The sequence below is a fragment of the Vulpes lagopus genome, chromosome 5 (assembly GCF_018345385.1).
Source record: "Vulpes lagopus strain Blue_001 chromosome 5, ASM1834538v1, whole genome shotgun sequence".
Taxonomy (NCBI): domain Eukaryota; kingdom Metazoa; phylum Chordata; class Mammalia; order Carnivora; family Canidae; genus Vulpes; species Vulpes lagopus.
Genome location: NC_054828.1, coordinates 32,656,698 through 32,800,876, shown reverse-complemented (window position 1 = coordinate 32,800,876; position 144,179 = coordinate 32,656,698). Strand labels below are relative to the sequence as shown.

Below are 144,179 nucleotides of genomic sequence, written 5' to 3'. Positions count from 1 at the left end.
CAGTTATAGAGCTTAATGGATTGTGATAAGACAAGCACCCTTGTAACCATCACCCAGATCAAGAAATAGACTGTTAACCATGTCAGAAGCCCTCCAGGGGGTCTGTGATCACAGCTACCTCCCACTCTGAAACTATCATGGCTACCTTAGAAATCACTTTGTTCTATTTCTTTAATGGCTTTACCACCCAAGTGGCATCCATAAACATGATAGTTTAGTTTTGCCTATTTAAAAAAAATCCTAATATGTCTTTGATACCTCTTTAAACTTTCAGTTTTCCCCTCCAAACTTTTCTGTATAATTTCTTTATTGAAGAACTCAGGGCATTTGACCAGTGGAGTTTCCTACAGTCTGAGTGTTGCCAACTATGCACTCTTGATGTAGTTCAGCATGTTCCTCTCCTCCAGTTTCCTGCAAACTGATGGCTGGATTTGAAAGCTTGCTGAGACTCAGGTTTGATTCCTTTGGCAAGATGATAAGTGGTGCATCAAGAGCTACATAAAGGCTAGTTGTCTTTCTTTGTGACTTTAGCAATTAGTGATGTTCAATGCCTAGATCCATTCATTTATTGTGGGCTGCAGAATATTCTAACTATGTTATTTCTTTTTCACTTATTATTTGGAGTATTTATGTAACTGTATTTATGTAAGACATTTCCCTTCTTCTATTGTTTGTTTAAACCTAATGATACAATTCAGGTAGGAAAAGCAAAGTGAATGCTTAAATCTTTCACTTTACTTACCAGTTTCCAAGATAATGAATATTTTCTACCATTATAAAGGTGACTTTTTAATTTTAGTTTTCATGAACTCATGTATTCATACACATATTCAGCACATTTTATGGGTTTCAAGTCATTGCAGTCATTATCTTTACTACAGCTCAATTTGTTCCAACTTTGTTTGGCCATGAGAGGCTCTTCCATTGGTACTTGAATCCTTCTGATATGGTCCTAGTGATCTTTGATAGCATCGTTGCTGTCCGATATGACAAGATATTCTAGCCTCATTCTGTATGTCTACTGTCCCAAACTTGGGGCATTTCTCCAACAAGCACTGGCTTTTGTTTTTGTTTTTTAAAGCAGGAAATGGTATTTCAAAAACACAGTCTAGGCACAAATTGTGTTCATTACTGTGTTGGTTCAAGTTTCTAAGATTTTTTCGTGGACAGAGCTAGGAAATGGCTGTATGTTGTTATTGTTGTTTTTAAGATTTATTTATTTCAAAGTGAGGGAGGGGCAGAAGGAAAGAGACTGTCAAGCAGACTCCCCACTGAGTTCAGAGACCACAGCCCAGAGATCATGACCTGAGCCAAAATAGTCAGACCCTGTATGTATTTAAAGATAAAATACTTCATGAGCCCATTTGGATACTTCCAATTTGAATTTAGGACCATAGGTTTTTACAAAAATAAGAGGCTCAGAATGATAGTCATGGTACTACCTCCACCAATATGATCACTAGAAGTTACATTTTAAAACAATATGGCGGGGGGGGGGGAATAAAACAATATGGCAGTCTTTATTTTTACTTATTTATTTTAAGTAAGCTCTACTCTCAATGTGGGGCTTGAATTCAGGACCCTGAGATCAAGAGCTGCATGCTCCACTGACTGATCCAGCCAGGTATCCCTAAAGTTACATTATGTCATTCACTCTTTCCTTTTGCCTCTATTTGTATATCTACATTGTCAGGGTAGATAGCCATTGCATACAATACTCACTCCTATTTACCCCTAACTTAATCTTGATTCTTCAAGTAGCTATGTATTTAGCACTCACCACTACTGTTGGTATTGATGTGTCTCTATCAGTCTGGGGCTTGTTTTCTAGTGGATACATGGGAAGTGTTCACAGGTAAAATATCTCCTGAGTTCTTACATGTGCACAACACTTTGTGTCCTCTGCACCCGAAAGTCAGTTTTTCTAGATATAAAATCATCAGCTCACATTTAATTGTGAATCTTAAATGCATTACTCCATTTTCTTTGGACATAAGTATTGTTGAAATATCTGATGTTAACCTAATTTTATTTTGCTTATAAGTCACTGTCTTTGAAAAACTATATGCCCCAAGAACTTTTTCTCTTTAAAATTGAGTAACTTGGCCATTAGAAACGACAAATACCCACCATTTGCTTCAACGTGGATGGAACTGGAAGGTATTATGCTGAGTGAAGTGAGTCAAACGGAGAAGGACAAACATTGTATGTTCTCATTCATTTGGGGAATATAAATAATAGTGAAAGGGAATATAAGGGAAGGGAGAAGAAATGTTGGGAAATATCAGAAAGGGAGACAGAACATAAAAGACTCCTAACTCTGGGAAACGAACTAGGGGTGGTGGAAGGGGAGGAGGGCGGGGGGTGGGGGTGAATGGGTGACGGGCACTGAAGGGGGCACTTGACGGGATGAGCACTGGGTGTTATTCTGTAGGTTGGTAAATTGAACACCAATAAAAATAAATTTATTATAAAAAAATAAAAAATAAATAAAATTGAGTAACTTGGGATGTCTGCGTGGCTCAGTGGATGAGCGTCTGCCTTTGGCTCAGGGTATAATCCTGGTCTGGGAATCGAGTCCCACATCAGGCTCCCTGTGAGGAGCTTGCTTCTCCCTCTATGTCTCTGCTTCTCTCTGTGTCTCTCAGGAATAAATAAATGAAATCTAAAAAAAAAAAAAAATTGAGTAACTTTATCAGAATAGGTCTTGGTTCCTCATTCTGAGTCAATATGCACAGGTTCACAGTATACCTTTTCTATATGTAGTTCTATGTATATATTTTTTTGTTTTTTAATTTCAGGAAAGTATCTTGAAGATTTTAAAATAAATATGTTCTTGTTCCTTGCTTTGGGTCTCTTCTTCAGGGACTCCCATTATTGTGTATCGGGCCTTCTTTGCCTACTGTCAATATTGGTTACTTTCTCTTGAATCTTTTTATTTCTTTCTTCATTTTATACAGATTTTAAAGATTTTCCACATATTTTTACCTTATACTTACTTTAAGGTATTGTTTATTAAATTTGTTTGCTCTTGTGTTCCCTATAATTTCATTTTTACTTAGTTTTTTTTAAATTTCAAGTTTTTATTTAAATTCTAGTTAGGACACCTGGGTGGCCCAGTTGGTTAAGCATCTGCCTTCAGCTCAGGTCATGATCTTAGGCTCTCTACTCAGTGGGGAGTCAGTTTCTCCCTCTCCCTCTCTCTCCCCTCAAATAAATAAAATCTTAAATAAATAAATTCTAGTTAGTTAACATATAGTGTAATATCAGTTTCAGGCATAGAATTTAGTGATTCATCACTTACAGATAATACCCAGTGCTCATCACAGGTGTCTTCGTTAATGCCCATCACCCATCTAGCCCATCCCATGCCCACCCTCCAGCAACCCTCAGTTTGTTTTCTATAGTTAAGAGTCTTTGGGAATCCCTGGGTGGCTCAGGAGTTTAGCGCTTGCCTTTCACCCAGGGCGTGGTCTTGGAGTCCTGGGATTGAGTCCCACATTGGGCTCCCTGCATGGAGCCTGCTTCTCCCTCTGCCTGTGTCTCTGCCTCTCTCATGAATAAATAAAAAAATATTTTTTAAAAAAAGAGTCTCTAATGGTTTGCTTCCCTCTTTTTTTCCCTTTCCGCTATGTTCATCTATTTTGTTTCTTAAATTCCCACATATAAGTGAAATCATATGGTATTTGTCTTTTTCTGACTTATTTCACTAAGCATTATATATTCTAGCTCCATCCATATCTTTGCAAATGGCAAGATTTCATTCCTTTTGATGGTTGAGTAATATTCATATATATGTGTATATGTATATATATATACACACACACATGCCACTTCTTTATCCATTCATCAGTCGATGGACACTTGGGTTCTTTCCATAATTTGGCTATTGTTGATAATGCTGCTAGAAACATCAGGGTACATGTGCTCCTTTGAATCAGTACTTTTGTATCCTTTGGATAAATACCTAGTAGTGCAATTGCTGGGTCATGAGGTAGTTCTATTTTTAACTTTTTGAGGAAGCTCCATACTGTTTTCCAGAGTGACTGCACCAGTTTGCATTCCCACCAAAGTGTAAGAGGGTTCCCCTTTCTCTGTATCCTTGCCAACATCTCTTATATCTTGTGCTGTTAATTTTAGTCATTCCAACAGGTGTGAGGTAGTATCTCATTGTACTTTTGATTTATGATGATGAATAATGTTGAACATCTTTTCATTTATCTGTTAGCCATCTATATGTCTTCTTTGGAAAAGTGTCTATTCATGTCTTCTGCCCATTTCTTAGCTGGATTATTTGTTTTTGGGTACTGAGTTTGAGAAATTCTTTATAGATTTTGGATACTAACCCTTTATCAGATCTATCCTTTGCAAATATCTTCAATTCCATAGCCTTTTGGTTTTGTTGATTGTTCCCTTTGCTGTGCAGAACCTTTTTATCTTGATGAAGTCCCAATAGTTCATTTTTGCTTTTGTTTCCCTTGCCTCTGGAGACATGTCTAGTAGGAACTTACTATGGCCGGTGTTTTCCCAGCACCCCTTGTCTTTTCCCCATTGGATATTCTTTCCTGCTTTGTCAAAGATTAGTTGACCATATAGCTGTGGGTCCATTTCTGGGTTTTCTCTTCAGTTCCATTGATCTATGTGTCTGTATTTGTGGCAGTACCATCATGTCTTGATGACTACAGCTTTGTAATACAACTTGAAGCCCAGAATTGTGAGGCCTCCAGCTTTGCTTTGCTTTTTCAAGATTGCTTTGGCTATTTGGGGTCTTTTGTGGTTCTGCACAAATTTTAGGTTTGTTCTAATTCTGTGAAAAATACTGTTGGTATTTTGACAGGGATTGTATTAAATGCGTAGATAGCTTTGGGTAGTATAGACATTTTAATAATATTTGTTCTTCCAATCCATGAGCATGGAATGTTTTTCCATTTCTTTGTGTCCTCTTTAATTTCTTTCATAAGTGTTCTATAGTTTTCAGAATACAGATTTTTAACCTCGTTGGTTACGATTATTCCTAGGTATCTTATTATTTTTGGTGCAATTGTAAATGAGATCAAGGAATCGATCTCATTCTTCTGAAATAAGTTTTTCTTTCATTTCTTATTCTCTTCTGAGTTCTGTCTCCTAATTTCTGATTTTTTTCCCTAGTTTTGATGTATATTATCCCTTCATTTTTGACTTGCCTAATGTCTTTCATTTCATTTTGAAATGGTAGATTAGTGTTCTGATCCTGTTTAAGGACTTGCCTTTCTGAAGTGATTTCATTGTCTGTAGGAATATCATTCTGTCCCTTAGTTTCTTTTTTCTAAAAATGTTTGTATGAAACTTGAACTTGATCCTTTTCTGTTATTCATTTCCACATAAAATTAGATTTCCTGAACTTTTATAAAGAGGCATGGTTTAGTTAAAGGCATGACTGAGAAATTAGGAAAGCTAACTTCATGGAGGTCCCTCTTGTTTTTGTGAAACACTCAAAAACAAAGTGGCTGGCTTTCTGGGATTTCCTGACTGTGTTCTTCTCCTCATTTTTATCTGAAATTTCTTTTCCTTTGTCTCCCTTGTTCTAGGCCAGCTCAATTTTGGTTCTGCTCCCAAAAGTTCCTCCTCAATGTGGGCCCCTCTTAGAAGGATGCCCTGGCTGGTCAGTCAAAAAGAGTTCAAAGGGTTTACATAACTTCAACCCCTTCAGTCCTTCTTACTACGGGCCCCATGCAGTCACCCACTATGAAGCACAAAATTCTTCTAGATTTAGCTGTCATCACATTGCCCTCACCCCCCACCCCCCATGCTTTCCAGTGAATACCTATTAGCTATTCTTGAGCTTCCTTGCTCTCAGATCTTCTGGATACACAGTACCTTCCTTTTGCTTCTTCTTATGTTGGTGCTGATAACTTGCAGGTCTTGTGGCTCTCCACTTCTGCTTGTGTTTTTGAAGTTCATGGGCATACTTTGTCACCTAGCTTTACTGTAAATATTTTCAAGGGGTTTTGGTTTTGCTGTCTAGTTACTCTGTTTTTGTGAAGGGACCTGAGGAGATTCAAAGCTCTACCACTGCCTGTTTCGTCTTCCCCAAATTCCCTCTTTAAATTTAAATATCTCTGAAAATACCCACTTTAAAATTTGGTGGGTATTACCAAATTACTAGAGGGATGACGTATTTTCTGTGGACATTTACTTTAAACTAATAAGCTTCCTATTTCTTTCTTTTTTTTAAAGCTTCCTATTTCTAAACAGCAAAAGGAAAACAGTGAGCATTCTGGGAGCTATACATCCTAAGCTTTTTGATTCTGAACCCTAAGTCTGCAAATAGGTATCAGAGAGCTTTGTAAATAGAAACTGGTTGGATCTCAAATTCTGTAGAATATTTACAGAACCTGTTTGGGCTGCTCTGAGATGATCAATGTCCCTGGAGGACATGCTGCCTTTCAGAGGCCCAGTCAGGGGGAAGGTCCATATGTCATAGCATCCTTGGAGCAGAAAATGAAGATCTTTGTAGGGTCAAGCTTGAATATAAATATGTTGGAAGAATTCATTTGGGCATCTCTCAAGCCACAGGTCACATGTCTGTGTTTTTTCATGTCTCTTCAAAAATTAAGTCAGCTGGGAAGGACAGTTGGTTTTTATTATATTCTTCTATTCCAACATTCTCCTCATTAACAACAGGCAGCTTCTGACAGGGACTTTTAGTTATATTCTAAAAAAACTAGCTTTTTTGGACCTCATATTTAGTTTATGTCTATACTGTAAAAACAAGTCCAAGACCTCTAAAATTAGCAACTGGCATGGTACTGTCTAGTCAGCTAGTACAGATATTTAAGGTAGAAAAAAAGAAAACATTCTGTATTTGACTTATCTTTCCAGACTGATGTGTGGATGAGTTCCTAGCCATTGACTAAGTCCATATTTTAGAATATTAGACTTGGCAATCTTCTTCCTTGTGCTTGAGTCAACATTTGTCCCTGTAAATTTTGTGTTCACTCCAAATTCAGTGAAATATGAGACCACCTGCTTAGTGGCCTGATCATGAAAGGGCAAGGATCCCACCTACATCTCCACACAGCCCAACTGGCACTGAAGCTGCCACTAGAAAACTCAAGATTAAAACCCAGTAGAGGCTTTCTCTGGGAAGTTTCAAGGCCAGTGATGGTTCTCTAAACTAGACAAAAAGTATTTAGAGTTGACAACAGTTCAGTAAATGATTGAAGAAACTCTGGAACACCTGCACTACTGATTTTCATCTACTTTTTTATTAAAGCTTTTCCTCAGTGCATGGGTACATTGCTGCCCTTTTTTGAAGATACACTAAAGAAACACTTAAAAGCACCAGTTTCTAGAACTAATTCATTTTTTAAATGGATGTTGCTGTCATATTCATATTAATTCTACAAAATACTAGACCACAGGCTATCTAGAGGGTCCCAAAGGGAATATTACCTCCAGAAAACTTGAAACCCATACACTCTATCCATTTCTCATCAGTCTACCACATGATTTCTGTTCATCCATCAAAAACATTCACAGAGTTAACTAAACTTCCACCAGACATCTGCATTAAGAAGTATAACCTGCAAGCTAGTGCAATCTTTCTCATGTAGTTATTAAAGCCTCATCAATTATTTATCATACATTTCCTACACGTAGGGCACTATGCTAAATCATATCCAATGTTTTGGAGTCTAGTTTTAAAGCAGTTAACTACCTAAATGCAACTTTCACAATTGACGTTTGTGAAGTATGAAATGTCAAAAGCTGTATTTTTAAGTTTCCTGCACAGAAGACACTGTTAATTGCTAAAATTTATTTGGCTTACGAGACCTATTTTCTCCTCACTGCACTGGCTACACGTTAGCCAGAGAATGAGAGGTCTTTCCTTTTTGTTGTATTTTTAACACATGTGCTGTGAAAAAAAGATGAGAAAGAACCACTACAGCTCAGAAGAGAAAATGGAGTTTAGTGAGGCAGTAGGAATATGTTAAAGAGAATACAGAGATGCATGGGCAACAAGGGCAGGGTTTGTTGTTTGGTATTTTGTAGGAGGACAGGAAGAGTATGTTGGTTTTTGCTTTGTCTTGCTTGTTTGTTTGCTTTGAGTACATAGATGGGTCCTTAAATGTAGATAGGAAACCAAAATCAGAGAAGAGAATTCAGCAGCAGACAAGGAGTTTTAAAGGAATGTTCTAGACAGGTGTTTGCTGCAGTAGGGCTGTTTTGTTTATTTGTTTTTGCAGTAAGGAAGTTCAGACAGAGGCAATATATGGATAGGAAACATGGATTGATGACAAATGGTTGTGTGAGATACTGGCTTGTTTATTATTAAAGAATTATGTAGGCATCAACCTGGATATATATATAATCACAGTAGCCTACACCTCACCCGCTTATTGCCTATTTTTGGAAGCCATACACATCAATACAAACATGAAGAATTAGAAAAGTTCCAGAAGGGCCTCAGAAATTACTTGAGGACTAGTGACCTACTGCATGGGGTAAAGAGCTTTGGAAAGAAGACTGAATGGGAAAGTGATTAAATTTTATGAAAATATGAAGTTCATATACTGTGTAATCAGGAATGACTCACCAGATTATCCAATGCTAAAACTGAAGGGGGAGAAGGAGCCCTTGAACTTTGAAAGATGTAATTTTAGAACATGTAAGAGGAAATTGTACTTTACTCTTTGAGTTATGAATTGGTCATACCAATAAGTGATACAGACATGAGCAAAATAAGTGCAATAACTTAGGTAACTACATGGGGAAATAACTCATCATGAGTTCTTTAAAAGGAGCTAGAGCTATATAGTATAGGTCTAAAGATGATGTTCTGAAGATTAGTTGTATATTTCCACAAAAGCATCTCTTGGCTTGTCTCTCAGAGTAGTCTTCTGAACAAACGATACTTGCCCATACCAACCGAGACATCCAATACGTAGCACAGTGCCTGGTAGGAAGTAGGCTGTTGGTCTTTGCTTGATTTGTTGAATCTCATTTGTACCTCAAAGATGTATGGCCTTCAGAAAACTGATGTTGTTAACCTAATATCCTAATATTTAATTTGGATGTGGAAGTCATTTGAGCAATACAGATAATTGTTATTAATAAACAAACAAATGGTATGAATTGATATTAGGAATGGGATGTTAAAGCATAGGATGAAAGACTGGATTCCATTTTGGTTTCTGCTACCACCCGAGGAGTGGTCCATTCTCTCGGATAAGTAAAATAACACAGATAAACAAGACTAGATTGAGACAGGGAGCTAGCTGCCTTAATGGGCCAACTTGGTATTGCTTCAAACCCATATTCTTTAACTATGTACTTCATATTTACTTAAAGACAGCTTGACAACCACAGGCGAAAGAGGATAGGATCAGTCTATTTTCTATTGGTTTGAATAATTTAGTTCTGACCCAAACTTGTACCCTGTGCTCAGCAAAAGAAGAGCTCTTTAGGTGAGTGAACTTCTCCTGTTCTTTGAACAATCTCCTTGGTAGCCTCAGCAGTGCCTGGGAAATCTCCCACCCCAACCAGCTTCCTGAGATGTTCTGAGTACGCAGAATTGTCTCTATTTTATTACATTTTGGTAATACAGATTGAGTTTACATGTATTTACAGAATGATTTTCAGAGCTCCACCTTTAATTCAACTCTTCGGATAAAGCAAAAGGAAGAGTGAGAAACATTGTTTAGTAAATTTAAGATTTTTACTTAGATTATTTACAGTAGCCATAGATGGTTGATAGATTGGCATCTCAGGAAGATAGAGATTTTGTGTTAGTTCTGTACCCACGTCATCCAGTGCAGCATGGGCAGACAGTGTGCTAAGTCAACACCGATGGAGATAGTGCATGGATGACTGACACATGACAATGCTGGATCCCCTTCTCCTCCTCTGCTTCGTGTGGTCCACCGAGGCACCTTAATGACCACCATGCTTTATTCTCACATTGACTCAAGGTGCGAATCAGTTCAAGTTTATGAAAGGAGGAGGCATCTTTAGGAGAGGGCCACTCATTTCATGCTAGAAATATCGCAGGAAGTTCAGTTTTTCAACCCCAGCTACTTAAACTCTTTTTTCTCAGCAGTTCGGTATGCTTTGTGTTAGATTGAGTTGTATGAGTAGCCTGTTTTCAACCATTTTTGACCTGCAGAAAAGCTCCTTATAGTGGAAACCACGGTAAAAAGAACATGAGGACCAGAATCTAGAGTTCTGAATTCAAGTCCCGATACTGTGAAACCTTGGAGAAGCCACTTAACCTTACCATGTCTCACTTACTCATTCAGTAAATACTGAGCTGCTTTTATATGCAAGACACTGTGGGGATCACAGTTTCTGCCTCTTCTGGGCCCACAGTTTACATGGAGAGATAAAATTCACTTGCAAAAAATGATAATCCAAAGCAGTATATGATAGCCTCAAAGTTGCCTTTTTTAAATTAATGGCATCCCCAGCAAAAGAAATTATTTCCTGCTGCAACAATCAGGAGGACAAAATAGAATAGAGGACAGTTGAGCTTGGGCTTGAGAGGATGATTAAGTTTCTTTCGCTAAACACAGAATTGGGAGAGGGCCGTTCAAGCAAGTGACATGGCAGAGCAAAGGTGCCAAAGCAGAAAACACGATGCTGCTTTGGTGTGGCTGGACAGATGGTTTGTGTGGGCGAGCTGTGGGAGAGAAGACTAGAAACCTGTTTCTTCCATGGCATGTGGTAGGAACTTTTTCATTTTAGTTGTTACACTGAATTAATAAAGGAAGGTTGGTAGAAAGAACCCCAGAATGAAAAGCAGGAGAGCAAACATCAGCTTCGTCACCTATTCTCTGGAGTTCTTCAAATGAGTCATGATGGGGCTAATGTTGTCCTCAGCTGTCGAATGGAGGTAATTGGACTAATCCCTACAAGGTTCCAAAGGTTACCAGGGTGAAATGAAAAACCAGAAAGAAAACTCTTGGAAAAGTAAAACTACTCTTCCTCCTAGCATGAATTGTTACGGATTAAAGTAAATTCAGATACTCCTGGTAACAACAGATGTGTGTACTTTCTTCCTAGAGTACTTTTCAGGGTAATCTCACTTCTTTGCAAGTGAAAGAAACTGTGTGAGTGGAGGAGGGGGAAGCTCAGACTGTGATCTGCTGGGTCAGCTAACAATACAACAGAGTCTCCTGGATGGGAGCATGGACCCAGGAGGTAAGGAAACAGCTGCTAGGTATCAAACAAGAGGCCTATGGTGGCACCTGGAGACAAGCCAGAGGAGCAAGCCTCCTGGAAGTAGGAGACCGGATGGAAGAATTCATTGAGCCCAGGAACACCATCAGATTGCAAAAGCCTCCTGGTGTCCTTCCAATTCTACGCCACGACCTTGCTCCAGCAGCTCATGACCCATGCACAGGTTGCTGATGCAGAACAGGAAGAGGTGCTCTTTGCCAGTGACTCACCTGGAGCCAATCTACTTTGGCGGCCAGCCACCGGGTCAGGATGGGTGTGCCTCCATCACAGCTTCTTGGATGAGGCTTGCTGTTTTCAGTCAGCTTGCCTCAGCTCTCATGTTAGAGGATGGACTCTCTACCAGGTCAGAGTCTCAGAACAGCCACCCATTTCTCAAATGAGATTTGGTTTGGCAGATTCTTTACTAACTCAAATCAGGTCAGACGTCCATAGAGACATCCCCTGCAGATCTCAGGGAGTGTGGTTTCTTCTGATGTTTACACTCTGTGGATATGAGAAGGCTACTGGTGAACAGACCCATCCATGTGGCACTGCCACCAAGCCACAAAGGAGTGGCAGTCTTCTGGGGAATTTTCCTTGGCGCTCTTGACCAGAGTCATTGCCATCTGTCAGGTCAGTGACCAGATTAGCTCATTTTTCCCAGTGCAGTGAGTTATCCTAGAAAATCCAGACCAAACCCCTATGAAGCAGAGCCTCAAGGGCTCCAGTTTTCATCATGGAGTATTTCCGCAGGAATCTTCTTCCTAAGCAAACACTGGAGCTGCCATCTCAAGCAGGGCTCATAGGCAGTTCCAGGAAAGGAAGTGAGGACTGGATGGCCATGAGTTTGGGGCTGGGCTGAAATGCACTGCACCTATATATTCTGTTCCCTAGGCAAGCTGATTTGGAGCCAGTATCAGATGTCTCTGATTGGGAGAGTCCTGGGCTCCCTCATTCAACTTGGGCCAGGCCACAGGGAAGCAGAAGTCACAGAGGAGATGTGCAAACATAGTGAGAAAGAACCTCGCTATGAAGAAGAGCCATGTCGCCAATCCCTAGGTATCGACAAGATGAGAAAAGCTAACCACTCCATGTAAAGAATTAGAACAACACTTGTCTGGATCCTTTGAGAAAGTTTCTCTCCAAATTCAAGTGAGCACCATGTAAGTCTCCTGGTCTGGGAAGTGATAACACACCACCTCCACTTAAGTCTGGAGGTAAAAACGCCTGTCATTTCTTTGTGTGCCTGCCACTTATATCAGTATTATTTCAGAAGGATGGGCTGGTGCACGTGACATGTCTCCACCACCGCGAGGTGGATGAATGTCAGAAAAGTATTGTTTATGGCATTTGAGAGTGTCTGTCAGTGTCCTTGTACTGTAGATAAAGATAAAGGTTACACCTGAGGTACAACTCCAAGAAGACAAGCAAAGAGCCCAATGGTAAGCTATTAACAGGACTGGCATTTCACAGCAGAGCTGCCACGGCGAGATCAGTCCTAACTAATTACACCTTGGCATACAGTGGGGACTTGCTTGGCAGCCCTGAAAAGCCCTGTCAAGACAGGCAAGGGTCTGAGCCGCAAGGTTTTCGATTGGCATGCTGAGCTATCCAGGAGGACCAGGGTCAAATGAGGTCTCTGAATCATGGCGGTAACTATACTCTCGCCTGAGTCCTGAGGACCTGGCAAGAGTGAACCATTAGGAACTTGGGGATATGCCGTGGAGGGGTGTGTTGCTACCAGTCTGCAGCATATGGATTTATGTTTTCTATGATTCATGGCTTATTTTTGTATAATGACATATTTACAGTAGACATTTATGTACTGAATGCCATTATTTTCTCCCAACTTGGACTATGCTAAAAATTTTAGGAAATCCATTTTTATCATCATAGGTAGTTCACAGAGTTAGACGTATCTGTATAAGATGTTTCTACTCCTCAAACAAGGCGGCTTTGGGAGAGTCATTGGATGTGTAAGATTTTCATTCTCTGACACCTACCTTCTGGAAGTGTGTCCAAAGTAGTTACACTAAAGCACAGTTCCAAAAGCAGTGGAATGGACATTGGAATGGTCGGGGATCTGTAATTGGGCTTCCTCTGTGTGTTGACTATTGCACTGGAAAGGGTTTGCTTTCTTTTCTCTTTAATTTTTTTATTTAGTACAGTTGAAGGGTATTTTCTTTGAGCAACTCTTCTCCTTCTGATAACTCCAACCTGTTCTGCTCACTTCTTCACTGTGTCCCCTCAATATGAAATCCTTTCCCTTGGAATTGTTTACTGCATGCTGCTCTGTGATCATTCTTGTCTAGTTAGTCAGAAGCTCCCCAGTGCTGGGACCTGCTATCGCATTAGCTGAGATCTCCCCAGAGCAGGACCTTCTCTCCCATCCTGCCTTGTACACTCATGGGGCAGAAGCACAGGTCTTACCTCCTGTCTTCTCCCCAGGGCCTTTGTATTGGCCCCTGAGCTCAGGCTGCTCTCCAACCATGTGGTTGCAACAGGACCACATGCAAATAGGCCTCCTCTTCACAGTAAAACACGCAGTCATGGCCATAGCGGATTCACAGACCATGGAGTCTGGGAATTTCTGGGAATTTTCAGGTGGCTGGCAGAGTCTGCTCCTCTCCGTTCCCATGTGCTCTCCCTTTTCCTTTCCCTTCCTTCTCTTTGTCCCATGCTTATTTTCTGTACCCTAGTCTGAAAGCCTTGTACATGCAAGAAAATCTTCTGCATCTGCCTGTATATTTTATACAAGCTGAAATAAAAAACAAACCCAAAAAAGTAATATAGACTGCAAAGCCCTGGCATTGCCCTTGAGTCTTTGCAGTTGGTGTCATCATTACTCGTAGCTGGTGAAGTTGGGAAGTGGAGTGGGGGTAGTGGTTAGATGCCTATTAGAGAGTTTTGGAACCCTTTCTCTGAGCGTCACCGTATCATATAGCCCCAAATTATTTGGATCCATTTGGGGACAACTGCTTGGCCTAGAATTATTCTCCAAGTTCGTTTGCTTTCTTTCTTTCTTTCTTTCTTTCTTTCTTTCTTTCTTTCTTTCTTTCTTTCTTCTTTTTCATGAATTGGCTGCATTTAGCAGAGTAGAGTTAGTGTTTTTAATGGCCTGAAAAATGATATCCAGATGCTCCACACAAAGGAGGGGCCCTTCCCTCTAATTGTGAGCCTGCCACAGTGATCCTGAGCCTGGTCCCTCCCAGCTGGACAGTTGCCCTGAGCTCCCAGGGGGTCTACCTTGGGAGACCGCCCGGGAGCTCCAACTGGCCCGAAACCCAAGGAAGGAAGGCGGACCATCTGGAATGCATCGTCCAGATCGGCTCCACACTGCCCAGGCACCCTGACAGCTTTTTGGGACTGCTTGAGGCTTGGATTTAATCCATTAGGCTCTCCAGTCAGAGGCCTCCAGACCTCTCTGTCTCCTTCCAGAATTTGGATCCCACAGAGGCACAATTAGGCCTGCTAGCCACTTCCAAGTTTGGCTTACTCAGGAAAAGGACCAAGGTGTGCTCTGAGAGACACTTTCCAGCAGCTCTTGGACTCGGAACAAATAAAGGAAAGGGAATGGTTTAGGCAAGAGCCTTTCCCTTTCCTCCCCTTCTATTCCCACTGCCATATCCTGACTATCCATTCCAGCCCTGATGATTGACACGATTTGGATAGGAGAAAGAAAATTTGTCCATTCCAGGATGCTTTGGGGAGCCGTTAAAAAGGACAACCTGGCTTCCCATAGCATCTCTTCACCATGCAAAGTCTGCTTGAGAGAAATAAAGAGATAAATTATGGGGGAAGGAGTGGTTAGCAAGAGGTTTGGAATTATCCTCAAACCAAATTGTAGAAAAAGGATTGAGGGTTTAAAAATTTTTTTGAATCATAAACCCCTACAAGTTATCAATGCATTTATTGCTAATTATTTTTTCCTAGAAGCAATGAACATTTGTTAGAATGTGAGAATAAATTGCTCCTTTACAGAGGTGAAACATCCTTCCTACCATTTTTTCTCTACTTCTGATTTGTTTCTTCATAGATAAGAAAAAAGATCATTTCCCCCAAATCCCTGACCATGGGAGCACAGATTCTAAGTCAATTGGATCCAAATTTAACAGAATCTAGTATGTCTCATATCAGGCTAGTTCTCTCAGATGGTTAGAGTGTAGTAGCAGTGAATCCCAGAATAACCCAGCACCCCCACCTAAGTGTTGCTTTTAAATCCTCCAGTATGTTTCGTGACGGGGTATGTTTCATGTTCCTGCTCAAGTTGTCCACCTGGCAGTTGTTTCTGTGTCTAAGACTCGTCCTTGCTTTTTCCAGCCCCACTTTTAGTCCCTGCTCACCCTTCTGGTGTTGGCCACCTGGAACCAGCAGATTATAACCTAGAATCAAGATGGAATGCTGCCAGCTACACATGAGTCTCAGCAGAAACGAGTAGAGCAGGACACACTTCTGGATATTGTCCCACTCTCTCCCCAGGTCACCCCCGCAAAGGCTGCATAGGTGTATCAAAATTTGGAGCAAGGAGAAGGTCTTACTGTCTGTCCCACAGCAGACAAATTAGAGTTGAATAGCAGAAGTCGTCTGGCCATTTCACATAGGGAGCCTCTCTAATTGGCTATTTTCCCCTAGGTTCCAGCTTTCTGCTGTGTCAGTCAATCTACCTCAGCCTTCTCCAGCATCTTCTCTTGTATTCGTTCCCTCTCCTCCAGTATCTACTGATTCTTTATGCAGAATAATTTAGCCAACTCTTGTCTCCTTGCAGACAATGCCTTTGGATCATCACTTCCAAATGAGAAGAGGCCTCAAAATACCATTGTGGATGGGTCACTGTATCCCTTCCCCGTACTGGGAGAAAACCACTTGAAGCACTTGCCCTCCTTAGGACATCTTTGTGTTGGGTCTCACAGGGGCAAATGAAGTAATATGGCTTGGGTGAGATGGGGCTGGGGAACTAATCCTGTGTAGATGAGCATCCCAAGGCCATGAAAAATCTCATCTTTGATTTCATACCAAGTCAAGCCTGGTATTTCTGGCAGACAGAATACACAGCCTCAGGGAATTGGAGAGGCAGCCAGTGCTCAGAAGACCTCTGGAGGGGCAGATGTAGACTTGCTTGTGGGCTACAGAACCCAGTAACCAGGTTTGAGTATAGGCCAACACCCCAGCTCAGGAATGGGATCCATGGAAGCATAGTCCCTCACCATTGGATGGTCAGTCAGAGTAGAGCTCCAGCCTCAGAGGGGACCTTGTGTGCTAGGTAGGATAAAGAGGGCTAGATATTAGACACCACAGTCAAAGTTCTGGTGAACATGGAGGATAGGAAGAGCTAAAATTCAGAGACAATATGCATGACCAGTGGTTGCCACAGAGGCCTTAGATCTGTGACATATTGACCAGAAAAGACACAATGGGAGTAAAAGAGGCAATAGGACTGTTCCTGACTGTGGGAACAGGACTTAATTCTAAGTCCCACTGGATGGTAGGGTGAGTGGGCTGGCCTGGGCTATTTATGTACTGAGCCAGCAGGGCCAGTGATGCTGGTCTGGGGAAGGCAGAGGAAGAGGGAAGAGTGAAGCAATGAGGAGACTGGTCATCTTCAGCCATAAAGGAGAACATGTCTATTATTAGAACAGCACCTCCCTGACACTTTGGCCATGTATCAGCCTGAAGAGGTGGGGAAAGCCCCAGATTAGGAGTTAGGAGTCTGTTCCAGTCTGGTTCTGGTCAATAACCAGTTGTGTGCCCCATTTATTTTCATTAACCTTTGGGCTTAGATTTCCTCATCTCTGGCATCAGGAGATGGGGTTAAATCAGTGATTCTCAGAGTCTAATCCTCTGACTAGCAGCATCAGCATGACCTGTTAGTTTATAAGAAATGCAAATTCTCAGGCCTCACCACAGAACTATTGAGTCAGAAACTCTGCCAGTGGAACCTAGCAATCAGCTTTAGCAAGCCTCTAGGTGATTCTGATGTACAGCAAAGTTTGAGATGCACTAAGCAAAGAATTTCTAAGTCCCTGCATGCTCATATGCCTTTGGATCTGTTAGGATAGATGAAGTCAATCTCTCTCTCTCTCCCCCTACCCTCCTTCTCTACCCCCGTCACTACAAGCCACATATAACTTGGCCAGTAAAATACCGGTCTTCTGATCTTGTAGTTAAAAGCTCTGTGAGCAGGCCTGCACTCCATGTTCCAGAAATCCAGCCCACATGCTCTTTCTTGTTAGCCTGTCGCTAAAATCAGAGCCTGCCTCTACAATGGATACATTACAGTTCTAGTCAGCAGGTGGCAAATTGTACAATAAATTCTTGGTCTCTTCTACCTCCTGCCCAATTAGCCGGAGATAAGATAGGAAGATTTACTCTTTTCTACAAGCAAGGTCACAACCTGAAGTCGAAATAGAAGCCAGTTTCCATCCTGGCTCTCCTGAGGCTGCTGCAGCGGATTGGCTAGGAGGCAGGTGGATCTGCCTGGTAGCAGGGATTTAATAGGCAAAGTGGTGCAGGGAGGAGAACCAAAAGGGAAGAATAGCTGTGCTAAGCCTGTTGCCTTCTAGTTAAAAAAAAAATTTATAGATCTATTTATAACCTGTCTTGCTCCACAAAGGATTTGAGGCGCTGCCTTCTTGTTGGAAAGCCCTTGATGCCAATACTTGGCATCTGAAACCATGGACTTTCTGAGCTGAAGCAAGGGGCCAAGTCTTGTTCACACAGCCCCTGTGAAGGGTATAATGGCTACTCTAGGCAGTGCATTCTAGAATACCCTCTTCCTGCTCATCCCCTTCCTCCCATCTGCTTCCAGAAAGAAAATATGGTCACCGGGATCCGGTTCCTTTTTTTTTTTTTTAAAGATTTTATTTATTTATTCATGAGACACACACACACCACACACACACACACACACACACACAGAGAGAGAGAGAGAGAGAGAGAGAGAGAGAGAGAGGCAGAGACACAGGCAGAGAGAGAGAAGCAGGTTCCATGCAAGGAGCCTGATGTGGGACTTAATCCCGGGACTCCAAGATCATGCCCTGGGCCAAAGGCAGGCACCAAACTGCTGAGCCACCCAGGGATCCCCTCCTTTTTGTTTATAAACTGCGTAACCTGTCTCCTGGCTTTACACTTTCCCAGTTATGTCCAATAAACAAGATCCATTAGGAAATATTCAAAAGATCTGTTTGAGGAGTGGTTGTCAAAGTTCTATACACACAGGGAACTCTTCATCTTCCCTCAGGGGTCTGTTCCTTGTGGGAAGGTGCCAACTGATCAGCCATCGATGAGCTACTTACTGAGTTGATTTGGGTCAGGGGAGGGGGCAGGACTTAAATCAGCTAATACCTGGTAAATGCCTAGAGGAGAGCCAGACCCATAGTAAATACTCAGGAAGTGTTACTTAAAAAACCAACCAACTCACCCAGCAATGGACACAGATTTGTACTAGAACCATTTACATCCTCTCTGGGAGAAAACAGGCCAGGGCCATGGTTTCAGCTAGGTTTATTTCTTTGTGGCACTAATTAACCCCTGTGATTCTGAGTCTCCAATTCTGGATTCTTTTTTCACTTTCCCTTATCTCCTTAGTCTGGAAAAGTCCTCAACATCTGAGTCACTCCTAATTTTTCTTTTCCATAATAAATAATTCCAGTTCCTTTATAAACTCCCCCAAAGGAGATTTATGAGAGAGGTTTAGTGCCTATATGATATCCCTGGGCCACTAGACTGATAGAAACAGGTAGGGACAGCTTCACATCATTTTTTGACATTACCAAGTGTCCCCATGCCAGGTGGTCTTGGTCAAAGCCCTGGTAGTCTTGACCCCTGGACTTCAGATACAGTCTGGTCCCTGGCACCACCTTGCATGGTTTGGATCTTGTTCTACCCCAAATGGCCCTCACTGCTCTACATGTAAATGTTCCTCCCTACTCCTTCTGTTTACCCATGACACTGCCTACTAGGGTTCTTTCGGGAACTTGACAAACCATTTAAAAATTTTTATAGGGAAGAGACAAGAGGAAAGAATAGATAAGGCATTTCTAAAAAAGAAAAGATACCCTACCAGATATCAGGACTTCTGATTAAGTGATAAATATTAGAACTGTGTGATTGGTGCAAGGATATAAAAATAGGTCAGCAGAATAGAAGAATCTAGAAACAAACATATACATGCATATACAAATATGATAGAGCAGAATAGAAGAATCTAGAAATAGACATATACATGCATATACCTACAACAGATAGGCTAGGGTAATGGTGGGCCATTCCATAAATGGTACCAAAAATTAGTGTCCATTAATACAGAAAAAAAAGAAAATGGACCCTTACTACAAACAAACACAAATTTCTTTTTTTCTTTAAGATTATTTATTTATTTATTTATTTATTTATTTATTTATTTATTTAAGAGAGAGAGAGAGAACGTGTGCACAAGCAGGGAGGTGGGGGAGCAGAGGGAGAGGGAGAAGCAGACTCTCCACTAAGTGGTGAGCTTCATGTGTGGCTTGATCCCAGGACCTTGAGACCAGAACTGGAGCAGATGGCAGATGCTTAACTGACTGAGCCACCCAGGTGCTGCAAAAATGAATTTCTGATAGAATAGAAATTTAAATGTAAAAAGCATAATTTAAAAAATCTTTTAGAAGAAACTACAGAGTAAGTTTATGAATTCAAGATAAGAAAGATTATATCAAATACGCCACAAAAGGCAGAAACCATAAAGGAAATTATTAATGTGTATTTCTACCTTAAAATCTTAAACTTCTGTTCATCTGGATTCATTCTAACAAGAGTGAAAAGGCAAGCCACAGTCTGGGAAAAAATAGTTGCAACATACGTTAACAGAGGATTAGTGGCTAGAATATATGAAGGACACAAATGGATTAAGAAGAAAGAGAAACACTCTCAATAGTAAAAGGGACAGAAGACATAAACGGACATTCACAAATGGGCAATGAACAAGTGAAAAGATGCTCAACCTTTGATTTACAAAATGCAGACCAAATCTACCAAATTCATATCCACTGGATAGGCAGAAGTTAAAAAGTCCAATAATAACAAATGCTGGAAAGAATGTGGAACAACCAGAACTCCTATCTTATCAGCATGAGTATAAAATGGTCCTAGTTTAGGAAAACAATTTGGCACTTCCTGGTAAGGGGCAAAGTAAGCACACCTGAAAACCCAGCAATTCTACACACTCAAGTATATGCCCAAGAGTCAGTCTCTCTCTCTCTCTCTCTCTCTCTCCCTTTCTTTCACCCTCTCTCTCTCTCCCCATATCTATATCATATCCACATTTATGTCTCTATACCTGAAGACATTATACAAGGATGTTTCATGCCACACACCAACCCAAATATCCACCAACACTAAATGAACGTGTAAGTTTTGTTATGTTCATTCAGCAAAAATGAACAACAGCTACACACGTGAGTATGGATGGATCCCACAGGCATCAGTGTGCCTGGCTGAAGCCCTGCCCCTCTAGGACATCCTCCCTTTGGCCCTAGTACAGTGTCTCTGTTGTCCCTTACACACTGTAAACATTAACAAAAACATTAGGAATTAAGATATTATCACAGAAGCTTTCATCAAATTCAGTTGGGACTATTATGGATGGATTACTTGAAAAAATTGATTAGAGCAGATAAGACAATGAAATATCCCAGTCTTCAACATCTTATTTTAACTTAAAACATACAAATAATAGGTTCATTTGCCGGTCGTTGGATGAGAAGGCTAGGCTTTTTGTTTGGGCATGAGTTCCTTGTCATCTTTCTTGCATTGTTCCAGTTTCTCCAAGGTAGAGCAAGAACACAGTCACTTGAGAAGCCCAAGGTCACAGGGCTTGCAACAGACCTGGTACCAGAATGACTTTGTGTTTCTCAGCACAGTGCTGAGTGGAGGAGTGTCCTATAAATTTAGTTGAACTGCACAGAGCTACTTGGAAGCGTGCCCGAGGAGGGTTGGGATGGGAACAAAGAGGATAAGCTGTAAGATGCACGCAGGTGCCAAAGAAAACTTGACTTAAATTATAACACTGCCTCTTGTGGTCATCCCCAGATCAGGTACTGGGCACAGCCACACACACACACACACACACACACACACACACACACACACACGCACACAGAGCTTCAGACAGTGTCTCTTTTACCTGATTGCCCACTCTGAGACTTAATGCTCTTGGTGTGTATGTTAGGGGTGGGTTTGGGAGGCTGGGGAGGAGGGGACGGTAGGGAGGGTAAGGAGCAGGCTTTGGCTTCCCTCCTAAGCTCAGCTTCCCCGGCATCCCTGGGCCCTTCTCTGCCCAGCCTGTGCTCTGAGGTCAGAATCTAGTTTACAGCTATTTAAAAGTCTGCACTTGACCCTGGAATACTGGCAAGCTCCGGAGGAATTAGAGTTTCTAAGTACAGCTTCCTAGGGCTGTTGATGCTTCGAGTGAGCGCTTAGCCAAGTGCCAAGGAGACAGTCAATATACGTACATGTGTGAGCCCTTGCACATGACCTTCCCCCCACCCAGGCCCTGAGTACAGATTGCACAGGGGGTCAGGAAGTGCTCCTCCAATTCATGGTTCCTAGAATTTCAAGGTGCACATGCTGCATTTCGAATTTATTGTTTCTCATAAATATTATCTTGTTTCCCCCACATGGGCAGTGCTCTCTCAGGCTGCAGGGGAGGTCATGCAAATCCGGCCTGTTTGTTTTGGCTGGGCCTGCTGGGGGATAAAGCAGGGCCGGTCCTGGCCCTTCCCGGGGTGCTGGCAGCCAGCTGTGGGGGAACACGCAGCTGCTCTGGGTGGCAGGGCGGCGTCCAGGCACAGGGCTCCAGAGGCTGGGGCAGGCGGTGGCGGGGAGCTGTGAGGTAGAAACCCTTTAGCACTGTGCTTTCTCATCCTCCTACCCACTCAGAGATCCTGATTTAGGAGAGTTGGAGCAGGGCGTATGACTGCTGCCTGGCAGGAAAAAGGATGGAAACTCTTGAAGTATTCCTGATTAGGATGCCATGCGTGTTAATCATTTATTTCCTGTTAGAATGATTTAGGTTCTTGAGAGATTTGAGCTGGGCAGGGGGAAGTCCTTCTTTGAGAACAAGGATAATTAAAGCCTGGGTCAGAAGCTCAGATCCCTCCAGAACAGCCTCCTGATTTTATAGGTGTTTAAACTATAGCCCAGAGAGGTTTGCTGACTTGCCCCAGGTCACACTTCATTTGATGGTACGGATCATGGAGACTTTTTTTTTTTATAAGTTTTTATTTTAATTAGGGTTAGTTAAAATAATTATTTTATTTATTTTATTTTTATGTTTTAATTTGTTATTTTAATTATTTTATGAAAATAAAATAGTTTTTATTTTAATTCCAGTTAGGGAATTAAATTAAAACTTAAGAGTGTTATATTAGTTTCAGGCATACAATATAGTAATTCAACACTTCCATACGTCACCCTGTGCTCATTACAAGTGCACTCCTTAATTGCTATCGCCTATTTAGCCCCTCCCTCCACCCACTTCCCCTCTGATAACTATCAGTTTGTTTTCTATAATTAAGAGTCTGTTTCTTGCTTTCTCTCTCTCTTATTTTTTCCCCTTTGTTTGCTTTGCTTCTTAAATTCCACATATGAGGGGCGCCTGGGTGGCTCAGCTGGTTAAGCATCCAACTCTTGTTTCTGCTAAGGTCATGATCTCAGGGTCACAAAATCGAGTCCCACGTCGGGCTCTGTGCTCAGTGCGGAGTCTGTTTTTTTTTTTTTTTAATTTTTATTTATTTATGATAGTCCCACACACAGAGAGAGAGGCAGAGACATAGACAGAGGGAGAAGCAGGCTCCATGCACCGGGAGCCCGATGTGGGATTTGATCCCGGGTCTCCAGGATCGCGCCCTGGGTCAAAGGCAGGCGCTAAACCGCTGCGCCACCCAGGGATCCCTCAGTGCGGAGTCTGATTGAGATTCTCTCTCTCCATCTCCATCTCCCTCTCCCTCACACACACACACACACACACACACACACACACACTCTCTTTCTCTCTCTCTCTCAAATAAAATCTTTAAAAGAAAATTCCATATACGAGTGAAATCATATGGTATTTGTCTTTCTCTGACTGACTTGTTTCACTAAGTATTATACTCTCTAGCTCCATCCATGTTGTTTCAAATGGCAAAATTCCATTCTTTTTTATGGCCGAATAACATTCCACTATCTATATCTATATCTATAGATACAGATATCACATCTTCCTTTATCCATTCTCCAATCAATAGGCACTTGGGCTGCCTTTGTATCTTGGCTATTGTAAATAATGCTGCGTGTATCCCTTTGAATTAGTGTTTCTGTATTCTTTGGGTAAAACCCCAGTAGTGTGATTCCTGGATCATAAGGTAGTTCTATTTTTAATTTTTTGAGGAACTTCCATAATGTTTTCCAGAGTGGCTACACCAGTCTGCATTCCCACCAACAGTGTAAGAGGGTTCCTTCTCCACATTCTTGCCAACCCCTGTTGTTTCTTGTGTTGTTGATGTTAGCCATTCTGACAGGTGTGATATCTCATTGTGGTTTTGATTTGCATTTCCCTGATAATGAGTGACGTTGAGCATCTTTTCATCTTTTTCTGTTGACCATCTGGATGTCTTCTTTGGAGAAATGTCTGTTCATATCTTCTACCTGTTTTTAATTGAATTATTTGTTTTTTGGGTGTTGAGTCTTATAAGTTCTTTATATATTTTGGATACTAACCTTTTATTGGATATATCATTTTCAAATAGCTTCTCCCATTCTGTAGGTTGCCTTTTCATTTTGTTGATGGTTTCCTTTGCTGTGCAGGAGTTTTTATTTTGATGCAGTCCCAACAGTTTATTTTGCTTTTGTTTCCCTTGCCTCAGAAGACACATCTAGAAAGATGTTGCTACAACTGATGTCAAAGAAATTACTACAATTGATGCCAAAGAAGTTACTGCCTGTGCTCACTTCTAGGATTTTTATGTTTTCTGGTTTCACAATTAGGTCATTAATCCATTTTGAATTTATTTTTGTGTATAGGGTAAGAAAGAGGTCCAGTTATATTCTTCTGCATGTAGCTAGCTGTCCAGTTTTCCCAACACTGTTTGTTGAAGAGACTGTTTCCCATTGGATATTCTTTCCTGACTTGAAGATTAATTGACCATATAGTTGTGGTTTATTTCTGGATTTTCTACTCCATTCTGTTGATCCATATGTCTGTTTTGGTGCCAATACCATACTGTTTTGATCACTACAACTTTGTAGTATAACTTGAAGCCCAGAATTTTGATGCCTCCAGTTTTGCTTTTCTTTTTCAAGATTGCTTTGGCTACTTGCGGTCTTTTGTGGTTCCATACAAGTTTTAGGATTGTTCGTTCTAGCTCTGTGAAAAATGCTGTTGGTATTTTGATATGGATTGCATTAAATCTGTGAATTGTTTTGTGTAGCTATAGACATTTTAACAATATTTGTTCTTCTGATCCATGAGCATGGAATGTCTTTCCATTTCTTTATGTCATCATCAATTTCTTTCATCAATGTTCTATAGTTTTCAGAGTATAGGCTTTCAACCCTTGGTTAGGTTTTTTCCCTGGGTATCTTACTATTTTTGGTGCAGTTGTAAATGGGATTGTTTACTTAATTTCTCTTTCTGCTGCTTCATTATTGGTGTGTAGAAATGCAACAGATTTCTGTACATTGATTTTGTATACTTTGACTTAAAAAAAAGATTTATTTATTTGAGAGAGAGAGAGAGTGTGGGGAGGGGTAGAGGGAGAAAATCTTCAAGCAGACTCCCAGTTGAGCATGGAGATAGACTCTGGGCTTGATCTCAAGAGCATGAGATCATGACCTGAGCCAAAACCAATACTCTGCCACTTAACCAACTGACCCACCGGGTGCCCCTGTATGTGACTTTACTGAATTCATTGATCAGTTTTAGCAGCTTTTTGGTGGAGTCTTACAGGTGTTCTACATAGAATAGCATTTTGTCTGCAAATAGTGAAAGTTTTACTTCTTTATTGATACAGATTCCTTTTATTTCTTTTTATTGTCTGAATGCTATGACTAGGACTTCCAGCACTGTGTTGAATAAGAGTGATGAGAGCAGACATCCTTGTCTTGTTCCTGATCTTAGAGGAAAAACTCTCAGTTTTTCCCCTTTAAGGATGATGTTAGCTATGGGTTTTTCATAAGTGGGCTTTATTATGTTGAGATATGCTCCCTATAAACCTACTTTGTTGAAAGTTTTTATCATGAATTGATGTTGTACTTTGTCAAATGCTTTTTCTGTATCTATTGAAATGATCATATGGTTCTCATCCTTTCTCTTACTGATGTGATGTATCGCATTGACTGATTTGCGAATATTGAACCCTTGCAAACCAGGAATAAATTCCACTTAATCATGGAATGATATTTTTAATATTTGTTGAATTTGGGGCACCTGGGTGACTTAGTTAGGTATCTGCCTTTGGCTCAGGTCATGATCGCAGGGTCCAGGGATTGATCCAGCTTCCTGCTCTGCAGGTAGTCTGCTTCCCTCTTTTTCTCCAGCTGCCCATCCCCACTGTTCATTTTTTTTCTCTCTCTCTCAAATAAATAAATAAAGGCTTTAAAAATATATATTGTTGAATTCAGTTTGCTGGTATTTTGTTGAGAATTTTTGCATCTGTGTTCATCAGGGATATTTGCTTATAGTTTCCTATTTTAGTGGAGTCTTTATCTGGTTTTGGTATCAGAGTAATGCTGGCCTCATAGAATGAATTTGGAAGTTTTCCTTCCTCTTCTCTGTTTTGGAGTAGTTTAAGAAGGATAAGTATTAATTCTTTAAATATTTGGTAGAATTTTCCTGTAAAGCCATCTGGTCCTGGACTTTTGTTTGGTGGGAGTTTTTTTTTTTTTTTTTCCTGACTCAAATTCCTTGCTGTTTATTTGTCTGTAAAAAATTTTCTATTTCTCCCTGTTTTAGTTTTGGGTAGTTTATATGTTTCTAGGAATTTATGTATTTCTTCCAGGTTGTCCAATTTGTTGGCATATCGTTTTTCATAATATTCTCTTATGATTGTTTGTAGAAGTCTTTTTTTTTTTTTTTAAGGGCTGAACCATTCAGAAAGATCAGAAGAGCCTCTCTTCCCAGTTAAAAGAAGAAATGTGCTAAAGTAGGAGAGGCGTCAGGGAGATGACAGTGACCACAAGAGAAGAGTAAGGTGCTCTCTTCTCTGGCGAGGATTAGAACTGGAATGCCATCTGTAGGCACTGGATTAAGTAAGGAGGCCAGTGACAACTGAGCAGCCCACAGATCCTTGGAGGGCAGCAAGCAGGACACTGGTTAGTTCCCCAGGACAGGAATGGGAGTGTTAAAAAGGTGGGGGTTGCTTCGGGATGAAGTCCAAGGAGAGCCACCTCTTCCCCTCCTCTGCAGCATCGTGAGCTGAGCAAGGACATGCCCAACAGACAGTCTTTGGCAGCACTGGCAGAGAGGGGCTTGCCAGCTTCCTTTACCAGCCACCAAATTAGGGATTCTAAAAACTGTTTTATGTTCATTACACTTCTTCTTACAGCTCCTGTGCCAGAGATGCTTGGCAATGGGAAGCAGACTACTTGATTTGCGTAATAGATATTTTCACATACAGCATACATAAAAAACAAAAACAAAAGTGTCATAAAATTTTAATCTGGTCTTTTTGTAGCAGCAGTGGGAAGCACAGAGGTTTTATCATTATGCTATCTCCTGTAGGATCTGTAGAACAAAACAGAACATTCGTGGAAAAAGAATGTGTTACTGTTAAGCAAAATTGGACCAGGGGACCACTGAATGCAGACTCAAATGCACAATGTGGGTGGCCCACCCCTCAAACCCAATTGGAGCCCAATTCCAGTCTTGGAAGCTTTCCTAGCAGGAAGCTAGGTGGTGACTTTAGCTACATCTCCCCAGGCACATCAGTTTGTGAGAGAGGATGCCATCGCCTTTGACCAGCAGGGTCCCCAGATGCCCATTTCCTCCCACAGATCACCTTGGGTAGTCTCCCTATTGTTGTGCACCTCTCTGCCACAGGGTGGCTCTACTCTGCAGCTTCTTACCCACAACCTAAGGCCCCAGAAGCCAGAGTTGAAATGCCAGGCACCAAGGTTGCGCAGCCATCACCCAAATCCCGCACACACACACACCCCTCCCCCCGCACTCCCCTGCTGAGGGGCCGGAGATACTGGCCTAGGGCAGGGATTAGCATCCACCCAATGGTGAGAGACAGAATTTGCCAATCTTTTGCCAGTGATTTGAGGAGGGCAGCAACCAGGGGACAGATGGAAATGCAAACCAGGTACCATCCAATCCAGCTGTCTATGTGAAAAAGCTCAAGAGAGACAGAAGATCCATCTGGGGGCAAAGCAGCACAGCTGAGAATTCCCTGAGCCCAAGAGCACAGCTCCAATCACTTTTTAGGAGGTGGGAGAAGGAGAGATGAATGTGACTTGGCTGGACAGCCCGTGTCCATTCGATGTTTACTGTCTTTGGCACTCACCCTAGACAAGAGTTCTTGTTCTCTCACTGATGCTACATAAAACTCTTACTAGGTCTCCAAAGTGAAGTTTAACACTCCCTCTAATGAAGAACCTGGGTGAGTTCCTGGGACTTTGCCAGGAGTCCAGAGCTATTTGTGTACAATATCACCACATCTCTCATCAGAGATATTCCTCCTGCCTCACCAGTCCCTGGCCAGTCCTTTTTGCCCTCAGGGTCCCCCTACTTGGGGTTGATGGGCTTGTGTCTTCCCTGGAATCAGGAGAACGAATCAAATACAGAGCAGGTGAAGGAAGAGGGCTGGGTCCTGTGAGTCAAAAATGAGGGTTGAAGAGGATGAAGCCAGGGAGGTAATTCCAGGACAACAGTGGTTTCAGGCTGGCAAGCAGGGGTATGGTCATGAGAGAAATCTGGAACGTGGGCTGGAGCCATGACCCTGCCCAGGCTTTCCACGGCATTTGGCAAGAAAAGTTGGAATTATTTATAAGGCCTCCCTGGCCATCCAAACCCCAGGCCCAGGTGTGGGCCTCTCCAGATACCTCAGGTTTCCTATCTGGGGCTTCTAGGACTTCTTCCCAGAGACAAGGACTTGCTTACTGTCCCTCTTAGTTCAGGAAAGTAAAGCCTGGAGTTTAGGAACCAATCGTGAATCCAAAATGTCCTTTTCACCACCTCTCCCTATAAGGTCTGTCATGCAAATAGGATCTTTTAGGCTTCCCTCCTGTTCCTAAGTTCAGGATATTGTATGTACCTTGCTCTACCCCAGACTTTTACTACTTTACCATTTGGCCATTTTCTTCAACTGCCAGTTATATTTTTGATAATTATGGCATATAATATAGGTATTGTCACTCCTAATTAAGTAGTAAGGCACTTTGTGTTTAAGTATTGAATGCTAACTATGTTCTAGATGCTTTGTTAAGTGCTTTATATAGCTGATCGAGCTGAATCTGCATAACAACCCTATGAAGTAGGTACCATAGTTTATTATCCCTGGTTTTCTGGGGGAGTGAGGTGAACAGAGATGCCAAGAAAACTAGTCCAAGGTTCTGGCTTCTTGTGTGAGTTGAGCAAACCATAACCTCTCTGTGCCTCAGTCTGTTCATCTGTAAAATGGGATTAATATCAGTTTCTACCTGATAAGACTGCTATGAGAATTAAGTGCCCTGTTATCTATAAAGTGCCCAGAATAGTGCCTGGCCCATACGTGTTTGTTGAGTAACACAGGATAGTGGCTGGCCCATTCGTGTTTTTTGAGTATATCCAGCTCTGCCCATCTAAATGGCAGAGCTGGATATAACCCAGGTAATTTTATTGCATAGTACAAATTCCTAACCACTATCCATATTCTTTTTGGTTGTGTCCTGTTCTGTTTCTTCTGAAAGGTTTGGCAGTGCTTTTGGTTTCCACTTTACCAAGACAGGGAAACTGAGCTATGGAAATTCAGGGCTGCATGTGAGCTTGTCTTCTGGAGAATTCAGTGGAGACAGGTCATGTATTCTCAAAGGCCAGGCACTGCTCTGAGCACTTTACAGTTCCTATACAGTCTTAGGAGGTAGGTACTGTTTTCCATCCCATTTTTACATTGAGGAAACTGAGGCACAGACCAGCCTGACTCTGCTGTCATATCTGTTCTCTACCATAGGCCAACCAGTTCTGCTCCCAACCAGTCCTGGAGCAGGAGTTCTGGGCCAGTAACCCAGGGACTCAGCACAGGAGTATCCTGCTGAGAGTCCTACACCACCCTTTGCCCTTTGTCCCACCTTTTCTGCCTTGGGCTATGACCAAGGCTTCCACTGGACCCTAAGTTTCAATAACTGCCTTGGCCTACCTTCCATGGCTATATCAGACCCATTTTTCTGGTGATCAATGGTCATAGTTTTCCCAGGGATGCCTCAGCTTTAAAGCTGAAAGTCCTAGGGGAAACCTTTCAGTCCTGGGCAAACCAGGATGGTTGGTTACCCTGCACACTGCACAAGCCTGCAGCCACTCTCTGACCCAGTGAAGCTTTGCTCTTGCTGCTGGGTAATCCATAGATATCCAGAAATCCAGAGAATAACCTCTCTTCTCCAAATGATCCCTCAAAGCATCTTAATTTAGCAGCAGCTGCATCACATTTTAAATCCAAAGAGCATAAGGAACATTATTAGGAAATCTTGTTTTCTGGATGGAGGAGATCTCTCAGGTTTACTTTTCTAAAGCACACTGATGGAACATAAGCTAGCAGTTTCCTCTCTGCCCTTCACACATGACCCATCAAGCTATTATTTCATTTTCCCTCTGCGTTTTCATTCTCCCCAAACACTTCCTCTTAATGATTTCCTTTCAGCCCAAAGCAAGCAGCAGAATAAAGAGACTGGGCTTGGCATCAGGGAGACCGCATGAGTAGAAGAAAGGATGTGGGCTTTGGAGGCAGAAAGACTGGGTGTGGATCCTGTCTTTGACATGTCATTTTATATCTTTGTGCAAGTTACTTAACCCCCCTGAATATTGTCTGTAAAAGGATCACATGAGAAGATCCGTGGTGACCATGTGTGCAGAGTGATTCGCAGGGAGTGGGATGGTGGACGTTCAGTGGCTGATGGAAGATACCACAGCTCGAGACTGGAGCTTCCCCCAACCCCCCTCCCCGCCCCCCCCCCAGGATTGGCAGGATTCTGGTCCTAAATCTGAGTCGAGGCACCCAGAGAAATGTCCCTGATGTGGTCTCTTCGCCAGCTTCTTCTTTTTGCCTTCCATGGCAATTCCCTGGGGAAGCCGTATTACAAAGTCACAGGGTCCTATACTCCTTCATTCTACTTTTTACAATCTGAATTCAAAATTTAATTTCTATCTTCCCCATCTGGTCACGAACTCCCTGAAGGCAGGGACCGCGTCTATCTTGTTCACTGTTGTAGATTTGGCAGCCAAATCGGTGCCTGGCACACACTGGGCGTTCAATAAATGGAATGAAATGAATGAATGAATCAAATGACCACCAAAGGTACTGGGGTGTTAAGGGGTGGTGGTCAGGGGGGAGAAGCCCGAATCCTGGAAGGGGGGTTAGGCAGCAATATGCCACTAGATGGCGCTGCCACCCTGCTGGTAAACTCTCCAGCGGGCTTTCTCGCATCCAGGGTGGGTGACAAACTCAATTTCCATTTTAAATTGGAAGCAATGATGCTGGATTAACATCTGTCTTTCATTAAGCATCATGGCAGGCAATTTTACAAATTTTACAAATTTTCTACAGTTCTGACAACAACCACAGGAGAGAGTATCTCATTTTACCGATGAAGTAATAAATTCCCAGTAATTTTAAGTAACTTTTCTAAAGATGCACAGCTTGTGGGTGACAGAAGAAGGCTCTGCGCCAGGGTGTGTTTGGCCTCCAAGCCTGTGTTCTTTTCAGCGTACCCCAGTGCTGCTCCTCCAGCAGCCTAATGGCACCGGTGAACAGCCTTCCCACTGTGATAGGTATCCATCCTTACCTCCCTTTTTGTCCTCACAGCTGGTTGTTTTATATGTCCAGTCAGAACTATCCCACACAACCTTTGGTTTCTTAGAGGTCAGCTTACAGGGAGGGGAGATGACAGACAGAACAGACTCAATGCTTCTTAGACCAGAGGTTTGATTTAAGTCTTAAGCTCATAGGTAGGTTAGGTGTAGCGTCCTGAGGAAGGAGGAAATAATCTTCAGTTTATCAACCAGCCATCAATAGTTCTCCATTCAGCATCTGTGTTGCACACACAGGGTTATGATCTGGTTGGACATATAAGACGCGCCCACATGGGACATAATACACTGCGGTACGCGAGTGCCTCATGGAGACATATACTGTAAGGGCACTAGGCATTCAGAGGCCAAAAGGATTCCTGTGACTGGGGTGGTCACAGATCTCAAAGTCAGGGTTGACCTTCACAGGAAATGCATTTTGGGAGATAGGCAGCTAGTCAACTGGTCCGTTTCTATAAAAGGTGTGGACCAAGGACCAGCAGGCTTGACACCAGCTGGGAGCTTGCTAGACATGCAGAATCTCTGGTCTGGCTTCAGACCTCATGAACCAGAATCTGCCTTTTAACAAGCTTTCCAGATGATTCTCACACATTAAAGATTTTGGGGGGACTAAGTATTTGTATTTATATGTCCCTTTAAGATGAAGTAATACTCTAAAACACTCTTTAATTTCATGGTTTAGTTTTAATTTTGGACTTTGATTTGCTTAAAAGAATGGTACTGAATATTCTTAAACTTCTGCTGTTCTTCTCTATAAGAACCTAAGGAGATTCCTAGTAGCTAAATTTTCTGTGGCCTGGTGAATTACTAACTAGAAAGAAAGTTCTTATCCAAAGCACCTTTGCAAGTATTTGTGCAATGAGAATTGCTCAAAAGGCCTTGAAAAATCCTAAAGGGTATTTTTTGAATCAAATTAGTAAAGGAAGTTTACCTTATTATGTTCGATGTAATGCATACCTGTGTATGCTATATGATGGAACCATAACACTCGATCATCAGGTCACTCCATACCTACCCACCCCCACCCCATTGCCCTTCTACCTATCATTCTGGGTAAATCAAAGTTGCCAGAATGTGGACTTTCTGATTAACTGATGGAGAAAGATGCTTACTTAGACACTGGCATATTGATAATACTTTGTCATCTCAATAAGAAGTGATGATGTCCCATGTCTAATTGTGGCTGTATTTCTCTTATCCACTTGGGTGGATAAGTTGGGTGGAAGTTGGGGGAGTCCACTCAGAAAGGCAGCCTGGTATATAGAAAAGGGCACTAGACAACTCGGTGAGACCACATGGGCTGTGGTCTAACATATGTTAGCTGTGTAGTGTCACCTCTCTGGGTCTCACTGCCCCATCTATAAACTTGGGAAGTGGAACCAGGTAATTGCTAAGATTCCTTCCTAGTTTAGCATTTTATGAGCTTAGATGACTAGGAGTTAGAGCATGGGTAGTTATTCATTAAACTCAGATTATATACTCCCAAATAGAAATGGCCCACACCATCTTTACTTACAGATCTAAAAGTTGAGAAGGCTGGTTACCATAGCAATGCACCTTCATGGAGTCATTTTATAAATTTGATTCTGTAAAGTGACAATATTCTGTACTGGCACCTGCAAAACTCCCTAACGTTTCCTTTGCTTCCATTCTTGCTCCGGGCTACAGTGCCAAGAGTTGTCCTAATCTGGAGAAGCAATCAGAGTTCTCAAGCTGCCTTTCGGTCTGCTAGAACAGAAGGTGCTGACAGGGTGGGAGGAAAGGCAGGCCTCCTTTCAGTTTACTAATTCTGCAGCCGCCCTTCACAAACGCCAGCAAATATTTTGCGATGTTGCAAGGTGTTACGAGAAGTGAAAAGCAAGCTGTGATTCAGCTGGTATGAAGACTTTGCAAATAAAAAAGAGTGATCTGTTTTGCAGCAAACTATTATTTCTGCCAGAGCCCACAGACTGGAATACTAAAAGAGGTATTTCTGCAAGACACTGCCATCATACATATTGGGTTTTCCAAATAAGACCAATTTCAAATTCACTGGCTCAGCAGGTCCCAACCTGTGGACCTCAGGCCCCTGGGAGCTGTGGAATCACCTCAAGGGCTGTGCACACCCATGTGCATGTGCTCTGTCTGCAGACTGAATGAAAAATGTGCTCATCCACATGGGTTGCATCTCAAATATGCATAAATGTTGTAATGAATAAAAGAAATGAACTTACAATGTTACTAAATATATCTTAGCCTTTTGTTACATAGTTTCTTAATCAGCTGACACTAAAATTAGAGTTAGATTCATGTTTAACTTTAAGAAAAAAAAAATTCTTGGTGTTGAAATGCAGCCTTCACACTTGTCAGATCATTTGAATTGAATCTGCTTCAGAGAATATGGACACCTTATCATTAGGAGAGACCCTTTCTTTTGAAGGCATATGTGGATAATATATTCACAATTTGGTTGCTAAAACCTTAAAACCCATTAGGAAGACATTTAAGTGGTTAGTTGAGCTCTGCTCCTCTTTGAGAAATGTTTTTTTTGGGGGGGAATATAAACTATAAGCAGTGGCTACATTAATTAGGCCACAAATTTATAAGAAATATAAGCTAATTTTTATTTCTAGCTGCCATCTCTTGGCATTATCAGAAATTTAATCTGAATGCGCTTATAGATTTCATCTCTTCTTTCCCTGGGATTGTATCTAGTTTCTGGCAGGGCCTTATGAGGTGCCAAGGTACACAATGATGTGGGGTGGGGCAAGCAGTAAAGGGAGTAAGGAACCTGACTCCCATGTCCTCCTTCCCCACTGGTATCTACTGAACCATACTGTTTCATGACCTCTTCTGGTTCGCCAGCACCCTCCACTTCTGTGGTATCCTCTCAGGCACAAGGAGAAGTGCTTCCATTTCTCATTGTGGCCTTGAAGACTTTGCAAGCCTTGGACCCCCACGTACCCATTTCTTTTCTGAAGTCTTGCAACCTTCCTGAGGCTCTGCTGAGGGTATGAGGATCATGTCCTTTCTATTCCCAGGCCCCATAAAAACATCTGGGATTGTTCCACCTTCCCTAGGTGAACCTGTGGAGTAACATAAAGGACACAGCATTGACACGTTTGCTCTTGGGATTTGCCCAGAAATTTACTTCATCCACTCAGGCACAGGGAACCTTTTTTCTATTCCTGTTAGATTTTCTTCCAAATATTTTATCTAGGCTGCTAGGATTTTTTTTTTTTCTTCTTTCTCCTAAGGGCTGCTTCTAGAACCAAAAGCCAGGAAGACACTCTTATTTCTCTGCCTCTTATTTTCACATCCTTCCTCTGAGATAAGAGCCTTGAGCTAGGCCAGCAGCCTGAAGGAGGGGAAAGGGATCTGCTGATATTATGCGACCACATAAATAAATTAATATAGCTTTCATGGGTCCAGTACCTGAAGAGAGGAAGTCAGCCTGAAATGAAATCAGATACTGAGCAAAAAGTGAACTTTGATAGAAATAATTAAAATAAGATCTCCAGCACCAGGGCACTTTTTCTATAGGTGCTTCACATTTTCTGCAGTGTGGATCCAGACCTAAGTGACTCTTAGACATGATACTGAAATACAAGGGGATCTTCTTTAAGGATGGCGTGAATGATGCGCTCCACAGTGGCACATGGAGGTCTCTCGGCCAGTCAGACTGGGGTATCGGGGGAGCCAGGAAGAAAGCGGCAGCAGCTGCACACCTTGAGGCTCTCTCACTCACACCCTTTCTAGAACTTTCCTGCCTCTGGGGCCATTGGCTTCTTCTAACTCTGATGTTCCTGCTCCAGGCAGATCTGAAGTCCCTTCACTCACATTCACTCAAAGGCACTGACTTTCTATGCTGAGCTGTGTGCTGGGGAACAAGTAAGTAATCCTACTTTGGTCTTGGTGAATTTACCTAAGTCTCTTTTTGAACAGAAAAAGACATGGCCTCTCGACTGAAGGACCTGATAGTTTAGTTGGGGGAGGGAGTTGCCCATGGACCGACAAGTGAGGGATGCCTGGATGGCTCAGTGGTTGAGCATCTGCCTTCAGCTCAGGTCCTAATCCTGGGATCTGGGATCGAGTACCGCATCAGGCTCCCTGCGGGGAGCCTGCTTCTCCTTCTGCCTGCCTCTGCCTCTCTCTGTGTGTCTCATAAATAAATAAATAAATAACATCTTTTTTTTTTTTTTAAAGGTGGTCTCTTGCTGAGGTGTCAAAGGAGGCTTCTGAGTGGGGTGGGAAGTAGAACCTGAGAGGGGCCCCAGGACGCTGTGGGCAGGGTGAGCTTGACAGGTTGGACTGGGCTTTAGGCTAGATGCTGCTTACAGGGGAGGAGGCTAGGGGAGCAGCTCATCTGGCTCAGAAACAGCCCCAAATTTCCAGAAGCAGTGATGGCTATACATTTCAAATTTGGTAATTATGAACACACATTTTTCTCATTCAAAAGAACTAACTGCTGCATGACTAGGCAGGAAGATTCTATTTTCCTGTTTCTCAACTTGTGCTGTTTGAATCAGGAGCCTAGGGGAGGAACACGGGGGTGGAGGTTCCTTCACAAGGCAAAAGCAATAAACTCTCTCCCCCTCTCCTCTTGGAGAGAGACTGGCAGCTGACTTTAAAGATCCTATATTTCAGGCAAAGAAGAGTTTGTTGGCAAATCACGTAGGAGGCACCAGAGTGATAAATCAGAGCTTTTGCAGCAATGTATTTTTATCACTGACTGCTTGGCTAAAGCTCATGTGTTCCAAGTGGGCTGCCTTAGCTAAGTATGCTCATCTGAGTATGGAATGGCCCCTTAAAAATACAGGTTTATTGCAGATGATCCCTAAAGATACCAGGTTAACATTTATTTTCTAAAAGGAGGATAGTGTGAGAAGGTAGGAGGCTCTCTGGTCCACTAACTCATGAAATAGGATTATGTTTCTCCAGCTGTGAGAGTGAAAATTAATACCCTATTTGAGGAAACTCAACCACATCATCTAAAGGTTAACTCCATGTTATGGAAACAAATGAGAAGACTGCATTTGGAGAAAGGCCCAACATTCCAGATCACGCAGGAAATAATCACATAGTATTATTTTTGAGTGAATGTAGCAAGAAAATATAATCCTTGGGTAAATAACCAGAACGGGCTAAAGACGTGTGTGTGTGTGTGTGTGTGTGTGTGTGTGTGTGTGTGTAAAACTATAAACAGTGATCTAGATCAAATTACTTGTTTAATTCATCAATGTACAAAAATATGTGCTTTTGCTTATGCCAATAAGATAATCTTTTGAGACTCTGAGTAACTTCTGGCCCAAAATTGAGTCCACAAAGTGATTATGGAATTAGGAAACAATAGAAATGGCACAGGAAGGAAGGGTCCCACTCCTGAGTAGCTACTAATCTTTTACATCAACCTGAGGTCATCGAAAAAATGATCATTTCTAGAGCTATCTAGAATAGGGGTCGGCAGACTTTTTCTTAAAGGGATAGACAGTAAAAATTTTAGGCTTGCCACTCTGCCATTGAACACAAAATCGACCACAAACAATCTGTTAACGAATGGCTAAAACTTTCTATACAAAAATAGGTGACTGGCCAGTTGGCCACAGTTTGCTGATCTTTCATCTTGAACAACTACAGAGATGTCAAAAAATTGTTGAGTTCTTTTGGGAAAACTTGTAGTTCCATGGAACTCTGCAGCAGACGGATTTCTGTGGGGATATGTAATGAGGCCAGCAAACTGTGCCCTTTACTGATAAACACCACATAAGGAGGCCTGGAGGAGGCTGTCTGGTGCTGTCAGAAAGGCCAGATGACTCGTAGGAAGAGTCGCTAGTCTGAGGTGCAAACTACTTACACAGATGGAACAAGCACACAACGCCAATCCCACAGTTTTCACGCTTTTGCCTCCTGTGATGGCTTTGTGAGGTAGCAAGGGGATTCTGGATCTGACTCCACCTTCAAGAGGTAAGGTTGGACACCAAAAGGTTCCAGTCTGCTCCAATTCAGATTCATTAAGATCATTGTTTCATTAGAGCAGGTCGGTTCTCCTGCTGTATTCATCGCTGCTGCTGCTGAGTGGACATCACTGTGTAACCACTCTTTTCCCGACCCAGCCTCTGTCACAGCCGGTGGCTCGGATATGTGCAACTTGTGCCCTGACTTGAAAGGTGGAGCTGTCTCCTAATTCTCTGAGGTGCATTTGAACTGAGACAAGAGGGAAGATGCAGTTGTTGGCAGAGATGTAGCCAGAAAGGTTATATGGGGCTCAGGGGCTGGAAGGGCCCCCACGTGGGCCTTGTAAAAGCCCCTGATGTATTCACTGAAAAAGCAGAAGTGAAATAGAGAAAGGGTTTCAGTTTCTTTCCAGTTCTGTGATCCGCAAGAGTTGTCTGTTCATCAGGAATCCTTATATTCCAGTCAGGCCACTCTGTGGATTTACAATAGCCTCCATTTCCCTTGAGTTGTGTTCATTGGATCTTTTCTCAATAACTAAATCACATGGTACTCTAGGGGACACATTTCCTGCCACAACTAAAGTAGTATTTAACACATTTTAGGGCTGCCATCCATGAATGTAAAATTCTATGGGTTTGACTGTGATCTATTTAACTTCTATACCAGTTGCTCATAACAAATACAATCAAATTCTCCTTGTCAATGACTTTTCAATCTGTCCTTTCCATTCCCAGCCCTCCACTGTGGCCTCCTACCTTATCACTCCTATCTGGATGTCTGCCCCAGTCTCCTAGAAAGCTCCTTTGCCTCTATTCATTCCCTATTCTTGTCCATCTGTTGTCAGAGCTGTTAATTTTTACAAACCTACTTTCAGCAATCACTTCTCAGACAGAAAGTCTAAAATGCTTCCTTACTGCCTTCTGGATCCAGTCTGATCTCTTCAAACCAATATTTTAGGCTTCATAATCTGGTCCCACTTTATCTATTTATTATATTTGTATTTCTCATACCCTTCAACCTGAACTTCAATTTTTAGCTAGGTTAATCTCCCACATCCTCTATCAATCTCACCATTTCTCCTATTAATTAGAATACCTCCTCCCTGTATCAAAATCTATATTATCTCTAAAAAATAGAAATCTAATATTGTCGGTAAGAAAGAGAAGGAGTAGGAAGGAAATGAAGGCCACATCTGTCCCCTTACTCCTGACAGCCACATTCCAAAGTAATAGTTAATGTCTGGTGCCCATTACAAACATAACAAAACTATCAAAAGTATATGAAATTGAAGCCTCCAGTTGAGGAGGACAGAATGAAACACATACCTAATTTTTACCGTTTTCAACCTACCCACATAAACTACACTAATGATATTTTGGGGGGTGGCATAAATCCCAAGGACAGAGAATGAAAGAGGATACCAGAGAACTAAATTTTAGAGGGTAGAAAGCAGACAAATGATAATGGGCTTGGCAGACTTGAAAGACCAAACTGTCAACTGACATTAAGTAAAGATAAAAACAAATTCAATATGCACTCCAGAATCCTCAAAAGACTCAAGGATCAGTGGCACCTGTGAAAGGGGAGGGAATTGGGATGTTGTATTAAGGAAGACTGGTTGAATGAAGGCTGAGGATCAGGACAATTTTGGATCTCCCCTCCCCCCACTCCATATCACTGGCTGATAGTCCCTCCCACGCTCTGGCCAAAGTCTAGAGATTTAGGTTCCAGAGATGGGAAAACAGATGGTTTCCAAATGAAGGAACACCAGGCACAGCTGAAGGTGGGTGTGAAGTATTTCAATCAGGAGAGTAAGTGAATGCATGTATACTGAAGGCTCCCTGCTCTCTTCCCCCACTTTCTCCTTTAGGTAAGAGAAATTGAAGGACAATTCTGTGGATAATATGATCACCTCAAGAGGAAATATCTAAAGATACTGACTTTAAGAGCCCCCTCACAGCCTAGATAGGTCATCTTTAGGGATTCTCAACCAGAGAAATATGGCAATGTCTGCAAATACTTTTGACTGTCACAAACCTTGTGGCAGGGGGCTGCTATCGGCATCTCATGCGTAGAGGCCAGCAATGTTGCTAAGTATCTTACAATGCACAAGAAAGCCTCTCACAATAAAGAATTACCTAGTGCAAAATGTCAGTGGTGTCACTGTTGATAAACTCTGCTTTACATGAAATTCATGGTCAACTAGCCCACCCACACAAGCAACGTTACCAAAAGTCTCCTACTCTATTAAGAGAGCAGAAAACAAAATGAAATGGCCACGTAACTGAGGAAGACTTCTAACAAGGTAGGCGGGGATATAAATGAACAGATAAAAACAACTGGTAAACAGATAAAAACAACCTGGGTGGCTCAGTTAGTTGTGCCTGACTCTTGATCTCAGCCCAGGTCTTGATCTCAGGGTTGTGAGTTTAAGCCTCTCGTTGGGCTCCATACTGGGTATAGAGCTACTTAAACAAAAAAAGCAACTGGAAAAAGAGACTCTGTATGAAGAAGAAAACTCTAAAAAACTATATTTGACTTCTACTTATAACCATGATTAGTGGGGACCAGATTTACCTTCCTGCTCTAAACAACCAGAAAACTGGACAAGATTTAGAAAACTGTTTTCCGATATTGGGTAACAAGGAGTTCACGAGTTCCTTTCCCATCTAAGTTCTGGGTTTGACTTTTTAAAAACATTTTTTTTTTTAAATTTAGTTTGAGTATAGTTAACATTCAGTGTTATATTAGTTTCAGGGGTAAGATATAGTGATTCAACAATTCTATACATTATTGCGTGCTTATAATGATAAGTGTGCGCTTTCTGGAATAGACTTTGGTGTCTAAGTATGGAGTTTGAATTTACTGAAGACTTTCCCCCCTGATTTACAATGCAACCTTTCCATATAGGGATTCATCCACTCCTGGTCTGTTTCTGTCTTTGTGCTGGTACCATACTGTATTAATCCTTCACAGTGCTGCTGGAAACTCAAGTCCATCTGTTTGATCTTTAAGTTGCTAAAACTACAAATCTTTTAGCATGATGGAAAATTAAAAACCAAGAACACTATTGCCATCTGGTGGAGAGACCTACTATTACCATATCTAAATGAGATCCACTGAGACTCACCTCTTCACTTCCCCATTTAGTCAATGAATCCTGAAAAATCTTCCTTTATCAGGTCTTTCTAATCTGTCCCTTCACTTCCATTCTCCTGGTACCTATAACTAAATCTACTTCCTACTTTGCTAGGATTGTTGCCTTTGAACCAGCCCCTCTCTATAGTCACCATTCTTTCAACATTGTCCTTGTTCCTATTGTCACACCTTACAATTTCACATTAATTCTACAGGTTGCTTATCAAGTTCTTGCTCATGAGAAATCATTTTGGAACCAGAAACAGCAATCTAATTAGGGACAAACAGAGAACAAAGTAGAGGTTCAGTAAATGTTAGCTGAATTGAAAGTAGTTATTTAGTACCATTTATTCATTTGCCAAATTTATCTGGGAAATAGCATATGCATGTTTCCCACACTTTTTTTTTCTTTTGTAATACCAGACTGATGAATGACATTCACATGTGTAATTTTTCTGTGGGCTTACCTAAAAGATTCTTTTTAATTGCAAAATACATGACCGATATAAAAAAAAAAATCAGCATTCTGTATGGATAATGTTGGGAGCCAGCATTCTCACTGTGGAAGAAGATACAAATATGGAATGGGGAAAGACAAGAAAAAACCCAGTGGGGGTGAATTGTAATTGGAGGTGTTACTAAAACTTGTGGTTTCTAATATCTGTGTTTCTTAGCTCTTTCTGTTCAAAGATGCAATGGCAACCCAGCAAGCCCAGATCTTAGTATCCAAACACCGTTCTCCACTAAAAGAAACTAGGGATTTTTGGAGAAATGGCTGGTTCTATGGCTGGGTAGGAAAAAAATACAGGATAAACTTGAAAATATCTTGTGCTAGAAAATAAGAAAGTCTTCAAAAAAGGATGGGAACATGTCTAAAAGACCCAGGATCCACCTTGAAAGGCCTCTCACTGGCCAAATCTGGGATAACTTGACATTAAAACAAATGAGAGTAACAGACCTGAATAAAATAGCAATCCATGAATTCATACAAAGTTGGAAAAAGAAAGCTTTTCTTATAGCTGAATGCCAACTAATAAACGTCAAAGGAATGATAGAATTGGAAAGCCGTTTGGCAACTCTCAGGGTAACAATTAATTCAGCCAAAAAATATCACTGGATGCTAAAATTAGTGTGTGAAACTTTGCTGAGAAACAGTATTTACAGTCTCCAAGTATCTCTCTACAAAATGCTTAATAGAAAAAATATTAACTTGACAGTGAAGAATCTAGCAGACACCATCTAAAACAAGTGATCCAAATTAACTCCTTGTAATGGGACAACCGACACAATAAAATGCACTGAAAGGCCACAACATCACTTCTATGATGTTCCTGCCAACAACATGTGAACTCAGTCTGTGAAGAAATATCAGAAATACTCAGATCTTAATCTGAGAATTTGTAAAATAATTGACCTGTTTCATGACCTTGACATTTTTGAAAGATAGACTGAAGAACTGTTCTAAAGGAGACAGAATAGAGATGTGGCAACTAAATGTACTGTGCTATCCTGATTTGGATCCTGGACTTATTTTTTGTTTTAACATAGGCCAGCCATTACTGAGACTAATGAGTGAACTATGGAAAAGATTAGGTAATGGTATTGTATTAATGTCAGTTTTCTGGTTTTGAAAATTGTGCTATGGTTGTACAAGAAAATATCCTCATTCTTAAGAAATATACACTTAAGTATTTGTGGTAAAAGGGCATCATATCTGTAACTGACATTCCGATGGTCAGAAAAAAAAGCATTTATTCTATATAGATATTCTATATAGCTACCTATACTGATAAAGGGAAATCTCTTCCTTAGTGTAGGATGACAATTAGTTAATAAAGAAAGAATGATGTAGTTAGAAAATCAGTTTTGTAAACATCACAGTAAAAAATATTTTCAGAAAAGAATCATCAAAGGATGCTAAATCTACAAGGGGCAGGTTTGATGAGGAACAGAATATCAACATGGTCTCAAAAGTTTCTCCTCACAGATTATCTACTAGTTGCAAAAGGAAAAATAGTAACTATACAGTGGAGACACTGGATGAGATCTCACCCAATTGACAAAAATGGACATTAATACAAGGCAAAGGGATATGGAGTCTGGATGTGATGTTAGGAGGCCACATCACTCACAGCATGTCAGCTCACAATGCAGAACACAAATCTAACCACAGGAAAGGAAAAAAAAAAAAACGCAAACTGAAAGAAAATCTGTGTTTTAACTGTCCTGCATTCTTCAATAGGTCAATACTACAAAAGGCAAAGGCTGAAGAACTGTTCCAGAGGACAGAACCATGATAATCTAACATATGATCCTGGACTAGATTCTGTAGCTGAAAAAAAATTACCAATGGAACAACTGAAATTGCAATAGGGGCTGTAGATGAAAGTAACAGTGATAGCACTGTTAAATGCCTGCATTTGAGAACTGTACTCAGAGTGCTTGTTCTCATGAAGGACATCTGTAATGTTAAAGGCAAAAGCATAGGTCTGCAATGTACTGTCAGATAGGTCAAGAAAAAATAGTTAATGAGACATAGAGAAGATGGTAAATCAAACATGAGAAACATTAAGAGTCAAAATGCAGAACAATGTGGGTTTCTTCTACTTAAAATTCTCAGGACATATACACGTGCCCATAAATATTGTATCTAGGACAGTATAATTAGTAGTCTCTTACATAAGTGAGGTAGGAACTAAAATGTATTAGGTTGTTGGCACGAGGGCAAATGGTTGTCTCTTTTCTCAACCTTCAGCCACTCCGCAGAGAAACTATCTTTTTTGTATTTGCACACAAGCTTCTGCAGGGGTAATTCTGTTCTTTTTAAGATTTTATTTATTTATTCATGAGAGACACACAGAGAGAGGCAGAGACAAAGGTAGAGAGAGAAGCAGGCTCCCTGCATGGAGCCTGATGTGGGACTCAATTCCAGGACCGTGGGATCATGCCGAGCTGAAAGCAGACGCTCAACCACTGAGCACCCAGGCATCCCTGCACAGGTGTAATTCTTACATCATTTTGATGACTGCATATTCTATGAATGAATGTACTTAAAGGTGTTCTACTGGCATTTGTTTCTAACACGTATATTTTAAGTACAATCTGAGATTTAAAAAATACATTATTTTATCATTTTTACATTTTGTTTGATAAAAGCTAGTCTTAATTCTGTCATATATTTTTTTATTTTTTTAGATCCCGGAGTGAGATAGAGAGATGGGGGAGGGGGAGAGGGAGAATCTTAAGCAGGCTCCACGTCTAGCATAGAGTCCATCATGGGGCTTGATCTCACGACCCTGAGATCATGACCTGAGCCCAAACCAAGAGTTGAACGACTAACTTGAGCCACCCAGATGTCCCTTATAGTTTGTTTTTCTGCTTTCCTTTTAAAAAAATATTTTATGTTCACATTTTGTTTGGGGATTTTCCTTCTCATTTAACAAATTTTATTCAATTTATGGCAGTTATATTATTGTTTCAATAATATGAAGATTTATAACACTTAAGAATCTATCCTGAGTATAAAACTAATGAAAATCTTCGCAGAAGAACTGGAGTCGGGCCAGTAGATCATTTCTGGAAGGGAGTTATACAAGCATGAATATGAAATACGAGTTGTGGAAGTCTAGATCCCAGCTGATACCTGAGAATTGTACTTTCCCAGAGTCAACCAACCCAATGGATCTGGACCACTCTCTAAATGGATTCTATTACAGGTTCCTTGTATTGATTTTTAAAAAAGATTTTATGTATTTATTCATGAGAGACACGACACACACACAGAGGAAGAGACACAGGCAGAGGGAGAAGCAGGCTCCCTGCAGGAGCCCGATGTGGGACTTGATCCCGGGACTCCAGGATCATGCCCTGAGCCGAAAGCAGACGCTTAACTACTGAGCCACCCAGGCGTCCCCCTTGTATTGATTTAAAACAAAAACAAAAACAAAAACAATTGATTAAAGTGTGAGAAGATACTTCCTGGTCCCAGAGCTATATTTGTTGTATTTTGCATCATCCTTATGATCATTGCGGATAAGAATAGCAATGTAGCCCAGAGAAACACTATTTTAAAAACATTACAGGTAAATGAAACAGTTAAAACTTTAAGTACTTTCCATCATAATTCAAAAACAAATAGAAATGTAGTATCTATACATGTATATCATTGTTATTTATCCTATATATTTTATAATGATGTGTATTTTTACCTACTGCACTTGGCAATAGGAAATATGTTTTTGGTTTCCCATAGTAGGCTGCAAGCTTCAAAAGCAGAAGTCCTAAACCTCTGAAGGCAGCATAAGAAAAAATCTTTGACCTCAAAGTAATCTTTTAGCAGTCGTGTTATATATAAAAGAAGAGCCAAAATGTTGGTTTTGTTTTATTTATTTTTGGTGGGTGGGAGGGGAGATAAAAAAAAGTTTGTTTTTTGCTTCAAGGAGCTTTTCTCAAGAGTGGTAACTCATTCATTACACATTCCCATAGATGAGCACTGTTTTCTTAGCTTTCATGACAGTTTGAGTTCAAGGTAATATACATAAAATATATTTTTTTGAAATTCAGTGTATTCATTTGGACACACATGGGGTGACCCTTGTGTTCTCATTCTCAGACAAAAGGTACTGGCACTTTGGCTTCAAGAACAAATAAAAGGTATCATAAATACAACTGCGATTTGGGTCTGGGCTAATGACTAAGGAACTATTCAGCTATAATGGTCTCAGATATTTCAATGCCCTGTGAAGCAGAGTGATGAGGATAAGAATTATATGAACAATGATAAATAAAAAGCATCTACAGAAACAGGAAAATATTTTTCATTAAATTTGCCAGTTACTCTAGTTCAGTAGGATGTTTGTGAGGAAAAGAACTATGGCAGGAAACTATTCTGTTGTTGTTTAGAACTTTTTTTTTTAGAACTGCTTAAGAGCAAAAAAATGAATACCAACCAACTTCCTCGGTTTGATATTGTCTTAAAATGTGTCATTTTGTAACTTAAACACCTATGTTATGTCTTGAAAATTCAAAGCAAAATGTAAAATCATGTAGAAAGCCAGAAACGTCATCAATATATCTACACAGATGTTTGCTTGTAGTTTTTGGTGTCCAAAACCTTTTTTCCACACATTGCACAGATGCCTAAAACAAATAAACAAACATGTAAGCAATCAAATCATAATACCAACTAATAATACCAATCAAATATCTATTATCAACAGTTGGTTTATTTAAGTCACTCCTAAAGTTTAAAATGCAAGTTAACAGTGTGAGAGTAGAGCAAAACAAAGCACAGACCTGTAACTAGGAACAAGTTCTAAGTTTTATCTTGCCTTAGAGAAAAGAACACTTGACTAACAGAATCTATGAATGGCTATTCCTTGATATGAATAGAAAAAAATGGGTTTTGAAAGAAACTTACCCTTTTTGTAGGCACAGCCCTGGCAGTAATGAGAACCCGGTTGGTGCACGGAACTTTTACAAATTCTGCAAGTGGAGAACTTATTCTTTCCATATGGATCAAATCTAGAGTTGTGTTTTTAAGAGAAAAAAGATGTATAATAGAACAGAACACTTAAATGACCTTCCTTAAGCAACAAATGGGATTAATCCATGCTCTTCGTTCCCTCTGTCAAACTCTACAATTGACAGGCACACTTGCAGCTGGCTCCTCTCACTGCACCTGCACACTGCTGCCCCTTCCATGTGAGTTGCATGCTTATGAAGAGTCAGTTACTTAATCCCAAACCTGTTTCTATGAATTGTATTTGCCCATATATTTGTGTGATATAGTTACATATTATGGAAACTGATGAAATGTGGGTGCAAAAAGAGTGACCAATTCTCTTAAAAACTATGAGAATGGGGACACCTGGGTGGCTCAGCGGTTTGGTGCTTGCCTTTGGCCCAGGGTGTGATCCTGGAGTCCCGGGATCGAGTCCCACATCAGGCTCCCTGCGTGGAGCTTGCTTCTCCCTCTGCCTGTGTCTCTGCCTCTTTCTCTGTGTCTCTCATGAATAAATACATAAATAAAAAATTAAAAAAAAAAACTATGAGAATGGTTTAGGATGGCTAGATAAGTGTGAATCACTGAACTGCCACCGAATTCGGTGAGACAACTTCAAAATAGGGGTAAGATCGTAAGTGGAAGGACTTGGCACTTTGCAAGTATGTCAGTTCTTGCTCCGCTTGAAAGATACTGCAAATGAGCCTTCTGGTTATGATTTATGTAAGGTAAATGATGAAGAAAGCTCTTATCAGTAGACTCATACTCAAAAAGCCTGTCTCAGTGCCAAATGACTGATGAATGCATGTGCTGTGATGTGCTGTGACTTACAGTAAGTGTATCGTTTAATAATTGCCTCCTTTAGCTGACATTTTCCATTAATTGACCTGATTCCTTTGCATAAAAGAGTTTCTACTACATAAAAATGCCACCTTATAGTGAATGGAGTAGAAGATAATTTCCCCTAAATTGGCCATAACTTTTGTAACAATACTCATATACCGAATACCAACACTATCCTAGACCTGGTTTCTTCTCTTGGGATATAATACAATAGTTCATTTTCAAAGGTTAATTTTTCCAAATCCAAAAGAATGTCACTTTACTGTGCACTCTTTTTAAAAAGCTCGATTTGTATGTAGCCATATGGATGACTACTTTCACTTCACATTTTATTCTAAGGTGCACATTTAGGACACCTGGGTGGCTCCCCAGGGTTCCAGGATCGAGTCCCACATCAGGCTCCTTGTGTGGAGCCTGCTTCTCCCTCTGTCTGTGTCTCTGCCTCTCTCTCTGTCATGAATAAATAAATAAAATCTCTAAGGTGCCCATTTTAGTATGTCTGAAATCTTACAATTAATTGGCAGGGCTTTTCCTTTCTTAAAGCAATGACATGTCTATTAAATGTGGTATCTTAGATTCATGTAATACAATAGTACAATTTCCAAAGTGAGACATTTAGAGTATCCAAAGTAATAGCTACTTCTTAATGATATTGGAGTAAGGCTGGGAACATAAAGGAACTGGAAGTATCTAAAACTGTACAATCCATAAAAATTATGACATAGTTAATAACTGAATGGTCGTAGGGGACATTGGTAAGTCAGAGTAATACTTAGTGTGATGCTTTATTGAAGATTAAGTCTACTATGCTGTTTTATATCCATTACTTAATAAGCGCCATTAAGTGCCAGGCACTACAGGTAGTAAAAATATTATTATTATTATTATTATTATTATTATTATTATTATTATTTCTAATCCTTGAGATAATGTCATGAAACAGGTGACATTCAGCAAATTTATAGTGAGTGCCTACCATAAGCCTGTCATTGTTTTCATACAAAAGAGGAATCTAACAGACAAAGCCCCTTGCCCTCCTTAAGCTGACATTCTAATAAGACCAACAGGTAAAGGACAGACAGTATATAAAGGCAAACACGCTTTTCAGGTGGTGATATGCCTTGTAGAGAAAATTCAAACAGGATATTGTGGTAGACATGAGGGGAAGGAGGGAAGACATTAATTCAAATGCTGGTTAGGGACCCACTCCATACAGTAAGCTCTGCAGGACAGGCTCTAGGAGGTGGGAGCAGCAAGCATGAACCAATTCCAGTAGGAGTGGGCTTGGTCTATTTGATGCAGGAGTTGGTCAAGAGGAATTCAGAGAGGTGGGAGGGGCCGGATCATGGAAAACCTTGCAAGTGAAAGAGGGGTTAGATTATATTCTACGTGAAAAGAAAAGCAATGCAGGGTTCTGAGAAAAGCACTTATGTGCCCTTTAAAGGACCTCTTTGGCTACTATGAGACTGAACTCTAAAGAATTAGAGAAGAAGCAGAAAGATAGAAAGATCTTACGGCATCTAAGAAAGAAATAACCAGTGGTTTGGGAGAGGATAATAATAGTGAGATTAACAGAAGCAGGTGGATTCAGTTACATGTTGGTGGCAGAGCTAAAGAACTTGCTGATGAAAGGGAAGTGAGGAAAACGAAGGGATCAGTGCAGAATTCTAGCTCTTAGGCTTGAAAGGCTTGGACTGGACAGTAGTAGATGATAAGAATCTGGTTGGAAGACTGCAGAAACAAGAGGTTGCCTGTTAGACACCAAATTGATAAGTCAAGTAGGTAGTTGGATATATTTCTGGAGTTCAGAGGAGAAGTCAGGACAGGAGGTATAGATCTGGGAGTCATTAACATACAGTTTGAATTTAAAGCCATTAGACTAAAGTCACTTGAGAGATTACACATTTATAAACAGAAAAAAAGAGAAAGGTCTAGGACTGAGTCTAGAGGCACTTGACTGAGAAGGAACAGTGAGTTGGGAGGAAAAAAGAGTATGGTACTCCAGAGCCAAGCGAATAGAAGGTTGCAGGAGCATCAGGCTGGCTCAGTCAATGGAGCATGTGATTTCTGATCTTGAGGCTTTGAGTTCAGGTCCCACATTGGGGGTAGAGTTTATACAAAAAAAAAAAAAAAAAAGAGAGAGAGAGAGAGAGAGAGAAGAATAGAAGGTTGCATAAATGAAAGTCATTACAAAGGTTAAAGAAAATGAGAATAGAGAAGTCCATTAGGTGTGATCCTGCCGAGAATAGCTGCATGGGTTGGTGGGGCTGAAGCCCTGACTGGAGTGGCTGAAGTCAAGAACGGAACTTTACAGACACTGAGAAAGCATCTGGATAAGGCTTCTGAAAACTTCTGCTGTGAAGGGAAGCAAGGAAATGGGGTGGCATTGGAAGAGTTCATGGATTTTTTTAAGACTGGAAATAATAAAGCATAGAGTTCAAAAGTGGTTTTTAGGGTGGGAGACACTTTTATCTCCATTCTTAGATGAAAAAGTAAAGTTCAAAAAAGTCAAGAAACTGGCTTCACTTCCTTCCTTAAGGTCCCAGAGCTAGACAGGGACAGTCTAAACTCAAACTTAGGGCTGACTTCAGAGCTTCTGATCTGTCCACATCTATTGCCTCCTATTTTTATGTTATTTAAGAACTAGATAAAATAACCTAAAATAAAACCAAACCAAGCAATATTATTCTAAAACTAGTCCTATAAAACATACCACACTGAAGCACCTGAATGAAACTACAAAGTGATTTTAGGGATAAGGCAAGAAACCAGTTTTCAAAAGAAAAAAAAAGAACAAGATAAAATAAAAGTCATGTTTTCTGCTGAAATTATATATATGAAAAAATATAGCTTTAATATCTTCATATGTTGATACACTGAGGAGAAGCAGGGTGAAGCCAGCAGGTTATAACAGATAGCTTGGCTTTGCATGCTAGGAACTACTGACCAGTTTTATCACGACAAAATGATGCATACCCAATTCATTCTGGTATGCTTAAGACCAAAAAGAGTGGAAAGTCAGATGCCTGCAGGTGGAGTGGCTGCTTCTATACTTACCTTGCTTTTTTTGAAGTCAAAGCTTTATTTTCATTCAACTTTCTTCCACCACTTTCTAAATCAAGATATACATGTATTTTAGTAGGTTATTTCTGCACATTTCACTATAATATATACATTTAACTTTTAACAATTAGTTAAAGAGTTCATTCTTTGACCTCCTACCACTTGAATATCCTATATAAAAATTTTCAAAAATCCTCAGTTAATAGCCAGGTTTTTAAGACATTACTTCAAAAGGAAACATTTATTATGAAACAGTAAAACTGTGGATAATCCATTTTATTTCTCAGACTCAAGAGGACTTTAGGGATGGGTCTACATTTAATTTATCTAGTGTAAAATCTTGAAGTCACTACTGTGGTGCCAAAGACCCTGAATACAGTACAAGTGTTTCTTTTCCTTCCCTTTAGAAATATCTCAACTATGTATAATGATATGATGGTGAAAACGTAAATGTGTGAATGATTTGTTCATGAATTTTTATAAAAGTCAGGTGAAGAGGGAGGAATACACACTTTAATAAAGTGGAATCAAATCAGTTACTATGTTCTACTCATTGGTTGAAAATCATTTCATGATTTTGCTATCTCTTGCCTAACAAATAAAAAAAAAAGATTAAATTGTTAGGGGATCTGGAATTCTTTAATATTTAGGAGATGAGGGCACCTGGATGGCTCAGTTGGTTAAGTAGCTGCCTTTAGCTCAGGTCATGATATCAAGGGTCTGGGATTGAGCTCCCTGCTCAGTGGAGAGTGTGCTTCTTCCTCTCCTTCTGCCCCTCCCCCATATCTTGCTTGCATACACAATCTCTCTAATAAATAAAATATTAAAAAAAAAAGATGGAATACTTTGCACATAAAAGAGTTCTTTTTACAAATAATGTAAAAGCTAAAACATTAGTCACAGGAAGTACTGGATTCAACTTCTCTTTCCCAAATGGAAAAATACCTGTGGTATTCCTTGCACCGTCTTTCCATGTGTCTGGAGTGATAACAGTACCAAGTTTCTTTTCACCTGTTATAACAAGATAGTAAAAGTAAGGGGAATTTGGATTTACTATTTAATAAATACACTACATTGTGCCTAAAGTTCAGTGTATCAACCACTGTCTTGCAGTAGGAGCCTTTTCATGCTGGGGTACGGGCTACGAACTGAGACTGAAGATACTAACTGTGGGCAATGGGTACCTGACCCAGTAAAATCTGTACAGTATGGTGGCTAATGGCAGGCTTTCCCTGTATATGTATGCTTTAAATAAATCTGAAAAATCTAAACAAATCTGGTACACATATTTATTCCATAAATATTTACTACGCACTTATGATATATAAACCACTATAGAGAGTTCAGAGAAAAATAAAATGATAAATAAGATAAAGCTCTAGGTTTCAAGGAATATACAATATACTATTTTCTCTAATAGAAGTCCTTAGTCTGGGTTCCATGGCTAGACCTCAGAAGACAAGTGGACAGGATGAAGCTGTATATCAAACTACTGTATATCCATTTTTTTCTTGTAAGAGTCCATAGCTTTCAGGGCACCTGGGTAGCTCAGTCAGTTAAGTGTCTGCCTTCAGCTCTGGTCATGATCTCAGGGTCCTAGGATTGAACCCCACATGGGGCTCCCTACTCAGTGTGGAGTCTGCTCCTCCCTCTCCCTCTGCCCCTCCCCCTGCTTGTGCTCCCTCAAGTGCACAAATAAATTAAAAAAAAAAAAAAAAAGAGGGAGAGAGTCCATAGCTTTCATCAGATTTTTAGAGAGGTGAGAGACCTCTGAAAAAGAACCATTCAAACCAAAATATAAACTAGAAAATAAAAAGCATAGTAATGGATGGCTAAAGTACTAGGAGAAATACCATCGGGGAAGAAATAACCTGAGCTAGGGAAATCCAGGAAAGCCTTTGGAGGAGACAGGAAGAGGGTCTGGATGTGGCAATGGGATTGTGAAGACAGAGGAGAGAGGATAAAGGCAAACTAGAGAAAGGCTGTATCTTGAATGAAGGCATGGAAAGCTAAGGGTACATGTGGTCTTGCAAAGTAGCTTGGTTTGGCCAGAGTGAAGGTAAAAGTAAGTGAAAATAAAGTTGGAAAGATAAGCTAAGCCCTCATTGTGGAGGGTCATCCTGAATCCGGGCTCCAAATATAAAACCCCAAATTATTCTCTGCACATTGAGTATTTATTAAAGGCTTTAAATTCAGGAAATGATAGAGTGCACTTATATTTAGGTTCAATTCAAATGTCTGTTGTGATTACTCTAAACCATGCCCTGGCATAATGATGAAGGGACGGTAAGACACGGTCTCTACCCTTTGGTCCTACTGTTTAGCATTTGGTAGGAATGTAATACTTGTTGCATGAATGAAAAGGTGACAAAAATGCAAGAATGAAAGATGGAGTCAGGGTTTAATTGAGCATTTTTATTTGGAAGGGGAGCTGATGAAAGATTCCAAAGGATATAGTGACAAATAAAGAGGTACGGAAGGATGGCAACAAGGACACGAGTAGAATTTTTCCTGGAAAAAGAAAGGGAAAGAAGTAAATGAGTATGGATGTGGTTCTGTTTACAGGTATCATAAAAGAAGTTGACAATGTTCCCATTTAATTACCTTGCTTGTCTTATACCTATAAGGAGGTATTTGTCAACAGAGGATGAGGTAGATGAAGGTGGGGGAAATTTAAGGGATTAGAGAGTTTGGAATAGTCACTAGTGACAAAGGGCAAGAGGGCTGACTAAAGATAAGTAAAAAAGACCAATGAATAGTATTAAAGATCTTGGAGAATAGGAATTGTACACTTTTAGTGGTACCAATTGGTTCATTTATGAGTTTTCCCCAGTGGCCTTCACATGCATGCAGGACAGTTTAAGGAGAGAAGAGGCAAAAGCAGAGAGAGCACAGTTTGAAGAGAAAGGAGCTGGGAGGGGATCACATTAGTCTAACTCAAGAGTGATGGGGACCTCAGGTAGGTTATTTAAGGGGTAAATGAGAGGCTAGGGAAAATATGAGCTATTGAATGGAAGTAACAATAGCAGGACAGGCAAGTGTTTGGATGCAGGTTGACAAAGGGATACCAGAACGAATGAGAGATGAATAAGGCTTTATGAATGGGTGACTGGGAGGACTGCCATGCCATTAAATGATGGAAGAGAAGTTACAGATTTATAAAGTAGGATGACAAATTCAGTCTTGGAAGTACTAAACTACGATGTAACAACCAGATGAAGGTTCCCAGTATTGTCTAGAGAAATTTCTTCTATTGGTCTTGGTATAGAGAGAAGTCGGCTGGAGATGTGGATTAGACATGCACTGGCATGGATAAACTACTTGAAGCCAGATATTTCCAAAACAAAGAGTCAAAAGAAGGGCAGATATCGATCACTGGGAAATATCTACTTTAAGGGAGAGGGAGAATAAGAAAACTTGGAGATTATAATGGTAAAGAAGAAGAGAAGTAAATTCAAAGAGAATCTAGATCAAGTTTCAAAGTCACAGAGAAGCAGAAAGGGACTGAAAGAAAGGTCTTTGAATTAAGAGTCTATTTTTATTTGGGGAATAAGATGGTATAGAAGGTAGAAAGGTATTAGAGCAAAGAAATAATACAGACTTTCAGAAGTGCAGAGAAGTAAAAAACAAATGACCTTTTATGACATATATCACGTCCCAGAGCCAAACTATGTGTATTTTAACATCACATCCGATCTTGGGTTCTCAAAATTTTTATGTGCCTTAGGAAATTACCTCTCACAATTTGCCCAGTATCCTCAATTTTCCTGGGAAAAAAGCACTTATGGTGTAAAGAACATCACACAAAACAAGTTAAGCCCATCAGAATGCCAGGCCTCTAAAGTTAAAATGTACCAAATTAACACAAATTACAAAGAAGGCTAATTTACATGTTTAGGAACTACCCAACATAAGAGAAAAGACATGGGGAAGGTGCATAACCTAAATATATGTAAGTCACAGTTACTCAAACAAGCAAAACCAAAAAACCTCATAAGTACTGGATGGAGTAGAGTTAAAAGGACGTCAATGTCAAACAGCTTAATGTACTTTTTGGAGCAATGAAAATATTCTAAAATTGATTGTGGTGATGGTCGCACAACCCTGTGAATACGCTAAAAATAACAGAATGGCACATTTTAAATGGGTGACTTCTACCTATGTCAATTGGTAGAACTGCAATAATTTTTTAAAAGCTTCATGTGAGATGATGATGTAAAGCATAGAAAAATGAAAATATCAGTCCCACTCTACTCCTCATAAAATGGAGCAGAGTTTAATGCTGAGTGCCACATACTGGGAGTTATGATAGGAATAACCAGTTTTTGAGTATACACTAAGGCACTTTTATATCAGGCTTTACCTGCATTATCTAATTCTCACAAAACCCCATAAATTATGTATTATTCTCATTTTTCAGAGAAGAAAACTGGAGCCAAGAAATATTAGGTAACTCACCATGGTTATTCCTTTACATAATGTAAAACCTGTGATCCAAACTCATGGGTGCCTGTGTTCAAAGGTTTATCTACTGGGGGGGAGGGGAGAATATAAACAGAATTGATCAAGTTAATGTTAATCCAGATAAGAGGACTTGAAATCTTGTTCAGAAAAGTCTAGCCTGAGGAAAAAGAGACTTAGGGATATGACAGCCGTTTTAAAACATATAGACAGTCTGTGACATCAAAGAAATCCTAAGATACTTTCCAGAAACCTCAAGGGTTTGCATTAGAATCACTGCCTGGCAACTGTAGGGATGAAGGAACTTAACTTTCCTCCTTCCTTTCCCTTTCTTTCCCTTTCCCTTTCCTTCCTTTCAGATTTTATTTATTTATTCATGAGAGACACACAGAGAGAGCCGCAGAGACACAGGCAGGGGGAGAAGCAGGCTCCATGCAGGAAGCCCGATGTGGGACCCCAGGTCACGCCCGGGCTGAAGGCGGCACTAAACCGCTGGGCCCCCCGGGGCTGCCCAGGAAGGAACTTTCTAAAAGCCAGTGGCATCTACACAGACTGTTTTGAAGGTAGTGGGGCCTTCTGAACCCTGCCTCAAGACCTCAGGTATTCATGCAAAGAACGTTTAAGCCAACATTTAAGGATGCTAACTTCGGGTTGCTAGTTAAAATACAGGATGCCCTGTTCAATTTAAATTTCAAATAAACAATGAATGGTGGTTTAGTATTGTCCTGTCCTAAAGGTAAGCCAAAGCACTTTCAGTACTAAGGAGCTGCAAGCAAAGACAAGTCTCAAATATTGCATGGGATATACTTCTCCTAAAAAAAAGTATTCATTTTTTAAATGTCTGCTATATCTGGAAACTCCGGGTGTTGTAAAAATGACTTTTAAGATCCATTCCAATCCTGAGGGTCTGTGAGGCTAAGGAGCCAGTCAAGAGCTGTGTGGGATGAAATCCCGGGGTGGGGCTGGGGGAGGCAAAGGAAATAGACAAATTAGTACAAAACTGAGAACACTCCGAATGCAAAACCCATGGGAACGGTCAAAGGGATAAAGGACAAAGGCTGGAATCAGAGACCGAAGAAAAGACAGAGAAAAGGCGAAGTCCCCGGAGAACGCCTGCTAGCTTCTCCTGGCCTCCTCCCAAAGATTCAGCCCCTTAACTCACATTTTTCGCACACCATCCTTCCCCGACGGTTCCCCCGGCCGCAGAAACAGCAGCAGCTCGAGAATGTCAACACAACAGCCGGGGCAGGCGTCCCCTTCCGGGTTACGAAAATCCGCTTCCGGCCGCCCCGCCCTCCGCCCCGCCCATCCCACACCTGAAAGGCCGTGGGAGGCGGGGCTTCTCCCATTGCCCGCCCCTCCGCTCCTGCAATTGGCTGTGCCGTCTTGGGTCTCCGCCCCACAGGCTTGCGCCTGCGCGTTGGCCAGGGCGGCGAGTCGTACCTGATGGTGGGAGGTAGTAGCTCACGCTTCTCTTCCGCTGGCGGGAGAGTTAGGTAAGCGCAGCGGCGCCCGCCCGGCACGCGAGCCTCCCGGGGTGCCAGCGGCCCCCACCCACTGCCCACGTGACCGCGAGCGTCTGTGCCCCCGGCCGCTGGCGCCCGCCGCCCGTCCGAGGGCCACCCTTGCGGCGTGACCGGGGGCAGCCCGATGGACCCGGCCCTCGCATCCGTCCTTGTGGGTGCGGCCCTCCGTTTGTCTTGGTCTCCGCGCCCGTGCCCTTTTGATTATGCCTCTCAGCGCGCCGCCCCGTTCACACGGGCGCCGGGTGAGGCTTGGGCAGAGTCCGAGCGGCCGAGGTTGGCGGGGGGCTGCAGGGACAGGTGCACCTCCAGGGCGGTGGCCCCGGGCCGGGTGCGACCGCGGGGGCGCGGGCCCTGGCCGTCGGGGTGTGCTCGCTAGGGCCCACCCCCGGGGCTGCTTTCGCGGGGGGGCAGACCTTTGGCCCACCCTCTTCTCCTCGTTCGTTCATTCATTCAGTAAGCAGTTGGGTGCTGCTCCGTGTATTAGAGCCTCCTCTGCCCATATCACTTGGGATCCTGAGAGCGGCCCAGAAAAATACCCGAAGGGATAGTCCGTTCAGACGGTGTATTCCGGATCCTGCGCCCCTGCCCCTTGGTCAGCGGATCTGCCAGAGATGTTTCCTTCCTCCCTTCCTGCTCTTCATCCCCTCCTCGGTCCCTGGTGTGTAGATTTATGTCAAAGAGGCGAGGGTTTGACGTGGCTATAGTGCTTGGGAGCTTGGGACCTTGGGAGCTTGGGACCTTGGACATGTCTCCCAACGTGCCTTAGCCTGTTTCCTTATCAGAATATTTGCCTTGGAAAGTTATAATGTAAACTAGATCAGAGCTGTAAAGATAAGGCCTTGACTTGCCCTTTTGTTTTTCTGGAATATTCAACCACAGTGTAGCATGGGTAACATGTGGACTGTTACTTTGATATTAGCCAGTACTATGTATAAGCTCTGTGTTAGGTAATTTATAAATAAACATATATGTTATACATACCACGATGTGTATTTTATAGAGAGAAAGATTTTTCTTCTACTTATGCCCTACTTTTGATTGGAACCTAGCACCTGTAAGGGACATTGTCATTTCGGTATTTCTGGAGCATTGGGATCCCTTAGTTTAGCATAATGTTCTTTGGCCTTTCTTGATTACACTGGCCACCATTTGAGTACTGAGGTGTGCACTTGGTATTGCTTGTCATTTGCCAGAAGAGGTGAACTACTGTGATGTTAGACAAGGGTCCCTAGTGGTTACAAAGAAGAAAAAAAGCAGTTTAGTCAGAGTGTATCCATGGATCGGAGAATGCATAGCTTATATTTCCAACCAGAGCAAATCATTAATCTCTGCGTGTTTGTTTTCACCGTTGTGATTTTGACAAAAAAGAGAAAGAAAAAGAAAAGGAAACGAATCCCTTAATTGGTCTTAGTACATGACCCTTTTACAGAAACTGGTTACAAATATTTAAGAAATTACTAAGTTTGGCCTCTTTAGGTTCTAAGACCTTTTTGAGCCAAACTAGTCTATATGTATTTTATACGTATGCATCTTCCCATATTCTGAAACTCATAATTATTGCACATAGAAAATTGATTTGTTCATGCTTACTTTTAGGCGTTGGAGCATTTAGACAATGGAAAAAAATCATTATTGGATATGCTCTTAATTTGTTTTTCATTAGATAGCGTCTCGAGAAAACACCATGAAAGATACTGATATCAAGAGACTACTGTATACCCATCTTTTGTGCATATTTTCAATTATCTTAAGCATCTGCATTCCATCGTTCTTCTTGGAGAATTTCTCAATATTGGAAACACACTTGACATGGTTGTGCATCTGTTCTGTTTCTGTAACTGCCGTCAATCTAGTGTTATATTTAATAGTGAAACCAAATGCATCCTCTAAAAGAAGTTCAATATCATACAAGGTAAGGCTTATTTCTTGGTAATTGATTTTTAGATAGAGGTGGTGTTTCTTTGAATAAAAGAATAAAGTATAAGTCAAGTACTCATGTAGTTATTTACAGTGAGTAAAGAGAACCTGATTTTTTTTTTCCCCTCAAATCAGTAGCCTGTCATTGCTGGAAGGTTGCCCACAATGTTTGGATAGATCCTTGTCATGCATCAGTTGTGGAATTAGGTCTTTGGTGGATATTTCAGCATTATGAACCTAGATAGTCATGTCTTAGGTCACCGTTGAAGATAAATACATGATGTAGCAATCATATCTTTATAAAGTTTACTTTATAAGACATTTCAGTTTATCTTCATTTATTTTTTTCCATTTCTGAAAGAAACTTAATGGGTTTTTAAAAAATTACAAGATAAGCCTCTGTGGTAGCTTTGTTTTGAAAATGGCCTTCCTTGACTAAACGGTGTTAAAGTTTTCAGATATCAAATCTGTTTTTTGAAATATTCACTATTGTAGAACACTTGGCTACTACTTTAAATTAATAGAGTCCTCACTTAACATTATGTAATACTATGTGTAAGCTCTCTTAGGTAATTTAAAACACATTTAATGCCCTATGATTAAAAAGCTCACTCTGTGTTTTATAATTAGATCTTCTTAAGCTCCAAATCAAGTAGGTCCTGCACTGACTTGCAGACATTCAGGTCTTTTTTTCATGTGCATCATATAATCACATGAATATAATTTGGGGAATTATTTAGTATAGTGCTTTTTTGGGTACAGTTTTCTTAGGGATTTTGTTTTTAATGAAAAAAAAAAAGTGTAGCATTTATTTGTTGCAAAAATGTCCTGTGTCACATAATAAGGACTGTGTATTTTTTGTATCATAGCATTCTGTTGTTGGTAAAATATTTTCTAAATACTGAGTAGTAACATACTCAATGCATACCGTAGAAACAGAAATGGTTTTTGATTCTAGTGCCGATTGGGTGGGTGGAATATGGGGGATGGTTTGTGACTTGTAGGTTGTTTTATGGGGCTGTCTGGAGGACTGCATACCTGACTGCACAGGAAATGGGATCTGATGTCAGGCTGCCTGAAGTGAAGAATGTTCAACTGTTTCACGCATGGGAATAAGTTGTATTTGTAGATAAAGTGGAAGCATTTGCTGTCCTCTAGGCATTGTGAGGAGTCTTCAGATTGTTCTCATTTCTTTTTTAGGTAACCAGATTTTTGAAATGCTGTATCTACTTTCTTATGTCATGTTTCTTCTTTCATGTAATTTTTGTTCTATATGGAGCACCACTCATAGAGTAAGTCTGAAATTTTTACCTTAAGGCGATTATATTTTAAAATACTTGTTTATTAAACAAAGCACTGATTTTGTTGGGGGTGAAAGAAGAACCATGGTGTGTTTAATTACTGGATCACAGAAGGATACTGACATCATTGCCCTTTCTTAGTAATGATACACTTTTAACATTACTTCATAGCAAAATTAAGAGTAACTGAATTCTTAATTATTATTAGTTAATAATAAGAATAACTCAATTCATTAACTACTCCTATTACCTAGCCTTCTATTACCCCATTGCATGTGGAAGTAGGGGCAGGTAGGTAGATGAGAAACTATACCAATAAATGTGTGGCCCCTAGAACCTCTAAGGGAACTTACTTATAATGATATGTATAAATTAGTTACAAACAGTAACTAAGTGCTTGAAAATATTTTGTCTTAAGAAATGTCAATAGAAGGACTCCTGAGTGGCTCAGTGGTTATCCTGGGTTCCTGGGATTGAGTCCTGCATGGAGCTCACCACAGGGAGCCTGCTTCTCCCTCTGCCTCTGCCCCCCCCCTCTCTCTCTCTCTGTGTGTCTCTCATGAATAAAAAAATAAAACCTGTTAAACAAAAAGTCAATAGATTCCTGTTTTTAATTATTTATAACCTAATGTTGATAATTTAAAAGCAAAATTTGAATTTAACTCAACACTTTTTCAAAGCTGACCAGTTTTTTTTTTAAAAAAAAACTAAATTCATGAATATTTTTAATACAATGTTCATCATAAATTGAGAAACTTCATTTAGCAGTGATTAAGATCACGGTGAAACAAGTGATGTGACACATATAGCTCTGTATGTAGTTTTTTTTTTTTTTTTCTGTATGTAGTTTTATACATATTTACACAATTATATACATACACATACTAAATTAACAGGTAGTTCTTTTCTAGAGAGGGGAGGACAAGACCTTTGTAATGGTTTTATTTAATCCATTTTAGAATGGAATGAATATCTTGCACAATGGTTCTAAAACTAGCAGCATCAGCATTTTATCAAAAGTGAATTCTCAGGCCTCAGAAACTCTAGGGGTGCAGCCCCTCAATCTTTAGTTTCTCTAGCTTTCCAAGTGTCTCCAGTATAAGCTAGAGTTAAACCAGTGGTTGCAGAGAAATTTCCAGAGACTATTCAGAAAGAAAGTTAATTATCTAAAAATGGAGTTTCTTGCAGTGGAGAGTCTCATGTGGATCAGAGGGCATTTAACACTTCTGAACTCTGTCATTAAAGCCAGATATTTGCTAGATTGTTTTTTATAGCTTGTATTTTCGGTAGTAAAATTTTTTTGTAGTTATCATTTTAGTAGGATGCATGTTACCTTTCAAAGTAAAGTATATGAAAATGTTTTTATGTTAAATCTATTTAAGTAACCAAGATTATGTGTGTACATGCCTTTAATGCTTTTTTAAAAATTGCTAATTTTTTCCCCTAGGTTGGTGTTGGAAACATTTTTATTTGCAGTTATTTTGTCTACTTTTACTACTGTACCGTGTTTGTGTTTGTTAGGACCAAACATCAAAGCATGGCTAAGAGTATTCAGTAGAAATGGGTAAGTTTTAATTTTATATTTTAGTGATGTTTGAAATTTTAAAAAATTAATGTAGTGTTTTTCTACCTATGGGAGCTTTCTGATTATTCTGAGAGTAATTTTCAAGACTCTGTGGTTCTAAGGGATGCCTTAGGGACCCACTGCAGTTGGAGACTGGGGGTAGGGAATGGGTTGTATGCATTTGAGGAGGACTCAAGCAGGTAGAACTAGAAGCTTCTCCTTCCACTTTAGCAAGATCAGCTCTGGTATTCTTCTGTATGGTAGGATTCCATGTAGCCTTTTGTTTGGGGAAAAAAAAAAAAACGAAAGGTTTCTGCTTTCAAAAAAGACTTTGAAAACCGCTTTTCAGGGATGATTTGTTACTGTGATAAAATTTTTGCAGATAAAATTGCTTCCATACATCTTATAAGGTAGAATTTAAGTCTACAATCTAAAAATGCTTGGTGACAACTATAATTTCTTGTTTAGCCTCTTTTGTGGTAAAACATCTGAGTGCAAGTTTTACAGGATTTTATTTCCTTAGCAGCCATAAATAAATTCAGCACAGCTAAGTTAAAATTTTAGCTTCTTGAAAGGCATTGAAATGGTTCGTATCAGAAAAAAAAATGGTTAAATTGTATCTAAGAAAGCTGGAGGTTATTTGATGCTGGTGATTTTGTCCTTTTTATCACCCAGTAGCAAAAACGTCTAGAGCTCTTACTCGGCTCCATGCTGTGCAAGCTTTGTGTGCATTCTGAAGTGTTAGCCATGATTCTCTCCCTGAGAAGTTATATGTTCAAAGGGATAAAAATAAAATGGACAAACTATGAGATTAAAATTGTGTAAATCAGATAGTAAGTGTTGTTGGAACTTGGAGGGGCAGGAAACTGCTAACGAATGAGCTGGAGTGGGCAATGATCTATATAAAGGATTTGGATCAGGAATGTGAGACTTGGTGAGATGAAGGGGAAGGGGAAAGACATCCCTATGAACGAAGCCAAAGAAACTGAAATGAAAGCGGTATTTTGTTGTGATTTGGAAGGGAACAGCCCAAGTAGTACAGAGGATGCATGCTGGCTAGTAGCTAGGCTCTATAAATTACTGACTCTTTACTTTCGAAATGAATATCATTTCCCTTCAGAACCATCTTACAGTGTTGATAAATGTCTCTAGAAAGCAAAAGTGTAATCACTGAAAACTTTTCCCCACATTGTTACCATAGTATCCCTAATGGCATTCATTTCTTTTAGCATTTTAGTTTGAGATTTTTAAGCAGTGAAAACCAGTTGAAACGTTATAGGTTTGGCTTGGTGATTTATCAAGCTTTAAACTGTGTTTCTGATAATGGTGTATGTATATATATATATAATCTGATTCTGCAATTAGTTCTGCCATAGTATGGCATATGCATTTCTAGAAATCTCTGCTCTATGCAAAATTAGTCAATAAAAAATACAGAGCCTCTAGGAAAGATAGGATAACACTCAAAAACCTTGACAGTAACATAAAAAAGATGGGAACTTAATTAAAATGGTAGTATAGTTTTATACATGTTAAATAGGTAAGAAATTGAAAAACATTATAATGAATATGGTCCTTTTCCTTGGAAAAAAACCTGAAATCTGTTTTTGGAAGTAGTGTGGGAAGAGTTTGCCACTCATAACTTATTATGAAGTGGTAACAGAGGGTTGTTGGAGATCTGATGGGAAATTAAGGACCAGATGTGGAAGGCATGACTCATACACGTGGAGGAAGCTAAGGGAGCTGAGAGTTGGGGCTTGGTTTGTTTTGTTTTGTTTTTGTTTTTTTGTGTTTCAGGTTTTTATTTGAAGTCCAGTTAGCTAACATAATGTGATACTAGTTTCAGGAGTAGGATTTATTGATTCATCACTTACATACAGCATCTAGTGCTCAATCACGAGTGCCGTCTTTAATGCCCATCACCCATTTAGCCCATCCCCCTGGCCTACCTCCCTTCCAGCAACCCAGGGTGATGGACTTTTTTAAGTAGTATTGAGATATAATTCAAGTACCATACACTTGGCTTATTTAAAGTGTACAATTCAGCGGTTTCAAGTATACTCACAAAAATTGTCCACCACCATCACAGTCAAGTTTGGAACATTTTCATCATCTCAAAAAAGAAACCCCATATTCTTTAGCTATCACTTCATACCCCTCCTCCCCTAGCCCTAAGCAACCACTAATCTCTTTACTGTTTCTATAGATTGCCTGTTCTGGACATTTCATAAAAATGTTATCATGTATATGTGATCTTTTGTGATTGGCTTCTTTCACTTAACCATAATATTTTCAAGGTTCATCTATGCAGTAGTTCATTCCTTTTTATGCCTGAGTAACATTCCATTGGGTGATTCTGTACCACATTTTTTTTATCCGTTCATCAAGTGATGGACATCTGGATTGTTTCTACTTCTTGCTGTTATGACTAAGCAGCTGTAAACATTTGTATACAGGTTTTTGTATGGACATAATGCTTTTATTTATTTATTTTTTGAGTATATGCCTAGGAGTGGAATTGCTGGATCTTATTGTTACTTGTTTAATTGTTTGAGGAACTTACCAGACTGTTTTTCAAGGTTGCCGCACCATTTTACATTCCCACAGCAATGTATGAGGGTTCCAGTCATCCTGTGTTCTTGCCAACAGTTGTTATTATCTGGCTTTTTGATTATCACCATCCTAATGGGTGTGGTTTGTTATCTCCTTGTGTTTTTTATTTGTGTTTCCCTACTGACTAATGGTGTCAAGCATCTTTTCATGTGCCTGTTGGCAATTGTGTATTTTCCTTGGAGAAATATTTCTTCAGATCCTTTGGTCATTTTTTAATTGGGTTTGTCTTTTTTACTATTAAGTTGTAAGAGTTCTTTACTTATTATAGATACAAATCCTTTATCATATACATGATTTGCACATTTTTTTTCTTTCTGTGGGTTGTCTTTTCACTTTCTTCAGTGTGTCCTTTGAAGGACAAAAGATTTTAATTTTGATGAAATCTAATTCATCAGTTTTTGTCTTTTGTTGCTTATGCATGTATTAGGATCCTATCTAAGAAACCATTGCCAAATCCAAAGTCATAAAGATTTATTCTTATGTTTTCTTTTAAGAGTTTTACAGTTTTAGGTTTTACACTTGGGTCTTTGGTCTATTTTGTATTAGGTTTCATATATGGTGTGAAGGAAAGATCTACCTTCATTCTTTGCATGTGGCTCACCTGATGTCGCAGCACCATTTGTTGAAAAAATCACCTTTGAGTAATTTTGGCACCCTTGTCAAAAATCACTTGATCATAAACACATGATCTTTAGTGTTTTTCCATTGACCTATATGCCTATCCTTATGTCAGTACCACCCTGTAGATGTTTGAAGGATATGCATGCTTTGTAGATGCATACACTGCTCTATGCTATTATTGGGTGCAGTTTTTATTTGTTCACATAGTGTTTCTCACAGAGGAAGTTGCTCATGTTGTTCCCTAATATTTCAGTCAAATTGTAACAAATTTGCATATTCAAAAACAAGCATTATAGCAGTGTTGACTATATATAAAAATCCCTAATATTTTTAAATTGAAAAAAAAATCAAACTTAAAAACTCAAGGGAAACAGGGAAACTATCCTTAATTTCTTTTAGTAACTTACCACAAATTGAACATGTATATGTTTCTTGATTCTGCTTTAACCCTATTTTTGCATTTAGCCTGAACAATATACCTTGCAGTAATGCCTATTATTTTCTGCTGGGTTAAAAAGAGCTCTTTAAAAATTTATTATAAAATTTGACTTGAATATTTTGAGATTTGCAGGGTTAATTTGTTGTCACCTTGTTTTTGTACCTATCAGCATTGTATCCCTTCTCAGAAAGATCTATAACAAAGTAAAACTAAAAATAATAGGAAGGGGAATACCATTTTCCAGCTAGCAGACTGACAAAATCTGTGTTGCATAATACGTAGTGTTAAAGGTTTGGGGAGTTAAGTGCCAATGGGAATATAAATTGGTTCAAGCTCTGTGAAGGGCAGTTTGGTAATATCTATAATAATTAAAAATACGCATCTTTGACCTAGCAGTCCCACTTCCAGGATTTTATGCACTAGATATATTTTCATACCTACAAAATATTGAATGTGTAAGATTATTCATTGTAGCTTTGAAAACAGCTTAAATGTCCTTTAACAAGGGGAGGATTAAGTTAAATTTAATGAGGCTATAAAAAACAACCACCTAACCAATTCTTTAATTACTTATATGCTGTTAAGTGGAAAAAAGGAAAGTGAAGAAATGTGTGTAGAATGCTACCATTTATGTAAAAATTGGGCAGAAGAGAATAGATATACCTGTATATCTTTGGAAGAATACATGAGAAACTGATAAAAAATATTGGTTGTCTCTGGGGAGAGGGTCTGAGATGCTAGCAGGCCAGCTTAGAAGACTTTCCACCAACTACCCTTGGGTGTCTTTTGAAATTTAAATCCTATTAGTATATATACTACTTAGTCAAAATGAAAATTATAATGGGTTAGGTTTTGCCAATATTTAACTTATTTGGGGAATATAGAAAGTTAGGCCTGTATCAAGAAGTTGTTAGATTTCTCTGATGCCACCTAAACTTTGGTAGGCTGCAAAAATATCCTTCGAAAATTTCTTGCTTACAAGATAATAGCTCAGTTGCTGGAATTCTGTAACTAAAAATAATCAATTTGTAATACGAAACAGTTAACATTCCAGAGGGCAGGACATGAAATAGTAATATGCAAAAGTAACAACTTTTACAGCACTTTCAAGTGTCTTATAGCATTTAATTCTTACAGCAGTCTGGTGATATACTCCTATTTTCATTGTTTTCTTTCTTTTTTTTTTTTTTTTAAAGATTTTATTTATTTATTCATGACACACACACACACACACAGGCAGAGATTCAGGCAGAGGGAGAAGCAGGCTCGATTCAGGGAGCCTAACGTGGGACTCGATCCTGGGACTCCAGGATCATGCCCTGGGCCGAAGGCAGGCACTAAATTGGATCCCCAATTTTCATCATTTTCTAGGTGAAGATACTAGAAAGCTGACAGGTTAAGTGATTTGCCCAAGCCCTCAAGTAGCCAGCCAGTAAGCAGTAGAACTGGGGCTTGAATGCAGATCATTTGATGGTACAGAAGGTTTTGGAAGACCACACTAACCAAGGGTCAGAAAATGGGTTCCTGCTCTCTCTCCACTACTTAGTGACCAAATGATCTTAGACAAGCTATTTAACTTCAGAGATCCTCATAGGTAATACTGTTAAGACAATACTAATATGCACTTTGCAGTGTTATTATGAGAACTGAGGGAGATAAGTGAAATCAAATAGCAAATGCTTAAGAAATGCTTGTTGAATAGATTAACAAACGGCAGCGAGCATTTTATATTTCATACTTCCAATTCTGGCTGCCATTTGTCTTAGTACCCATGTTGGTTTAGGTAGCAGACCTAGAAGTACAGGGCATGGACAACCATGGAGAAATGAGGAAGTTTTTTCATTTGGTTTAATGTAACATTAATTCGAGCTTTGTCATAGGAGGCCAACTTAAGTCTTCATGTCTTTACCATCCCTTAGCAATAGTTCCCTTTCTGCCCTAGTATTTTTATCACACTTTAAGAATTTAGCATAAAAAGCACGTCAACTTTTGAAAGAGTTAGGGAACAGTTAATTCAGTAGATTAATTTGTTTAATGTTAGAGTTGGCCTTCTTAAATGTTCAGTGTTAGGCAAAAATATTTTAAAGATGCAAAGATCTGGAGGTTCTGCATTGATAATATGAAATACCCACAAAAACAACTTGTATATTATTTCAGAATTGTCTCAATATACAGTTAGCATTATTTACATTGAGTCACAACTTTGGTTTCAGAGAATTCCATTATTATTTAGGGAGGTTATTACTAACAAGAATAATACATTTTTCTTTCTACCCAATAATTATTTACAACAGAAATTAAAGTTCTGATTTGAAATTCTTATGCTGTAGTTCTAATTCATTAAAAGTGCATAAAATACTTTATTGGCTGGAGATTTTAGAGCTTTAAATATTTTTATCATTTACCCTGTCTTAGCATATAAGACATGAAAGAGTTTTTTGTTTTGTTTTAGTATGATTGAAATATGACTAAAATGTTCAGAACCAACAGGCCAGTTTTGAACTGGGCTGGCATCGCTCTCAGTATGGAATCAGTATAAATGTTTTAGACTACTTTATGCAAAATAAGTACTATTTGCGTGTTTAATATTGAGTAGATGATAACCAGATAAAGACTGAGAAACACAAGCTTTGATCATGAGAACCGTGTAAGAATTATATCCCAAGAGTAAAGGACCAATTCTCATACCATTGAGATTTAATACTTATGTAAATGACATAAATGATACTGTTTTAACAATACTTTTTCTTAAGGTCTGTGAAGTTATTCTAGATGAAAAAAAATACAAAGGAATTCTATTTTAAAGAAATTTGAAGGTAGAAAAATATTTTGGTTTCTTTACTTCTGTCAACTTCTATTTGGTATTTATTACTAAATATACTCAATGTGTACTAGTAGAAATCAGTTTGTTGCCTTACTGTTATTTTATAATGTTTGTTGCATGTTTTAAGTCAGAAATTGACCACTTTTGGTGAACTGAAAAACTTGAATTTCTGGAGAGAGGTTCCTGAACTTGTGGTTATCTTGCGAAGTAAGTACTGTTTGTGTAGAAAAAGACAGCAGGCATTTTTGGTCATCTTTGGAAATCAATTTTATATTGGAAAAAAACCACTGTAGACATTTAAGAATAAAAAGATAATGAATGACCAAAAATTAATACATTGCAAAAAATAGATAATTAGCCTTGATAAGGGCGTAAAAATTTAGTGGCAAAGAGGCACTAGTTTTAATATTAATTCAGTAGGGGAGGGAAATTCTGTAAAATATCTTTAGCCACCAGTTGTTGTTGTGTGGGGTCCATTCTGTATGAAGAGCTAAATAGCTAAAAAGATCAGTTAGAAGCACTGTTTTGATGACAGCCTAAGCCACAGTGCTCACCCTTAGCTACCCCAGGCACCTGATACAGTGTCTGGCACATAGTAGGCATTCAACATGGTCTATTTATTTCAATTAATGTTTGACATGATGAGTTCCAATGGAGGCAAATAATATAGACTATTACTTGGAGCTCATTGTCATGAAGATTGATCTGTGATATTTTATTTTTTAAATTTTTATGTTTTTATTTTTTAAAATATTTTATTTATTCATGAGAGACATACAGAGAGAGGCAGAGACATAGGCAGAGGGAGAAGCAGGCTCCCTGTGGGGAGCCTGATGCAGGGACTTGATCCCAGGACCCTGGGATCACAACCTGAGCCAAAGGCAAGTGCTCAACCACTGGGCTACCCGGGCATCCCGATCTGTAATATTTTAGTTACTTTTTAACTTTTTAAGTTTGTCCACAGAGCAAGGAGCCATTTATTTTATTCTCGGCCTTCTTGACTATGTGTATACATTCTTTAACTATGAAAAAATTAGCCCCAAACCATAGAATTTGAATGACTTTATTATGAGAACTTAGTAAAGGGGAATAAACCAACGTCACTGCTGCTATAAGTTAGTTAATAGAATTTATTTTTTTATCTTATTTATTACAGAAGAGTATATATTATAAAAACTCAAATAATAGAAAAATATAGAAAGTTAAAGATCCTAGTAATCCTATCAAAGAAACAACCATTACCAACAGATTTGTCTAAGTTTGTCCACACGTTATCACATATTCGCAATTTAAAAACAAAAATGGTTATACTATCACTGCTTTATAACTTTTTTTTTAACTTAAAAGGACCATCTCTAACTGTATGTGGATGTAATCTACCTCTTTTTACATAATGTCCTTAGTATATATTTTCATCCTTAAGTAAGAATACTTCCATTTACATTGGTTTGAACAATCAGGAAACGGATTATCTGACATAGCAGAGATAGAGCTATATAGCCAAGATACAGCTGTGCTTCTCACTGATTGCCCTGGATCTTATCCTCTGGCTGTTAGTGAGATGGCAGTAGCTCCTCTCCCTTTGATCTCCCTAAGCTTATCACTGGGAGAGAATGGGATCACTATGATGTAATTAGTCTGATCATCAGGGATGAGATAGATGAGCGTTGGGCAAGCATTCCATGTACCATGGTTTATTTCATTTCCTATTGAAGATAATTTTCAAATTTTCAGGATTATAAATAATATTATAAACATCTTTGTACCATATAATTTTATATACTTGTACAACAGTTTCTATAGACTAGATTCCTGGGGTAGAATTTCTAAATCAAAAGAAGTTGACAGTGCCTGCCAAACCAAAGTTCTGATTTGAAGAATATGAATTTACTGACCAATAGAGTACCTGTTGAGTACCTGTTTCCCTAAATCCCAATCAGGGCTATTTGCTTTTTATCAGTTTTTTTTTTTTTTTAAGATTTTATTTATTCATGAGAGCCACAGAGAGAGAGAAAGATAGAGGCAGGGGCAGAGACACAGGCTGAGGGAGAAGCAGGCTCCGTGCAGGGAGCCCGATGTGGGACTCGATCCCAGGTCTCCAGGATCACACCCTGGGCTGAAGGCGGTACTAAACCGCTGAGCCAGCGGAGCTGCCCTACCTTTTATTAGTTTATGAGGGCTATGAGGGCTGCTGCCATGGGGGCAGACTGCTACCACTATAGCTTCCTCTGATTTCTAATGGGATGCATAAGCTCTGGTCAGAAATTTTTGAAACTTTGATCTGTCGAACCATTTATTAATTTTAGCAGAATATGATGGATTAAATTGCAAGGATTGCATTTCCCTTATCCTGCCTCCCTGCCTCCCTTCTTTTCTTCTGCCTCAGGTTACAGAAAACTGGGTAGAAGTCCTCAAGAAGCTTCAAGACAAGAAAAATTGGTGCTAGTTAAGATGGGAGGACAGTTTTAAAGATAATTCATTCATTGTATTGAGCAAACACGTAGTATGGGCCGTCTGTTCATGAGAAGTGTGAGCAAGATGAAAAGAAATTGCATGGCAACCCTAAAAACACATTATAGAATAATAAGAAAAAGGCATGTGGAAGACGAAAGAATCCAGCCTGGAAGAAAATACTACCCAAGGAACAAAAACAAACTCTACACAGTTTATCATAGAAGAATGTTACTGAGAGCATAAATTGAATAAAAGCTCAAAAGATAAGATGATGAAAAAAATGAAGTGAAGGACATTACAGAATTAATTAAAAAAAAATGAATCCAATCCACACCACCACAGGTCACAAATTAGAAACAGATAAGCTAGAAAATCAAGTTCTAGCTTGGAAGAAAGGTTTGAAACAGTCAAAACAAATGAGGGGGTAGGGAAGAGTAAGGCAGTTAGAAAAGAAATGATAAATGCAGAGAACAAAGGAGACGAGCTTAAGACCAGTTAGTGTCCATAAAATAACAAAACAGAAGGAATGTGACTGGTTTGTGTGGTTCAGCTGCGATGAACATTTTCATAACCATAATGATGTAGATACTATGCTGTTGATTGAGCGGAGAGAAGATATTACCATTGAGGAGGGGATGGTGAGTCATGGAGAAATGAGTGTGTGGGGATGGGAGGCTTGGGGGAAAATCGTACTAAGTCCTCTTTTTCCGGTGTAGAAAGCAGGGAGTAACTACGTCTTGAAAAGTCTTTATGTCCTTTACGTTTTGAGCTACACAGAAGAAATGGTGAAGAGTTTACAATGTCTGCCTGGGGAGCAGAAATCAGGAGTGCAGAGGGACTCAGGGAGGGCTTGGTAGTAGATATTATCCTCTAGGTGCAATCTGGGACCTTGAAGGTGTTTATCCATATTATGATTTTGATGAATATAAAATTTCAATTTTACAAAAATAGGCTGCAGAGTTTTTCTATTTTTAAAACTAGGTCCTTGTTCCATTTTTTCCTATATTTATTATGTGGCAGATCATAAACCTCCTTGGATGCATGAAACAAAATAGAGGACAACCGCTTGCATGTTTGCACATTTTGTAACAGATGGCCTCAGTGTGCTATAAAAATGAAAAACGTGAAGCCATGGATCTTGCCCCTTAACCCAAGGAACTTGGAACTTAGATAAGCCATGTATGTAACCCTTGTTGAAACATAGCACTGATCATATCTGCCTTGATTTAAAACCTTCAGTGGGTCCATTAGCGTGACTTTTCAGGTTTTTCTAAAATCCTAGCCCTAAATCTATGACAATGAGCTACTGCTTCACACCCACTAAGATGGCTGTGATCAATAATAGCAAGTATTAGCAAGAGTGGGGAGAAATTGGAACTCTCACACATTTTGAGTGGCAGTATAAGATGGCTTAGCTGCTTTGGAAAACAGTCTGGCAGTTCCTTTAAAAGGTTAAGCATAGTTATCATATGACCTAGTGATTCCATTTCTTCGTATATCCCCCCCAGAAGGGGGACATATGTCTACACAAAACTTGCACATGAATATTTATAGCAGCATTATGCATAGTAGCCAAAAAGTCAAAACAACTCAAATGTCCCAGGAACTGATGCATGGAAAAAAATCAGTGTGATATATCCACACAACAAAACATTATTTTTGTATGACAATAAAAAAGAAGGAAGTATGCTGCAAAATGGATGGATCTTGCAAACATTATGCTAAGTGAAAGAAGCCAGTCACAAAAGACCACAGGTTGTATGATTCTATGTATATGAAATGTTCAGAAAAGGCAAATTATAGAGCTAGAAAGTAGATTAATGGCTGTCCTCAGCCCAGGGCTGGCCAGAGTGGAAATGGGCAGTGACTGCTACCGGGTAAGAGAGTCGCTTTGGGATGATGGTTGCACAACTCTAAATATACTTAAAAACATTGAATTGTGCACTTTAAGTGGGTGAATTGTATGGCTGTGAAAGGGTTATCTGAGGCAGGTTTTCACTGTACTCAATGAAGGTGTTATTTTTAAATATCCTAACTCTAACCTACTTTTCCAGCTTTAGTTCCCATTCTTCTACTCAGCCTCAACCAATTTCACTAATGTTCTTTCTACCTGCAGTGCAGGTTTTTCTCCAGGTCGGTCGAGCCCAAATGCCATCTATCCTTTCAATTCTGGGGGAACTTCCTCTCCCATAAAATGGAAGAAGTAAACCCCTCCCAGCAGAGACTAAACCTTAACCTCAGCCTCTTCCAGACTCTATGTCTTTGGGCACATCACTTTAATGTATTGCAACATAGAGGAGTTATGTGTTATGCAGAAACTAGGCAACATTAGCCACAGATGGTCAAAAATTAACCCTAGACGATCCTTTAAATTGCCTGAACAGTATAGTTACCTCTTTACAATCAACTCATCAGTTTCTTCCCCTCCAAGGTTGGGACAGACCTCTGTCTTGAGTGCTTACTGAAGGAATTGACTTGCATTTTTAGGTGTTATATAAAATAAAAAAGAATGATAACAGCTGCCCAGCAAATAACACGAATTTGGATCTATGGAGATTGGCTCCAGCTTTCTTCCACTCCTGATTTTCAATCCATTTCAAGAGCTAAAGCTTTTATCTTGTGTAGGGTGAGGGAGGAAGAGTCACAAGTGGGACAAATGACATAGGGGTTGGCTTATAAACAGACTTGTCATTTGGGGCTACTTTAATTCAGTGTATATTTTGTGTGTAATGGATGGTTTCTTTTTTTTTTTTTTTTTTTTAATTTATTTATGATAGTCACAGAGAGAGAGAGAGAGAGAGGCAGAGACACAGGCGGAGGGAGAAGCAGGCTCCATGCACCGGGAGCCTGATGTGGGATTCGATCCCGGGTCTCCAGGATCGCACCCTGGGCCAAAGGCAGGCGCCAAACCGCTGCGCCACCCAGGGATCCCTAATGGATGGTTTCTAATGAAAGAAATCCTCTAACAGCAGTTATTCTCATGCTAGCTGGAAGAAACTATTTTTCATAAACTTTGTAATGACTCAACCTTGCATTTTAAACAGCCATATATTTGGAATCCTACTTATTGCATTGTGGTGGGGTTTTACTCGACTGTAACCAGACTGATGCTCCACATGGCTGAGTGGCCACACTCTGAGGGGCAGGCTGAAAGCAAGACCTACTCAGAGAATGGCAGTATTATGTCTTTTCACCTTTATACTCCAAGATGTATACTTAAGAATGGTAGACGAAATTGCTGGATCTTTTGAAATCTTTTGTTTCTTGTTCTCTACTCATCCCCCACCAAATAAATAGTGTTGATTTGTTTAAATGAAATGTGACATAGAAAGGACCAGTTGAATAAGTGATGGTCCCTTCATGCCATGGAATACTAGTATAGCTGTTACCAAGGGGAAACAAAATAGCAAAACTGGGTATATAACATGATGCATTTGAGTTTTGATAAAGGATGTGTACATGCGTGCATATATCATTTGAAACATATTTGTGCATGCATAAAATATTTCTGGAAGGATATGTACTCTATTGCTGGGGAGAGGAACCAGAGCTGATAAAGGTGGGAGGAAGACTTGACTTTTGTTGCAAATGCTCCTTCCTGCTGTTTGACTTTGACCATGTGCACATATTACCTTTCCAACTGGAAAACATTTATATCATCTTATTAATAGTTCAGGGTAAATATAATGTCAATTTGAGATGATTGTTAAATGAACAAAACATACATGTGTAATGTTAATTGGCATTACTGTTTGGTTCTCTAGCAGCGAAGATCTATACCACTGGTGATTTACTTATTTGTGTTTTGCAGAGTTACATCCATTTGGGAGAACAGTCTTCAGATCACTACAATTTCTAGCTTTATAGGAACGTGGCTTGGAGCCTTTCCTATTCCACTCGATTGGGAAAGACCATGGCAGGTTGGTTTCAGCTGCTTAAAGCAACACAATAAATGTACAGTGGTGGTAAAACTGTTGAAGCTAACCAGTATGTCTATATAAATTGTATTGTTGTTCACTTAAGTAGGAATGCCAGTTCCCTCTGTCATGTAGGGATGTAGGCGATTTCTTATTGGCCCATAGGCATCCGGATCAGCCCTGTTCTGTCTCTTCCAGGCATTATGTTATCTACATGTACAGGTGAATAAATAAGCTTAGTTTGTGAATACTTATGGAAGCTTTTAAAAAAACAAGTAGAAGTTACAGGAATTTCCTGTTTTCAACTTTGATACTCATTGCCTTTGTGGTCTTTTTTTTTTTTTTTTAAGATTTATTTATTCATTCATGAGAGACACAGAGAGAGGCAGAGACACAGGCAGAGGGAGAAGCATTGCAGGGAGCCTGATGTGGGACTGGATCGCTGAGCCACCCAGGTGTCCCTCCTTTGTGGTCTTAGATTCATATCTTCTTAATTTGATTTATGGCCAAGTTAAATGTTGATTTTGAAGTATTTTTTAAAAGCATGTAGCAAAGTAAGTTTTGAAATAGGAGTATGTGGTTTTGGAGGAAGCTCATGGACATCAGGTTGTTTCTGATTACAATAGGATATAGTTAATAAGCTAGATAAAGCACTATGAGGTAACTGTTCTTTTTATTCCCATTTTACGGATGAGGAAATTGATTCCTGGAGGATATATAATATTTCCAAGGTCACTGAGCTAGTAATGAATATATCTTTGTCTTCATTTTTAATGGCTTCCATAGCATGCTGTTATATAGTTATCCCCAAATTTATTTAACAGATTCACTACTGATCATTTAGGTTATTGCCAGTATTTCACTATTATGGACAGTGCTGAGGTAAACACCTTTGAATCTGTATTTTCATGTATTTTCCAATAATTTTCTCAAGATAATTTCTCCCAAGGGAATTGTAGTATTAAAAAACTAAATATACTTTTTTTCAACGCAAAGAGAATGGTTTTTCTATTACAAAGCCAGTACATATTTATTTAGAAAATTTAAGCATCATTAATAATTATAAGGAATTATAAGGAAAAATTGTCAAATACCCAACCGCCCAGAGGCAACCCTCCTTTCACTTGTATTTTGGTGATAATTTGTGCAGTTCCTTCTTCATGTGCATAAGTATAATATATGTGTCTTTTTTTTTTTTTTTTAAAGCACCCTGTCCACAGTCACTTTATTGTTAAATCAAAGACAGACTTTTTAGACCTTACTATCAAGGCTTCTCTGACCATTAACTCACTGGAAACACACACTTTCCCTGCTTTAAACTCTTTTATTAACTTTCTGCAACAGCAGCGTCCACTGCTTTTCTTTCTACTATTCTGATTTCTCCTTCTCAGTCTCCCTGTGAGCTTCTTTTGGATCACCTCTTCCTGAAACAGGAGCATTCCCTTGGTTTCTGACATCTTTGTTCTCTCACTTTCCCTGCATGACCTCCTCCATTGGCCACAATTACAACTAAAATATGGCTACTGAATCCTAAATCTTTATCTCCTGCTGGGATGTGACCCAGAGTCATCAATGCAGCAGGGTGTTCCTCTGGAGGCACCTTCAACTTAACATGCTTAAAATTCAGCTGTTTCCCTGCAATGTAAGTAGCGCTATCATCTACCCATTTGCTTGAGTCAGAAACCTACGAGTCATCCTTGATATACTCCCTTCTTCTTGACAGCCTAGGTCGAACTGGTCACTGGCCCTTTTGATTCTAATTTGTTGTTGTTGGTGTGTGTGTGTGTGTGTGTGTTTTAATCTCTTGGATCTGTCTTCTCCCCATTTACATTTAATTCTGTAACTTGTATAAGTGTGTCTCATCTCATTTATGTGCTCCCTACAAACTATTTATTTACATACCAAAATACACCCCTGATCCTGTCATTTCTCCTGCTTAAAATCTGCCAGTGGCTTCTTCACTGCTTGCCTTGAATAAAGCCCGAGCCCTTTGGCATAGCTTATAAGGCCTCTATGATCTTCTTTCTGCTAGATGTGTATTCAGATCCCAGCTTTTCCATTTTTTATGGGATTGAACAAGTCAACTGTAAAATGGAGGTAATAGTGGTAGTTGTGAGGACTAAATGAGATCACTTGCAAGAAATGTTAGCCATTATCTTAAATTATTTTTTAAAATTTATTTATTTATTCATGAGAGACACACAGAGGCAGAGACACAGGCAGAAGGAGAAGCAGGCTTCCTGCAGGGAGCCCGATGTGGGACTTGATCTCAGGCCCCAGGATCACACCCTGAGCCGAAGGCAGACGCTCAACCACTGAGCTACCCAGGCGTCCCCACTATCTTAAATTATAAATAACATTCTTATTTATAAGTTTTTGGGAAATAGTACTATCATTTCCTTAAGATAAATTCTTAAAGTAGAATTGCTTGATGCGCATTTAAAAAATTTTTTTTCATCATAATAAGTGTACTCTTTAATTACCATCCCCTATTTCTCTCATCCCCCCCATCCTCTCCTCTCTGGTAACCATCAGTTTGTTCTCTATCATTAAGAGTGTGTTTCTTGGATTGTCTTTCTCCTTTTTTCCTTTGTTTTTCTTAAATTCCACCTATGAGTGAAATCATAAGGTATCTGTCTTCCTCTGACTTATTTCACTTAGCATTATACTCTCTAGCTCCATCCATGCTGTTGCAAAGAGCAAGATTTCATTCTTCTTATGGCTGAATAATATTCTGTTGTATTATATACTACATCTTTCTTGCTATTCATTTATCGACGGACACTTGGGCTGCTTCCATAATTTGGCTATTGTAAATAATGCTGCTATAAACATAGGGATGTATGTATCCCTTTGAATTAGTGTTTTTGTATTTTTGGATAAATATCCAGTAGTGTGATTCCTGGATTATAGGATAATGCTGTTTTTAATTTGGGGGGAACCTTGATACTGTTTTCCATTGGCTGTGCCATTTTGCATTTCCACCAACACTGCACAAGGATTCCTTTCTCTCCACATCCTTGCTGACTCCTATTGTTTCCTGTGTATTGACTTTAACCATGATGACAGGTATGAAGATATCTCTTTGTAGTTTTGATTTGCATATCCTTGATGAAGAGTGATGTATATAAGTCATTTTTAATCTTTTTTTTCCCTTCAGCAGTATATTATGGAGCTCATTCCTTGTCAATGAAAATTTACATAAAAGTAATACTCCATTATTTGGGTAAAATCATATATCAATTTCTTATCAATGAAAATTTAGATTTAGTTTCACAATTATTGATTTATTATTAATTATAGTGATTATCATATGTAAATTTGCATCTTTGTATATTTGTCTAGTTTTCTCTGGTATAATTCCTAGATAATAGCTGGGTTAAATCTTTGATATGTACCTCACTTTCCAAAGACTTTTTAAGGATCCAGATTCTGTGTCTTGCCCCTGAGTGCCTACTTTTAAAGTCCATTCTTTGTGCTTTCTTTTAGCAGTTATGGCTTCTAGATAGACAAGTTGTTCTTTTACATTCAGTAAGTCTGTTGGGTTTGCCCTTCCCTGTTATATTCATCTACTGTATATTACAGAAATCCCTGGAGGTTTGGGGTGTCACTGGTATCATTCTCAAGGTTTTAGTACTGATAAAGGTTTCTTTTATATTTCTTTGGCCATCTCCGTGATAACTGGGAGATGGAGATTCATTTGTACTCAAGTTACCATCTTATGAAACTTAATGTCATTTAAGAGTGTCAGTGATTTCTAAATTGGAGCAGGACTTTCAGAATCATTAAATTCATTACTTTCAGATACATACAATTAGGTCTAAATACAAAGTATTGGTATATAAAGCACCGTGGGCCATCGGCTCTAATGAGTTGGTAGGGTAATGTGTGATTAACGTGTCAGTTTGTATACAGATGGAATATTTTAGAGTGTAAATGTTTGATATTTTGCACTTGTCTAAACATAAGTTTATAAGACTATGTAGAAGTAGGAACTGAATTATGGGGATTAGATGTAACCAATCTGGGTTTAGGCTTGCATAGAAAATACAGGTGTTCATGATTTACAATCCATTTATCCATTTTGGATTGTTGAGGCTTTTAGCTACTGACTCGCACTTTTCTACCTCAGTGCTTGTTTACAGTGAGAGGTACGCTGGATCTAAATTGTTGGGGTCACTTTTTAAAATTAATGTGAAGTTTCCATTTGAATTATGGACTTTAAAAAATATTTTCTAGCTATCTAATTTATGTAACAAGTGTTGGTCTTCATTAGGAATATTTGATTCAACTGGACTGTTATTACTGGTTCTTTAATTGCCTTTACTGTTGTTTTCAGAGTGTTCCTAGTTAATGACCTACTTATTCACTGTAATCTTTTAAAATTATGATACATGCTGTTGGTAGCATGATAGAACTAATGTATAATTAATCATCTTTATTCATATAATAATCACCTGCCCCTCTCTTTCAGCAGTTATTTACTGATGAACTAGGGAAAATGATGAGGCTTCACTGTTTTCTTTCACTTTTTAATTTCCACAAACAAGATGTTTTGTTTTGTTCTGTTTTTCATGGGTTAACTACCTAGAGTCCGTACTCGGTATGGCTCATGATACTGACAGAATCAGCCAGAGTAACAATAATCCTGGGAAAGGAATATGGCATTACCTCAAAATGGAGATTTTTCTAGAGCAAAATCTCATGAGGAGAGACTACTGTATTTTCTTAATATTATCTAAAATATAACGTGTATAAAGAGGACATTTTAGTTCTCTGTTCCTTGCACAGATAAATGATACGTTTGTAATAAAGCAAGCTTTTCTGGATTGAGATCCAGTCTGTTTATATTCTAGTCAGAAAAACAAGAGTATCTGGTTAAGCAAGTATTTCTTCTTTAAAAACAGACATGCAACCCACACAAATGTTTACATGTATTAGTTGAGTTTTCTCTACTCTGAACTCAAACCTGGCTTTCTATAAAGTTCCAGAGGACAAACATAAACTTATAATGATGTGAGTTCTGTATTGACCAATTTCAAGCTTATTTATATTTTTTGTATCATTTCATCACCAAATGACTAGAAAGGCCTATTGAAAATATATAATCTCAGTGAAAATAGTTTTTTCATTTACTAATAGGAATTTTAAATAGTTTTAAGTAATGACAAGTGACAAAAGATAGTAGGTGCACCTTTATAGTTGGAGGCAGCCTTTCCTTTATAGGAGGCAGCAAGAGGATTTGATTAAAGAGAATATGGTAGGGTGGCTACCCAGAACCCTTATTGGTTATTTTTGTTGTTTTTTTAAAAAAAGTATCTGCAAGACATCTCTCTTCCCTGCCTTAATGATTTGCCTTTAAATCTCAGCAAGAAAATAAACATTTAAGTTGCCTATAACTCAGACAGCCTTCTTCATTCCCATAAAATTCTTATAGTTTTATAGTTACTGACAAAAATAAACATTTTGACTGTGGAAAACCTCTGTACATTATAATTACTTGCTGTAACTAAATAGCTAATCAGAAAGTATTTAAGTTCTTACTGCATACAAAGCATATATTCAATGTAAGTATAGCAGATATTTATTACACAGTACTGGAATTTAATTATTTGATAATAATTATTAAGATTCAGATTTAATGTGCTCTAAATGTTTTATAGAATAGTTATGAGCTTTTCATCTGGAAAAAATGTCTTAATTCTTTTCCTTTATCAGAAATAGGCCAGTATTTAATGTTGATAAAAATCAACAGAAGTTTAAGAAATGTTGTTGGTTATTCTGAGCAAAGGCAATTTGCCATAAGGTTTTTATTTTTTAAATATTTTATTTATTCATGAGAGACAGAGAGAGAGAGGCAGAGACATAGGCAGAGGGAGAAGCAGGCTCCCTGCAGAGAGCCTGATCCGGGACTTGATCCCAGGACCCTGAGCCAAAAGACAGATGCTCAATCCCTGAGCCACCCAGGAGTCCCACCATAAGGTTTTTAAACCCACTTGTTTTATTACTAGGTAAACAGATACCATGATGATTAAGAGCTCTTACTTCAGATTACTAGGTTCAAATCCTGGCTCTGCCACTTACTGGCGAGGATTAAATAATATAATCCTTCTAAAGTACTTCAGAATCTGACGCATAGTCACTGCTTAATTAATGTTATAGGCATTTGTGACCTATAAAAGTAGTTTAATGACTGTATTTTTAGTATTACAAAAAAATATGTAAATTCCGTCATCTGGGTTCTCAAAGTGTTAGAGAGTACATTGATTATCTCCTTATGATATTTATTTACTCTGCCCAGCAGTCCTTCAGTTGGTGGAGTGAATTGTTTAATTCATCTTTTTCTTCTTTGGTATTTAGGGTATTTGGATGTCACATAATTTTCAGTTCTGTCTGACTTTTAGATGGCAATAGAAAGAAAATTAAAATGTGTAGGTCTTTCTGTGTATATACCAGGCATGGTGCTTGGCACTGTCACACGAATAACTTAATCCAAACAAGCATAGTGCAAGGTGGGTTTCAATCCCTTTTTTACATATAAGAAAGTCAAAGTGTGAGGAGAGGAGTACACATCTTGCTCAACATTACTGGGCTAAGAGGAAGTCTTAGGAACCAAACCTGATTCTCTCCCTTCCTGGGAACTCTGAAACCTAGCTTGCCTGCCTTCCTTCCTTCCTTCCTTCCTTCCTTCCTTCCTTCCTTCCCTCCCTCCCTCCCTTCCCCCCTTCCTTCCCCTTCCCTTCCCTTTTCCTTTCTTTCACCATGGTTTAGATCACTTTGGGAAAGCTTGAGTAGCTATTGTATTGCATTTCTATCCACACATAAGAATTTCATATCAATGCCATGACCCCTGGTGGTGTATGTATTTTAGGCCATTAAATTTAATACATTTGTAGGAGAGAATTTGAAGTTAATATGCAAAGCTTTTGTGCCTAGGAAACCCACAACTGCCCAAAACTCTGGACTTGACTAATGCTATTTCCAAATGGAATTGAGACAGTTAGTCACATCTCTTCTGAGTATACTTATTGCCTGAAAAGTTAAAAAACAAAATTGAGATTTTTAAAAAACAACTTAAAATTGTTTAAAAGTACTTGTACCTATTTCCATAATAGATAATTAAGGCATCATTATATGTTAAAATCTTTGTTTTCTCTAGTTTTATCAGGTTAAAAATCTAATATTTGTGAAAAATATATATTAATTTTCTAAAGCCACAGATGCTATGGGCAATTCTTTCATAAATTGAAGCTAGAAGTTATAAGGGTTATTGGAAATACTGCTAGAACAAGGGATAAAACTAAGATTATGGATTTAAGTATTGAAGAGTAGTATGTTTTTAGGTTAATTGGTTTTTCTGTTATCAAAGGTAATATACAGTGTTATAGACCAAAATAAAATATTAATTTACATGAATATGATTTATGTCTTAAGCATGGGAAAAAGCCTGTAACACTTAACTGACAGAAAATGGTTTTGTATTTAAAAAGTGGATTCATTGTAGTAATCGTGCTGATAATGCTCTGCTTGCAAGACTTCCATGTGAGAAAGAATAATGCTAACCAGATTAATTTATTTGTATGCTTTTGACCAAGTATTGTCACTTTCACAAAAAGTCCCAGATTACACTACATACCTCTGGATAAATAGCTCTTCCTTAATCTGGGCTCTTGTTCATAGGAGAGTGGTAGGGTATACCTGGGTTGGTGCAGGTTTACAACCAGAGAAATGTATCCGGATGAATAGATTTGTCTATAATGTAGTCCTACATCAGACAATGGATTTGCTTTAGGACATTTAGACAAGCACATCACTTACAACCAGATACAGAGGAAAATATAAATTATCATTTAAAGCCAGTAGAAGTGTCAGCAAACTTTGAAAGATGAATTCTATCTGTCATGAAACACACATTTGTGGTAAGCACAATAAACATTAAGAAGTACCTTGTGAGAAATTTAGAACTAGCTGCCTAGAGCTAGCTTCCTTTTTTTTATCTGAAAAAGCCACTAATTCTAATGACTATGAGTTGTTCTGTTTCTAGATTTCCTGATCTGCAGACAGATCAGTTTCCCTATGATATCTGTGACATCATACACCCTTCCAAAACTTGTAATTATATCACAGCACATATTTTTAAGAATTTATTCTTAAATATCCCAAATCAGGTAATCTTAGTTTCAATTTAACTGTTTGGTTCAGAGTAAGGGCTTAATAGTTTTGATGAATAGTCATTCATATGAGACTATTAAAAATGACACAAATTATCTACTGAGTGGTTAGTTTAAAATCAGCTTTTGTACTGATGCTTCTTAAAGTTGGTGAAAAATGACAGCGAGGAGCAGGAATTATGCTTCTATTTCTGAGGTGAGGGTACATATGGTTGATATAATGCATTGTGTTGTGTGGCTTTTGAGGGTTTTCTTGTAAGCTTTATACTCCTCAGACATTTCATGTGAAGAATGGCATGTATTAAAGGGGATTACCAGAGCAGGGAATAGTTCTTAGAGTATAGTATAACATTGCTCACGAACTATTTAATTTGTTCTAAACCACAGCTTCTAATTATCATCTAGCAGTGTCAGTTACTTAAGAAATACTTAATCAGTGGTCATGTAAATTTCATTTTTTCAAGCTAAAACATATAATGTACAGAGTTATACTGATGCATGGTACTCTACAGCTCTGGTGACAAATTCTAAAATAGCCCCATATTTTAAGTATCAGAGGTACTATTACCCGTTTTGAACTTGGGAAACCGAGGCTCAGATAGTAAGTGATCTGGCCAAGGCCCACACAGCCAGTAAGTGGCTGACCTGGCTCCACAGCTCAGATCATTCTCACTCCACTGACTGTGCTACTTGCCAAAAGAGTATTTAAAAAAAAAAAAAAAAAAAACTCCTAAGTGAAATATAAGTATTTTTTAAAGTAGCCTAACGTTTTTATACAGCTGTCTTAAAGCTTTCATTGATTATCTGAAGCTAACCTCAGACTTGAGAAGAAATCATCTTCTAATTTCAAATACATGATCATTTTAGGAAACCTGTAGTAGCTCATAAACCACCATACTCAGTGATATACCAAACTAGCTACCTGGATCAAAAGCCAGTGGATATCATTTCAGTGACAGTACGAGATTAAAAATCTACTTGTACTTAATATATATTAAAGGAACCTAGGTAATACTGTGTAGATTATAATTAAAATTTAATTTTAATTATATAAGCTGTTTACTATTAAAGCACATAACAAATAGATGCCATCTACATTATTCAAATTGATCCTTGGGACTCCTGGGTGGCTCAGTGGTTGAGCCAAAAATACCTTTGGCTCTGGTCATGATCCCAGAGTCCTGGGATTGAGTCCCACATCGGGCTCCCCTTAGGGAGCCTGCTTCTCCCTCTGTCTGTGTCTCTGCCTCTTCTCTGTAAGAGAAATGAATGAAATCTTTATTAAAAAAAAAAAAAAAGAAATTGATCTTTAAAATTCTGAACCAAATGTAGAGGGTCACTGTATTACCTTGACCAGTGGCTAATAAAAATACTTGTTAGGGTTAAGTGATGAAGAATACAGGGATCCTTTTTCAATTTTTTTAAATATTTTATTTATTTATTCATAAGAGACAGAGAGAGGCAGATACAGGCAGAGGGAGAAGCAGGCTCCTCACAGGGAGCCTAATGCGGGACTCGATCCCAGACCCTGGGATCACGCCCTGAGCTGAAGGCAGACACTCAATCACTGAACCACCTAGGCATCCTGAATAAGGGGATTCTTAACCAGGAGTCTAGATGAGGGGGTTTTTGAGCCCCTGAAATGATATGATATATATGTATAAAATCTATGGATCACATTTGACAAGAAGGAATTCTGCTAGATGTTGTTTTTATTTTTTATTTATATATTTATATATAAAAATATATAAATATATGTATATTTATATATTTTTTAGAGGGAGGGATGGGGAAGAGGGAGACAGAGAATCTTAGGCAGGCTCCACCCTCAGTGCAGAGCCCCATGCGGGGCTCAATCTCATGACCCTGAGATCATGACCTGAGCTGAAATCAGGAGTTGAATTCTTAAGTGACTGAGCTACCCAGGCATCCCTAGATGTAGTTTTTAAAACATATTTTTAAAGTATGTTAAAAATTTTGAGGAGGAATTTTTTTTAATAGGTTGAGCTTTAGAGATGGTGTATTTGGGGAATGATGGTGTTCTGGATTGTAATGACAACTTATATGTGCCTATTAGGAATATGAGCTAAAAGATTATTATCAATTTATAACTCACATGTACTTTGTGCCAGATACTGTTACAGGTATGATTCTAAGAACCACATAGTGCATTTTCTCATTTAATCATTAACAGCAACCCTGTGAGGTGGGTTTTATAATGATCTTCACAGATGAGAAACCGAGTTACAGAGAGGTTAGGTGACTTGCACAGGGTCACATATTTAATAAATGGCAGAGCCGAGACTCAAATCAATCTAATACAAAAATTAGTATTCTTAAATCATTATTCTGTACTACTTAGAACATGCTTTGAAAAGTCCCAGCACTACATAGATACATCAGTGATGCTCGATCAGAAGACAGCAGTGGGGTCTTCAGGTAGAAATAAGCTTATATAATTTTGAAATGTCTTTCAACCAGCAACAACATTGATTTAACAGAGAAAACATACAAAGTTAAATCTGTATTGTTGAGAAATTGGTTTTTAGCTTATTAGGGTAAAATTGTTTTATTTCTGGGAAAAACACAACTTATTGCTGGTACCAGGTACCCGGACCTTATAATATCCGGCCTTTCTTAATGTTATTTTAAGAAAACACTGACCTTTTTTTGGTTTAAGTGGTGAAAAAACAAGAAGTCATTTGGTTTAGAGAAAGGATAATAGTAGTACTCTAAACAAAACACTTTGTTCACATGATGTAGCTATTCATTTTTAAATGAATGTTTTAGTGATTAAAACATTTTTAATTTATAAAAAAACTGGATAAAAAACGATGGTCATTTTGGTGGCAAACATTTGTGAATGACTTCCTTTACATGAATGTCTTCGAGTTTTCTATTTCCCTTAAACAAAATAAGATAATTATATACAGCCATCTCAGATGACCATAATTTGGAGAAATGTTTGTAGCATTGCAGTTGGATTGTCTGTTCAGTAGATGATACCAGTATGATAAGCCTATTTGTGGCATGAAGAATGTTCAGTAGAAACAGCTCTGTGTGTAAGATGGAAACCCCAAGATGTTAAGTATGACGATGCGAGATGAAGCGAAGAAGATGGTTCGATAAGTCAATATGAGATCTATTGCCATTGTGTAGTTTTAAGTTTTTTTAAAATTATTTATTCATGAGAGAGAGGCAGAGGCAGGCTCCATGCAGGGGGCCTGATGTGGGATGCGATCCCAGGACTCCAGGATCACACCCTGGGCTGAAGGCAGGTGCTAAACCGCTGAGCCACCCGGGAATTCCCTAGTTTTAAGTTTTTTAAAGCATTTGTAAGGTCAGTAGGAAATTCAATCATGAGAACCTTAGAGGAAAGGTGATTTAGTGGGCAGCCTCCCCCAATTCCCTTCAGCTGCTCCTTTTGACATTCCCTATCCTGGGAATAAAAAATCAGAAAGGTTGCCCTTACACGAAGAAATTCTCCTTTAAAAAATGTGTCACCATTAAGGGCTACTTATTTCAGGAAAGCCCAGCAGGAAAGCTGGATCCCTCACTAGCAACTAGTCTTCAAAGCCAGTCCAACATTTCAACTTGATGATGGCATGGATTTCTTAAGAATTGAATAAATAGCAAATGCTCTGAGCCTTAACCCCTCATTAGACACAACTTTTAAACTGATAGCTCATCTTTGGCATTCCATTGGAGGTGCAGTATGGCAGCTGTTCAAAGAGCATGAGTGTGACTGTGGACGTGAGTGTTTGGAAACAAAGAGCCATGCTGAAATTACAAAGTGATTCAAGTAGAACTTAGTGACCCAAATTGGAGTTTGGCTGGGATTCATGAGGGATTATTATTCTTTCTACACTCTGACAACGCGCTTTTTAACAAAGTGCAGGTGCTCACACTTGGCTGGTGATTAGACTCACACCATGAGAAACAGAGAAATGAGTATTACCCCAAATGCTTACATAGGGTGTTAAATAAAAACTACTAAGGTAAGAAGTTCAATGCTTTACATAGGTAGTAAACTATGCATATTATTTTATTTATAACCCCATGTGTTAAGATGGGACACTGTTAAAGTAACAATCACTTAAAAAGCAACAACCAACAAACCAGTATTTAATTTGGTACTTAAAAGTAATAATTAAAAATCAAATGGAAGCAATGCCTAAAGTAACTAGTTCACAATAAAAACCATTCATTCAGGCTCTACTTACTGGAAATAAGATAATTCAACATGGGCTAACCTAAAATCTATCTGTAGAGACAGAATAAGGGTACACGTCAGCAAAGTATTAAATAAGATTTCAGGGAGCCCCTAAAATTTTAAGAACCTCAGAATTGATTATATGCAAAAAAATTAACTGTACGTTTCTTTTAAGTTCATTCATACATGACCTTATTTGAAGCAGTGTGTTTGCTTTGACTAGCAAAATTCATGTCACTAAGATATTTCTGAAGTATTTCCCAGATATTTGGCTACTTTGAGCTAGTTCTTCCAGTGATTAGTCTCAATTTCTGCTGAAACATAAGTCTTTAATGAAGACGTGCTTCTGAAAATAAGGCAAATTTTTCTACAATCTGCTCATGAATAGAAAACAAATCTTTGGTTTTTAGTTAGGGTGGCGGGAAGGATTGAGTGCAAAAAGAAATACGAAGGAATCAAAGCAATGAAAAGGCTCTTAATAAGCAATGGGAAACTCCAAACCCCATCAAGGTCAATAGAGTACCTAAGGCACCTCAGGTTCAGATGATATAATCATCTTTGCTTAGAGTTCTAATAATCTATATACAGGATTTTTACCATCTTAAGAATGTGCAGCTGAAAAGGTAATGTCCAACAATGAATATTGTGAATAAGAAAGAAGAGAATCGTAAGAGTTGATAAATGGGAGAGATGTTGGAGGTCCTCTAGTTCTACCTCCCATGTTTTATAGATGAAGAAACTGAGGCCCAGGCAGGAAACAGAAGGACACCAGAGTTTGTGTTTCCCAATTCCTAGTCCATTTCTCTTAGGGCAGATCAAATTCTTGATTTTTAACTTTTATTGTCTAGTAAACCAAGTATGAAAAAGTTTCAGAGGTGAATTTGAGGAAAAAAAAAAATCCCCATCAATTTCCCAAAGGCGAGTTGGAAATGTATAATTCTTTACTGTCTTAATTCCTTTATACCATGTGTTGGACAGCTTAGTTAATATACTAATTGATTTATGCAATTCCTTTCAGTTCTATCTAAAAATAACTAATTAATCTAATTAATCGACCCAAATTAAATGAGTTATATAAAGATTCCATTTAAGCATACATAAGGCCATGGTACTTAATGTGAACCATCGCTTTTGGGAGAAGGAAGACATCCACTGTCCAGTTCAGAAAGAAAGATCCTGACTAGTTATTCAGTAGACTCTCCACTCTTCAAAGGGGAAGATGATGCTTATATTTTTAAAAATCTCTACAAAGCTCACATACAAGACAGTACATCCTAGATTTGTGACTGATATGAGCATTTAAGGCTGTCATTTTCAAGTATAAAAGTTTAGTGTTCCATTACCCAATCTGTGCAGTAGACACAGCTATTAGCTCAAGTCATGAAAATTAACAGAAGCTCACCAAAGACATAAATAAATCATAATTTAGTCAACAGCAAGTTTAAATGTAGGAAAGGCTGGAGAAAAATTTATGGGTTAGATTATGCTTCTCTGAACTGCATTAATTTATTCAAACTGAAACTTTGTCTAACACTATTGTCTGTTGCATGGCATTTGGAACAAAGCAGATCCATAGCAGACCAAACAAGGAAGCTTAATTAGGTTACGGAAATAGTAATTAAGATGGTTCACCTCTAACACAGTTCTGTGGCCTGATCCCCCAGAGAAAAATTAGAAATGGCTCCAGTATACCAAATAAGCTTCACGGATGCACATAATTTTTTTTTTTTTTTTAAAGCAGGGCCTTTCACCTAGGGACTAGCATGCACTGCTTGTGGATGAAAGAAATGAACATTATTTACTTCTGGCTTGCTTGATGTAATATTGCAAAATGCAATACAGTTGGAGAAAATGGGTATTTAGAAGCCAGTATTTCATTTAACTGACACTCTATCTAGGTGTGTACATAAGTTGTAGTTCTAGAACTTCTGCTGTGGTTCCAATACCTGTGTCTGAAAGGTGACATCAGTATTATTATGGAAGCAGTTGCTTCGTTATAAATTCCATGTCACATGCTTGAATCCTAGGTCTGTTCTCTTCAGCGCTATGTAAAGTTTCTCGTAGTTTGGTCAGCATACACACATCTCATGTCATCTGATACATAAGCCAAGGTGGAAATTAAAAGACAAAATTGTCAACTACTTCAGACAGCTATATCAAGTCCAGGATTATGACAAAGTCTGACCCAAAATTTTAATTTGTAGTTGTAGGGTGTATCTCATGCAGTTTGGGCAGCATCAAACTAAATCTACAGTTGCCAGAAGCCTTGTTACAGCCGAATGTACAGTAACTAGAATGTGTACATTTTTAGTGTTTATGATAAATGCAGTTATGACCTTATTACACTTTTGGCATTCTTTAAGAAAGCACATTAAGCTTTAATATAGAAATATTTACGTTACACTTAAATTGTGCTCAAGTAATAATAAAAACAGTTGTTCTTTTTGACCTCCTACATTCTCTTCTTAGGTATGGCCCATCTCCTGCACGCTTGGAGCGACCTTTGGCTACGTGGCTGGCCTTGTGATTTCCCCACTCTGGATATACTGGAATAGAAAGCAACTTACATACAAGAACAATTAATTGGAGCAAAGGGAGAAGAGATTTCTTTGTGCAGATTCCATAAAGACTGTGCAGAAATGTATGTGGTCTAAGCCAGGCAGTTCCATTTACAGCACTATTTTTTATGTAGTTACAACATGATGTGATTGTAGCTTTTTAAACTATGAAACCCCTGAGAGATTGTACCTCCTAGTTGAAATAAAGTATTTATAATAGATTGTGGCTTCAGATGCTGTTTGCTGCTTCTTGGACCTTTAAGAAACATTCTTAATGAATTTTATAGAATTCTGAGGACAAGGTGTTTTGTTTTTTTTTGTTTTTTTCTTTCAAGTTTTAAACTGCTTCATTATTTAAAGAGGTCTGGGTATAGCTGTAGCATTTCATATGCTTTTTGAGAGAAATGGACAGTCTCGTTGGCCACTGAAGATGTTTCTCACGTAATCAAACAACAGTTTATACATCTCGATCCTATTCTTTTTTTTACTGTGTGTTTCTTTGGAGTTAAAATGGCTATGATAGCCTCATCAAAAACAGTCTTCAATCCCTTCTGGGTTAAAGCCGAACATTCCACATAGCAGCATGCTCCTATCTGGGAGGGAGAAAAAAAAATCACAAACATATAAAATCTTTTTTACACAATTGGTATGACACAACACACCATTAAAAGGAAAATGAGAAAATACAGCTATGCCGAAGGAATGAAATCATCATCCATATTCATGAAACCCAGAGGTAGCTCACACAAAAGTAAGCAAATATCCTTCTACACTTATTCCATGAAAATTTATGTCATTCATCAAGTATTTACTGGTTACCTACCATATGCCAAGCACTGTTTTAGGTGCTAGAGATAATGTCAAAGAAAGAACTGAACAAAAGACCACAGTCCCTGCTGTGTGATGCTCACATTTGCTGAAATTCTCCTGGGAGAGCGAAGAGCAGATGGTGCTGCGTACCTCAGAGCAAAAAAGCTGGGGAGATGGGTCGTGCAAGGGTGGGAAGCTTCTCGACAGTGGTTTGAGGGATACCTACGGGGAGAGGTTCCAGGCAGAAAGAGCCATAGATGGAAAGACCCTGATGCAGGAGCATGCTCAGAGCGTTCAGCGAATAATAAAGAAGCCAGAATGGCAGGAGAGAGTGAGCGGCAGGGACTGGACAGCACGAGGCAGGCCAGGGAGGCAGCCCTGAGGCCAGGAGGGTAAGGACTTTGGCTTCTACTCTAAGAGAGGCTCCATTCAGTCACTGGGAATCTACTGAGCATTATTATTTGCCAGACGAGAGAATACAGCAGAGAACAAAATGAAGTCTGCCCTGCTCTCACGAAGCTTCTACTTTACAGGGAGAAGACCACAAGCTGCTAGGGAAAGAATGTCAGAAGGTAGCATGTGGCCTGGAGGAAGACAGGGAGTGGGGCCAAGACCAGGCAAGGCCTCACTGAGAAAGTGGTACCTGAGCAGAGACCTGGAAGGAGTGAGAAAATACTTCCCTGTTGCACGGGGAGCAACACTCTAGGTGGATGGAAGAGCAAAAGTACTAATGCCCTGACGTACAAGACTTTGGGGACACAGCAAGGAGGCCATGTGCCTGCCCTACAAGCAGTGAGGCAGCCATGCAGCCAGCCACGTGTGAGGACTCTGGCCCCTGTGAGCGAGCTGGGAAGGCACGGGAAGATTCTGAGCATAGCAGTGACCTGGTGGAGTTTGTGTTTTTAAAGACTCACTTGGGCTGCTATGTTCTCAACATAGAACAGATGGCCATGGGGTCCCAGACAGAAGCAGAAAGGGGAGTCTGAGCCGTTCTAGTGATCCAGGCCAGGGATGGAGGGGCCCGGCCAGACTCAGAGGAGCAGATGGTGGGTGTATTCTGAATACTTTGGATACTGGATGTATTCTGAAGTCAGAACGGTAGGTTTTTGCCCCAGGGTTGCTGGGACAGGAGGAAAGCGAGAGCAAAATCAAGTGTGACTTCAAGGTTTCTGAGATGAGTAACCGGGAGGACAGGCACGGAGGATAAAATTAGGAATTCCGTTTTGGACATGTTAATTTTTAGATGCTTAGCCACCCAGATGGACTTGGTGAGGGAACAGCTGGATAACCAAGTCTACAAGAGTTCAGGGAGGTGGTCAGGCTGCAGATAGAAATCTGGGCATCTTCAGTGGCAGACTTTGCAAACCGCCGGCCTGACAGCAGCTCGCCTAGGCCTAGTGAGGGGAGCTGCAGAAGAAAGGCTGTACCAGAAGCTGAGTGCTGATCCCTGGGCATCCAGCACGGAGACGGGGAGAGGAGACATGGAGGAGAGGCCATTGCCAGGGGACGGAACCAGGAGAGGGCCTGCAAGGGGGCCAGGTGAAAGTATTCTGCTGCCAACAGGCCTATAAGTGGGGTGCTAGTGTTTTGCAACCACTTTTTTCCCCTAAAACTACATAATAAATACAAACATCTCAACATGTGTAACTAAATTTTTAATAGAAGCAGGATTTTTTTGTTTTTTGTTTTTTTTTTTTTCAATTAGAAACAAGGCAGCAACTTTGTAGCCATCTCTGTAATAACTTTTTTTTAAAGATTTTATTTGACAGATGATAGAGCCAGAGAGCACAAGCTGGGGAGAATGGCAGGAGAAGAGGGAGAAGCAGACTCCGCACAGAGCAGGGAGCCCAACTTAGGACTCAATCCCAGTACCCTGGGATCATGGCCTGAACTAAAGGGAGATGCTTAACCCGCTGAGCCACCCTGGTGCCCCTGTAATAATTTTTTAAAGATCAATTACTACATATGGAATTGCCTGATCAAAAGTATGCCTGACTTTGAGGCTTTTGCATATTGTCAAGATTGCTTTTCCTCAATGACCAACGGTAACAAGAGAGTGCCCATTTCCTTACACCCCTGGAACAGTGGCTATTATAATTAATTTCTCTCTTTTTTTGCCAATTTAATAGGGGTAAATTGAACTTACATTTGACTACTGAGGACTCTGAACACACTTCCTATATGCAATGGCAATCTGTATTTTTTGGTAAATTTTCCATTGAGGTTCTAAGTCCATTTTTCTATTGGGGTAATATATGTCTTTTTCTGATTAATTCATTTGCAAGGAATTCCTGTATACTAAGTATATTAACCCATTTTTCAGCCATACATATCAAGTTTGTTTCATGACTTCCCATTGTGTTTCTGGCATTTGATGTATCAAATTTTTATGTAGTTAAATCACCAATGTTTTCATTTGCCAATTTTACCTCTATGAAGTTTTAGAAATTCTTTCTCTCCCTGAGATTATGAAATTTACTACATGGAATTTCTAAAGCGATTTGTTAGTGAAGCTATTTGTCTTTTGTTTTAGGAAAAAAATGTCCTCCAAAAAGTTTTCTTGCTTTCTTCTGCCTCCTAATAGTACATTTAAAAAGACCTTATTAGATTGTGTTTCCACAAAAGTCCTATTAGAGTCACATCTAAAAAACAGAATCCAATAATGTTAGGGCCAGAGAGAGAGAAAAGTAAGCCTAACTTCAGGGTGAGGAAGAATAAAAGTTAAAAGTTTTATGCACGTCACAGTTGTATATTTTTTAGAATGCTAATATTTTCTATGTTTCATAAAGATTGGAAGAAAACTCAACACGTTTCTTTTCAAACCATAACTTTTTGGTTTTAACTGCAAATTTAAACTCACCCCATGCCATTCCCCCTCAATTCTATGGGTCTTAACAGAAGACAGAGTCTGCTTTGGCACAGTATAAACATTTAAGAGATTTAAAAGGGCTTTTTCTGATGCCTCTTTCTTCAGGTAACTTTTTAGGAAAATATCACTGGCTTTGTCGTGCAGGTGCGAGTGCCGGGCTCTGTGGTCCGGCCTTTCCTGCAGCCCAGCTCTGCCATTTATTACCTATGGGACCTGACAAGTTACCTGCCATCGCCAAGTCCCCGTTTGTGGTAGTCAGACCCACCCGAGTAGAGGTGCAAGGAGTAAATGAGGTAATACACGTACAGCACTCAGCACAGTGCCTGGCATACAGTAAATGCACAATAAATGTTAGCTATTATTACCTGAGCTGCTTTGACATTTCTTTTTAAATTTCATAAAGGTTCTGTTACCTCTTTTGCTAGTTTCTGTCCTTGTTCCACACAAATCGGTTTTTCTTTCATATCATTCAGTCTTGCTAAAGTTTTGGGGTCATCTCGGAGATCAATCTAATCAAGAAAGTTCAACAATATCCCATAATGTTACAAGTCTTTAAAGATAAATCAAAGCATGTAGTCCCATTTAGTCCCACATACCAAATGAAGATTAAACAGATGAACTTCACTTTTAAAACCAACTCATTTAAAAAAAAAAAAAAAAACAACCCATATGATTGCTTTCCTCTGGCACTACTTTGACCAAATTCCAAATTCTTTTTTTTTTTTTTTTACTTTGACCAAATTCTTATTTTTCTATAAGAAATAGTATTTTTACAACTTGCAATTGAAATTAAACATGCATATCATTTGCTAAACCTTCTTTCTCTGAAAGCAACAGCACGAGATAGGCCAAAGAGACTATTCTTAAATGGGTAACATCAAAGCAGGCATACCTGAGTTCCTATTAATAAAAAGGGTACATTTGGTGCATATTCCTTAAGTTCCGGTACCCACTCCTCTTTCACATTTTGAAATGAGGCTGGATTTACCACAGAGAAGCATATAAGGAAGACATCAGTCATTGGATAAGATAAAGGCCTCAGACGATCATAGTCTTCCTAAGGAAGAGAGAAAGACCTCATTATTCCCATTTCTCTAGTTTATCAACAGCAGGTATATAAGGTTACGTGGCCGAAGAAGCAAAGTCAGGAGAATTCCACAAACACAATGTCTGGCACTCTACAAAAATCAAGATAATTCCATTGGTTTGTTCTTCCTCTTGGGATTACCAACAGTATGAAAACATCATTAACAACTACAACAAAACTTGGAGAAAATGTATCGCAATTACTAAAGCCGCCACTAGAAACACGTTAAACTGCAAAATTTACACAAAGAATTGACTGAAGCTACACCTTGTCTGATGATCCTAATTTATAACGGCTACCAGATGTTGAATGTTTACGGAGTGTCAGGATATAATCCAGGCACCCTCCCCCGCATTACTTATTTCATCCTCCTAAGAGCTACATGACGTAAGTACTATTACCCTGTCTTCCACTGGAAGGAAAGGAGGCACAGAAGTGAAATAACCCGTGCAAGGTGCACAACCAGTGGGAAGGAGACAGGATGCAAACCCTGACAGTGTTACTCCAGAACCTACGCCTTAACCACTGCACATTACACGGAGACCTTGAATATCTGTTTGCCCTCTTTATACTGTTTTCTTAATTACGCGTGCGTGCAAGTTTAAAGATAGAAACATAGGGGATCCCTGGGTGGCGCAGCGGTTTGGCGCCTGCCTTTGGCCCAGGGCGCGATCCTGGAGAACCGGGATCGAATCCCACGTCGAGAACCGGGATCGAATCCCACGTCGGGCTCCCGGTGCATGGAGCCTGCTTCTCTCCCTCTGCCTATGTCTCTGCCTCTCTCTCTCTCTCTGTGACTATAATAAATAAATAAAAAAAAAAAAAAAAAAAAGATAGAAACATAGAGTGTACGCACAAAGATCCCCCTTTTCTCTTCGATTTCCATTCCCTTCCCCAAATGTAGGTGTTTTCAGGTGTACCTTCCCAATTCTCCTTCTACGCATGTGTAAACCAACAACTGTACGTATTCCAACATCTGTACATAGAAGAGATCAAGCGATCCGTGTTGTTCTGCATCCTTCAGTATCTCCCGGAGATCTTTCCACACGGGAATACGTTGGGCTGCTATATAATTTTATTTTTCTTTAAAGATTTATTTATTCATTTTAGAGAGGCAGAGAGAGCAGGGGGAGGGGCCGAGGGTGGGGGGAGGGAGAGAGAGAGAGAGAGAAACAGACTCCCCACTGAGTGCAGACCCCGACTGGGGGCTCGATCTCATTTCCCTGAGATCATGACCTGAGCTGAGACCAAGAGTCATTCACTGAACCCACTGAGCCACCCAGGCACCCTGGACTACTACATAATTTTAAACTGCTGCTTTGAATTCCGCAGAAGGGCTGTCCTACCGATGGCTGTTTCGGGATCTCTCCATCACAAAAGGCAGAAGATCTTGTTTTGCTTAGACTCCTTTCTATGCCACAGATATTCTGCTTATTTCCATTCCGATGAGTGAACCATCAGGACTCCCATTTCTGCCGTGGTTCGATTCTCCTCTGGTTTCAGGGAAACTTTATTCTTCACCTCAGCCACCACCCCTCCCACCCCTTCCCGACCAGAACCGTGTGAACGCGGAACCTGTTAAAAACACCCTGTGCTCGTGGCTCAGCAGGAGCAGTAGCATTTCCCTTGTGGGACAATTTTCCTTTCGTGTCACCTTCTGACATTTTCCTTACTAGAATGTTCAACCAAGTGTGTTCAAGCCTCAAATTCTTGACCTGGGAGTCAGCCCTTCTGTTTTTCTGTGATGCTTTCAGAAAGCACAGCTGCAGCCTGCAGCCAGGGGCAGCGCAAGGTTTCTTAGGTGCTGGCCGCCACAGGCCGAGGGGGAAATGCCATCTCCAATCTTCTTTACCCTTCCTGTTTAAAACAGGGGCCCTCTAACTGCTTTTGAATAAAGCCATGCTAGGGCATTAATGAATGGCATTAATTAATGAAGAAATCCGGTAGCATGGGTGCGGAATACATTGCACCCCTGCCGGTCACTTTAAGAGGGCTACTGTTAAACATTATAACAGGTTTTCACAATTTAGTTTGAGCGTTACCCAGCAGAATGGGTGCATGAATTAAATTCACTTTCTGCTCTGCTATTTCCAACTGCACGTCCACGGCGGGGAAGCAGGGTCAGCGCTGATCCTAGCATTCCACCTGGCAACTCTGGGTTCCTGAGCAAACGTGTGCTCAGCACGGTCAGGCAGTGAAGGGGTGGGTGTTCTTGTTAAAAATCTCTCCTTGTCCATATTTGGATATCAATTTTCACAGAACGAGAAACAAGGATACGATCTCCCTGGATTCTGAGGAATCAATGAAATCATGCGACGAAAGCACTGGGCATAGTGCCAGGCACATGCAAGACCTCTTCTAGCACTGTAACATAAATCCTTCATCCCACGGGACACCGATTCTCCTTTTCCTCTGCAAATCCACGCAGCGGGCCCTCCATCTCCCACCAGGGCTGGCTTCGCAGCTCTCTCCCATTGCAGAGAAGAAGCTCTTTTGGGAGAAGTAACATTTTCTCTTCTGGCATCAAGATACACAAAACAAACTGAGGTCCCTTAAGGACAGTATAATTATCAGATCAATGAAAGAGAATGCTATATCATCATTGTCCTAATTAGTCATTTTGGAACTCAAGAGCCTTAAGACTAAAATGTGACCAAAAAAAAAAAAAATCAAATTAGATTTCTGTAATGAAAATTTTACTTTTCAAGCAAATTTACCTCACCAGGGGAATATAACGTGTACTTTCTCTAGAAGGAGATTACAAGAAATAAAGAGTGAGTGAATGCGAGGTTCTCTAGAAATGCTTAATAACATTAATGCAAACATTCTATAGAACACAGGTCTGTTGTACAGATGCCTTTCATAAACCATAACAAATACAGACTTTCCTCGCTGAGATACATGCAGACACATAGGAAGGAAATTAATCATTTCTAGACACTTGTTAACTTGCAGATTTTGTTGGAATAATTAAACTGTGATGGATTGAGGTTATTAAAAAAAAAACTCACAAAGACAAGTATGTTTAGAACTCCTATGTTACTTCTTCTGTCCGAACTACTGAAAATGAACTTCTGCCTCTAATCTGTGGCTAAGTAACTGGCAGTTATTATAAGAAGGAGACCTTTCTGCTTCTATTCAGCCTGAGTAATTAGATGTCCAATAACAGATAGCAAGTTTAAAAAATAAATTATCCCCCGTGCATACTGTATCCTGCATCACCATATGACATTGTTTTACCCCCACTGTGCAGTGTCCCGGGTGAACTTCCGGTACAGTGAAGATTTGGATTTGGGGATAAATAAGCTGAAACATAAGGAACTTTTCATCTCCAGCTTTACATTTGAAACTCTTGGCATCACAAAGAAAGGGAGCAACAGCCCTTAATTTTAAACAGCCACTTAACCGAAGTCAGAGATCCTCCAAGCCGAATCTCTGGCGTCCTCCTAACCCAATCAATTCTATTTCAGTTCAAATGTTTTAAAAAGGCAGATATTTAGGGACGCCTGGGTGGCTCAGGGGTTGAGCATCTGCCTGTGGCTCAGGTCGTGATCCCAGGGTCCCGGGATCGAGTCCCGCATCGGGCTCCCCTTGAGGAGCCTGCTTCTCCATCTGCCTGTGTCTCTACCTCTCTCTGTGTGTCTCTTGTGAATAAATAAGTAAATCTTGACCCCCAAAGAGGCAGATATTTAAATATTTCCCAATGGGGGTAGAGAACTTAAAAACAACTATCTTAACATCAAAACCATGAAAACCTACAGCAAGTTCAGTCAACAGGACTGTTGGGCGGCTTAGTAAAATCTTCAGCTTGTTACCCAACTGGCGAAGTGCCAGAACTATCAATTTTTTAAAAAGGGTGTTCAGATAGCTTCGTGAGGAGGCCCTCCATTCCTGTCAAGAGCCTTTGATCTGTGATGATGACAACCTTGACCCGTGAAAACTATCATACTCTTACAACCTGCCCAGAATCCGCCAACAAGAGGACACTGAAGAATCGGGCTCTGACGGGAAAAGAGAGCGCTTCTGCACCACCTCTATCCCCTTCCTGTGGACCTGGGCTCCCTCCTACTTTTGGGAATTCTGGGTAAAATACATGCTTCTAGGATGTGTGTGCCTATTTAAAATACATATCCGAAGTACACAGCTCAAGCAAAACCACGCACAGTGGACGGTGTAGGCCTTGCCATGCTTTGTTAGCAGGCATGCTATCACACACTGATCATTTAAACTCAGTCAGCGAGATTCACTGAGCCCATACCATGGGCGATGTACTAGGAGTACATACACACAAGGAAGGAACTGTCTGCTCTGGAGCTTGTAGTTTAGTTGGGAATTCAGGATGTATACATATAAAACGACAGTCGTGGGGTGCCTGGCTGGCTCAGTCCGTGGAGCGTGCAACTCTTGATCTCAGGGTTGTGAGTTTGAGCCCCACGCTGGGTGAAGAGATTACTTAAAAATAAAATCTTAAAAAAAAATGAATGAAAGAAGTGTGAACTAGAGTAGGTGAACTAGATAAATGCTTCATCCAAGAAACATTCATAAGCACCAACCACGTACCCAGAATGGTGCTAAGTGTAATCATCTGGGAAGTGAAGGACAAGATTCAGATCATATCTGATTTGTAAAACACCTAATTACACATGCAAAGTGCTCTCATATCTGTGTGTCCAAGAAAAGGCACCAAGCTCACAAGGCAGTGGTATGCACGATGTGTCTGTGCACCTCACCAGTGCTTTGTGGACCTCCAGGCCACAGCCTAGAAGAGACTGGGGCATGCAAAGAGGAAGAATCTGGAAGGTGGGGAGAGACACAAACATTTCTAACAGTCTCTGCTCAGAGGCGGTTCATGGTAAGGGAGACAGACATAGGCGAACACTTTATCATAGGCCAGAATGGGGTAAATACTAAGAGTTACAGTAAATGAGGTGATGCTAAGAGAAGACTCAGGAGAGCCAGCATCTGAGTCGTGCCTTACCCAATGGAAAGGACTGGCACATACACGACCTACCAGCCACGTGGCCTTGGTCAGCTCACTTCTTTCTTAGAGGCTCAGTGTCTCTGTCCACAAACTGGGAGAGTGTCAGGGATAAATGCTTAGAAGGCTGCAAAGTGCTCTGAAAATGTACTATACCGCCCAAGAATGCAGGCTGTTACTTCAATTTAGAAAATAGTCATTTATCAAAACCTACAAGAGTCTTCCTCTGTAACAACCTATGATGAGAAAAAGTAGGACCACAGCAAAATAACTCTTTAACAGACAAGCCCCAGATGTCTAAAGCGTAGAGCAGTTTCTGACTCCTTTAAGGAATAGAGAAAATGTATGTCGACCGAGTAAAAATGGCTCTTGAGACTGGTGGCTTGTGGAACATGAAGGAGCAACTCTGTCCCTTCCAAAGTGCACAGTAGCAATCTCTAACCCAACATCTGTTTCTAGTAAGAAGCCCAAAATAGGTATCAGGCATGGCTCTTGGAACGCCCCACCCCACAAAGGGCTCTCTCCTAAAGCCAAGAGGCCACGTGCACTGCAGCTAGCTTCTGAAGATGAAAAGCTGTTTGTCATAAATCCAACTTATAAACACTTCTGCTGTAATTCACCATAATAGTAGCCTGTGAGTCCCTGTCTCCTTTGTCAAGTGCTTGCATCACCTTTGAGTTCATTTTGCATTTAACTCTGCAAAATGAAAATACCACTTTTTCACTCCCCTTTAAAATATCTGTTTTTTTTGGGGGGGGGGGCGCCTGGGTGGCTCAATGGTTGAGCATCTGCCTTGGGCTCAGGGCTTGATCCTGGGGTGCTGGGATCAAGTCCCGCATTAGGCTCCTTGGAAGGAGCCTGCTTCTCCCTTTGCCTGTCTCTGCTTCTCTCTGTGTCTCTCATGAATAAATAAATACAATATTTAAAAATATCTGTTTTTTAAGGAAGCTGGGTTGTGCACCCTTTGGGGAGCACTTTAAGAAGCTGGTTTATCAAACATCAGTAATGAGTTTATTGAATTTGGCCACCCCCTCCTTGAACTAAAGAGCACTGGGGGAGGAGAAAGAATTTTATTAGAGGTCAATGTTTCAAAAGGTTCCCAAATATTTGGCTGTATCACTTATTTTTTGATTTTTTAAAAAGATTTTATTTATTTATTTATTCACGAGAGACACAGAGAGAGGGAGAGACATAGGCAGAGAGAGAGGGTGGCTCCCTGCAGGGTGCCTAATGTGGGACTCGATCCCAGGACCCCGGGATCACGCCCTGAGCCAAAGGCAGACGCTCAACCACTGAGCCACCCAGGTGCCCCTATTTTTGATCTTTAGTTGGGTTGGGAAGTGCTATTTATAGGGCCTGAGTAGCTGTCTGTAAAAAAAAAAAAAAAAAAAATTCTTGAAACTGAAGGTTCAGCTCCTAACTTTTGGCAATTGTCATTTTCATGTGTGTTGATTCGTAGTTAAGTCGGTCTTCCAGTTAATTTAACAATTACTTGAGAGCTAGTGAACCGGATCTTTGGCTTCTGTTCCATCCCTACCTTCCTTTTGCCTGCTTGAATGATCATAAGTCCTGTTCAGATGGGCTGGAGAAAAAGGAGAGAAAATGAGGCGTGAGGCAGCAGAGAGTGCCCTGGAGAACAGCTCTGCCGCTGTCTGACCACGTCCTTATGATCCAGCATTTTCTCATCTCCAAAAGGAGAGGCTTGTACTGGATGGCCATATCACATGGTTAAAAATGCTCAAACTAATACTTTTCACCCTTGTGGGCAGCCCTAGTAACAGATTTAATGTGGGAGGAGGTTTCAACTACTGGCTAAAAATCAAGCTTTAGGGTTCTGTTTTATCTGCCTTGACCCCACAAGGCAGAGGATCAAGACTTAGCTAAATATGGCCCTTAGGCAAGCTTCATTTCCCCATCTGTGACGGGAGAATAAATATAGCATACACATGTTAAGATAAATGAGAGAGCTGGTCAAGTGTTTTGAGCTCTTCAACACACAAGCCTGACTTTCCAAAAAAAGACAAACCACAACTTCAGAGCCTGTGTGATTTCTTTTGTGCACAGCGAGACGACTTCCCTTGTTGTAAAGGGTTGAGAGCTGAATTTCTACATTGTCTGCAGCTATAATTACACGTCTCTTTCACTAAAAGGGAGGTCAGCTGGCCTAAGGCATGCATCAAGAAGGTAAATGCCAGGTCACACTTCCATGCGGGATAGTCCTTTTCTAATTTTCTTGACATAAATTTCATGTCGGCGGAACATTTGTTCATTCATTTATTCCACCAAGTATCCGCCAGCTAGGTGCTGGGCACTGTGTATGCTACAATGAAAAACAGATGGGGACCCTGCCCTCACGAGTTCACGGGATAATAGGAAAGGCAGGTGCCTCTCAAATACAGCACTACTGCTCCATGTTGGGGGATCTTTGGAGATACGTTTGGGGGGGGGTTCTATTGTCAACATGAATGGGGGACCTCTACGGGCATTTAGGGATGGGAGCCAGCGTACTACATAACCTGTGTAATGAAAAACAGTCCCAGGTCCCACATGATGGTGAGGGACTATTCAAGAAATAACAAAAAATGACATCTGCCAGGCGTTGATGAACACGAAAGATCCTTTTATAATTACCTGAATCTACGACCTAACTGTGCTGCGTATAAAAGCACCAAGTATTCGTTGCACTGTTTTTATGAATTTTCTAGGAAGGTCATTTCAGCGCAAATTGAACGAGAAAGGAAGACTGTACTTTATTTTGCTCAAAACGTTATAGGAGTTGCTTACCATTGTAGAAAACCACACGCCCCTGGCAACGTCGCCCTTAGCGTGGAACCCATAAAATGCTATGACATTCGTCAACATCCTAGTTAGGCATTCATGGCAATTCCACCTGTAGGTGTAGGCATCTGACTACTTACTTCATTGTGACCTATGAGGACTCAGCCCGGGAGCTTATGAATTTAATACCAAAATAACTATTTTTATTGTGAAAAGAAAGTATTCTTTTTATTCTCCTTCATATCATAAGATGTTACACTGATTTAAAGTGATGTGTGCAGAGTACACCTCCTGTAGATTGCCTCTGCGGATAAGGAAAAGAGACACGTTTGTTACAAAAAAGGGAAATGGGTCTGATAGAGCTGAGGCACTGAGCCAGGCATTTAGCAAAATGAGACCGAAAAGTGGTGAGAAATGCAAATCGGGATAGTTGTTATGAAGCCCAAGAGCCAGGGATGGGGGAGAGAGAATAACCAGGGAGACCAGATTCAGTCTGGGGGTTAGGAAAGACCTCTTGGAGGGAGAGACATCTAACCTGAGACGCGGGGGACAGTGTAAGGGCAGTGTGTGCAAAAGCCCTGAGGCAGAATGGCCCCGACAGATACTGAGGTCCTGAGAAAGGCCAGAGTGACAGACAAGGCAGGGTTGCAGAGGCAGCCCTCCGGGACCGGAGCCTACTGTAATGGAAAGTTCTTGAAAGGTTCAGGGGAAAAAAAAAGTCATGTCAATTTTTTTAAAAAAACAAAAAGGCAATTCAGGGGGATCCCCAGGTGGCTCAGTGGTTTAACGTCGCCTTTGGCCCAGGGCCTGATCCTAGAGTCCCGGAATCGAGTCCCACGTCAGGCTCCCTGTGTGGAGCCTGCTTCTCCCTCTGCCTGTGTCTCTGCCTCTCTCTCTCTCTCTCTCCTCTCTCTCTCTCGGTGTCTCTCATGAATAAAAAGTAAAATCTATTTAAAACAAAAAAAGGCAATTCAGGCTGGAGTCCTGGAGAAAGGCGGGTACTGTAATTCAGGTGAGAGAAGATGGTAATGAGACCTGAGTGGTAGCAGCTGGCAGCTGGAGAAATGGTGGCTCCTAGATCCACCTCGGGAAGGGACTCAGGCTTGGGTGATGGGCTGGATGTGGGGCTGAAGGTGAGAGACGTCTCTGGAAGAATCCAGGGTTCAGCTTGTGCTGCTGGATGAATGGATAATGTCTTATACAGAGATGATGAAACCTGTGGCTGAAGAAGCACAGGAGGGAGAAAACTCAAGAGGCCAGGGTTGGACGTGTTGAGCTCGAGATGTCAAGTACGAGGTCAGAATAGTGTATGTGGAGGAGCTCTCTGCCTTCTGAGTGCCACACCCAGCTCTAGATGCTTCCTTTTGGCTGGATCAGAAGCATCCCAAATTTCGACATTTCTGCACTACAATCATTTCTTCTCCCTCAAATCTGCAATTCCCCCTGCATTCGCCATCTCAGTAAAAGATATCACCACCCATCAGGCCAGAGCCAGACCCCGAAACATCCTCGATACCCAGTAAGACAGCCCCTTGCCCAGTGGCCCACTGTCCTTCCCCTCCCAGACTTCTTTACCTGGGCAAGTCCTGCTCATCTTCCAGGCTTTGGTCTAAAAATCTCTGCATCCAACAAACCTTCTCCGCACCCACAATTCAGATGAAGCGCCCACTGCTCTGTGCTTCCCGGGCACCCTGGGCCCCTCCTGCCACCTCAAGTCTTCCACGTACTAGCACTGCCTCTCTTCCTACCAGTATCCTCCAGACTCCCTGAATCGTTCACTGCCTGCCCAGCACCCTTCTCCCACTTCCTGTCTTCCAAAACTGATTTAGTTCAGACCCATCCCTCCTCCACCCAGACACATGCTTCCAGGGACCCGGAGTCTATCCATACTTAAGCTAAAAGAAATCCCGGTTAGACTAAGCCAATCATGGAGTTCCATTTGCCACTGTCCGGTCAAAGCCACTGGTTCCCGAGTGGGCACCTGACCTAAGTGGTCCAATCAGGATGGAGTAGTCCCTGGGTTTTCCAAGGGGTTCATTCCCTGCCCCGCGGGCCATAGTCATTGGTGCCTGGATGCGCACATGACCTAAGAAGTCCGATCTGAATGAGGTAGCTACCCCTCATCCGTCTTCTCCTTCTGCTGCTTTTCTTCTTTCTCACCCTCCTCCTATCCACCCCACTCAGTATATAAGGATTTGCCACTCGCTGGCCCCATCTCTGCAGCTCATAGAATGATCTGGGGCCTCCGCTCTATATCAGCCAGTGCTGTGGTCTGTGTGTCACAGTGGAGTAGGTGCTACCCCAGGGATAGCTACACAGTGGGAGGCCTATGGGAGTATCAGGGCTGACACTTCCAGGGGAGCAGCCCTCAACCTCTGGGATACAGGTCACCTGGGCTTCCCACAGTGAGCACTGGAGGGACCACACATGGAACACAGATAACCCACCCAGACCTGGGAGTTATGCGTGAGCCAAATCCAGAGGCAACACCATTGTCCTTAGCTGTGCAATAACACCTGCCTTTCTCTGCCTCTGAGGCCATGAAAATGCTAACAAAGCCTGAAGACACTCATTACATACATAGTTACTCCTCCTGGGCCTTTTTTTTTTTTTTTTAAGATTTCATTTATTTATTTGACAGAGAGAGAGAGAGAGAGCACACGCAGAGGCACAAGCAGGGGGACAGGCAGAGGTAGAGGGAGAAGCAGGCTCCGCATTGAGCAGGGAGCCCAACGCAGGGCTTGATCCCGGGATCGTGATGTGAGCCGAAGGTGGATGCTTGGCCCACGGTGCCACCCAGGCATCCCTGGGCTCTTAATATACTAAGAAGACAGCAGCCAAGCAACAAGAGAGGACGCCCGGAGCTACACTCTGATTAAGCCTGAAATGCTGGTTTTCTCCATGCCCAGATGAGGCCCCAAACAGCATGAAGGAGTTAAACCATGACTAACATGTCCATTTGGAATCTGAGTACTTGAACCACACTCCTTGGCCAAACATACAGTGCCATCTGCCATCTGAGATGAGGAAGACTTCTGGGCGGGCAGTTAAAATCAGGACAACCTAATGTAGTTCACCAACACACTTTCATGGAAGAGATCCTTTAAAAAATGCAAGCAGTTTATGTTAGAGTGATGAGCAGTTTTGCTACTAGATCGAGGTGCTGGTTGTGCAACAGCGTGAATGTACTAAATGCCACTGGATTGTACACTTTGAATTTGGGGCCCCTGTGTGGCTCAGTCGGTTAAGTGTGTGCCTTCAACTCAGGTGGTGATCCCAGCGTCCTGAGATTGAGCCCCGAGTCAGGATCCCTGCACCCCAGGGAGCCTGCTTCTCCCTCTGCCTCTGCCCCTCCTCATGCTCTCTCTCTCTCTCTCTGATAGATAAACAATCTTTTAAAAAGGATTAATTTTATGTTGTGTCAGTTTCACCTTAATTTAAAAAAAAAATGCATACAGGTCCACAAGTCTGCAAAGAGGGGACCTTGTGTGTGTCCCCCCCACACACACGTGCATACACACAGACACACACACATGCTCTCACAGAGATTTATTTGAAATTCAGAGAGGCGCTGCACAGACCAGAAACAGCCAATGCTTCGTACTCCTCGGGACCTGAGCTGGATCACCACAACCCTCCTCCATGGCGCTGAGTGTGGCTTACCCTTCTTGCTGAGTGTTCTGTACCCCCACTCCACCTGTCCCCCCTCCAGCTCTGCACTATGGAAGGTTCCCAACAGAGCTCTTCCAGGCCCGGAACACACAACTGCACCACCTTGCTCCAATTTATTTCATTTCCCAGCGCCAAGAAGAGCAGCTTGGTCCAGTTTTCATGCAAACTCCAGCTCTCCCACTGCACGCGCACCATTAGCCTACGAGAGAGGGCAGCTCCCACTCTACAGAGGAGGAAGCCGAGGCTTGAAGCAGCTCATCAGGCGTCCAGAGGCACAGGAGAGTGGCACAGAGGTGAGGCAGGGATGCAGTCCCAAGAACTAGGTTAGACCCCTCCTGACCCTTTGTTTTAACCAGACAGTAGATCATTGGCTTTGGACAAAGACCTGTGGAATCTCTGAATCACAGGCTTACTAGCTGCGTGGCCCTGTGCAAGCTGCCTCTCCCTTCTGCTTCCTTTCTCTACAAACGGACTAAGCTTTGGACTGAAGGAGCCGCATACAGGACGGGAGGCTCCTGGCCCACATGGTGGCTGCTAGCTCGGGCCCAGGCCCAGCCACCTCCAGTCCGTTTCAATCAATTCAGGGCAGAGGAATAGACAGGTGGCAAAGGAGGGCTGAGGGCAAAGTTGACTTTGTGACTCACACTGAGGGGTGTTGCTGGTTTCGGAAATGCCCATGCTTATGGCAGGCAAGGACTGAAGTCGGGCGTTTTATTGAATTGCACCAATACACCTCGAATATGCTATTTACTTCTTTCAAATATGTTTTGTAAAATGAAGGTGAACGAGGTGTGAGGGCAGGAGAGCACGAGTGGGCACGTGGACGGTGGCGGGGCCGCGGGGGGCCCCCACAGGCTCGCGGAGGACACAGCTGCCGGCGCTTCGGAGGGCTGGCCGTGAGGTGCTAAGCGGACCCACGTTTGCACCTGCAATCCACGTGCTCCAAGAGGCTCAGCCAATTCAGAAGCGGGGCCTCCCTACGCAAAGAACCTGGCTGGGGGGCACCTGGTGGCTCAGTGGTTGAGCGTCTGCCTTCAGCCCAGGGCGTGATCCTGGGGTCCTGGGAACGAGTCCCACGTCGGGCTCCCTGCGTGGAGCCTGTTTCTCCCTCTGCCTGTGTCTCTCTGTGTGTCACTCATGAATATAAATAAATAAACAAACAAACAAACAAACCTAGCTGGGTGGGGGCTGGGACAAGTCCAGAAGCAAATGGAGAGCTGGGGAAAGGAAATCAAAGGGACGGAGTGCTACAGGCAGACCAGGAAGATGGCAACAATGAAACCTGGTGACAAAAGCACCAGAGACACAGTCACTCCAGTGGCTTCGGGTGTCCACTCTCTCGTGTATCCTCTGGACAGCTTGGGGGCGGCACGGGGCCAAGTGCTGTGATCCCGCCCTCCCAGGCACCGGAGCACAGGGCACTAGGTGAAGTGGTGCGGACAGTCGCCGGAGCAGTTGGGCCGGTCAGGGGGGCTGGGAGGGATGGGGGCAGCATGGTTTTCAATCTTGGAGGTGTGGGCCCTCTGGTCTGGCCCCATCCATTGCCCACTAAGGCGAGACCTGTTGGAGCCCGCAGTCCTGCAGGTCAATGCCTTTACTGAGCGTGTCATGTGCTGCCTGGAAAATCAAACAGCACACAGGTCCCTTTGGAGGACACAGGTGACTTAGGCCATCTAGTAAGACACTGGCAATAGGGGGAGGGCCCTGGAATAGTGAATTACAGACGAGGAATCACAGGGCTTGGTCTGAGGTCCAGCCGATGTGCCACTCATGGGCCATCCGTGTAACCCGTAAGAGTTATTATGAGTTATTTTAGTGTCTCTGGGTCTGTTTTCTCATCTGTTAAGAAAACAAATGTGAGACGGGAAGATAGTATCACCTACCTCATAAGGTCGTTGTTAGAGCTAAATGAAATCAACAAGTCCAAAGAAGGCCTCAAATGTAGGCATAAAATTAATGACAAGAAATGCATGTGCTCAGTGGCACAGAAATTCAGTGGGGAGACATTTGGTCCACTCTTGAGGACTATAAGAGGCTGCGTGGAAAAATCCACATGACCTAAGGTTTCTCTGTTAGTCTCCCACCAGGACACTGTTCTTCAGAAGACGTCCCTGGCTCCCCACTGCACCCCTTGGAAAGTCCAAATCCTTTAGCCTGGCGGTGGAGGCTAGCCACAGCTGACATCAAATGCCCTCCCTACCTTGCTTACCGGCTTCCCTGGTGGCCACCCAATGGAGACAGTCTGCTCCTCTCCTGTGTGCCTCCCTCTGTGTTTTCTCTTGACCCAGGATACCTTGTCCTAACTGTGCCCCCTCCTCATCCCAAACCCTACACATACATGTGCCATCTTCTCACCTAAGAAAACTGTCCAGACCCTCCCCTTACCATTGTCCCCAGAGCTGAAAGTGCTCCTTCCCATTGTCATTAATACCTGTAGGTAGGGTTACTAAATCAAGGGGAACTATGGTAGGACACCCTAATAATCTGACATAAGGCAACATTTTGAGAATGAGATTAATGCAAATCAAACTGTGACTGTATTAGTCATCTGCAGCGTGGGTCACCCTGGAAAACACCCAAATCCAATCAAGGGAACTAAAACGTAAGTAAAGAAAGCTGTAACCTAATACAGCATGTCTTGGCCTGGCTGAAAAAGAGGTTAACTGGAAAGTCATGGTCTATAGAGACCCTACAGAAAGTCTAGCAAAGGAGAAATTTCACAATTAGGATATCAGTGTCCACCTAGCTCTGCCAACGGTTCAGATGCTGGATGTGGTGGACACGCCGATCCTGTTCATTAGAAAGCCACGTCTCGTGCGGAAGGAAACGTTCATCACAGGGATTCAGAACCCACATAAAATACACATTTCCTCCAAGATTTCTAACACTGTGTGCTCCAAAGCCTCCATCCCCAGCAAGCCTCTTCCGAATTCATCTTCCCAAGTCCCTTGATGCTGAGGACAGCTACACTGGACAGCAGGCCCCGGAAAGAACAGCCATCACTATAACTTCATTTTAAAATTTGTTTTCTAGTTACATAAAAAAATGGATATGACTTTAGTTAAATCCCAGCGAACTGAACACATGCAGTTATCTCTGATGGCTCCAAAATCCTCTAACGTGACAGTAATTAAAAAAAAAAAAAAAGGCATAAAGCCCCAGGGACAAAGCAAAAAGGAAAGCAGACAAGAGCAAAACAATTTTAGAAGCTGGGAGGCAGAAGAACGAGTGAGAGTTGCCTTAGCAGCCTCAGGGGGCCGGCGACGAGGGGAAAGGTAGGAAGCCCCTATTCTGCACCACAAACCCCGTGCAGGTGTGGGAAGTATAGCGGCGTGTTCTTCTGCACGTGGGCGGGAGCCACAGACCCAGGGATGAGGTCAGCCTGCTTACGCAGGAGTTAAATCCCAGAGTGAACCATGCACTGTCGTGGGGCACTCTCCCCAACCCTGACAGAAGGCGGGGGGTAGTTAGTGTCTGGAGAGGGTAGAGCAGAGGGTTCCCTGGATGGGGGGACACAAGGTCCAGTTGAACAGACTGAATGCAAGGCCAGGACACACACCAAACAGTAAGACCCCTACTCTGCTTCCTGCACTCACCTCCCGGAACAGTGGCAGCTTGGCACGTGCCCCTCAGACAGGAGGGTGGAAGATTCTTTTCTAAGGAATATGAGTAGCCCAAGGGGAAAGATTCCCCAGGGAAAAGGCCCTGGGAGATCACCTCTAGCAATGGTTCTCCAGTGGGGGTGCCAGGGAGAGTGAGGGGTGATGTTGCCCTAAGGGAACATCTGGCAATGTCTGGAGACATTTTTGGTTGTCATGACTGGGGTGAGGTACTACAGGGAGGTGCTTCCTACCTTCGTGGGAAGATGCCAGGGAGGCTGCTAAACATCCTATGAGGGCAGCCCACGTAGCTCAGCAGTTTGGCACCGCCTTCAGCCCAGGGCGTGATCCTGCAGACCCAGGATCGAGTCCCATGTCAGGCTCTCTGCATGGAGCCTGCTTCTCCCTCTGCCTGTGTCTCTGCTCCCCCCCCGACCCCCGCCGTCTCTCATGAGTAAATAAAACATTCCAAAAAAAAAAAATTTAAACATCCTATGATACATAGGATGGCTCCCCACAACAAAGAATTTTCTGGCCCAAAATATCAATAGTGCAGAGATGGGGAAACCCTGACTTTCAGTAAGGGCCGAGTCAGCCGGCTTCACTTATAAACAGAGCTGCTCACATGCTCCAGGGCCACTCTTATAAAAATGAGTGGACCTGTGAGGAATAACCAGGAAAGACAGAGCTCAAAACGTGATACTGTGCAGGAAGGCAAAAGCTTTGAATAACTATCATTATCCTCAGAGAAATTAAAGAAGACACTCAATCAAAAAAGGAAAACAATCCAGACTTAGAAGATGCCAAAGAAAAAAAGAAAAGGAACAGAAAAAGGCTCTTAAAAATTAAAAATAGTATCATATTTAAAGAAGTGATAGAAGGGGTGGATGATGAAATTGAGGAACTCTCCCCAAAATAGAGCAAAAACACAGAGGAAGCAAATATTTTAAAAACAACAACAACTGAGGACCAGTCCAAGAACTCCAATATTTAAAAACTGGTAGTTCTAGTGTAACAAGGAATATTAACTGGAAATGAAAAGATTAAAAGAAATAAATCAAGAAAATTTCTCAGAACCAAAGGACATGAGTTTCCAGATTGAAAGGGTCCACAATAACCAGCTAGACTTTACCCCAAAGCCCATGATTGTGAAATTTCAGGAGGTTAGAACGGCAGATCCTAAGTTTCCAGAAAGGAAAACCAGGTTCTTGACAGCAAATCAAGGATCAGATTGGCATCAGGCTTTTCAACAGCACACACAGAAGCTAGAAGACAATGGAGCCACACCTTCAAAATGCTAACAGGTGAAAAAAAAGGTTTCCAATCTATTTTCAAAGTGTCAATCAGGTCTGAAGGAAGTAAAAGGATTTTCAAAAATGCCAGATGTCGAAAGTTTTGCCTACAATGCACCTTTTCTCGGGAAGCTAATAAAACATATGCTCCCGCAGAATGAGGGAATCAACCAAGAAGACATGAAAAATAAAATAGGGATCTAACTCAAGAGAAAGAGCCCAAGGGAGCCCCAAAACCATGAAGGGAAATCCCAAGCTGTGCAGCAGGCTGGAGGCAACCAGCCCAGACAGGAGCGCATCAGAAGTGTCATGAGGGAGGACTCCAAGAAGAAACTGGTAGAAAGTCTGATACGTCTGATTGTGTGAAAAGGCAAGTTTGGGGTGAAACAGCGAAGCATGTAGTGAAAAAGGCAAGGGAAGAAGCAATATAATTACTAATTTCAGGGAACAAAAAGTGGCACAAAAGGGAAGAGTAATTATAGTACACCACATGGCTCAGCTGTGCCAACATAGTGATGAAAATCTAAACATTGATCAATGATGGAACAGAACTACAATCTCGCTACTGTGAAAGGGTGGCTGGGAAGTGGAAAGCATCTATGAAAGAGCTAAAGTCTCATCATTCATGGTGTGAAGTCAAAAGAGGGTACTTTTTAGCAAAATAAACAGCTAAGAGTTTAAATTGGAAGGAAAGTGGACAGCAATCTCCTGTTTCTCCATAATAGGATCTCACAGAAATGCTGGCTCTTTAAACTATGTGCCTATACAACTTTAATAAAAATGAAATGACTTTTTAAAAATTGGGGGAAAACAGAATAAAGTATAAAAAAGTAAATTTCTAAATATATTCAATATCACCACCTAGAGCCAAATACTAACATTTTGACAGTTTTTTTCCAATTTTTTCCTTCACATATGACATATATGCATATTTCTCAAAGCTGTGATCATGCTGCATATATAGTTTTGAGTTTTGCTTTTTCTCAACACATCATTAGCTTTTTCACATATCTTTAGGTATTTGTTGAAAGCAATCTTTTTAAAAGATTTTGTTTATTTATTTGAGAGAGAGAGAAAGAGCGAGAGGGAGAGGGAGAGAGAGTAGACTCTGAGCTGAGCACAGAGCTTGATCCCACAATCTCAAGATCATGACCTGAGCCTAAACCAAGAGTCAGATGCTTAACTGAGTGAGCCCATCCAGGCACCCCTTCAAAGCAGTTTTTAATAGCTGTGATTATCCTCACACCAGACCACCATTTAACAAATCCCTTTTTAAAAAAAAAAAGATTTCATTTATTCATTTGTCAGAGAGAGAGAGAGAGAGAGAGAAAGACCGAGAGAGCACAAGCAGGGGAAGCAGCAGGCGGAGGGAGAGGCAGGCTCCCGGCTGAGCAAGGAGCCCGACGTGGGACTCAATCCCAGGACCCCAGGATCACAACCCAAGCCAAAGGCAGAGGCCCTACCAACTGAGCCACTCAGGCGTCCCAACAAATCCCTTTATACTGTGCATTAATGTGTTTATCACTATTATAAAAATCACTGTGAAAAATAGAGTTTTATGTAAATCTCTGTGTATTCTGAATGCTTCCTTGGTGTAAATTTGTAGAAATGGATCACCAAAATGATCTTTGCCAAAATGACCCCTAAACAGTTTGGCCCATTTTTACTCCCAGCAATGGTGCACAGAGCATCAGCTTCCTTAACTCCTGGGTATCAACTTTTCCCAACTTGTCCAATTTGAGAAGTAAAAGAAAAAGGCTTTCTTTGCATATCTCTGCATATTGCATGATCGCTGGCTGTAGTTGTCCCCATTTATCCACGGGAATACATTCCAAGACCCCCAATGGGTGCCTGAAACTGCAGACAGCACTGAACCCTGTGCTAGACCCATCCACACACAGCTATGATGAAGTTAAATTCATAACTTAGGTACAGTAAGAGATGAACAACAACAATAATAAAATACTATACTAAGCACAAGCTATGTGAAGTGGCCCCTCTCTCGACATATCTTACTGTACTGTACTTGCCCTTCTTCTTGTGATGCTGTGAGACGCTAAAATGCCCCCGAGAGGAGATGCAGCAAGGTGAATGACATAAGCACTGTGACCTCATGTCAGGAGACTGTGGCCCCTCTGAGGACATGTCAGAAGGAGGGTGCGCGGGACCGCAGTTGACCACAGGTAACTGAAGCTGTGGGGAGCAAAGCCAGGGACGAGGGGGAGACTGCATGCTCTTCTTCTTTTGTGAGCTTTAGGTTTATGTCTTGTGTTTATTTTTCCACCGAGACCACATGGTAAATTAAGCCTTTGGCAACCTCATTTGTATCTGGATCTCTTACGAGTTAACACAAATCAGACCCATGGACCCACTGATCCGTGGGGGCCTGGATCGTGTTTCTGAATCTCAATGGCCCCACTATCTGTGAGGCTCTGGGCAAGGAGCCAAGCAGTGTGACACCCTTATGTCACCCCTCACATTTTACCATCGTCACCTTCTTGTGGCACATCACTTTTCTTTTCCTTTTTTCTCTCCTCCCCTCCCTTTTCTTTCTTTCTTCTTTCTTTCTTTCTTTCTTTCTTTCTTTCTTTCTTTCTTTCTTTCTTTCTCTTTCTTTCTTTCTCTCTCTCTCTCTCTCTTTCCTTCTTTCTACACATCACATTTCTACTTGTATTTGCATTTTGGTCACCTGTATACATCTTCTCTTCCTACTGGGATCTAAATTCCTACCTGATGAGTCTTTATCCCTCACCCCACTTATGTTTAACAGATACTCTTATATCTGGTGAATAAAGACACAAGGTGTGTGTGTGGGGGGGGGGGGGTTTGGGAGACTATGAACAGAGGTAGAGATGGAACCAGAACACGGGAAAGGGGGATGGGAGACCAGCTCCACCCCTCCCTGAGGCAGAGGTGAAGACAGCACCAGCAGCACAAATCCAGCAGAGCTTTACTTTCTGCCTCGGCACCAAAAGCTGGTAACCAGAGCCTGGGGCAGAGTGTCTGTGTAATAAAGGCTGAATGAAAGGAATAAAAAGGAAAGATAAAGATTATGCAGCCATAAAAAGGAATGAACTACTGATACATTCTAAAAAATGGAAGAACTTTGAAAACATTACACCAAGTGAAAGAAGCCTGATACAAAAGGCTGCATATCACACAATTCCATCCATATGAAATGTTTAGAACGGGCAAATCCACAGAGTTAGGAAGCAGTTTAGTGGTTGCCAGGGGCTGGGGGGACAGGAGTATGAGTGGTGATGGCTGATGGGGATAGGGTTTCTTGAGGGGATGATGAGAATGTTCTGGAATTAAACAGTGGTGATGGATGGTTGCACAACTTTGTAAATATATAGAATTCAGTGAATGTGAATTATCTCTCAATTTTTATTTATTTTTTAAATTTTTAAAAAAGATTTTATTTATTTATTAATGAGAGACACAGAGAAAGGCACAGACGTAGGCAGAGGGAGAAGCAGGCTTCCTGCAGGGAGCCCGACGTGGGACTCGATCCCGGACCTCGGGATCACGCCCTGAGCCAAAGGCAGGTGCTCGACGGCTGAGCCACCCAGGTGTCCCTATATCTCAATTTTTGAAAAGGAAAGAAAAGTAAAACTTATACCCCAAATGGCTTGGTCCACTAGGAATTTCTGAGGACTCAGTTTCCTTATACCAACACCAGCTGTGGTGCTTCCACACTGCTCTGTTAGGTGGGGCAGTAGGATGGCACAGCTCCCCGCAGGGAAGCAGACAGCACTGCGGTCTCCCCTCCTCTCAAGGCCAAGCTGAACAAGTCAGCCAACTCACCCCCCATTCCCCCCACGTCCCCCCCCCACACACACACCTTGAACAGAGTGCCACAGGACACTCTGGAGGGACACCTGACATAAAACACACTGCAGGACTCCTAGAGATCCAGACTCACTGGAGAACAGTTCACATCCTGGTCAATATTTTCTCCTAATAGACCTGGCGGCCTTTCTGCTAATGGGCTCTATGAGTTAAGAAATGAGTTCTATTAACGCTTTAAATGGGCAATGCTTTAGAATGACCACCTATAATCTGATTTTAAAGACTTTGAATAATGTCCAGACAGATCAGAATCCCCTTTAAGATGCACTGTTGTGATTGGAAAGGTTCTTTCCAGAATAAACTTTTTTTTCCTAATGATTTTATTTATTTATTCATGAAACACACACACACACACAGAGGGAGAGAGAGAGAGAGAGAGAGAGAGAGAGGCAGAGACACAGGCAGAGGGAGAAGCAGGCTCCATCCAGGGAGCCCGACATGGGACTTGATCCCAGGACTCTAGGATCACGCTCTGGGCCAAAGGCAGGCACTAAACCGCTGAGCCACCCAGGGACCCCCAGAATAAACTTTCTGACAGATTCCTCCAAATTCCACACTCATCTAGCCCCTACTGGGATCCCCCAATCTTGTGCTAAATGCTGTGCACATGCAGCACCCCTCTGGGCGCTGAAAATCTGGGTGCTGAGTACAGATTTCTACATGAGTAAGACCAAATGCTAGACTGTGGCCTATGGACAATTTCTCTGATGAAATTCAAAGAAGGGGTTCAAGTGCAAGATGGCTGGAGTCACAGAGGAGGAGGTCACAGGGTGCCTCAACCAGGAGGACCTTCTCACTTTCTTCAGGCTTGGACAAAGACCTGGATGAAGGCTTCAGCCTTTCCACACACCCCAGGCTGAAGGAGGCAGGGACCCTGCCACCTCTCACCTCTTCCCCCTCACATCCAGGCCCCTCCCGACACCACCCCCCACTCCCCAAGAGACAGAGCCCACTAGAAACACCTTAAGGTAATAAATGTGAGCCCTGAGCCAGCTCACGGGGGAGGACAGCCCTTTGAAAAGTAAGCTGGGGTAAATGGCATTTTAATTGAACTGGACAATCAGGAATAAATGTTCTCTCTCACTGGCAGCTCTTAGAGGGGGCATACTTTGAGCCAACACATTTATAAACCCAACCATCATGCCATCTGAAAGAGGACAGTTTTTCTATGCTGAAATAAGTTTGGAAAAAAAGAAAGAGGGCAGCCTGGGTGGCTCAGTGATTTAGCGCCTGCCTTTGGCCCAGGGCGTGATCCTGGAGACCCGGGATCAAGTCCCGCGTCGGGCTCCCTGCATGGAGCCTGCTTCTCCCTCTGCCTGTGTCTCTGCCTCTCTCTGTCTCTCTCTCTGTGTCTCTCATGAATTTAAAAAAAAAAAATCATTTTGGAAAGAAAAAGACAGTGGGAGGAGGGAGAGAGAGAGAGACAGAGAAAGAATGGGAAGAAGGAAGGGAGGGAAGGAGAGAGGGAGGGAGGGAGGCCAGCCGGCCAGGAGAATGGACGAGAAGGACACTCACACAGAAGGCTTTGGTCAGCCAGAGTAATGACTGCCGAGAAGCATGTCTGAGTAACAGCCCTTCCTCCAACCCCTCCTGGTGACCTGCCTGGGGAGTTTTAATACAAAAGGACGTCACAGCCCATCTGTTGCTTTGGAACTAATTTAGTACAAACCAAACTGGCATAGTCCTCAGGGGCAGGTCTGTCACCACCCAGAGTGCTAACCTCAGCTACAGTGACCAGAGCAGGGCCCATGCCCCAACCTGTCTAGCTACTTAATGCACAGGAGAAAAAATATGCCTTGGGACTTAGACCTCATCAAGGAATACCAGTGGGGCCTACTGTGTGCACAACCCCAGGCCAGACAGCACATCAAGGGAATCAAGGGCAGCTGAGGAAGTTCCCTTTCAAATATCTTCTGATAGTGCCCTTGGCTCCATCTGCACCAGGTGAGCTAAGTAGCAGCTTCGATTCATTCCAACAAATACGGAGAGTCCCAGCCATGAGTGAAGAATGAGAGATGGGGTGTGTGGAGGTGCATTTGCTGGGGTGGGGGTTAAAAAGTGAATAAATAATGTTCCCTGCACTCCAGGAACCATGTATAAGGTAAGGGTGCATATGTGTGATGTCTGTGTGTGTGTATGTGTTGTGTGTACAGTTTGCTGTGTGTAGTGTATGTGTGTGGTGTATATGTGATGTGTACAGGGTGTGTGTGTATGAGGTGTGTGTGCATGCGTGTAGTATGCATGTGGTATATGTGTATGTGTGTGTGAAGTGTAGTTACAAGTGGGTATGTGTGTGTATGTATGGTGTAAATGTGGTATAGATGGGGTGTGTGTGTGGTATATATGGGCTGTATGTATAGCATGTGTGTGTGCAATGTGTATGTAATATAGTATGTGTGTACATATATGGTGTGTGTATGTGTGTGGTGTATAAGCAGTGTGTGAGGGGTGTATGTGGTATGTGTATCTGTGTGTGGTGTATATGTGGTGTGTGTGTGTGTGTGTGTGTGTGTGTGTGTGGTGTGCATGTGTGTGGTGTAATGTGGTGTGGGGGGGTGGGGGGCAGGGGATCCAGGGGGGAGTGGGGAGGCCGGGGAGGGGCGGAGGGGAGGCGGCTTGCTACCAGAGGACAGTAAGTACCTACACGTGCCTGAACCAGGGGCTGTGACCTTCCAGCCGGCACCAGAGTCGCCGCAGGGTCTGTGGTGACACAGCCGTCCCCCAGCTTCTGATTCAGCAGGCCTGGGGCGGAGCTAAGAAATTGGATTTCTCACCAGTTCCCAGGAGCTGGGTTGTGGCCCGAGGAGCGCATGGGGAACCAGAGCAGTGACTCTAACTTTTGCGGAGCACCCAGCACCTGTGCGAATCCAATCTGGGCGCTCCCTCCACCTGCGGGCCAACCTGGAGGACCCGGATCAGGACAGAGCTGGCCCCTCAGGGCTGCCCATCCTTCAGCCACCTGGGAGCTCCAGGGGCAGGCCTGCCCCTCGCCAGGTCCCCATCCAGATGCCGCACTCGGGGACTGTTTGCTGACTGCGCGAATGTTTTCATCACGTCTGGGCAGCCCGGGGCGAGCACCGGGGGCAGAAGGAAAGGGAGTCCACGCGGACCCGGCGTCCGTGGGGACGGCTCAGGAAGGTGAGCCAAATCACCAGCGGGTGGGAGAGGCCGACTGCGGCTGGAAACAGGGAATGTTCCGTTGTAAGTGGGACAGATTGGAAATGTTTCCATTGGAAACAGTTTTCACCTAAATAAGAAGCCTTAGAGGGAGGAAGGCAGGCCTGGGACTGCCCCTACTGGGGCAGGTAAGGCACCTTGGCAGGCCGAAGCTGCCCCCTCCCCCTGGCAGCCCCCAAATAGTAAGTCATGTCAAGTCAAGGCTAGCAGGCCAAGCCAGGGCAAAGACACGAAGGGGTGGGGAGGGCGTCCTGCCTCCTCAGCGGGAGGACAGTCAGCTTAAGTCAACATAGAACCTTCTGGGTCCCCCCTTCCCAGGAAAAGGCTACACCTGTATGCAGCAAATAGCACTGAGCTTCCTGCACACCCTCACCAGCACTGCTGCCACCTGCACCCCCAGGGGAAGGCCTCTCAAAGCCAGAGTGCAGGTCAATGAACAGATGGACGAAGCGTCCTTAACTTCCAGGGCGCGGTGTGTGGAGGAGCCGCTTCAGCAACAGCCCCTACTGTTCCTCCTACAGACACCATTCCGCAGCTCTTCTCGCTAGAAAAACGATGGGCTCGGAATTTACTTTTTGCATGAAACGTGCAACAACAGAAATATATGTGATGTAAAAGAGACACCTGACACCATGGAGCTATTTGCGTGAGAACTTTAACATAAAAATCCCAGGACGTGGGAAGGGACAGCTTGCCTGTCAACTTGCTGTCGCCTTTTCCCAGCTCCGTGGCCTGGAACGAGTCACCTACCCTCCCTGAACCTGCAAAAGGAGGCAAACACCACTTGCGTCCCTTACTCACCTAGCGGGTGAGAGGCCTCCAGGAGGTACCGAAGGCAACATGCTTCCCACTCTGTAAAAATGCCACTCAGTGGGGAGTGTGTCGTTATTAAACCCCAAATTCTACCCTGAGTCTGGGCACGGCTGGCAAGTCTGGGGACTGGGAGAGAGGCGGCTGGTTCCCTACTCCCACCAGTCATTTGAAAAGAGACAGTGACAACAATAAAGTCCCTTCCCCCTTCCCCTGCTTTCTGTTCTATTAAAATCAAGAAGCAACACTGCGCCAGATTAATATCTCTCTAATTACTGAGATGTCAGTTACCAGGTGAAACACTCCATAATTTAGGGATCAGCCCTGCTCCACAAGTTGACACTGATACCAGGGATCTGGGGTCCAGGAAGACACATCTGGGACTCCCCCATGCCTATGCTCCCCATGCTCTTCCTCCCCACCTAGGATGTGAGTTCCCCGTGACCCTCTGCCTGCATGACCTCATTTAATCCAACGCTCCCAAGCTTTCACTTCATGGAGCTGAGAAAAGATCATGAGTTCTGCACATGGTGGAGTGGAGGGGCCAGCAGTGAAATGACTGAGGTGGGATGGCCCCCGCTGGAAGGGACAGCCCAAGCCCAGGGATCCCTGTCCCAGGCCCTACCCCGCTGCCTTGAGCCCCAGAGCTGGGAAGCTCTGGTTGGATCCAATGACTCCACGAGGAGGTACATCCCTGTGTACCCATTTTACAGATGAGAAAAACTGAGTTTCTGAGAGGCTAAGACCCCCTCACTGGGAAGTGGGCCCTGGCAGTGCAGTGCTGGGGCCAGTGGGGCAGCCACCAGTACACCCTATTCTCTCCCACCTCTTCCTGAAAGCCAATGTCTTCCACAAAGTTCAGCCCCACCACCTCTTCTCAGTTGGGACCATGCAGCACCCAGCTTCACAGGATGAGCTTTCTCAGCCGTGTAGACAATCTGACCCCTCCGTTCCCCCACAGGAGAGCGGAACCCAGAGCAGGCCCTGCAACAACGCCACCTGAGCCAAACTGCTGGGAAGCCCCCAAAGCTGGCCTGGACCATCGCCCTCGCTACCATGGACTGAGCACTAGGCCACGTGGGGTGACTACAGACACCATCTCTAATCCTCACGGCAGCCCTGGGAAGCAGGCATTGTGTCCCCAGTGTGCAGGGAGGGAGGAGCAGCTGGCCCAGGGCCTTAGAGCTGGTCTGCGAGATCCAAAACCCAGGCTGCCTCCTCCTCGAAAGACCTAGATGTGAGAGACCTCGGGAACACTGTGGAGGCCTGAGCCTGAGAGATGGTGTTGGGGTGACCAATAACCCTGGGGAGCACTAAGCCCCCAGGCTCTAGGTCAGGGTATAATTGATGCCTGCTGTATATCTCCGAGCTGTGATTCCTCCGGGCCTTGGACACCTACAATATTAGAGTTTTTTTCCAAGCAATGAGTTGTGCTGGAAGCTATCATCAAAGGGCTGTAAGCTTAGTCTTTGGTTAACCTTTTAGGAGAAATGAGCTGACAGCCAAAGAGGCATCAGCTCAATCTGAGAAATATTTGTTGCGCGCCTTGCACGCCCCAGGCACCAGACTAAGTGCTGGAATTGTGGGGGAAAGTCACAGCCCACGGTCCTCACAGAGCTCAGAGAGCAAGAACTGGCCCCGGAGGGCCCGGCAGGCAGTAGGCGTGGGAGACCCCCACTTGGGGAGCCCGGGAGAGCTCGCGTGAAGCGGCCACAGGCCACCAGCCACCACCAGGCCACCCCACTGCCCACCTCCCCGCGCTCCTGCGCGCTTCCCTGTACAAGCAGTTGCCTGCCAGAAACTAAAAGAGGAACAGCAAACTGCTGAGGGCAAGGAAAGCTGCTCCTTGATCCAAGCTTGCCAAATTAGGGCAAAACCAAGCCCCTCTGAGTGAAAGGAAATCCAGCTGAGGCTCTCAAATTTTAATTTTTAAAGACATGTGTGGCCTCTGGTTTTAGTTCTTTGTTAACTTCTCTTCCCTCCTCCTTGCAGTTTGCTCTTCTGTATCTGAGGCCTCCTGGTGTACCCACTGCTGCCAACACATGTGTCATTGCTAGAAACTGATACCCCCACGGAAAGCTGCTTTGTTTTGTCTTGTTGTAATACTGTTAGGGCTCATCTCCCGAAACCCCAAATTCCACAACAAAACCGCGAATACCCAGTTCCCCAAAAAGCCCCTGACCCATGAGCTGTGAAACAATGCTTCCCACCTTTTTCACATCCTGGCACACACAGAAATGACAACATATGCTCAGGCCCCTTGAGGCTGAACACTGCACCCCTACCCTGGCCCTCCCAGAGCCTGAGAGGATGGGATCTGAGCACACCTGTAACACCCGCTTCTGATACACCTGCTGGGAAGCCCTGGCTCCTGGAGTGTAAACGTCAGTAAACCTCAAGAGAATCATGACACAAGTGGAGGAGCCAGCCAGATCAGAGGGCCAGGGAGGGGGACAAGGCCCATGTGCACACACCTAGAACCAATGAGAGCTGACACAGACCAACCCCACTCTGAGGCTCCCGCGTGCTGGACCACGGTCTGTGCTGACAGATCCCAAACCCGCTTTGGAGTGACAAGAAGGGGCGCACACGGCATTCAGTCACTGCAGAGGCTTTGGAGCCCACCGAAGGCTGTCCACCTTCCCAACGCAGAGGAGGAAAGCAGCATTCTGTGTAATGTGGTACAGGCTAGGGATATAAATAGCTTCTAAAAAGGTTAGGGAAAACGCAAAGACGACAAATCTACAGTAGGTTACTAAGGGAAACCAGGATGCTTGGTGCCAGCAGCTCACCTGTTGAAGCTCCTCCCAAACTCTGCTCTCGGGGCTCTTTGGGGATGCAGTGTGGGGCTGCTGGCACCTGGGGTCTCTGTGATGCGAGTGGGTGCTTCCTAAGCCCTACTAATGTTCCCTGCGGGCCCTCCCCTCCAAGTAAGAAAATCCTTTTTCCTAATTACATGTCTGTCCAGTTTCCATAGGCCTGCTCACTCTCAATTTCCCCATCTGGCAAAAGTCTACCTTCACAGGTACAGTGAGGATGGCTGCCTGAAGGGAGGAGCCTGATGTGTGGCAAACTCTGGCCCTTCCCCCGGCTCCTTCCCATTCTAGGAGGCGCTAAGGTGCCACCCCATGAAACACAGAAGGTGGGGCATTCCAAGGCTGCCTCCCCTGGAGATTCCCTTCTGGAGGGAAAGTACTTCCCTGGTTCCCCAGAGGGCTTGGAGGGCAGCCACAGCTGCTGCGCTATGTCAAGGAAGAAACAGATCTCACTTGTCACTGAAAAGCCAACCCCAGGGACACCTAAGTTAAGGATATTTATAGCTCTCGTATATGCATCCTTGAACCTGCGCGTGTTTAAATCAACAGACATAGCAACAGCACACCCAAAAGCATCCATATGGACTTCCATACACCGAGGCAGGGGCTAAATCTGGAACTTCAGGGAACCCAAACGCAACCCGCAACACACACCCTCCTGAGCGTGGGTATTCTGGGACCTGGGATAAACTGGGCGTCAGTCCTTCCCGGGTCAGGGTATCAAGTTCTGCCTTCCTGCCAAGGATTAAGAGGTCAGCCTGCAGCCTGAAGCTCAAGAGCAGCTTGCCAGGCAGCTCCCACCAGCTCCTCTGCTCAGGGAGCAAGAGCTCTTCCCGCTTCCCCTGAGCTCCAAACAGCACGGAGGCCTGAGGGAGCATATTGCCTGTCCAGTCCCTCCCTGAGCGAGGGGCTGCTGCTGCAGAGCACACGCTGAAGTCCTGGAAGCCGGACAAGAAAAGAGAAGCTCCACAGAGGCCCAGGCCGGAAGCCAGACCCCTTCACAAGGCCCCAGGGGAGGAGGAAGCCACCTCTGCCCTCAACTTCCACTCCAAAGTGCTGGGCAGTCGAAATGTCAGGCTGCTCCCGGGAACACCCAGGGGCTCGGCCAAGAGAGGGGGGCTTCCCTTGGGCCAAGTGTGGTGGGGATGTGGAGTGATGTGTCCAGGCAGTGCACATGATGGAGACTACAGCTACCCAACAAACTCACATTCATACTCATTCATTCTTTCTCCCTCCCTCCCTCCCTCTCTCTCTCTCTCTGCCAACAGTCTCAGAGGCCAAGGGGAAGCAACCTCCTCTGGAAGCCAAAAGATCACCTACTACAGTCAGGTCTTACGTTCCTGAATGTGTAAATTGGGCTGTTACTTCTGGCTTTGAACTTGATTGGGGTCAAAAAGGAGACCAAGAGTGAGCACACAGATTAGAGGTTCCAACCCAGGGGAGGCGCTATTTCTGTTATTCAAATACAGTGAGTGACCCTTTTAAGCAAAGATTATCGGAAGAAAGTGACTTTTTCCAGTGCTGCTTGCTTCCTCCTCAAACCCGTCTTACCTCCCAAAGCACAACCAGCAGAAACCTACTACATACCCCACTTTTTCTCAACATGTACACTGAACTCTTAGTTTTTCTAAGTTTCTCTTACATCCCTGGGCATACAGGCTCTGATGGAGAAAGGACACCCTCTGATACCACAGGGCACCCAGTGCAGGGAGCTCTGGACTGCGTCCACGGGTCCAGTGATGGGGACGGTGGGAATCCTTAAGTATAAGCTGGCTCCATTCCTCTGGTCAAGAGGTTCTAGGATCTGGCATCTGGTGGAATTTCTATCAACTCCAGACATAATACACTATCCTCCTCCACCTGTGACCCCCTCCCCCCAGCCAAACTGCCCAGAGTGAGGTACAATAATTTCTTGTAAAATCTCTACCCATTTACTATGAGTGAAGAACAGGTGACAGCTGCTTTCACATACAGTAAGCAGCATAGATTCTAATTGTCCACATTTGTACCAGATGCCCAAAGAAGGTTAAATACAGCTAGAATCACATGGCTAGTACAAGGTAGAGATCTGAGCCCAGGCTTCTTTGGTTTCAAAGCCTGTGGGCTTCTCTCTGCTGTCTGTGAGGCTTAAAAATGTCTCTCTATATGTAACGTGTGTGTGTATGCATGTCTGTGTGTCTAGTTATCATTACTATTATTAATCTGGTGCTGATTCATAGGGACATGAGATCTCAATGACGAAGTACAATGCAGGAGTCTCCTATTTGGCACACATGAACAGATACCTGGTTCAGATACTCCTATCCATGCTATCATCAGCCACGGCAGATCCCTATCTTAAATTTACTCTTTCGTCGTCCCCAGGTGCTTTCTTTGTCCCCCCAGGTGCTTTCTTTGTCCAGTGCTCGGTATACACTGGGCACTCCTCGCTTCATCTCATTGATGATGACATTGCTAAGATTGCTTCTTAGTAATAAACCCTTAAATGCTGAAAGATGAATTATCACTAACTGATCTAAAAGGAAAAGTTCCAGACCCTAGGACAAACACCAAGGGGCCCTAAAACACATCTTGGCCAATAGAGTAGGTGTCACATCATTGGGTAACTGAACCTTACTAATAGTTTGATACCATTTGGTATGTATCTTCCCATCTCCACTGGACACAGCAATCACAATAACTTATGGGAAGCCCTGGTTTTGTGCGTGGGTCCAGCTTTGGGTGATGATTTGGATCTGGGTTCTTTCCACTGTAGTGGTAGTACATGACTGCCACTCAGAGAATGGCTGTCCAGATTCCAGGTACCCAGGTCTACAGACCCACAGGGTTCTGGATTAATCAACCCAAGTGGCATCTCAGCTTTTCCAGTGGCTTCCTGTGTGTATAATCACCTCAAACCAGAGCAAATTCAGACCCATGTCCATGTCCCAGCAACACCTGTCCTTGGCTATGTGACCTGAGGTCAGCTACCTAGCCTCTCTGAGCCCCAGTTTCCCCATCTGCAAAGACAGTATCACTTTGCTCATGGGGTTGCTTCTTGGAGAAAACAGTATTTGCATGTGGCTGCCCCATGCCTGACATGCAGAAGGAACTTGGTAAGTATTAGTTGGGTTTGAATGTGCACAGAATAGGTCTGACATATACACATCCTGTTGAATAGGGCTCGTGGTCAAATGAATGGTCATGGTAACAAGTTAAAGGAGAAAGGGGAAGAGGCGGTAGTGAGAGACGTTAAAATTAGAGGCGGTGTTTAAAAACTTCTCTCCTTTTCAATCCCAAACTTCAACCTGTCATTTATCAACTGTACTGTTCAAAAGTCGGGTCTTATTTAATTGACTGGGTTCTGCCTTTTGCCCTCCACACGTTCTGATAGAATAAAGTAACAGCTACAGGGCAGGCACCCAAAAGGGGCCCTGGCAAGCTAAGAACTTGTACTGACTTGGGTCGGTTTGGAGAAAGGGGACAGCCCCTGCCACCTGGCCCTGCCAACAGTTTCTCTATCCTCAGATGCTCCTCTAACTTAACAGTTTAGAAGCCAGAAGCCACATCCAGACACCCTCTGTAAGACATTCTTCACTTCAACCTGGTACCACAACTCTGAACTCCAAATCTAGAAAAGCTGCAAAGAACAGTTCCCTTCTATTGAGCATCTCCCTGGGTGCGCCAGATTCAGTGCTAAGCATCTGGCATATATGTGAACAGAGAACTTTCTGAAGCCCATTTTATAGATAAGGAAACTGTACTCCCGGAGATCCCCCAAGGCACTCTTTAAAGCCCTCAGCTGTTACACGTCCTCAAGGACTCAAGTCTGCATGACACGTGAAATACTTCTGCCCAAGGTTTCACGTCTAATCACAGGGCTGGATTCTGCAAAACTTCATTATACGTAATCATCCCAGCCCCACAGCAAAAGTGAGCCTGGGAAGAGGGACAGAGAGGAGACTTTAATCCTTTAGAACCAACCCCTGATTTGCTAATGGTCAGAGGCTGCCAGGAGGACTGTGCCGTTTTCTTTCTGCACAATAATCTCTCTCAAACAAAACCCAGACAAAGTCACCTGGCCTTCCCAGAGAAGGGTGGGGGCGGGGGGGGGGGGTCTTCCTCTAAGATTCATACTGAACTCCTAACCCTTCCTCCTCCTCCCTACCCCAGGGAGTGGCTGGATGGTTGTTGTTTCTTTTCTTTTTTTTTTTTTTCCCCTGTGGTCCTCTGGTAACACCACAAATTACGTTTGCAGGGACTCGAGTCCCAGAGTGCAATGATGTTGTAATAAACATAACCAGGACCAAATGCCTTCCCATCATATTAGATGATGCCATTTTGCACCAATCAGGCTCCTCAGGCAGGCAGACCACTCACCAATGAGGGACCAGACAGAGGCTGTGAGGGGGAGACCTGGTCATCTGCAACTAAAAATAAGGGCGCTTCATGATTGGCCGCTGCCACTTTGCAACAGGAGTTGGGACCCACACACCAGGCACCATACAGAAAGCACACACAGGCAGAAACTTTCACAGCCCAGGGGTTCACACGGGGTGGGCTGGGATGGGTTTGCTGTTGGGTTGTGTGTGTGTGTGTGTGTGTTTTCCTTTTCCTAATTTGCTGACTTGAGAAAAGAAATAAAGACTCGATCCAGAGGGGCCCCTCGAAGACACGCCCTCCCTCCGAGACACCTCGGGTGCATCTGCCGCCAGCCTGAACTGAGCAGAGGCGAGGGGGTGTGGGCCAGGGGCCAAGACACTCACCTGTCCGGCCGTGTCATAGAGTCCCAGGAGGTACTGCTTGCCCCCTACGGTGACGCTGACTGCAAGGACAGGGCGGGGGCGGGGAGAGAAGCTCGGATTATCCAGGGCCTGGGGCCCTCTGCCCCCACCAGGACCCGCTCTGTCAACCTCCCCGAGCGCGAGCGCGGCGCTCCCGGGGGGTGCCCCCTCCTCCCCAGGGCCGGGCCGGGCGCCCTGCGGAGTGGCGGGCCCGGGCTGCGCTGGGGCCCCAGCTGCCCACCCGTGGCCGCGGCTCGCCCGGTGCCCCGAGCGTCCCCCAGGGGCTTGGGGCCGCAGGAGGAGGCCGTGGGAAGGTCACGGAGGTCGGCCCGGGGCGCCCGGCGCTCGGGAGGCGCGCGGGGCCGGCGGCGGCGGGGAGGGGGGTCCCCGCGGCGGGCGCCCGAGGCCCGGGGGTGGGGCCGGGAGGCGGCGCGGGGCCGGGCGGGGGAGCGCGCTCGGGGGAGGCGGCGAGGGGGCTCCGCCAAAGTTGCTCCAAAGTTCCCGGCCGGGAGCGGCCCCTTAGTCAGCAGTCGCCCTTACCTGCGTAGTGGTCGAAGACGGTGGGCACGTACTCCTCGGGGAAGGCGTCGTTGGCATAGCTCATGAGTAGGCACGTCTTGCCCACCGCCCCGTCGCCGACCACCACGCACTTGAGCATCAGCGCGCCGGGCCCGTGAGCCATGCTGCGGCCCGCCGGCCTCCGGGCATGGTCCCCCCGGAGCCCCCGCCCCGGCCCCGGGCTCAGCCCCCGCCCGCCTGGGGGGGCCGCCGCCGCCGCCGCCGCTCCGCGCAGCAGGGCCGCCCCCCCGGCCCCATGCAGCGGCTGCCCCCGCCGAGCGGAGGGGGCGGCGGGCCCGGGGCGCTGCCGCCGCCTCGGCCGCTGCCCGGGTCCCCGCCCGGGCCCCGCTCGCCGCGCGCGCCCGCTGCCCCCGCCGCGCCCGCCGCGCCCGCCGCCCGCCGCCCGCCGCCCGCCGCCCGCGCGCTCCCCGGCCCGGCCTCCCCCGGAGGATCCGCTGGATCATAAGACCGGCCGGGCCCGGGGGAGACGGCAACTTTGGGGAGGGCGGCGGAGGGGAGGGGCCAGGCGGCTCTCCCCGCCCCGCGCGCGCCCGGGCCCCTCCCGGCTGCGCCCCGGAGGAGGGCGGGCCCCGGCGCCTCCCCGAGCGCGGCCCGCCCGGCTCCCCGCCCCCCTCCCCGCCCCGCCCGCCCGGCTCCCCGCCCCCTCCGGCTCCCCGCCCGGCTCCCCGCCGCCGCCGCCCGGCCTGCCCGCTCACCCTAGCTTGACTCCCCGCGCGGGGCGGGGCGGGGCGGGGCCCGGCGCCCGGGAGCAGCCCAGGGCTCGTCGCGCAAGTGCCCGCAGGCCCGGAAGCGTCCAAAGCCCCGGTGCTCGGAAGAAGCCGAGGAGGCCTCTCGGGGAACCGCGACGACTTCAACGATGACGCAATAGTCGTGCAGAATTATGCACAGATATTTAAACTGCACCCGGCAGGCAGGATCCATCCTATCGGGCCCTAAGGGCACAAGAGAACTAGAAATCGGGGAGGGAGAAAGGGTTAAAAAAAAAAAAATTTTTTTTTTTTTTTTTTTTTTTTTTAAGGCGCGCGGGGCGGTGGGGGAGGGTGGCGGTGGTCCCACTGCTGCGAGCAGGGACTCGCGGCTTCTCGCCTGGTTCCCCACCGCCGCCGCCGCCGCCGCCGCCACCGCCACCGCCGCGGGCTGTTCACCGCGCGGAGCTTGAATCATCTACTTTGAAACCGGTGACTAAGGGAGTCACGGCGTCTTGAACCTCCGAAGCAACCCCCAGCCAGCAAAGGGAGACCCCACGGGCTCCGGATGCGGCAAATATCCCGTGCTTCGCACCGTTCTCCGAGGTCCCCTTGCGGCCCAGACTGTCCTTCGAAGGTGTTAGGCTGTGATCTCAGAGGAGTGACACCAGCTCTGAGATTCCGCATGTGATGGGGGGAGGGCAGCCCCTGCCCCTGCCCCTGCCCCTGCCCCTGCCCCTGCCCCTGCCCCTGCCCCGTGCCTGGGCCAAGCTTGGCCAGGTCCCTTTCGCCAGCCTCTAGTGATGCTTTGATCCTTAGGCATGGGGGGGTGGGGGGGTACACACCACAAAGACACCACGCCCCTCCCCCTCCTCCTCCCCACCCCACCCACCCCCACATGTGAGAAATTGCTTGTTTTCATTGATTCACAAAATTGGAAGATGCTGTGTTGAAAGGCTTCGCGGAGATCAACTGGACCATCTCCCTCAGCTCTCCCTGAGGTGGTAGGTAAGCAAACAGACCTAGAGAGGCAACGTGGTTATCCCAAAGGCTTCCAGCTAATTCTGGCAAAGACGCAGAGCACACTTTGGGGACTGCCTCCATGCCTCACTTCCCAGGCCTCAACTCTCAAACCTCAAATCTGATTTCCTCTGCCCCAGAAAGATTTCCTAGATTATTGGAAGGTCTCCGTGGAATCACACCGAACATCTCACGGGACCTCTGCGTTTGGATCTAAGTGTGGGTATTGGCCTTCCCCCACTGTTTTGCGTTATGTGGTGAATCGGGAAGATATTTTGTGTGCACTGAATGACAGGTTAAGGAAGGCGGTACAGTGCCTTGAAGTCAGATTTTGGTTCAAGGCCAGTGTCTGCCACTTCCTGTGAGAGGGAAAGAAAGGAAGACTTGTCTTGTCCCCTTTGCCTACAGGACCATTTCTTTAGGCAACATTTATAGAGACTAGTGTTCTAAAAGAAAGATCTATCAAAAAAGGTTAAGGAGCTACCAGAGTACCCCCAGCAGGGAAAGTGCATGTGTCCCAGCTCTGACATTAGGTAACAGTGTTACCCTTGGGCATGTCACTTCTCTTCTCCTGACCTCAGCTTTCTTAGCCATAAATGTGAGCTCATCCATAAGGGTGGAATCAGGTCTCACTCTTGAGAATTCTGGAGCCCTTCAGAATGTGTCCTGAGAGATCCTGGTGAAAGTTTTGGGACAAGGGGAGAAGCAGTTGCTGCAGACATGAGGAAGGCCTTTATGAGGTCGGTCCTGGCACTGGAGGAGAGAAGCTTCTGAGAAGCTTACCCTGTCCAGGAGTCCCTCCTCTCAGTTCTTAAAATACTTCTCAGAGGGGCAGATACTTACTAGGGATCCAAGGAACTGGAGCATCAGCTCCAGAACCTTGGAAAATGGCATCCCACGTTCTGGATGCTCTGGCACAAGCTCTGGGAAAGTCAGAGGACCTCAAAGTGGGGAACCGATGTCAGATGAATCATGCACTGATGACTTCACTGGCAACGGTGACCTCATCCCTTTGGCCCATAGAAAAACCAAAACTGACTGCCAGGAATACTTAGAGCTCTGGGCTGATTCCACCAGTGTGTATGTGGAAGGGGGGTGGGTGGGACTTATCCTGGATGCACAGGTCAACGCAGGGATGGGTGAGCTGGAAGGACCAAACAGATCTCAACGGAAAGCTTACTTTCCTATGAGCAAAGAAGATAATGCCTTAAGTGGTTAAAACAAACAAAAATACAAAAAAACAAAAACGAAACAAAAAAACCCCCCCAAAAACAGTTTTTGATTTCCAGGATTGGAAGGACAAGAAGCAACTTTGTTTCTAAGTGTCCCATAGATTCTGGGCTTGCTTTTCTCCCTTTTGTGACTGCAAATGTCAGAACACACACAGGTCTGTGTGAGAACAGTGAAATCTATACTTAGCCTTCTCCTCTTTTCCCTCTACTTCCTCTTCATTGATTCATCCAGTGTTTCATTTAACAAGCAGTTACCGAGGTCCACTGGATGCCAGGCTTTGTTCCTGGGTGCGGGACAAAGAGTGGAAAGCCACGATCACTGGAGAGGGAGCCAGAAACAAGCCGATGAGCAAACAGGTAATCACTATATAATGCGGTCAGTGCTGTACTGGAGGCTAAAGAACAGCCTTCTGGAAGCACAGAGAAGGCTGTTGGTACCTAGCCCTAGGTGCGCTGAGGAGGGATTTGCAGAAGGGGATCACTGGCCTGGGGTTTAAGAGGCTAATAGGAGCAAGATAAAAATGGCTGGGAAAGACAGCCCTGCAGTACACAACTTTTTGGGATTGGGGAGCCATCTAGGGTGGACAGAGTACAGGAGTAGTGGTGCAGGGGAACTGGTTTGTATTGAATTGGGAATTTATTTTTTAATTAATTAAGTAATTAATTTTTGAATTGGGAATTTAATTGAGAATTTGCAGAGCTGTGCACTGTGCCCAGGTATTGTGTGAGTACTTGGTGCTCATTTATGTGGGCTGTCTTATTTGGCCCCCAAAACAACCACACAAGATAAAGTTTATGGAGAACATCTATTAGGTTGTCTCTCCAGAACAGTACGTCTGCGTCTGCTAATGTTCTCTCAAATTTATGCTCTGTGATCATGTTTTTTAAATAGCAGCTGCCATCTTCTTACACATCCTGCCCTTGACCCCTGTTGATTAGCCTTGATTGGGTGCCTGATCCAGGATGGGACATCAGAGCCCTTCCTGAGAGGTTTGAATTTGGGGTTTAAAACAGGAGTCTCTGGGATCCCTGGGTGGCTCAGCAGTTTAGCACCTGCCTTAGGCCCAGGGTGTGATCCTTGAGTCCCGGGATCAAGTCCCACGTTGGGGTCCCTGCATGGAGCCTGCTTCTCCCTCTGCCTGTGTCTCTGTCTCGTTCTCTGTGTTTCTCGTGAATAAATAAATAAAATCTTTTTTTTTTAATTAAAAAAATAAAAATAAAATAAAACAGGAGTCTCCCCTGCTTTGCTAACTCAACTAGAAGATGTGAGCCTGGAAGCGCTTTGTCATTCATGTTTCATGTTTCAATCGTTCACAAAATCACCAATCCAAGAAAATAAAGCTAAAACGCAGAGAGAAGGACGCCTGTGTGACTCAGTGGTTAGGCATCTGCCTTCAGCTCAGGGTGTGATCCCGGGGTCCTGGGATCGAGTCCCCCATCAGGGTCCCCACAGGGAACGTGCTTCTCCCTCTGCCTGTGTCTCTGCCTCTCTGTGTGTGTCTCTCATGAATAAATAAAATCTTTTTTAAAATGCAGAGAGAAGCAAAAATGGAAATACAAATCTTTCTTTACCACCACCCGCCAAAAAGGGCAGAGACAATACTGGCTATTTGGGAGTTCTTCTTTCTAGTCATCCCTGGGACTCTGCTGTACTATTCTTCAGTTGGTCACTTGACTTAATGAGCTCCTCTTCCTCTTTTGCCTAATGAGTATGGAGTCATTTTCTGTCACTAGTAACCAAAGGAATCTTACCTATAGTTGAGATGGGTGATGTGCAGAGAAATGAAGAAATTTGCCCAAAGTCACACAGCTGGTAAGTGGCAAGGATAGATTTCAAAATGATCTGTCTTCAAAGCTCAGCTATTTCCCACGTTCCACATAAGGGAAGCATCAAAAGTTTTTCAGTGGGAAAATGACAAGTTTAGAGCTCCCTTTTGAGAAGATCACTCTGGCGGTGGTATAGAAAATGAATTTGGAGGGCATGAGACCAAAGACAGAGAGCATGAGGAGAGAGATCATGAAGGTCTGAACCAAGCATTGCTATGATAATAAAGAGGAGGCCATGAGGATCAGGGATATGTAGACCACAGAATCCGCTGTGCTTGGTGACCCAGCATGCAGAAGAGGAAGGTAACTCTGAGGCTTCTATGTTATGTTTACATTGACCTTCTCCCTCTCTTTTGCTTTTTAATCTCCTGTTCTTATTTTCTCTACTCCTTCTTTGGACTTCTTGCACTTTTAACAACTTTCCCATCTCCTACTCCTAATCATGCAACCAGCTGCCTAAGCCAAGCTGAGTGTAGAATTCCAAAAGACAGTAAAGCTCTAAAATATATTCATTTTGTAGTCATTTTGTTTGTAGCCCCTCACATTTACCCCAGAAATGAAAAAATGGATTCCAAGAGATCATTTGGTATAGTGGCTAGGATTCTGTGGGTTGTAAGAAACAGGAAAATCAACCCATTTGGCCTCACCAGCAGAGGAAGTATATGGACTTCTAAAGAAGTCAAAACATCCAGAAGTCGCTCGAGCTTCAGGCATGGCCTGATCAAAACCCTTGGTTCCATTTTTTCTACACTTCTCTCAGTTTTTCTTTTCTCTTTGGGTCAACTTCCTACTTAAGTTGCCTTCTTTCCCAAAAGGCAAATTGTTGTGTCATCCAGGCATTACACCATACTGCCTAGGAGGAGAGAGTTTCGCTTGACTCACTCATTGCACAAATGTCTTGGATTTCCTCTGATCAGATCAGCTTAGTTCATCCCTGAATCAGTCATGGTGGCCAGCATGATGTCGATGGCTGTTGCCTTATATCTGGGCTACTGCCCATCCCTGAAACCATTGCTGTGACAAGGGGGACTACGCTGATCAAGCCCATCAGGGCCAACCAAAGGCCAGAGTTTTGCTCCCACTCAGATTCTGTGATTCCTACACAATGAGTGGCAAGTATGGGGGGAGGGGATGTGTACTGGAGAGACAATGGGCAATTCCATTCCATCTGGATTATCATACACCCAAGTTCCTAGGCATCCCCAAGATACGCTAGAAATAAAGACCTTTAGGAGAAACAAAATTCAAGGGAAGCGGGAAGTGAGAAGGATCCAAGTCAATTGTTCCAGATTTTGGTGAGTTGGTTTGTCAACATATAAATCTGTGCTCACTCTGAATCCCTAATTCTTGACTGCTAGTAGTTACTCTTCTACTCTCTGAACCTCTTTCTTAGAATTATTGGTAAGGAGGTAGAATGGTTATCATCCTTTTACCTGGGCCATTCTTGTCTTCTATTCTGTTTCTTTCCTCCACACATGCCCAGTATTTTCAGACTGGAGCCTTTTCTCTCCCAAGGGCTCTCCTGCTTCCCAGACTCCACCTGGCCCAACTTCACAGGATCATGTCACCTTCCTGCCACCAAAGCCTCCTATCAGCATCCTTTTTTCTTAAGACTTAGATATAATGTACCTCGCACAGTTATTTTCTTTAGCTAAGGTGTTAGTAATGGCTTAGACATTGCAGCGTTTGTTAAAGATCAACGGTCCTTAATGATCGGAACAATAAATAAATTCAATAAGACTGATTCACTTGGTTTTCATTTCTCGTCAAACTCCTAGAATACATCTAGATTCCTTTTTCCCAGTTCCTTACATACCGAGAACTCAAAGTATGCCCTAGTCTCTGAGAATTTTGGTTCAAGAACCATTAATAATATTTTGCCATCTGTATTCCTGTCTTCTCCTGCAACCTGAGGTCAGAAGACCAGTCATTATAACTGATGGTGTTGTTACCAATTGCTGAACTATAGAATAGGACACTTTCCTAGAGGCTGTTGGTAAGGAATACTCATATGATTTGGGAATGACCCTCTATCAGAAGCTCCAAAGGGGACTGGATCATAGATTCCTCTTCCAGAAATGAAACCACTGATTTTATTCCATGCTTCAGTACTAAGGGTGCCAGAAAGCCATCCAAGACTCACTAATGGTAGTTCCTCCATGGTGGATGTTTGGGCTACTTAGCGTCACAACAACATTTTGAATTGGAGGAATCCTCCTCCACTTCATGAGTCTTGGTGGGAAGAAAAGATCATCCCTTATAGAGGCTGAAAATGACAGACTCTTGGTTTCCTTGTCAGACTCCAGAGCTAGTGCAACTAGAGTTAAATACAGGGCACACTGTGCACAGGGGTTATAGCTTAGCAGTGGGTACACAATTTAGTTCCTGACAGAGGAAGTGGCACCTAAGGGTAGGCAGTAGTGGTGGTGGTTGTGGTATATTTAAGTTCCTGGTACAGAGTGACAGCTGTGCACACTCTTTTATAAAGGCTGTGGCCTCATGACCAGTCACTTCCTAAAGTCCCCACCTATTAGCACCATCACATTAGGCATTAGGGGGGACACCCTCATCCTCTAAAACCTTCTGAATGTAAGCAAGCCAAAAATTGCACAAAATATATGAAATCACTGTTTTCAGATATTGGACAGCACATAGCATAGGATTGTGGTTCCTGAAAGAAAGAAAGAAATGGGACAAGCTCAGCGGTCACCCTAAATTTCTGGGGGAAGTGCCTTGTGAATTACAGCACAATGAAGGGGAATCTAAAGGCCATAGTGGTCTTGCTGAATTGAGGAGATGGCCAGAAGATTTTTCAAGGCAGAGTATCAGAAAAGAGGGACTAGAACAGCAACAAAATCTCCAGAACTATCTTCTCGGGAGTGTTGCTAACACTACGCTGTGCATATGCGCAGTGAAACCCCTCATCGCTAGCTTAGGAACCTCCAGGCAGCATGGGCTGGTTCCCCAAACTCACACAGGGCTGAAACATGTTCGACTTTCAACCAGCCAATGTGGAGAGACCTTGTTGAATGCCCAGGAAATTCAGTAGAAACTCCAGAAAAGTTATACATGAGTAGAAGGGTTAAATTAGACCTCGAGTTAAAAGGGCTAGAGGTCCCCTCAACAAAGTTTATAAACAAGCCCCATAAAAACTAAGTTCACCCAGTATGACCATGTTTGCTAGACGAAACAAATTTCATGATTTTTTTTAAAGGACAACAACAAAATACAGACATTCAGCAACACAAAGTTCAGAATGTCAAGAATAACCAGACGTGCAGAAGAGTAGGGAAATGTAATCAGGAGAAGAATCAGTCAATGGAAACAAACACAGAAATGACAGAGATAATGAAATTAGCAGATGAGCACTTAAAAAGGCATCATAAATATATACAGGGATTTAAAGGAAAATGTGAACATGGGGGGGAGGTAAGGAAATGGATGAGAGAGACAGAGAGAGAGAAGAGAGAGAGAACCAAATTGAACTTTTAGAGTTGAAGACTACAATAACTGAAATGAAAATTTCACTGGCTGGGCTTAACAGCAGATGGGACATGGTAGAGGAAAGTACCTGTTGCATTGAAGACATGGCACTAGAAACTCTGCAGACAGAAACACAGAGACCAAAAGACTGGGGAAATAAAACAGAACATGCAACACAGCAGCTGTGTCCTGAACTGTGAGCTCCCAGTGAAGAGTGGGAATTTCCAGTAGATCCCAAGGGGCAGGGCCCAACTGGTTGTAAATGTCCTAAAATAATGCATGTTGGTTGGTAAATGCCCCCCCAGAGCCCTGAATGCCCCCACCTTGCCCCCATCACTCTAGGCCTTTACCTGACTGCCTCTGACCTCCTGATTCAACATCTGAAGAGTTCATGTGGGGCAGAGCAGAGGTCTTTCAAGACCCTGTTCCAACTGAGGCAGGATCACTCTGGTTGGTTAGTCTGAGTAGAATAAACTCAAACAGAGGACCCTGGGCACACTTTAAATCACTTTGATTTTAAAATTTCTTATTGAGCTTTGTGTTCCAGAAATGTGGACAGGACACAAGGAGGTGTCCCTCTGGGGTGGGCCCCTGCAGGCCCTCTTCCCTACTTCACATGCCTTTCTCTTTTGTTTGAAAGAGGGTTGCAAATCCTGTGCTAGTGACAATCTTTGGGGGAGACAATATCGTATAATCCATCATTCATCTATGGGTCCAACAAATAATTACTGTTAATCTACTGCTGCGTACTGGACTCTGTGGGGAGGGTTAAGATGAGTCCAGTGGGGGGCACTCAGAACTAGTACTTTCTCCAACAGAGTCCAAGTGTCTGTGCCTGGTGAGGGAGGGACAGAGTTGGAAGGATAGTTCCCTTCCTTGCAAATCACACCCCTGGGGCAGGGGTTGAGCTAAGTCTCACAGCAGAGCTGAGGCTGGTCAGGACCTGTAACAGTGAGAGTTAAATCAATATTAAAGCAGCACCTGCCATCTGAATGTGTCCCCTGACCAGAGGACTGGTAGCAAACGTTGTTCCCATATGTTTCTTGGCAAGCAGAGCACCTGCACTCTCTCGAGACTGTCCCTGACCATGGCTCACAGGCCGGAGGCCTACAAGTGCTTGTGGCCCCGGGCTTTTCGCTGATCTCATACTCCCCCTCAGGCCCTGGGGAGGCTTTCTGGGGCTAAGACTACTCTCCTGTGCCTACTTTCCCCACAGGCAGCTCAAGGAGTGTGGTTCTAGGAGGGAAGGATGACAGGCACCCTTCAGTCAGGGACAGATTGGAAGGGCTTCTCTTTGGGGGAGAAACTATCACTGAAAACCTTTTAGCTACGCACCTTTGAAGCAGATGGCTCTTGGGGAGAAGCTGACTGCTTTGAAGAAACCTTCCGGCAGGTGCTTAAAAAGGAGAAATTAAGTTGTGAATTCATAACATAAATTATTTGGGGTGGAATGCTTCTTATCCTGCCCTGTTCTCTCGTTCATATTACTTGCCTGGCTCCTGTTGGCATTCGCTTTCTCCGGCCCCAACCAGAGCCTGCCTTGCCACTGGGATGGCGTTTCTGGAATAAGACCGTATGTGGCCCATCACTCCTCAGCCACTGAAGCAGAGATAAAGCTTAATGGCCACTTCTGATTTTCTCTCTGGGTGTCTGCTTTTATTTTCTGATGAAATGAACTCTGGCTATTGCTTTCTCCCCCCAACCCCCTGCCCCCAGCTTGCTTCAGAGGGGGCAGCATGCATAATGCCCACTTTCCGGCAACTGTACCCTGAGCGGAGCGGCTCAGCCCCATGCTTGGAGCTGCAGCAGGTGCCACCAGGGCCAGCCCCCGAGTGGTCAAAGCTGCTGGCTCTTCTTCCTCGGCTCCTTCCATCCCAAACCTCCGCCCCTGTGTTCTTGTCTGAGCGCTCATCCATGGTCTCGCCCCGGTGTTTGGCTTACAGCCAGGCTAGCCTTCCTAAACCCGGGCTGGGCCAAGTTACAGCCCTGCTCAGAAGCCTGTGATGAGTCTCCTTTACCTCATGCTCCAGCGCTCGGCAATGGACATTTCAAACTTCCCCCAGCTGATCTTCCACCTTCTTTCTGGACACTGCTCACTCCCACTGCCACCGTGCACCTGTCTACTGCTGCCAGAACCACTCCTCCTGCACATCCCCACCATCGTGCCTTCGCGCACAGCCTTCTCCCACTCTGGACTATCTCATTCTTTCTGTGTATCGAAATGGTCCACTCTTCATGCCTGTCTTGTCCCCTCCCTCCTGGATGAGCCCTTGCCTGGAGGACCGCTCCTTCAGCTGAAGCCTGCAGCCCATGTCCTTTCCTGGCTGCCATCCCAGTCCATTTGGGGGGCCAGGTACCTCTCTACATTTCTGAGCCAAGATCCTCTCTGGATATTCAAGGTGTTGCTTTGAATAGGATGTCCATGCAGCCTTGAGCAATTCTTATCTATTTGGATAAAATCTCCGTAACGAATATTACCAACTCACTATGCTCTCCAGGGGACCTGCCTCCAAAATGAGGTATCTGTGGTCACTGATGGCATGTCTCAAACTACCCACTGCCCAGTGTACCTGTCTCAAGAGTGGCATGTTAGAGAAGAGCACATGATGAGCTTGGAAGGGGAGCTTAGGGATCACAGCCCCTCATTCACTTAACTTTCTTGCAACTGCTGATTCCTAACACACCAGACTGTAATGTGGGGACCTGCTTACCTGTTCCTTTTCCCCTTTAGAGCGTAGGCTTGGGAGACAGGGTTGGCACAATATGGCCTCAACATATATTTGTTGAAAGGAAAAAAAGAGAATGCCCCCTTCCCACCTACTTAGTATTTGAAATTTCCCCAAAGCAGTAATTATTCTTCTAAATTTCCTCACCTGCTTCCTGGGCTCTGCAAGTTACCCTGTGCTCCAAGCTCTGGAAAGCTCCTTTCCTCCCTCACTCTGTCATTTCTGAGTGTCTGGAGGCCCAAGTTTTGGCGCTTCCTCTCTTTTGGCTACAGTCGGGAGCCCACACCCAGACACGTCTTCCCTCAGACTTGCTTATAAACTCCAGCTGGAATGAAGAACAGTTGCTCCAGGGTCTGGGCAAGGCTCCAGACTAACAGACGTATTTTGCCCACCAAGCGCTCCTGCCTCCCCCTCCTCTGTGTCACTGTGCTGGGGATGCTGCACTTCACAGGGTACACACAGGCCACACAGGCGAGGGCTGGAGAAGAGAGATTTCCAAGCGCACACTTCCTCTAAGAACCCCTTCCATGCCCACGGATGCGAAGTCATCAGTTCTGGAAATGTCTCCTTCCCCAAGGTCACAAGGAGGGCTGTCTGGGGGTGTGAGCAAGGTTCTATTGCTTGACCTGGGTGATGGTTACAGGACATCTGCCACATAACAGTTCATTAAGCCATATATTTACATTTCACAATTTCACATACTTTTTTGAATGTGTGTTATATTTCACAATTTAAAAAAAACCAAAGGAGGAAGTCCTCCCCACTCCAGCCCTGTGTTCCACTCCTGAGCCCTCAATCCAATTGATCCCTGTTTAACCAGCTCTTGTCTTCATCTAGCCCCTGCCAGAGAAGGCACTTCTTATCCTCAAGGAATTTCCTGGAGAAAGAAAATAACTGGAGCAACCAAAGACACTGACTCCAGTCCTGAATTATATCTGGAAAATAGGCCATGCTGTCATTATCTTGAGGAGTCCAGAGGTCCAGGAGGTGGTGCGGCTCAAACTGGGCCTGAAGACACAGGTGGGATTTAGGTTACTTGGAGAAAGGCGGAGGAGGGCTTTTAAGCCAAGAGAAGGGTGTGATCGAAGGCTGTTAGGTGGGACTGAGACCGATGGAGAGACCCTGGTGTTGACAGGTTCACGAGATCAGGACTGGGTAGGAGAGCCCCGGATGCAGCCCCCAGCCCCAAGCATGGGCCTGGTGGCCGCCACTGCAGAGTGAGCCTGCCTTGTTGGAGTGGAGGGCTCTGTGTCCTCAGCAAGAGCAGACACGTGTGGTTCACATTTCTTGGTTTGTTTTGTCCTTTAGTTCCAGCCACAGGCCCATGTGGGCTCATAATCCCCATCCCAGACAGATTGGAAGTTGTATCTGCCAGACACATTACATGGCACGCGCATTCCTGCAGAGACATTTGCTCATCCCTGACTTTCAGCCCTGCCCTGCCCTGCCCGGCAGCTGCTGTCAGGCCCAGTGAGGACAAGCTGTTTTGAGGTGGCAGGGCAGGGGGAGGCAGGAACTCGGGACAGCAGGTTCAGGAATGGTCCTGGGTGCTGGCCTGTGTGATGACTTCTGTCCCCCCCTCCAAAAGAGCCCTGGAATTCCGAACTCCACCACCATCACCAAGGTTATGGCTGGTCACCTGAGACCATGGGTAAGGGGGCCACAAAGTGTTGGGAGCTTCCCAAGCTCCAGGCGGGCCTACCAAGTTTAATACCAGGAGACAAGAGGTGCGTGTGCTTGCACTTACTTTGGGAATGGAAATCAAATCAGTCCTAAGTACTCTATACATAGACACAAAGAGTGACCGTGATGAGCGTGAAGCCTAAAGCAGAGAAGAGCTAGTGATAACAGTAGTAGGAATGAGAACGACAACTAGGAGGCATGAAGAAGAGCCCCGCAGCTGGCATCAGGCTCAACATCCGCTTCTTCCATCTGATGCTCACGATGATCCTACCACATGGATGCTCTTGTCATTTCTATTAGATGAAGAAACAGGAGCTTTGAGGTGTGAGCTGCTTCCCCAAAGTCATGGAAGTAGTAAATGCCAAACTAGGATCTAAATTCCAGGAGTCTGACCCCAGCACCCATGCCGTGGAAGCCAGTGGTGCCCACGTAGGCCCCGTCTGGTCTTGGGAAGGATGTCTCCCTCCCGGACCCGGACCTGACCCCAGCCCAGCGCCCCTGTGGTGGGTGTGGCACTCTTAAAGAGCATCTGGCAAATTTTGCTTCCTCTGATTTCTTATGAAACGACCTTTGGCTTTGGCTTCCCGTGCGACCCACATACAGGGAAAGAAGGTCATGATCTGCCAACAGGACAGCTGTAGTTTTCATTAGTCAATTAACAGGCTGGCTGCCTGGGTTCACACACATATCTGTTTCCGGATGAAGCGAGCCCACCCCAGGGCTGGAGCCCGCCGTGTGCCAACTTCATTGAGATTCCGAGGATGCGAACGTAGCCCCCAGCCTGTCCGTGTGCCAAGGAAATCCCTCTTGGCCTCCTTTTGGCAGGCTTGGCCAGTCTTCCCCAGTGACAGCCTGGCTTTTTGGATTCGAGTCTCAGGGTCTGGCTGTGAGGGTCTTCTGCAGAGAGAAGGAGGCAACAGTGCCAGGTTCCACTGTGCCTTCCAAGTTCCACATTCCGTGCGCAGACTCCCGGCGCCAGAGCAAAGGCCGGCCCTTGGCAGGACACTGGGTAAGGGTTCATCTGGTACACTTCTGCCTCTCCAACACAACCTGGGGCTTCCCGGATCTCCCATTCTCTCCCACTCTCTGATGTTGTGGCTCCCAAAGCTGGTAACCAAGAAGGGTTACCTAGGAAGACTTTTTTTAAAAACCACCCATTTAATTGTCTTATTTAGGAGCAGAGAATATCGTGTTCTGTTGACAGAAAGTGCAGTTTTTTTTAAGAAAAATTACATTCTAGAACAAGGGGACAGTTCGCCTAAGACTTCGAACCCAAACTCCTGGTCTTTATCACAAGTGTTGGGTTGTTTTACCTCCAAGCTTGGTGAGAAGTGCATCATTCTGGGAGAGCATTGTCTTTTTTCTTTTTTTCTTTTCATTGTAGTAAAAAAACACATAACACAAAATCTACCCTCCTAACAAATTTTTAAGTGTATCATGCAGTATTGTTAAGTGTATCTGCGTGGTCACACAACAAATCTCTAGAACTTTTTCATTTTGCATGACTGAAACTCTATACCCATTAAACAATAATTGCCCATGTTCCCCATCCCCAGTCCCTGACAACCACCATTCTACTTTCTGCTTCCAAGTTTGACTACTTTAGATACCTCACGTAAACAGAATTATGCAGTATTTGTCCTTCTGTGATTGACTTCTTTCACTTGACATAGCATCATCAAGACTCATCCATGTTGCAATGGATTTTCTTTTTTTTAAAAAGGTTGAATAATATTCTGTCACGTTTCTTCATCCATTGATTGGAAGCACATTTAGATTGTTTCCATATCTTGGCTGTTGTGAATAGTGAGTGCTGCCATGCTGATTAGCATGGGAGTGCTAATATCTCCTCAAGATCCTGATTTTAATTCTTCTAGATAAATACCCAGAAGTGAGGTTGCTGGATCATACAGTAGTCCTATTTTTAATTGTTTGAGGAAACTCTGCTATTTTCCATAGCTGCTACTCTGTTTTACATTTCAGCAGTAACGCACAAATTCCAATCTCTCTCTATTCTTCTTGGCACACTCGGGCTTTTTGTTTTTTGTTTTTTGTTTTGTTTTGTTTTGTTTTGTTTTGTTTTGTTTTGTTTTAAAATGGCCATCCTAACAGGTGTAAGGTAATATCCCATTTTGGCTTTTATTTGCAGTTCCCTGATGTTAGGGATGTTGAACATTTTTTCACATACTTTCTGGGCATGTTGTATGTTTTCTTTGGAGAAACATCTAGTCCTTTGCCCATTAAAATTTTTTTCCTTACTATTGAGTTGTAGGAATTTCTTGTATATTTTAGATATTAACCCCTTATCAGATGTTTGGTTTGTAAATATTTTCTCCCATTCTGTAGGTTGCCTCATCAATGTATTGTTTCCTTTGTTGTGCAGATTTTGAATCTGATGTGGTCCCGTTTGTCTATTTTGCTTTTATTGCCTTTACTTTGGTGTCATGCCAAGAAATCATTGCCAAGACCAGTATTATGAAGATTTTACCCTGCGTTTTCTTCTGGGAGTTTATGGGCTTGAGGTCTTATGTTTAAGTTTTTTAATCCGTTTTGAGTTGATTTTTGTGTATGGTGTAAGATAAAGGTCCAATTTTATTCTTTTGCATTCAGCTATCCAGTTTCTCTAGTACCATTTGTTGAAAAGACTGTCCTTTCCCCATTGTGTAGTCTTATCCCCTTTGTCAAAGATCATGTTATGATATATGTGTGGGTTTATTTCTACGCTCTCTATTCTGTTCCATTGGTCTATATTTCTGTCTTTATTTTAGTTTTTTTTTTTTAAGATTTTATTTATTTATGAGAGAGAGAGACACAGGCAGAGGGAGAAGCAGGCCCCATGCAGGGATCCTGATGTGGGACTCGATCCCGGGTCCCCAAGATCACGTCCCGGGTCAAAGGCAGGCGCTAAACCGCTGAGCCACCCAGGGATCCCCTATATTTCTGTCTTTATGCCAGTGCTGCACTGTCTTAATTATCATAGGTTTGTAATATGTTTTGAAGTCGGGAGTGGGAGGCCTTTGGCTTTGTCTTTTTTCAAGATTATTTTGGCTATTCAGGGCCCTTTGTGGTTCTGTATGAATTTTAGAATTGTTTTTTCTATTTCTTCAAAAAATTCCATTGGACGTTGATAGAGAATTTGTAGATCGCTTTGGTTAGTATGGACATCTTGATATTAAGTCTTCTACTCTATGAACATAGTATGTCTTTCCATTTACTTGTATCTTATTTAGTTACTCTTGCAAGAATGTTTTGTAGTTTTTATTGTATAAGCATTTAGCATCCTTGAGTTTATTCCTAGTATTTTGTTCTTTTTGATGCTATTATAAAATGGGATTGTTTTCTTCCTTTTCTTTTTTTAGTAATACAAATAATAACAGCACTTATTATGTGCTTTGCATACATTATTTACTGTTTTCATTCTTCAAGTATAATTAACACAGCGTTATATTAATTTCAGGTGTACAATATAGAATTCAACAATTCTATACATTTCTCAGTGCTCATTACTCTTAGTTCCTTTTATCAGTTTCACTCATCTTGGCACCAACCACTCCTCTTGCAACAACCAATTTGTTCTCTGTATTTAAGAGTCTGGTTTTTTGACTCTTTCTTTCTTTGTTAATTCACTTGTTTTGTTTCTTAAATTCTACAAATGAGTGAAATCGCATGGTATTTGTCTTTCTCAAACTGACTTATTTCACTTAGCATTTTACCAAATAGGATTTTTTTCTTAATTTCCTTTTTGCATTACTCATTGTTAGTGTACAGAAACACAAATGATTTTTGTATGTTGATTTTATATCCTGCAAACTTGCTGAATTTTCTAATTAGTTTCAACAGTTGCTTTTTTTTTTTCTGTAGAAACATTAGGATTTTCTAGATATAAGATATGTGATCATTTAACCTCTTTTTCCCCCTGATTTAGAAATCTTTTATTTCTTTCTCTTATCTAATTGCTATTGCTAAGACTTCCAATAATATGTTGGATAAAAGTGGCAAAAGTGAGCATCCTTGTTTTGTTTCCTATTCTTAAAGGAAAGACTTAAATCTTTCTTAAAGGAAAGACTTGTACCTTTCAGTTTTTCACTGTTGAGTATGATGTTAGCTGTGGGCTTTTCATATATGGCCTGTATTATATTGTGGTAATTTCCTTCTATTCCTAGTTTTTTAAACGTTTTTATCATGAAAGGATGTTGAGTTTTGTTAAATGCTTTTCTGCAACTATTGAAATGATCATGTGATTTTTATCCTTCATTGCAGGGATAAATATTACTTGGTTATGGTGTATGATTCTATGTGCTGTTGAATTGGGTCTGCTAGTATTTGTTGAGGATTTTGTACCTATGTTCATTAGGAATATTAGCGTATGGTCATCTTTTCTTACAGTGTCTGGCTTTGGTATCAGGATAATGCCTGCCTCATAAAATGACCTTGGAAATATTTCCCATTCCTTAATTTTTTGGAAGCGTTTGAGAAGGATTAGCATTAAACTTTATATTTTTGGCATAATTCTCCAGTGAAACCATCTGGTCTTGGACTTTTGTTTGGGGGGGGGGGTTGATTACTGATTTAATCTCTTCACTAGTTATAGATATGTTCAGATTTTCAGTTTCTTCATAACACAGTCTTGGTGGGTTGTATAATTCTAGGAATTTATTTCTTCTAGGTTTTTTAATTTGTCAGTATATAACTGTTGATAGTATAGTCTTTTATAATCATTTTTTATTTTTGTGGCTGCAGTAGTACTCATTTGTCATTTCTGATTTTGAGTCTTCTCTCTCTCTCTCTCTCTCTCTTTTTGTCTGCTAAAGGTTTGTCAATTTTATCTTTTCAAAAATCAATTTTTAGTTTTGTTGCCTTTTCCCCATTGTTTCATTTATTTCTGCTCTAATCTTTATTTTTATTTTTTATTTCATTATTTCTTTCATAGCAAATGGGGAAGGGTAGAGAGAGAATCCCACAGACTCCATGCCCACTGTGGAGTCTGGCTCAGGGTTCAATCCCACAACCCTGAGATCACAAACCTAGCTGAAATCAAGGGTCAGACACTCAACCAACTGAGCCAACAAGGCACCCCTCTAATCTTTACTATTTCCTTTATTTTGCTAATTCTGGGCTTAGTTTGTTCTTTTTTTCCCCCTTGATCCTTGAAGTGTAGAGTTAGATTGTTTGGGATCTTTAATCTTTTATTAACGTAGGCATTGGCTGCTATAAATTTCCTTCTTAGTACTGCTTCTGCTACATACCATAAGTTTCAATACATTGTGTTTTTATTTTTCTTTGTCTCAAGATATTTTCTAATTTCTCTTTTGATGTCTTCTTTGGCCCATTGGTTATTTGAGTGTGTTGTTTAATTTCCACATATTTGTGAATTTTCCAGTTTTCCTTCTGCTCTTGATTTCTAGTTTCGTTCCATTGTGGTCAGAAAAGATACTTGGTATGATTTCAATCTTCTTAAATTTGTTAAGACTTGTATTATGACTTCATGTGACCTATGCTGGAAAATGTTCCATGTGTACTTGAGAAGAATGTGTGATCTACTGCTGTTGGGTGGACTGTTTTGGATATGTCTATATGTCTGTTATGTCCATTTGGTCTATATTTTTGTTCAAGCACCTCTGTTTCCTTCTTGATCTCTGTCTGGATATTCTATCCATTACTGAAATGGGATATTAAAATCTCCTGATATTATTGCATTGATGTCTATTACTTCTTCAGTTCCCTTTTTAAAGTATTTTATTTTATGTATTTTTAAAGATTTTTATTTATTTGAGAGAGAGAGAGAATGTAGTCAGAGTGGCAGGCAGAGGAGAGGGAGCTGGATCCCAGGTTAGCAGATGCTTAATCGACTGAGCCACCCAGATGCCCTTACTCTCTTCAGTTCCCTTTGCTTCATATATTTGGGTGTTCTGATATTGGGTGCATATATATATTTATGATTATTATATCTTCCTGGTGAATTGACCTTTTATTATTATATATCTTTTTTCCTTGTGACAGTTTTTGACTTAAAATATATTTTGTATGACATAAGTATGGCCACTCCTACTCTCTTTTGGTTACCATTTGCACAGAATATCTTTTTCCATTTTTTCACTTTCAGCCTATGTGTGTGCTTAAATCTACAGTTAATATCTAAGCATATATTTGATTTTTTAAAATTATTC

General features: G+C 42.4%; 3 protein-coding genes across 3 annotated transcripts; 1 reads left to right on the top strand and 2 right to left on the bottom strand.

The window, feature by feature from the left end:
• Positions 1 to 44,655: 44,655 nt before the first annotated feature.
• On the bottom strand, positions 44,656 to 55,446 carry CRIPT (CXXC repeat containing interactor of PDZ3 domain). Its single transcript, XM_041757573.1, has 5 exons — positions 55,318 to 55,446; positions 50,640 to 50,705; positions 49,689 to 49,743; positions 45,705 to 45,808; positions 44,656 to 45,424 (listed from the first exon to the last, which is right to left on the bottom strand). The coding sequence occupies exons 1-5, from the start codon at positions 55,331 to 55,333 to the stop codon at positions 45,360 to 45,362; spliced, it is 306 nt and encodes a 101-aa protein (XP_041613507.1). The 5' UTR covers positions 55,334 to 55,446; the 3' UTR covers positions 44,656 to 45,359.
• A 94-nt stretch (positions 55,447 to 55,540) lies between these two features.
• PIGF (phosphatidylinositol glycan anchor biosynthesis class F) lies at positions 55,541 to 88,494 on the top strand. The gene is made up of 6 exons (XM_041757571.1): positions 55,541 to 55,651; positions 57,345 to 57,593; positions 58,799 to 58,890; positions 60,347 to 60,463; positions 73,226 to 73,334; positions 88,185 to 88,494. The coding sequence occupies exons 2-6, from the start codon at positions 57,366 to 57,368 to the stop codon at positions 88,296 to 88,298; spliced, it is 660 nt and encodes a 219-aa protein (XP_041613505.1). The 5' UTR covers positions 55,541 to 55,651; positions 57,345 to 57,365; the 3' UTR covers positions 88,299 to 88,494.
• On the bottom strand, positions 85,530 to 125,600 carry RHOQ (ras homolog family member Q). Its single transcript, XM_041757572.1, has 5 exons — positions 125,317 to 125,600; positions 124,759 to 124,817; positions 92,845 to 93,009; positions 92,366 to 92,461; positions 85,530 to 88,866 (listed from the first exon to the last, which is right to left on the bottom strand). The coding sequence occupies exons 1-5, from the start codon at positions 125,456 to 125,458 to the stop codon at positions 88,711 to 88,713; spliced, it is 618 nt and encodes a 205-aa protein (XP_041613506.1). The 5' UTR covers positions 125,459 to 125,600; the 3' UTR covers positions 85,530 to 88,710.
• Between the last annotated feature and the right edge of the window lie 18,579 nt (positions 125,601 to 144,179).

Coding starts and splice junctions, on each gene's coding strand:
- CRIPT (XM_041757573.1), bottom strand. Junction 49,744..50,639: donor CGGTGCAAGGAATACCACAG/GTATTTTTCCAT, acceptor ATCTTGATTTAG/AAAGTGGTGGAAGAAAGTTG. Junction 45,809..49,688: donor TTGACTTCAAAAAAAGCAAG/GTAAGTATAGAA, acceptor ACACAACTCTAG/ATTTGATCCATATGGAAAGA.
- PIGF (XM_041757571.1), top strand. CDS start 57,366: ATGAAAGATACTGATATCAAGAGACTACTGTATACCCATCTTTTGTGC. Junction 58,891..60,346: donor TATGGAGCACCACTCATAGA/GTAAGTCTGAAA, acceptor TTTTTCCCCTAG/GTTGGTGTTGGAAACATTTT. Junction 73,335..88,184: donor ATTGGGAAAGACCATGGCAG/GTTGGTTTCAGC, acceptor TTCTCTTCTTAG/GTATGGCCCATCTCCTGCAC.
- RHOQ (XM_041757572.1), bottom strand. CDS start 125,458: ATGGCTCACGGGCCCGGCGCGCTGATGCTCAAGTGCGTGGTGGTCGGC. Junction 124,818..125,316: donor CGTCTTCGACCACTACGCAG/GTAAGGGCGACT, acceptor CTGTCCTTGCAG/TCAGCGTCACCGTAGGGGGC. Junction 92,462..92,844: donor TTTTATTAATAGGAACTCAG/GTATGCCTGCTT, acceptor TTTCTTGATTAG/ATTGATCTCCGAGATGACCC.